The following is a 144,179-nucleotide window of genomic DNA, read 5'->3' as shown; positions in this document are numbered from 1 at the left end:
CTCTTTGTGGACTGGGACTGGTGTCTTCTTTATTTGATTATGTATTCTCATTTGATTATGAGGCAGATAATGCATCTCACTTCTTTTCTGCTCACAGTGGACAGTTTAGGGTTCAAGTCATTAAAGTTGTATACATTACTGAATATTAATGATCTGATTGGATAAGGACTCAAGGCTTTAATTTGCCAAAAAATTGGTAAACTGGGATCTCTCAGCCCATATCTAAAGGTTTATTCCCACACTTGCTCCTGTGAGGAGCCTGCTTCTTGGTTTAATGATTTTTCTTCCTTTGTTCTATAGGAAATCATTACCCTGGGAAATGCCCATTCACCAATCTTTGGTTTCTTTCAGACTATAATGCTATTCTGGGAGAGACTTGAGATTATTCATGGAAGTTCTCTAAACTGTAAGATTTCTTCTGCACCACTGAAAATATCTACTTATCTACATAACTCTGAAGCCTGCCTTTAGCTTAATCTGTTGTAATATATTAATCTCCCCTGGGTTTCAGCTCCTTAGCCAATTTCTTTAGGCAGGGGCATGAGCAATGTCAATGCTCTTCATAATGGTACATGGTCCTCTTTCAGGACAATAGAAACTCCTATTACCAGTAAAGGACTAAGAGAATCCCCTCTTTGGGATCGCTTACGAATGTAAGTTAACTCTCTCTATGGAATTCCATAGGCCTGTCCCAACAATGGGTCCAATTTTTGTTGACATTACAATAATGGAATATTACATAATCATGTAGAAAATTGGGAGGAAAATAGAAGGAAGAGAGACTATTCACAAGATGTTGGGATTTACCTTCTATTCACTTGTATTTCAGAATATCACCTGCCTCACCTACCTGCCCTTAAAGCTAAGGCTATATATAATACTGTGAGGCCGTCATACCACATATCATTGTGGTATGTCCTAGAGCACAAGGACAAGGTAGGTGCTTCCTGGAAAAAGGAACAGGAGATGACTGATTGAGAGAAGAGGAGAAGGGAAAGACTTAGATCAGAAAGTACAGAACTTCTTAGGGAGGGAGACCTAGGAGCAGAAAAGACTATCCTTGAGATACTCCTATGAATTCTAATTCATGTCAGTTCTGGCAGTAAGAAGCAAGACTAAACTTGCAGAAGAGGTGAGTAATAGAGCAGAATATAGGGGGTACCTCTTTTTGCCCAGATAGTGTCCGGTTCATTTATCTGAAGAAATTTGTGGGCAATATAATATTGAAGAAAATCCCTGATAGTCCTGAAATCCATGTTTATTCCTAATGCCAGTGATAATTTACTATCACTGTGGACAAAATCATTTAAATTACCTTGGAGGGATCATTTAAGTTCTCTGGACCTCAATTTATCCATAAGTGAAAAGGGAATAGCTACCCTAGTTCTCTCACAGAGGTATCCCAAGGAAGAACACTTCTCTAAAAATAGTAAAATCACTTTAATAAAACCATCTGACATTTCTGTGACATTTTAAGGTTTTACAAAGTGCTCTCCTAACTACAATCCTATGAGGTATGTAATGCCAACATTAATATTCTCGTTTTGTAGGTGAGGAAGCCAAGGTTTAGAGAGGTTAGATCACTGGTTACACAGCTAATGTGTCAGTCCTGTCAGCCTGGTTTCCTGTTCCCAAGGCCAGTACTTTCCCCACTCTCCTGTGCTGCCTTTTAAGTAATTAAAACTCACATTTTCATAACACTTTATACTTTCTTCCCAACAACCTTAAAAAACTGTGTGTCTTGCCCATTATCATACAACTACTATAAAATGGTAGAATCGGCATTTGAACCTAGGTCTTCTTGACCCACTCCACTATATTCATACCCTATACCTAAGAATAACACCCCATCTGCTCTCCTGGTGCCTTTGCCCTGGCTGTCTCCCTTGCCTACATTCCTGCCCCTCACCTCCAGCTTTTAGTTTCTGTGGCTTCAGCTCAAATCCCACCTTCTTTTTTAAAATTTTTATTTAACTGATTAATTAAGATAATTTTTCCATGGTTATATGATTTATGTTCTTTCCTTCCCCTCCTTTTACCCCCCCCCTTCCATAGCCAACACACAATTCCACTGGGTTTTACATGTGTCTTTGTCAAATCCCACCTTCTTTAGTAGCCTTTTTTCAGTTTCCCAGCTTTACCTCTGAGATTACTCTTCATCTACTCTTTATGAAGCTTAGATGTACCTAGTCATTTACATATTATCTTTGCAATTAGAATGTAAATTCTTTGAGGCTAAGGATTACCATTATACTTCTTTGTTTTTCCCAGTACTTAGGACAATGACAGGAGCATAGTAAATGTTGAATAAATAATTATTGACTGATAAATCTCCATTTATCCATCTCTTTGCCCAGGCAAAGAATTATTGCTCCTATAGCCTTTCTTTCTAGATCTTATTCTTTAGCTTCTTCCTCTGACTACTGATTCACTACAACACTCTTTAGTGGGAGAACCCACTGAGCACCATGGGAAAGTGACCTTATACAGTCTGATTTTATACTTACATTAAAAAAAATCATCACTCTTGTCAGTTCACATTTGGCCTATGATCCTCTCTACATTCTTGATTGTTATAATAAGACATGATTACCATATTTACCCATGATTTACTCATGCTTTCCCTAGAAGGAAGGTTTCTATTCCTTTTCCTCCTGAAAATCTTATTAATACTTTTTCTTTTCTCCTCAGGTGTTTATGGACACGAAATTCATAGGATATCTGGACCAATGTTATCAACAGCTGCTCATCCCTCATGGCCAAGTTTATAATTCTAGGACCCAGATACTATGATTTCTAATTTGAATTATTTACTTGGATACTAAATTTGCCCCAAATATTCCCCATCCTTATGATAAAACACATGGGAGACTGCTTTCTGCCCCAAGCAGTCAAAAAGAACCAAGGGGTACTGTTCGTCTAGCCTCTCTTAGTCCTAGTTAACCCAAGGGTAGCTACGTATATTCTGTGTCTTCAGGACCTTTCCCCTTGGATGCTCTTATTAAGATATTGGATTAATAGCCCTACCTCAAGATGGGGAATCTCCAGAAAAATCAGAATGGGAGAATTTCAGAGTAAGAAGGAGTCTGTCTCAGTGGCCATCTGGTCCAGACTTTATAAGAAGGAGTCCTTATTGTAATGTACCCAGCAAATGGCTGTCCAGTTTGTTCTGCATAAGCACCTTCAGGAAGGAGGAACTGACAATCTCTCCAAGCAAGTCATTCTACTTTGAGACATCTCTGATTATTAGGGAATTTTTCCTGAAATCAAACTTGCATTTTTTTCCTTTGAAACTGCTACTCAATCCTCCTTTTTTCTGCTCTCTGGGGCTCAGCAAAAAAGTCAAATCCTCTTTTACATGACACCAGCCCTTCAAATACCTGAACACAACTACCATGTGCTTCCTGAATCTTTTCTACTCCAGGCTAATCAAGATCAATTGCTTTAATTGATCCTCATAAATCATTAATGTATAAGGTCTTCTACCATTTAGGTTGCTGATCACTCTTTAGTTTATCAGTGTCCTTAAATCATGGTGCCCCATACTTAACACAGTATTCCAGATGAGATCTGGCAAGAGTAGAATACAAGGGGGTTATCACTTTTGTATTTCTAGAAGCTATGTTCCTCCTGTTTTAGCCCAAGATGATATTTTTTGGCTGCCATATCACTCTGTTGACCCATATTAAACCTGCAATCCTCTAAAATTTTCAGGTTATTTTCTGAATAACTACTGTCTCTCCATGAATCTCCCAACCTATATTTATGGAATTGCTTTTTGGTATGACAGTGCAAGACTTTGCATTCATCCTTATTGAATTACATCTTATTAAATTCAAGTTCAATGCTTTAGCCTGTCAAGATCCTTTTGGATCCTGTCTCTGTCATTCCAGTATATTAACTAACCCTCTCAGCTTTGTGTCATATGTACATTTGATGGTTATACCAACTATACTCATATCCAAGGCATTGATAAAGATGTTAAATAGCCCAGGGCGGAGTACAGATCCCTAGGATGGTCCTTTGAAAACTTCCTGCCTTGTTGACTTCAAACCATTAACAGTTACTCTCATTCTGGCCATCTAGCTTGTTCTGGATCAATCTGATTGTATTATTGTATAATCCCCATCTCTAAATTTTCTCTACAAGAATAGTATAAAATCCTTCATCAAAAGTTTTGCTAAAATTTAGGTAAATAATATCCACAGTATTCCTCCTATTTACTAGGTTAATAATCCTGCCAAAAAGAAAGAAAAAAAAAGGAAATGATTATGTTCTTGATGAAGCCTTTAATCACCATCTCTCTCTCTCTCTCAAAAATCTTATCTTCTATCTTAGAAGCAATACTGTGTATTGGTGCCAAGGCAGAAAAGCAGTAAGGGCTAGGTAATGGGAGTTAAGTGACTTGCCTAGGGTCACATAGCTAGAAAGTATCTGAGGTCACATTTGAACCCAGATCTCTTGAACCTCTTATTTCTAGGCCTCTCAATCTACTGAGTCACCTAGCTGCCCCCCAATCACTATTTCCCTTTCTGGATAATCACCAACCTTTCTAGAACCATTGAACCATTAATGAACCTTTCTAGAACCTTTCTAGAACTGTTACAGGGACTGAAGTTAAGCTTACTAGCCTATAGTTTGCTGACTGTTCTCTTCCCTTTCTAAAAAATTAGGACAATAGTTCCTCCTCTCTAATCCTTATAGTTGCTCTCTTATTTTCTGAGATCTTTCAGATATCACCAAAAGTACCTTATTAGATATATCCTTTACTTACCATAGGACCTAAGCAAATAGTTCATCTGGCTCAGGTGACTTGAGTTCNTGGAGGGGATAAAGGGGAAAGTAAGAGCATGAATTATGTAACCATGTTAACTTTTCTAAAAAATAAATATTAATAAATGTTTAAAATATATGTATATATTTTAAACATTTATATATATATTATATATATATTTTAAACATTTATATATATATTATATATATTTTAAACATTTATATATATATTTTAAACATATATACATATATATATACATATATATATATAAAAGAATAACACAAGGGAGGTCTGGAGTATTGTGTTCCATTTTGAGTACTGCAGTTGAGGAAAGGTGTTGGTGAGCTGCAGAGTCAACCAGAGATGAGCAACTCCTCAGGTCACCTTTGCTATGTGAGACTTAGTTGAAGGAACTGGGAATGTTTAACCTGGAGAAAAAAGGTCTCAGGGAGAACAGGTTCCTGAAAGGATGAATTAGATGTTTTCTATTTGTCCCAAGAAAAACAAACCAGGAGGCATTGTTAGGTTAGGGTTGCCTTGGGAAGGAGCCTTGAAGTGAAAGAAAGTTTGGTTGAATACTAGTTGGATGGATTATAGAGGGACTTTTGTGAGGTATGGATTGGGTTATATGGCCATTGATGTCCTTTCAAACCTTCATATTCTGTGATTCTGAGAAGATGAGTAAAGATAAGAGGTTTCTGTGCAGAGACTTCTAAGCTCTTGGCAGTGAAGGTCTGTGCCAGTGTTATCCTCAGACCCTGTGGTTAGGAGGGAGAACTGGAAGTATTCATTGAAGAAGTATTGAGTGTCCAATGTGACCTCATTAGGGATGGTGTAACCAGGCAGTTGCTGTGGATTCATGTGGTTCTTGCAGGTCAAATAGCTGAATATCCTGGTGAAGAATCACAGATGACTCAACTTTGGGCCAAACCTAGATGATCAGTGTAAAGGTAGGTTATGCAAAATATCAGGACAGGAGTTAAGAGGCCAAGAATTCAATTAAACAAACATGGATTAAGCTTGTACTGTATACTGTAGGAATTAAAAATTAATGATTTGACTAAAATGTATGAAAATTATAAATAATAATGGTGGTCACCAATTCAAAGTATTATTACTCAAAATTGAAATGACCTTTCATAGCTTTTATTTACAAAAGCTGTGGAAAGTGTGAAAGTAGAGAAATACAAAAGGGTAGAGAAGACATTAGCCTATCTAGCTAATTATTGCTCTGGTGCTCAACTCAGCCAGGACTTGTTGACCTTCAACTGGAATTAAACACTCTCCAAAAGATAAGAAGGGAAAGCCAGCTATCCACTCACCCAAGTTCCCTCCAAGAGGCAGGTCAAGAAATGACTTGAGCTGAAGGTGATTCCTGAGGCCAACTTTCTTACTTAAGCCAACTTTCTTCTTGAAGCTGATTTCCTTTTTGAAGCCAGCTTCTCTTGAAGCTGACCTTCCTAGCCCCAGAAATTCAGGGCCTTTTATAGTGGCTTCATGTCCCTTCCCCTCTTCACAAGGGCCAATCACAGTTTCCAAATTGCCCAGCACTGCTGGGGGGTGGGGAGAGCAGTGTCTGTGGGATCCACCTCTCACCTTCTGGAGGTGTGAATTCTCATCAAGAGGGTTCACAGTTTTCTGGCTGATTGAGTTTCTGAGAGTGTGAATTCTCTAAGTGGTTTTCAAGTTCCTCAACCTCGTTCAAGTTTATGTTGATTCAATCAAAAGGTAGACAAAGGAGAGTTAATCCTGTACTAAGTAGGGGTACTTAAGTTATTGTTAACCAAAGTGTTAACTCCGACTAAGCAAAGAGAATAAAGGGTTCCCTTTTTACAAGTGTTAACTCAGAATAGACAAAGAGAACAAAGAATTTCCAATTCATAATACAAAGTATTGTTCCAGGTGCTGGGGATATAAATGACTAAAAATAATACCTGCCTAGGAAAACTTCAATTCTGCTGAGAGAGGGGAATGTGTAGACAAATAAGTTCAATAAGAAGTGAAGTGTGATGGGGAAGAAAGGAGATATCCATACAGGTTCTGCTGTCTGGACTCAGTGGGATGGAGATCATAAATGTAAAAATCCATTGCTACCCTGGCTACATGGAAGAAGTGGTCAAAACTTCCTGTCTTGGAAGAATAAAGTAAGATTCTAGTCCTTCCAGGTCCTATAGGGCATGTGGAATATAGAAGAACATGGATTTCTGGGATAGCAACAGGTTTGGGGCTGGGCAAAGAAAGGTAGAATCCAGGATAAAGGGCACAGATGTCCAAGACCTATAGGGTATAGCCTGATGTTTCTGTGAGGGCACTAGTGGTGGACAGGATCCAATAGGAATGAATGATATTTAAGGGTAATGAATGATAATTAAGGGATTTAGCCTGAAGGCCTAGAATAAAAATGTCATTGTAATTTCACAAGTCAAAGAAGTTAGATCAGCAAAATATTTCTAGATGGTAGAAATGCAATCTCAATCTATGTCAAATAGCAAGTTAGTGGCCAGGAGAAAAAGGTAGGAAGATCAAAGGCAAAATTTTAGATTTGCTTGGATAGCCAAGGGGATTTTGCTTCATTCAAATAATAATAATTCCTATTTATATAGCATTTTGAGGCTTAAATCTTTTCATTCTTGGGAATCCTCAGAGGGAAGTAGTGTAATTTTCCTTTTTGTGGGAGGTCCAAATCTATGATTTCACTAGTGTGAGTAACTTCCCTTGTGAAAATTCCTTCTGCTGAAGCAGATCAGCTACTTCTGTGCAATTCAAAGATTTGGAACAGTAGTGTTAAATTTAAATAGATGTCCATCCTTGCCAGCCAAATGTTGACTTAGAAAATTACACATTAACATCATCCATGTTGTATTTTTTATTACCTTTGTTAAACATTTTCTGATCATATTTTAATTTGGTTTGAACCACGTATTGCTGGGTGTTGTCTATAGGGTGCAATTTGGACACTTCTGTTTTAGAAAGTTGCCTGGGCACAGTGAGAATTTAAGTTACTTTTCCATGGTTAAATACCTACCATGTGTCAGAAGTAGGACTTGAACCTAGACTAGCCTTCTATCCATTATGCTTTGCTGCCTTTTCTATATTTTACAGAAGAGGAAACACAGAAAGCCCTTTCTGTATAGTAAGAAAGGTATCAGATTAAAGAGAGAAGTGAGAAAGTTCAGGCAGTGAAATAGGAGGTTCTTTTTAGAAGTCAGACTGTGAAGGAGAGGAGAGTGGTGGGTCAAGGAAAGGATTTTGTTTTTGGTCTATGCTTTTAGGATAGGAGAGACCAGAGCATGTTTGTAGGTAGAGGAAAAGGGGTTTATGGAGATGAAAAAGCTGAAGTTGAAGCAGAGAGGAGCAAGGTCAGATGGATGGGCAAGGTCAAAATTCAATTCATACACACCTTCCCAGGTTTTTTCTGAAACCATCCCCTTCATAATTTCTTATAGCACAAGACTATTCTATCACAATCATATGCCACAACTTGTTCAGCCATTCCTGATAATCGATGGGCGTAACCTCACTTTCCAATTCTTTGTTACTACAAAATAAGTTGCTATAAATATTTTTGTACATATGTATATTCCTTCTTTCTTTGATCTCTTTAGAGTAGAGTGGTATTGCTGGATCAAATGGCATGTATGGTTTAATAAATTTTGGGACACAGTACCAAATTGTTTTCCAGAATAGTAATAGTTCACAATAAGGAGTTTACTTTCAACTGAAGAAATACAACATATTAATTGATAATTAAGTTTAAGGCATTTGATGAGGGAAAGAACACTAATAGAGAATCAAGAAAGATTTTCTATAGGACTTGGAACTGTAATATGGAAAATCATACTACCATATTTGCATGGGGCAAGTTGGCAGTTTGCCCCAGTTAGAATGTTGAACTTGGCATGAGCCAGGAGGCTGGTGCCACCCAGCAGTTGGAAGCCAGGTATATAAAGAGCTGGCAAACCCTTCTCACTTTATCTCTCACTCCACTTATCACTTTGCCTTATACCCCTTTGGGATCCAGGGAGGTGAGAGTGGGAATGTGGGTAGAATAAGGTCAAACCAATTCTGTAGGAACATACTAGCATCACATCTTGCAAACCAAACCAACCTTTAGCCAAAGTATAATTTTATTTTATTTTCAAAGAGACTATATCATTCTGACCCAGGGCTCTTTGCCCTGGGTCAGCAGAGAGCATTCAGAAAAGACCTTACAGCATCTTAAGCCTGAGAAATCATCTATCCCAGTTCTTAGTTTTACCTAACCCTCTTTCCAGTACCCTTATACCTATACCCCATTTATCAATAAACCCCTTGGCTTTAATCTAAGAACTTTGTGGTCATTTGCCTACCCCATCTAAGGCCAAGCAGGGACAGCTCTTGAACATTCTAAACGCTGCAGCCAGAGTAAACTCCATTACTAGGACAGGAAGTGCTACACTCCCCTTCCCGTCTAACTTCTATAAACACCAATAGGAAGCCACTTCCTCATCAGGACAGGGGCTGTAGAACATTTACCTTAAAGGAGCTTGGTGCCTAGCAAGAGAGAGTTTCACCTATCACTCTGCTAGCCTGTGTGCTGGACACTTGATTCATTTATATTCAATTTCAATCCCAGCCCTGGTACTGTCTCCTACCATCCTCTCTGTAGCTAGCTCCTCCTCCTTCCATTATTATTACTAGCTACAGCCCCATATTCATTACAGAATCCAAACCTCAGTTCTTGAAGGAAACTAGGGATTCTAGGAAGCACACCTAAGAAGGTAAATTAGAGAATATTCCTGGAAGGTTTGTCTGTATATAGCCAGCCATGTACAATCCAAAATTCTTGAAATAAGCACATTCAGTTTTCCCTGGATCATTGTCTGTGAAGTTTCACTAGGTTCCTGCCTTCCTATGGAATAGAGGAAGCTTTTCTTTCAGATGGTAATCAATTGATTCTTTCAACTTTATTTTGCCTGAAAAAAGATAATATTGGGAATGGGGAATTAATAATAAACTGAGGACACATTCACTCCTTCCAAGGGAAGGACAGACAGGGGAGCACAGGTAAACCAAATGGGGATGTGAGTTTCAGGAATGTCAGTTGACTTGTAACTGATAAACTGCCAACCAGGGAAAACCAATGTAGTGGATTCTTATAACTAAGAGGAGACAGGAAGTACTAACAAAATTGGGTTTAATGGAAAAGACTGAGGGTAGTAGGGAGAGGGGTGTTTCTATGCTAAAGAATAGCCTAATAGTTTAACTAACTAATTAGATATCTAACTAAGCTGGTCTCTAACTAACTAAAAGGGGCTGAAGAGGGGTTCTCACAGTACAGGTTCAGAGATGCTCCAAGCTGGTCACAGATGTAACAGGAACAAGTTCAAAGCAGCCAATTAATCCAAAACAGACTTCAGGGAGTAATATAGATTAATTTATTGTCCACCAACAGTTAACCCAGTCCTATCCTCAACCTAGGTCACAATGTTTTCCTTGCAAAATCTCCTTCTCAGTGGTATCCCACACTGGCAGCTCCTTGGGTATATGGTAAAACCTGGACCACACAGCCAGCACTTTTTTCCTCCAGTTTGGTCAAACTCCCACTCCTATTTTCAAAATCCCAGCTTCATTCCATTATAGAACCCCCAGGTTTTTAGATACAGCCTGGGTACTACTGCTTAATCTCCCCATTACATATCCTCTTATTCAAGAATATCAGCGCAGTTTTCCTTGAAAATTTTTTCAAAGATGATGTTTAGGCTCTTTTTTTTTATCATGGCTTTCAGGCAGACCAATAATTCTTTTTAAAAAAATCCTTACTTTCTGTCTTGGAATTGATTCTAAGTATTGATTCCAAGGTGGAAGAGGGGTAAGGGCTAGGCAAGGACATATCTAAGGTTAGTTTTGAATCCAGAACTTCCTGTATTTAAATCTGGATCTCTATCCACTGAATTCCCTAGTTGCCCCTCAGACCAATAATTCTTTAATTATCTTTCCTGCAACTGTTTTCCAGATTACTTGTTTTTCTGATAAGATATTTTATATTTTATATTTGTTCACTCTTTTGATTTTCTTTTATTTGATGTCCCATGGATCCATTAACTTTTACTTGCCCAGTTAAAATTTTTAGGAAATTATTTTCTTTATTGAGTTTTTGGGCCTCCTTCTACACTTGGCCAATTTTACTTTTAAAGAAGTTGTTTTCCTCAGTGAATATCTGTATACTTTTTCCATTTTTGATAATGCTTCCTTTACTAAGCTTTTCACTTTTTTAGGATTCTCTTGCATCAGTCTCATTTCTTTTCCCAATTTTTCTTCTTCCTATCTTATTTGAGCTTTTAAATCCTTTTTGAGCTCTTCTTGGAATTCTTTTTGGGACTGACAGCATTGCAAAATTTCATTTAAGTCTCATGTAGCCATTTTGACATTTGTCCTCTTGCATGTTTGTTTTGAATTTTGATCTTTCCTGTCACCATAGTAACTTTATATGGTCAATTTCTTTTAAAGTTTTTTTTTGCTCATTCTTCCAGCCTTTTTTGTGGCTTTTGCTTTGATGCTAAAGTTGGACTTTGCTTCTCTTGGGGAGAGTTTCCCCCCCAAGTTTCTTGGGCTTGGACCTCTGGCTCATAGGCCTATCTGCCTAGGGACATGGGATTCTTTCTATTCAGACTTTCTGGGGTGATACCTGTTACTAGTTTTCCTGGACTCTCCTTGTGCTGAATTGTACTCCCCTCCAGGGAGACAGATCTTTCCTGCTGGTTTTCTGAGTTGTCTTGGATAGGAAAATTGTTTCACCTCATTCTTTTGTTTGTTTTGCCACTCCAGCATTTATTCTGAGTTGTTTTTTCGAAATAGTTGTTTGGAAATGAATTTGGGAGAGTTCAGGACATTCCTGTCTTATTCTGCTATCTGGACTTCTGGAAATCTGAGAGGAAGCTTCTCAAGCTAGGTCATGTAGAATTCTGGGATGTACAAGAGACCAGTGGAGGAGCTATTCAACTGAAAAGCAGGCCTGAAGACTATTCTAGTTTTTGCTTGGCTCCCCCAGCTCCTATGGATAACATGATAAAAGTAGGTAGGATGAAGCTCTTCTCTTGAGTCCTGTTTTTAAAAAAGTGAAACTTTTTCTTAATAAGTTTTATCAAGCTGGCCTCTTGTCCTTTTTTATTGGGTTATTAGATTGTTCAATCAAGAGAATTCCTTAGATGGAATGTGTACTGTCTGCAGGTGGGGGTCAGGTGGTCCTAATAACAGAGGTACTGGGACAGGTTGGTCATTATGCTTCTATCTTCCACCTCCTAATGCCTCCTTTATTTTCTTATCTCATGTATCTAGTAATTTCACAGAACCATTTGGCTGCCCATAGCTCCTACTATGATGTTTTAAGCAGGCCTTTTTTCTCAAAGTATCCCGTTCTTCACAATTATGTCTTCTCCTGTCAAAACTCCTATTCTCTCAGTGAGACTGATCTCAGGTGTGTGTTATAGGAGAAAAGTAATTTGCTTAACACACTAAAGAATGAATGATTTGTAGATTTACTCTCCATTAACACTTCCCAGAAGTGTATGCATTTGTTAACATAAATGAATCTTTAGTTGATGGAATGCCAATTAGAAATTGTGATAGAAATAATTTTAGGCAGAGGCTATCTTTTGGGATTTGTCAGAAAATGAGAATTTCTAGCAGTCTGGAAGCCCTTCTTAGTTATAGGGATCCAGAATTCAAATGAGAATACTTAGAGCATGTTTCTGCATTTCCAGAATCCCCTTTACATTATATTCTACCCACCCTCCCCTTTCTCAGTTAACTCCTGAAATTCTCTTCTAAAACCAGCTGCATAGCCCCTCTCTTCTCAGGACTGATCCTTACCTAATTACTTTGTTCTTTTAGGAAGTTAAGAAATGGTTGACTGAATAACTCTGCCCTGTAGCCTCTGGTTCCTTAGTTAAGCCTCTCCACCTCCACACATCTACCTAGACATTTACCTCTTAGTTGCTTGGATGAAAACACTCATTCAACAGATAGTTACTGAGTATTTAGTGCCATATTTAAGGCACTGCTAGACTGATGAGAAGCTAGACCTTCAGGAAAGGTAGCCCTTATCTCAATCCAGTAATAAAAAGGTTCCCATTCATTCAGTCTTCCTAATTCAATTATATGAGATGGTTGCCTGATCATATTGCATGGTAATCTATCTGCAGAGTTTTGCAACTTTAGGTGGTACTTCTTTCATGATTTCTAGTCCAGAGGCTGACAGGATGGCTTGGTATGATAAGATATCTGGGACTCTTAGAACCCTTTAAAAATATAATTAATTAATTAATTTAGAAAATTTTCCCATGGTTACAAGATTTATGTTCTTTCCCTCTCCTCCTCCCACCCACCTCCCATAGCCAACATGCAATTCCACTGCGTTTTACATGTCATTGATCAAGACCTATTTCCATATTATTGATACTTGCACTAGAGTGATAGTTTAGAGTCAATATCCCCAATCATATCCCCATAGACCCATGTGATCAAGTAGTTGTTTTTCTTCTGTGTTTCTACTCCCACAGTTCTTTCTCTGGTGTGGATAGCACTCTTTCTCATAAGTCCCTCAGAATTATCCTGGATCATTGCATTGCTGCTAGTAGAGAAGTCCATTACATTCCATTATACCACAGTGTATCAGTCTCTGTGTATAATGTTCTCCTGGTTCTGCTCCTTTCACTCTACATCAATTCCTGGAGGTATTTCCGGTTCACATGGAATTCCTCCAGTACATTATTCCTTTGAGCACAATAGTATTCCATCACCAGCAGATACCACAATTTGTTCAGCCATTCCCCAATTGAAGGGCATATTCTCATTTTCCAATTTTTTGCCACCACAAAGAGCATGGCTATAAATATTTTTGAACAAGCCTTTTTCCCTATTATGTCTTTGGGGTTACCCAGCATTGGTATGGCTGGATTAAAAGGCAGATAGTCTTTTAAAGCCCTTTGGGCATAGTTCCAAATTGCCATCCAGAATGGTTGGATCAATTCACAACTCCGTCAGCAATGCATTAATGTCCCAATTTTGCCACATCCCCTCCAACATTCATTACTCTCCCCTGCTGTCATTTTAGCCAATCTGCTAGGTGTGAGGTGGTATCTCAGAGTTGTTTTGATTTGCATTTCTCAAACTATAAGAGATTTAGAGCACTTTTTCATGTGCTTATTGATAGTTTTGATTTATTTATCTGAAAATTGCCTATTCATGTCCCTTGCCCATTTATCAATTAAGGAATGGTTCGATTTTTTTACAATTGGTTTAACTCTTTATAAATTCGAGTAATTAGACCTTTGCCAGAGGTTTTTCTTATAAAGATTTTCCCCCAATTTGTTGTTTCCCTTTTAATTTCGGTTGCATTGGTTTTGTTTCTACAAAACCTTTTTAATTTAATGTAATCAAAATTATTCATTTTAAATTTTATACTTTTTCTAACTCTTGCTTGGTGTTAAAATATTTCCTTTCCCAAAGATCTGACAAGTGTATTATTCTGTGTTCACCTAATTTATTTATAGCTTCCTTCTTTATATTCAAGTCATTTGCCCATTCTGAGTTTATATTGGTGTAGGGTGTGAGATATTGATCTAAACCTAATCTCTCCCATGCTGTTTTCCAATTTTCCCAGCGGTTTTTGTCAAATAGTGGACTTTTGTTCCAAAAGCTAGGATCTTTAGATTTATCATAGACTGTCTCAGACCCCTTTCTAAATTGACTTCAATCTTTGAAGCTAGCTCAAGAAATGGCAGAAGATGAAGAATATGATGGTAGAAGAGAAGTTCAATTATCTAGTCTCCTTGCCAAGTTTAACTTATGTTATGAGCTCCAATTCTGTAGACTGTAATTAGTGTTTATTTAATCCCACCTCTTACCTTCATATTTCTTATTCCAGAGACTCCTTTAGCAGTCTGGTAAAGCCTATGGACTCCTTGGAATAATATCTTTAAACACATAAAATAAAGTAAATAAGATACAAAGGAAATAAATTATAAGAAATATAGTTCTTAAAATAGAAAAAAAAAAGAATTCATAGACCTTGAGGTAAGAACTCCTGTAAGGACCTGGATGTTTCTGATTATCCTTCAAAATTCTTCTGACTTACTGAATCAAAAATTTCCAGATCTTCATGATTTTTTCCAGGGTAACTCTTCTTTGTAATATTCTGACCTGACCATATTTGATGGGATCCAGAAACCACCACTGGAATTTCTGGATAAGTTTTGATAGTGGACAGAAATTTCTCTGAAGTGTTTGTATTCACAATAGGAAATTCACAGGTAGTGCTTTGAGAAACCTTCCTTTCAGGCTAATCCATGGAAAGGAAACTCCCTCCTACAACCAGTATACACCTCTGTATTTTGTCCTGAGCATGTGAACTTGCACTAATGTCTGAAAATTCTTCCTTACTTCCTTGCTTTTTTAAGTATTAATCTTTGGTAACATATTTTAACCTTTCACCCCTAAAGAAGCCTCAAAACTACAGCTTAGAGAAGAAAGTGAGCTTCTTCCAAAGGTAGATTCTTATATCCCAGCTAAGCTGAGTGATTCTAAGATCAGACATTTATATCTTTTCTTTTCAATCCTTATTTCCTGTCTCAGAATCAATACTAAGAATCAATTCAATGATAGAAGAACAGTAAGGACTAAGCACCTGGAAGTGATTCGCTCAGGGTCACATAGTTAGGAAGTGTCTGAGGTCAGATTTGAACCTGGCACCTCCCATCTTTAGGCCTGGCTCTCAATCTAGAGTCACCTAGCTTCCTCCAGACATCTATATCTTGAAGAGACCATAGAGCTCTTCTAGTCTAAACCACTCATTTTACTTCAGAGGAATCTGAGATTTAGAAACACTCAGTAACTTGATTAAGATCATATTAATTGGGGAAGATGGTGGCTTAGACACAACAAGGCTCCAGACCTCCAAAAACCCTTTAACACTGATCAAAGACAGAGTGCTTTGAGGGGAAAGAAAACCAGGTCTGACAATAGAACAGATCTGGGGGATCTTCCTGCTGAACCCAACTTAAAAATTACACAAAAAAACTTGAATTCTTGAACTGTTGGTTTCAAGGGAAAGGAAGAAGGAAGATCGCAGGTCCCCTCCCCCACCTAATGTGCTGAGTCTCCAGCAGATTCTGGAATCTTTGGATGGGCAAGGGTACTAGTACAGAGGGAGTGCCTTGGTGGCTTAGCTGTGCCAGGCTCAGGGCTTTGATCAGAGACAGCAGGGATGTAGTAGGAGAAGAAGAACAGAGAAGGCAGCCTAATTACAGCCCAAACACTCCATTTGTGCCCTCCCCATCTCCTTTCTTAAGGTTTTGGCCTCAGGGCATATCCAGCTCCAGCAGATCAACTTGGCTTAATCTTCTTCCCAAAGCAGATAAGAAGTCTTCAGAGGGCAGGGAAGCTCCAACACCCCTCTCCCCTAGACTACACTGAAAGTAACTGAAAACTTTTGTTGCCAGCTGGGGAAGATCTTACTTTAGAACTCATCAAAACTATCAACTTATCCTAATCAATCATCAAAGCAGAGGAAAAGTCCTTTCAGGACAGAATAGCCCAAACCCACAGATCCAGCAAATAATAAGAGGAGCAAGATTACAGCGAATAACAGGGGGGAAGGAAGGAAAAAATATGAGTAAACAACAGGAAAAGAAAAAAGAAATTACAATTGAAAGCTTCTATTTAGGTAATGAACAAAAAACAAATGAAACAGAGGAAGATCAAGGAACACCAAAAAAAAAAAAAAAACAACCAACAACACAGAATCTCCAGTGAATTGGAAACAAGCTTTGGAAGAATTCAAAATACAATTCAAAAAACAATTAAGAGAGGCTGAAGACAATTGGAAAAAGGAAATACATGAACTAAAACAAGAAAATAATGTCTTGAAAGCCAAAATTCACCAATTAGAAAATGAGGCAAAGAAGGTAAAAGATGATCTACAAAGAAAATCAGACCAGAAGGAGAAGGATGACCAAAAAGCCAGGGATGAAATTCAGTCTTTAAAAATTAGTATCCAACAAGTAGAAATAAATGACTTCACAAAGCAGCAAGATACCATAAAACAAAATCAAAAGAATGAAAAATTTGAGGAAAATGTGAAACACATCATTGATAAAACTACAGACTGGGGAAAAAAACCCCTACAGATCCAGGAGTGATAGTTTAAGAATTATTGGACTACTGAAACATCTTGACAAAAGTAAATGCCTAGACATTATCCTACAGGAAATTATCCAAGAAAACTGCCCTGACATTCTCGAACAAGAGAGAAAAGTAGAAATTGAAAGAATCCACAGATCACCTCCTGCATATAATTCTCAATCGACAAAGCCTAGGAATGTTATAGCCAAATTCAAGAACTATCAGACCAAGGAAAAAATATTACAAGCTGCTAAGAAGTCATTCAGTTATCATGGAACCAGAGTTAGAATAACACAGGATCTGTTTGCATTTACATTGAAGGACCAGAAGTCATGGAATATGATATTCCGGAAAGCAAGGGAACTGGGTCTACAATCATGAATCAACTACCCAGAAAAACTGACTATATTCTTGCAGGGGAAACTATGGTCATTTAATACAATTGAAGACTTTCAAGCATTCATAAAGGAAAGACCATACTTAAACAGGAAATTTGATGTCCAATCACAGAACTCAAGAGAATCACCAAAAGGTAATTAAGAGAAGGGGGGAAAACCCCCCCCAAAATCAAAACTTTTTTAAGAGACCCAATAAGTTCAAATGATTTGTATTCCTATAAGAAAAGATAATATTGGTAACTCTTAAAAATTGTTACTATCATCAGGACATTTAGAAGAAGTATACTTAGAGAGAATAGTGACAAACTGTATAGGATGAAATGTCAAGATATATACATGTATTTTTAAATACGTATAAGACTAAATGTAAAAAAAGAGCATAATATTAAGAGAAATGGGAAAAGAGACAAAAAGGGGTAAATTTATATTTCATAAAGAAGTGCATGGTGGGAGTGGGGGAGAAGACCAATACACTAGAAGGGCAAAGAGGTTGGAGACAGGAAATTGGGGGAGCTTAAGGAGAAAATAGATAATAAAACTATACTAGTGGGAGACCTGAACCTTCCTTTATCAGATCTAGATAAATGAAATAAAAAAATAAATAAGAAAGAGGTAAGAGATGTGAACAAAATCTTAAAAAAAATGGCGTTAATAGATATTTGGAGAAAAATAAATAGGGACAAAAAGGAATACACCTTCTTTTCAGCAGTACATGGTACATTCATAAAGATTAACCATGTACTAGGGCATAAAAACATAGCAAACAAATGCAAAAAAGCAGAAATAATAAATGCAACCTTTTCAGATTATAATGCAATGAAAATAATAATTAGCAAGGGTACATGGAGAGGCAAACCAAAAATTAAATGGAAATTAAATAATACGATTCTCCAAAATCAGTTAAAGAACACATCATAGAAACAATAATTTCATTGAATAGAATAACAATGATGAGACTTCTTACCAAAATCTATGGGATACAGACAAAGCACTACTCAGGGGGAAATTATATATCAACAAATTAGGGACAGCAGAGGTCAATGAATTGGGTTTGCAAATTAAAGAACTAGAAAATGAACAAATAAAAAATCCCCAGATGAAAACCAAATTAGAAATTCTAAAAACAAAAGGAGAAATTAATAAAATCATAAGTAAAAGAACTATTGAATTAATAAATAAGATTAGAAGCTGGTACTTTGAAAAAACAAGTAAAATAGACAAATTACTGGTCAATCTAAAAAAAAAAAGAAAGAAGAAAACCAAATTAACAGTATCAAAGATGAAAAGGGAGACCTCACCTCTAACAAAGAGGAAATTAGGGCAATCATTAAAAGCTATTTTGCCCAATTATATGGCAATAGATACAGCAATCTATGGGTAAATATCTACAAAAAATATAAATTGCCTAGACTAACAGAAGAAGAAATAGTCCCATATCAGGAAAAGAAATTGAACAAGCCATCAAAGAATTCCCTAAGAAAAAATCCCCAGGGCCTGATGGATTCACAAGTGAATTCTATCAAACATTCAAAGAACAACTAATCCCAATACTATATAAACTATTTGATATAATAAGCAAAGAAGGAGTTCTACCAAATTCCTTTTATAACACGAATATCATACTAATTCCAAAGCCAGGCAGACCAAAAACAGAGAAAGAAAACTACAGACCAATCTCCTTAATGAATATAGATACAAAAATCTTAAATAGAATACTAGCAAAAAGGCCCTAGCAAGTGATCACGGGAGTTATTCATTATGATCAGGAGGAATGCAAGGATTGTTCAATATTAGGAAAACCATCCACATAATTGACCATATCAGCAAGCAAACCAACAAAAATCACATGATTATCTCAATGATGCAGAAAAAGCCTTTGACAAAATACAACACCCATTCCTATTGAAAACACTAGAAAGCATAGGAATAGAATGGCCTTTCCTAAAAATAATAAATAGTATATATCTAAAACCATCAGCAACCATCATCTGCAATGGGGATAAATTAGAAGCCTTCCCAATAAGATCAGGAGTGAAACAAGGATGCCCATTATCACCTCTATTATTTAACATTGTACTAGAAATACCAGCAGTAGCAATTAGAGAAGAAAAAGAAATTGAAAGTATTAAAATAGGTAATGAAGAGACCAACCTATCCCTCTTTGCAGATGATATGATGGTCTATTTAAAAAATCCTAAAGAATCAACTAAAAAGTTAGTGGAAATAATCAACAGTTTTAGCAAAGTTGCAGGATACAAAATAAACCCACATAAATCATTAGCATTTCTATATATTTCCAACACAACCCAGCAGCAAGAGTTAGAAAGAGAAATGCCATTTAAAATCACCCTAGACAATATAAAATACTTAGGAATCTATCTGCCAAGATATACACAGGAATTATACGAACATAATTACTAAACACTTTCCACACAATTAAAACTAGATCTAAACAACTGGAAAAACATTAATTGCTCATAGGTGGGATGAGCTAACATAATAAAAATGACAATCCTACCCAAATTAATCTACCTATTTAGCGCCATACCTATCAAACTACCAAGAAACTCTTTTACTGAATTAGAAAAAACTATAACAAAGATCATTTGGAAGAATTAATTATCAAGAATATCAAGGGAAATAATGAAAAAAAAAACATGAAGGAAGGTGGCCTAGCAGTACCAGATCTTAAACTGTACTATAAAGCAGTGGTCATTAAAACAATATGGTACTGACTAAGAGACAGAAAGGAGGATCAGTGGCATAGACTTGGTGTAAGTGACCTCAGCAAGGCAGTCTATGATGAACCCAAAGATCCCGGTTTTTGGACAAAAAATCCACTATTTGACAAAAACTTCTGGGAAAATTGGAAAACAGTATGGGAGAGATTGGGTCTAGATCAACATCTCACACCCTACACCAAGATAAACCTGGGATGGGTGAGTGACTTGAATTTAAAGAAGGAAAGTATAAGCAAATTAGGTGAACACAGAATAGTATATTTGTCAGACCTTTAGGAAAGGAAAGATTTTAAGACCAAGCAAGAGTTAGAAAAAATTGCAAGATGTACAATAAATAATTTTGATTACATTAAATTAAAAAGTTTCTATACAAACAAAACCAATGCAACCAAAATTATAAGGGAAGCAACAAATTGGGAAAAATCTTTATAAGAAAAACCTCTGACAAAGGTCTAGTAACCCAAATTTATAAGGAACTAAGTCAACTGTACAAAAAAATCAATCCATTCCTGAATTGATAAATGAATAAGGAATATGAATAAGCAATTTTCAGATAAAGAAGTCAAAACTATGAATAAGCACATGAAAAATGCACTGTGGTACAATCGAATGTAATGGACTTCTCTACTAGCAGCAATGCGATGACCCAGGACAACTCTGAGGGACTTATGAGAAAGAATGCTATCCATATTCAGAGGAAGAACTGTGGGAGTAGAAACACAGAAGAAAAACAAGTGCCTAATCACATGAGTTGAAGGGGATATGATTGTGGATATTGACTCTAAATGAACACCCTAGAGCAAAATCAATCATATGGAAATAGGTCTTGATCAATGACACATGTAAAACCCAGTGGAATTGTGCATTGGCTATGGGAGGGGGGCGGGAAAAGAGGGGAGGAATGAACATGAGCCCTGCAACCATGAAACAATGTTCGAAATTAATTAATTAAATAACAATTTCAAAATAAAAAAAAAGATCACGTTAATTGCCAAGTAAGTGACAAATTTGAGACCTAAACCCAAATTTCTTGATTTATAGACTTTTTCCCACCTCCTTTCTCATTGCATCCTACTGTGTATTCTAGCTTGGGAAGCTGATACCATGGAGGGAAGAAGGACTTGACTCTGTAGTTAATACCAGAACTGGGATTACACATGGAATCAGTCTGTTTCCTTTTCCTTCCTTCCCAGTTCTTCTCATAGGTTCTAATCCATTAATTGTATTAGAATCCAATCCAAGGTGAAATCCTATTTCCTTCCTTCTTCTAGGGCACCCTGTAAGATAGATCTTCCCCTTTGGATAACTTTCTAAACATGGAGTTGAGTAAAGTATATATTCTGCCCAGGGCTTCTAGCCTTTCACTCCAAAGGAGACATGTCTACTACTCATAGCCTATCTCTTACTATTGTATCAATTAACTTCTGGAATATATGCTTTTGGAGGCACAGTCTGGAGAGGGTCATATTCCTGAGAGAGTCAGTATAGCTTCCCTAGTTTGTCCAATGCTACAGAAAACTCACCAGTATTATCTAGTTTGTCATTAGGACCTATCTGAAGTCTGTAGGATAAAGTGTTTCCTTCCTCCTTAGAAGGGTTCAGAAAGGTTTTTACCTTTCTGGTTTAAAAAAAAAGGGAGAAATTTTTAATTCAATAGTTTTCCCCAGTTGATAAATGGTGAAAGCATATGAATAAGCAGTTTTCAGTTGAAAAAAAAATCAAAACAATCAATACTCATATGAAAAAATGCTTCAAATCACTATTGGTTAGAGAAATGCAAATTAAAACAACTCTGAGATATCACCTCGACCTATCAGATTGGCTACTCTAACCCAAAAGGAAAATGATAAATGCTGGAGGGAAGGTAGGAAAAATGGGACACTAACACATGGCTGGTGGAACTATTAATTGATACAACTGTTCTGGAGAGCAAGAGGGAATTGCACCCAAAGGACCATCAAATTATGTATACCCTTTGACCCATTAATACCACTACTATGTTTGTTTCCCAAAGAGATCAGCCATAGGGTAAAAGGACCTACTTGTACAAAAATATTTTTAACAGTTCTCTTTGTAATGACAAAGATTTGGAAAACGAGTTGTTGCCCATCAATTGGGGAATATCTGAACAAGTTGTGGTATGTGGTTGTAATGGAGTATGATTGTACCATAAGAAATTATGAACAGGATGAGGTTAAAAAAATCCAGAACCACTTATATGAACTGATGCCAAAAGAAGTGAGCAAAATTAGGAGAATAGTGTAGACAGGAACAGAAATATTGTACATTAATTAGCTGTGAAGAACTAAACTACTATCAGCAAAACAAGGTCCAAAGATAACTCCAAAGGATTTATGATAAAAAAAATGCTATCCACAACCAAAGAAGGAACTGTTAGAATCTGATTGCAGATCAAAACATGCTGTTTTTTATTTTATTTCTTTATGAATTGCTGGAAGCTCTGGAAATCTAGGTATCTCGGGGGCAGGACAGCTAAATGAAATGAGATGGAATGAGAACAGCCAGAGACTCAGTAATCTTGCAGAAGCTGTTCTGATCTGCCATCAGCTGACTTTAATTTTTATACCTTTTTCTTAAGACTACATATATGTTAGCGTGATTTTCATTCCCACCATACATTTTTTCTTAGAGATAATGGATTAAGTCATACATTAACTTCTACTGAATTACAAAATTATTTGATTGACATCTCTTAATTATTCTATTTTCTTTGATTATACAAAGGATGCAAAAGCTTGGCAAGAAATGTTCATCATGGAGTAACTGGGCTTGAAATTGTACTTTCTGTCCATCCATTAGGTGTAATTCATACATTACAGCTTTAGTACAATAGTTAGTTACATTTTGACCAATCAAGTCAGGGATGATTATTCTTTGCTCTTACATAATTAATCAAGCAGCGATTCACTACACTAGCAGATTTCAAAAGATACAATAGCACTTACCTGGTCCAGATATTATTTCAGTACCAGTCTTTCATTTTTCAATATTTTTCAAAGATGAGTTTGGTATGTTCTCTGAACTTGTGGGGTGAATGAAAACAGTCCAGTATTGTCAGGAGGCAGCCTGCCTTAATTTTTCATTCTCTGTCCTCCCTGCATAAAGGGGGGGAGGAAGGGGGGAGCTTGGAAGCTGTTCCAGACACCTGTGTATGGGGATTGTGAAACCTGCAGTTTCTGTTTGGGGAATAGAAGTCTTTAACCATTAACTCACTATTTGCTGGTCTGTTATGAAGTGACTTTTAGGGTAATTTCTATATTAATACATGTAAAGGTGGGAATTTCCTAGGAGTTTGTAGGGGGCCTGTAAGGGGTCTAATAATAGCCTATAATGTTCTTCTGTATTTCCCTGGGGCTTAGTGGGGATATTGATCACAATGATTCCAATAATAAAGAGTATTAGTAAGAGAGGAGTCACACAGGAGAAACTGAGTGAGAAATCTGTCCTTCTTTGACCTGCTTTGCAGAATCTCAGGGTTCACATGTGACTTTGCCATACGTTATGAACTTGATAGCTCTCGGCAATTAATTTTTTTATTGTTAAGTGTGATATGTCTCTTCTATCATGTCATGAAGAATGTAGAAATATGTATTTAATGAAAGTACTGGTAAAAGTTATATCAAACTATTTATCTCCTTGGGCATGGGTGGGAAGGAAGAAGGAACAGAGAGAACCTAAATCACAAAATGCCTCAAAACAATTGCCAAAAATTACTTATACAGATAATTAAAAAAACCTCCACCCAAACAACTCAATAGTTGCTCAAACATCTGCTCTGAATGACTAGAAATAATTCTCAGATATGTGATGGTTGGACATGGTAGCACTTGCCTGTAATCTCAGCTTCTAGGGGGACTAAGGCTGAATAATCTTTTGAGTTGGGAGAGTTCTAAGCTCCAGTGGGCTAAGCCAATCAGTGTCTACACTAAGTCTGGAAATAATATGGTGATCTTCTGGGAACTGATACCAGATTGTCTAAGGCGGGGAATACTGTTTCATATCAGAAAACTTTGAGCTGTCTGTGCCAGTCATTGAGGGACCAAAGCTGTAACTTCTGGATTTATAAGCCTGAGTGAGGTAGGGAGACCCAACCTTAAAACAACAGCAACAAAATCCAAGTTACAGAGAGGATGATCTTATATTCTTGGGATGCTATGTAAGCATATAATATTGGATTTTTAGAGGAGAAACAGGAAAATTGGCCCTAAACTCTGTGGTATGTAGAGTGGAGATGATGTTCTATTATAGTGATCACAGTTGCATCATCACAAAAGGGATCTAAAGCCTTGGAAGGGGATCAATTTATCCCTATTCTTCTCTGCTATCCCTAAGCCATCCTTAAAGGACAGCAGGGTAGTGTCCCCAAGTGATGTCCTAGAACAAGTCTAGCTATCCCTATCTGTGTTCCATATGAAATAAAGGAGACATTTCAATTCCCCAATCATTTATTAAACTCATGCTCTGTTCAGGGCACTGAGCTTAGGTACTGGGGACTTAAGATTAAAAAAAGGTAGCCCCTAACCTAAAGTTTATTATCATCCATATATATACATATATATAATCTTTGTTTTCTTTATTTCTTTATCTCTCATGACCTTGCTTTCCTGTGATCATAGTCTGGCATCTCCTAGGGCTGGCTGTACCCTTGATCTCTCTCTCTCTCTCTCTCTCTCTCTCTCTCTCTCTCTCTCTCTCTTTCTCTCTCTCTCTCTCTCTCTCTCACACACACACACACACACACACACATACACACACACACACACACACACACACACACACACACACAACCTCATCTTTCCTCTATTTTCCCCTGAAATAGAATATATAAATCTAGAGCAAAGGCCCAAATTGTAGTCTCTTTCTGTGAACCCTTTTTGGGTTCAGGCTTTTTTTTTTCATACCACAAGCCTTTATTCATCTCTCTACATTCTACAGAGTAGAAAGATTTTCCCAGGTTGCATTTCTGAGGAGGCAGACTCCATCTGCTCCCTCCTCATGGCCAGAGTCTTAATTTTTTGATTGATTCATTGAGTATAAATATATTCTTTATTTTATTTAGCTATTATACCAATTCCATTTTAATATGTCAGCTGGCTTCAACCATTGTCCCAAGAGGGAGTATTAAAACCCTATAAGTTACCTCTCAACTTGCCAAACACCATTCATTGTGCATAAGATAATGCAGAGGGATGAGATACCTGTGGGGCACTCTACTCTCTCAGTCCCGTGCTTTCATAGATATCTGGGGTTCCTAGGGCAGGAAGATTTCTTTTTAGGACACAATCTTTCTTCCTACCCCTTAAAACTTTGGCAAAAAAGAAGCAAGTGGGAGCAGAGATGCCATAGCCACTTATTGTCAGGGGCAGCTGGCCTCAGCTAGTTTCTATGATCTGTATTTTTGTAAGTCAAATATACATGTTTTTAGTTTCAATATAGATAGTATTTGTTGGGAGTAGAAATAAATCATGACTAAGGCTATAACTTAGCCTCTCTGTCCTTTGTAAGGAGATGTAGACTCTCAGGAGATGAATGCTGAATGAAAACTTATCTGCAAGAGATTTCCTCCACCTGTCTTCTTGATTTCCTTCTTCTACTTCAACTTCTCTGACTCTTCAAATCAAATCATTTTGATTTTTTTTGATCCCCAAAGGGAAGAGACCAGTCTTGGCTATTTATTTTGGAAATTATTTTCATTTTCTATGTTTATGATCTCTTATTCCAAAGATCAAGGGTTTCTGTTGTCATGGTTGTTTGAATTGCAATAAACTCAGTGTTTAAAAATTTTCCCTGACTGGCATTTTGTAAGTCTTTTTTTTGGACTTTAATTTGTCAAATGTATTATAAAAGGGACCAGTTAGCCTCTGAGGTCTCTTTGAACCTTGAAATTCTGAGATTCATAGGACTGTATATTTACTCTTTTATCTATTTACTGTATATTGGTTCCAAGGCAGAAGAATGGTAAGGGCTAGGCAGTGGGGGTAAGTGACTCATGCAGGGTCACATAGCTGAGGACATTTTGAACCCAGGACCTCACATCTCTAGACCTGGATCTAATCTAATACTCTTAATTTACAGATGAGGAAACTGAAGCCCTGTGAGATTAATTAATTTGCCCAAAGTCATACAACTAGTAAGCATCTGACATGAAACTCAAACTCAGATCTTCTGACCCCAGTCAGGTCTTTTCCCACTCTACTATTTATATGACTTCAGTTGTGTCAGGAAAGAAAAGAGGGTGATATGGGAAAGAGACTTTTCTAAATGTTCACACAAATGAGTTCTGCCTCTTAGAGGTTGGAGGATGCACTTTGACCATTCTGCAGGTTATCTTCGGCCTTCCCTTCCCTTGGCCTGGCTCTTTCCTGCTCCAGGCTTTTCTGGGGCCTGTGCTGTCCACTGGCAGCTCTCCTGGGAGAGAAAAGAAGAGAAGGAAGGAAAATTCCATCCGCGATGTTCCTCCTGATCAATGGAGGAGGATAAAGCGTTTGACCAGGAAGAAGTCTTGGATTCTCTGCCATCATTCTGCTGTGTATCAGCCCAAAAAGCCAAGGACTCTCTGGAGCAAAATTCCTTCCTATCAGAGCAGGAAAAGCCTGGGAACACCCAAAGGAAGTTGGGGGTGCTGGTGGTAATTTTGGTCAGTTTATGTCTGAAAAATGAAGATTCACAGCCCTAAGGATGCTGGTCTCCACTCATAGGGCTTCTACCATAGCTCTTCTGCTCAGCAGTGGGGTTGGAGAACAGCCATCTCTCAACCATATACCTTATGGATTATCTCTGGTTATACCTGTCTTTCCCTCTCAGGCTGCCTCCTCTGTTGTTAGCTAAGGCAAATGAGATTCTGTGATTGCCAAAACAAATATGATTATGAAAACAACTCGCTGCAAAAATAGCCTCCCACCATTTAACTCACGTGCCAGCCCTGAGGGTGCTTGTGAACACTCAGAATGGCCAGCCGAAGCTCTCCCGAATCCCATGAGGATGATGTGGGAGTTCCACTACACGTATTTTTCAGAACGTGGATAGTCAAGAGGTGACTGTGCTCCACAGAGCTATTTAGAGGAACTGGGGAAGGAAGTGATACTTGGTTGGAATAAGCAACAGAGGCCGTAAAGACCCTCAGGATGAGTCAGTTATATCCCTGACCTGCAAGTCTGTGGACTTAGGACAGGAAAGTTCTCAGTTTTTCCTCCCTCCCCATCACTCCTCAGGCCCAAGGGAAAAGGTGGGTGTTCTCTTGGCTGGAGAAGAGTGAACCGTTAACAAGCAGAAGGAATTTTGTGGGCTGGTTTCACACAATGGTGTGTTTCTGAAAAGTTATATTTCTGTTCAGTTCTATTGAAAAGGTTATCAAGGGAGCTGGCTACTTAAAGTAATCCCACGATAGATCATTGTGTAAAACAGTCGATCTCCCTCAATTTCCATAAATTGGGCTTGTTTAAAGTGAGATGTACTGCCTTTTTTCATCGTGGCTAGGTAAAAAGATGGTGGAGCACAGGCACGAAATTTTGCATGTTTTTCTGTCAGATTTAGTCTCTTGGTTTCAGTAAAGCATTCAGTGAAGCATCTACTATGTGCCAGGCACTATGCTTGGCTCTGTGGATACAAAGGGAAAAAAGAAGCTATCCCCTCCCTTATATTCTACTGGAACTATCATTTTTATTTTCAAAAGTTCATTATGCTTTGTAATATTTTGAAACTTTATTTTGAAACATATAAAAAGGGCACAAAAATTTCACATAAACTCAGAAATATTGCTAATATAAATGAAATTTGTACAGAGAATAATGTTGAATTTTTATTTAGTAAAAGCAGTAAGAGAATGAGAAATATTATGCCATTCTTGACAAAGATCAGCAAGTCTGTTTCAAATAGGGTGTCCACAGGTTTTGGAGGTACTTTCCTTCATCCTGAATATAACTATTCCAGTGGAAAAACCCTTAGGCTTCATAGATGGGATACAATGCTCATTTCTTCAAATTCTATTTTGAATGGTGAAGAGATTTAATCTGAGGTTGTTTTATAAATAGAATGTGGTCTATCTCAAAATAGGCAGTCATCATGATTTTGGGATCCAGAATCTCATTAAGGTACTCCTTTGGTGCAGAATGTAGCCTAAGCCCCATCCTCTTTTTTTTTTTTAACTTTTATTTTTAATTTTAATTTTGAATATTTTCCCATAGATACATGTTTCATGTTCTTTCCCTCTCCCCCAAACCCTCCTAACCCCCTTAGCCAACACACAATTCCACTGGGTTTCACATGTATCATTGATCAAGACCTAATTTCATATTATTGATAATTGGACTAGAGTTATTGTTTAGTGTCTACATCCCCAATAATATTCCCATCAGACCACATGACCAAGCAGTTGTTTTTCTTCTGTGTTTCTCTCCTCCCACAGTTCTTCCTCTGAGTGTGGCTAGTTTTCTTTCTCATAAGTCCCTCAGCCTTGCTCTGGATCCTTGCATTGCTGCTAGTAGAGAATTCTGTTATGTTCGATTGTACCACAGTGTATCAGTCTCTGTGTACAATGTTCTCCTGGCTCTGCTCCTTTCACTCTGCATCAATTCCTGGAGGTCATTCTAGTTCACATGGAATTCCTCCAGTGTATTATTCCTTTGAGTACAATAGTATTCCATCACCAGCAGATACCACAATTTGTTCAACCATTCCCTAATTGAAGGACATTCTCTCATTTACCAATTTTTTGCCACCACCAAGAGCACAACTATAAATATTTCTGTACAAGTCTTTTTCCTTATTATCTCTTTGGGATATAAACCAAGCAGTGCTATCCATCCCCATCCTCTTGATCTCTGTTTTTGACTATGTCCTCTTAGAGGAGGTTTACCAAACATTCTTGAACCTTTCCTGTAGACAAGGGATGTTCTTACCTTGGGGTCTGTGGGACTTGATTTTTAAAATATTTTAGTAACTATATTTTAATATACTTTGTTTCCTTTTTAATTATATGTGTTTTATTTTATGCATTTAAGAGCTTTATACTGAGAAAAGGTCTTTGGGTTTCACTAGATTGCCCAAACGGTGCGTGGCATAAAGGAGATTACAAACTTCTTACTCTAGACTTTTTAATATTCTGTGGTGAGGTTCTCATGGTTAGACTAGGCCCCTCTCCCCAGAAGAAGTAGGGAGTGAATACATATGGAAACAGGCAGAACGACTAATAATCATAACAAAGATAAGGCAAAGGGATTTTATTTTACCAATCTTGTGGGAATCCTTATTTACTACTCAGTACTGGGGTGTTCAAAGGTTCCTGGGGTCCATTTGTCCTTTATTATCATCAGATCATAGATTTAGACCTGGAAGACTTCCTCTTTTTTTTGGAGAATTTTATTAATTTATTTGTTTATTGATTACTTTAAAATTCTCAGATATCTCCTTCCCTCTCTCCCTCTCACTAGAGAAAACATCATTTGACAAAATATATTATTATTAATATCATGTTAATATTAATATATTATAATATATACACATGAACTATGTCTTTCAGGGTTCTATTTATCAGTTCTTTCTTTAGAGGTGGATATTCACAAGTTATTCTTCAAACATTAATTCTGTTATTATATATGATGTTCGCTTGGCTTTATTTGTTTCATTCTTCATAATTTCATGTAGATCTTTATGTGTTCCTTTAAAAAATAAACCTGTACATCATTTCTTACAGTTATGATTCCATCACCATCATATACCACAACTTATTTATCCATTCCCCAATTTAAAGATAACCCCTCAATTTCTAGTTCTTTGCCACTACAAAGAGAGTTGCTATAAGTATTTTCCCTTTTCCCTTGGTCTCCCTGGAAAACAGACCCAACAGTTGAATTTCTGGGTGTAAGGATATACCCAATTTTGTAACTCTCTGGGCATAATTCCATTTTGTTGGAAGGCTTCTTAAGGGCTACCAAGGCCAACTTTTTCATCTTGCAAATGAAGAAACTGAAACCTAGAAAGATAATGTGACCTGCTCAAGATGACACAGGTAGTAGGTGACAGAAGTAGAATTAGTTTATTTATAAAAACATTCAGTTCCTTTCATAGTCCTGAACATAAACCAATGGAAATCCCATCATTCAGGAGCCATTTGGGTCAGCCTGAGGTGCTGGGAGATTCTATCAACTCTTCATGGACTCCATGTGTACTGTACCAGGTGGCTATGCCACAGAGTAGCATATAAAGTCAATAAATTATAATTATATGAGCTCTCAATTGGCACGAACTCTTGTTCCTAATGTTCTGTCTTAGTATGAATTCTAAGTTAGAAGGGCCAGGGCTAGGCAATCAGGATTAAGTGACTTGCCCAGGATAACATAGCTAGGAGGTGTCTGAGATCAGATTTGAACCCAGGTCCACCTGACTCCAGGCCTGGCTACCTAGCTGGTTCTGTGTTTCTTCCTTATGGCTAAATAGGCATTAAGGCATTACCACTGGGAACAAAGTCAGTCCACTTTCTTTTCTGATCATACATTTCTGTGATGACATTTTTTGTGATATGTGATGTATTTATGTATACATCAATTATTGTTGATTCTATTCTTTGACCTACTTATCTTTACTGTGCTTCTATCTATTATGGGTGACCCAAAGGAGTCACTCTCATTAACCTTTGGAGGTTTGTTTTGTTTCTTGTTTGATAGTTATATATCATCAGTGGAGGAATAGAGGGATTACATTTTTTTTTTTGAGTCTAGCAGCAAGCAGTTAGATATTGTTGTAGGTACCATGTAACTTCCTACATGCTATTCAGTTCTTTCCTTCTATTCAATTCTGGACCCAATTTAGGGTGTATTTGCATGATAAGTGCTTAATCAATACTTGTTTTTGTTACTATATTAATTCAATGGAATATAGAATAGACAGCTATTGATTAGTGGCCCATGGATTGTTTTAGAAAAACTGAGTCCCTGTAAGGAACAGTTGGCACAGAGAAGATTTGGAACATTGGAAAAGCAACTTTGAATGACAGGAGCAGCGGTTGGAAGGAGAAGCAGAGGCTTGTGGGAAGAAAGAACCTTGGGAGGGGTCTTCTTCTCTGGACTCTGAGGGAGATGGATTTTTATCCTATCTCTGGAGCCTACCAAGACTACCTGAGGATTTCCCTGGATTTCTATTTCCCTGAAGACTTGATAGGTTTCCTGCTTCTGAACTATTTCATCAAAGAAGAATTTAGACATCTGCCAGTGGCTAGAAGGGGTCTGTGGGCCCGACAGGCTTGCTGGGCCAACCCCAAAGATTCACTGTCTATCCTGTTCCAATTTAAGAGAGACCCTCATTTCTTTCTGTCTGTAGTTTAATTTAGCTAGCAGATAGAGGAGAGGGAGTGAAAACTCCTGGCCAAGGCCAGAAGGCTTGGCCAGGCACAAGGACCTTATTTGTTGTGACAAGGCAAGGCTACCTAACCCCATTCACCTCACCCATCCTTGTACTTCAATGTATTAAATTATTTTGTTATCAAATTAGCAGTCAGATAAAGCTCCTTTGAGAACACAGAGGCAATAGAGGGAAGAAGAGGGAAATGGAGGAAACCGTCTAGCAAGCTTTGGTTACACAAAGCCCAAGGCTGCCAGTCATTCAGTCTTTACCCAACAGGGTTGGGTTCAGCAAGGGTTTCTTTGGGTCCAGGCAATTAAGTTAAGTCCTGGAAAACAGTGTTGGGAAAAACCCAAAGAAACCCCTAGCTGGACAAGGACTCCTGTCCATCTCTGTCCGCTACACCCATCACAGAGATAACCTCTTGATACCCTCTAAGCAAAGGTGAAGAGTTCCCTAGATAGGTTTATCACACTCACAAGCCTATCCATCCAAATAACATCTTTGGGACTCCCTAAATCATCTTTACATCCCTCATCCTAGTGCTATAGGCACATCTTAAACTTCTTTAAAACAAAACAAAACAAAAACCCTTACCTTCTGTCTTGGAGTATTTTTTTCTTTTTTTTTTAAATTTTCTTTTTTATTAAGAAAAATTTTCCACACTTACATGATTCATGTTCTTTCCCTCCCCTCCTCCCAGATCCCTCCCATAGCCAACGTGCATTTCCACTGGGTTTTACATGAGTCAAGTCAATTCTAAGAATTGACTCCAAGGCAGAAGAATGGTAAAGCGTTAGGTGATTGGGCTTAAGTGATTTGCCCAGGGTCACATAGCTAGGCGGTGTCTGAGGCCAGATTGGGACCCAGATCCTCCCTCTTCCAGGTGTGGTGCTCTATCCATTGTGGTACCCACTGCCCCTCATCCTAAGCTTCTTAAGAGCTCTCCCAGAGATCAGCCTTGCTTTCCCCCCAGTTCATGTCCTCTTCTTGAGGTCCATTGTACAAGATTACCCCAGGAAAGGTTATGAGGGTCCTGGCAATATTTTTTCATTTACTAACCCTCCTCTGAGATAGAAAAAAACTCCTCTGAGGTAGGCTATGAGCTGGCAGATGCAACTCTGAGTGGAGGAGCCTGCAGTATACCTCAATCAAACTGAAAGCATTATGAAGTCCTTATTGTGTGCCAAGAACTGCGGTAGTTTTTGGAGACACAAAAACAAAACAGAAATTTAAATTCTTTATTAAGCTCTTAAAGGAACTGAGAATTGAGAGTCAGGGCCATCTATGCTGGATGGAACTGCCCTTTCTGGCTAGTGGTAATAGACCACAAGACTGCTGATTTCCATCTGATGCTGATTAACATTCAATAAATATCTTTGATTTTCTGAGTATCTCTTAAGTCATTTCTAAAACCCTGTTATTTGAGTCAAAGAACTAATTACTTGGTTCTTCAGTCTAATACATCTGTCCAACTACATGTCACAGACTGGACAACTGACATTCTTTATTGAGCTGATTTTTCCTCTATTGATCGATAAGTAATGATGTGATCTTTTTATATCATTGTGCATCTCGTTGGTAATTGGATCTATGGAGTGAGGAACGAAGCATGACTCTGATCTTGCAAACCTTGGTGAGTGAATGGATGTTGGTGGCCCGCAAAATTCCAGGGAAATTTGAAAGAAGGAAGAGGTTGTAGTGAGGGAAAGAGAATGAATTCTGTTGTGCACATATTTGGGATAGGCAGTATGGTGGAATGGAAAGAGGACTGAATTTGGAGTCAAATTCTAACACTTAATTTGCTAACCAATTGGCTGATGGGTTAAAAAAGTTAAACCACTTAATCATGCTAGTGTTCATTTTTCTTTAGAAAATGAGGGAGTTGGACCAGATCAAATGAAAGTGTGTGTGTGTGTGTGTGTGTGTGTGTGTGAGAGAGAGAGAGAGAGAGAGAGAGAGAGAGAGAGAGAGAGAGAGAGNAGAGAGAGAGAGAGAGAGAGAGAGAGAGAGAGAGAGAGAGAGAGAGAGAGAGAGAGATACTTTGCAAAGTCTGAAGGGCTGTATTAATGTTAATTATTTTTGTGTAGATTCCCAGGACCCCACCAGCTCTCTATGATACTCTGATTTTATGATGCAGTTTAAAATGTCCTACATTTGGTAATGTGGGACTGAAGCTTAAGAGCCTGTCTATGTCTAGAAATAGAGACCGGGAGTTGTGAAGTTGGAGATGATAATTTTGAAACTCTGGTTTTTCAGATCTCTCACAGTTTGCCCACAACCTACATTTCCAGGCTTATTACTCATAAATTCCTTTGACGTATTCTGCAGCCCAGCCTCATTGGTCTACTTGTAATTCCTTGTTAATCTCCCATCTCTTCCCCTAAGTTTTCCCCGTGCCTAGAATGCATGCCTTCTTCACCGCTGGCTTTGATGGTGCATTCAAGGACCACTCTGTACATAAAGTCTTTCCTGATTTCCCCGGCCTAGCGCCTCACCCTCTAAAATTACCTTACATATTCTTTGTGTGTATTTTATATTTTATTTTATATATTTTTTATATAACAGAATATATAATATCATGCATTTTACATTTATTTTATGGACTGGTTAGTTGCCTTGATTGAATATACAAGTTTGTAGAGGCCAGAAACTGCTGAATTTTTTGTTCCCAGGGCTAGCATTAGTGTGTGGCACACAGTAGGTGCTTATGAAATGTTTGTTGACTTATAATTACACGTAGGCTTTGTAAATGTTTACTGCAGTGAATGGCCCAAGGAAGGGCTTTCAGATAGAGAAGAGTGACCAGGAGTGCAGGGAAATTAGGATCTTGCAAATTTTGGCAAAGGACAGTAGGTGGCAGCAGCGTCTTGGTTTGAGATATGTGCTAATCTTGGTTGCTGACCATTAGGCCATTTAGCCCAGGGTAGATTTGATCCTTCACAGCCTGGAGAAGTCAGAGGGAAGTGGGGAGTCCTGTACTGAAGCCAGAATCCTTGAGGATAAAAAAGAAACCAAACCTGACATACAAGTCGTAGAAATTTTTTTGTTACTGTTTAGTAATTTTTCAGGCATATCTGACTCTTTGTGACCCCATTTGGCAAAGTACTAGAGTCGTTTGCCATTTCCTTCTCCAGCTCATTTGACAGATGAGGAAACTGAAGCACACAAGGTTAAGTGTCTTGCCCAGAGTCACACAGCTAGTAGGTGTCTGAGGTTAAATTTGAATTCAGGTTTTCCTGACTCCAAGTCCAGTGCATTATCTCGTGCGCCACCTATCTACCCTATAGGAATCCTCATGTTGGAAGAAAGTATTTGGACAAAACCTTCCGATTATTATTTTATGGGAAAAGTTTCTCTGTGAACCCATCTAAGGAGATTCAAGTAGTCATTACAAGTATATTCCCATTTAAGATAATATAACCCAAATCCCTGGGTAGAGTCCTACTCCTATGTTTTAACATTTTTTCATTAATTTCAGGAAAGTCCCTACAGGAAAGTCCCTACATGTACCCATAAGAACGGAGGCAGACATGCTATAGATAGCCACACAGGCTGGGAGCAGGGTCTCAATGGGGAATATTTTTAAATAAAATATTTTGTATAATTTTTCATAATGCACATATTTTAATACCATAAAATTCTGATCTTCACAATAGACAGGCATTTATCAATTTGCTTGTTTTAAATAAAGGCTAAAAAAAAATATGCGTGTGTGTGTGTGTGTGTGTGTGTGTGTGTGTGTTCAATTTTCAAACCTTGACCACAGTGTAGAAAAGCTTTGCATCTATACATTTCTGAAAGAGAAGCACCTGGAACTGTCAAATGGAACTGAGGTTCAGGTTTGTAGAGAATGAAGATTGGGGGGAAGGGGAGGAGATCTAATGACCAAGACTCTCCTCCAAAACGTTAGACTACTTGATTAACCTATATGGCTTGGGCAAGTCACTTGATCTCCAAATGATGTCTTGGAACTGAGGTGGAGTTCTCCTTCTGTAGTACTCCCAATATTTTTGCATCTGTTGATGCCTGTCTGATATAGGGAAATATACAGTGAGGTGGGCAGGGGCTCTCTTCTCAGGCCGGGGATGCTCAAAACAGAGCTCTAAACCCAAAGCCATGTCCCAGGTAACCATTAGTCAAGAAAAGAACTCTTTTAGGGGGCAGCTGGGTAGCTCAGTGGATTGAGAGCCAGGCCTAGAGTCAGGAGGTCCTAGGTTCAAATCCGGCCTCAGACACTTCCCAGCTGTGTGACCCTGGGCAAGTCACTTGACCCCCATTGCCTACCCTTACCAATCTTCCACCTATGAGACAATACACAGAAGTTAAGGAAGGGTTTAAAATTAAAAACAAACAAACAAACAAAAAACAAAAGAAAAGAACTCTTTGGTCCTTAAGATCTGACTATCTCCCACTGGGAGCTCCAATGTCTCATCCATTGAAAGGAAGACCACCCTGAAGATCACTTCTAGGAATATGCAACAATTCCTGGTTGGGACAAGTGAATTCCCATCTCCAGGCTAATAAACTGGATCCTTGAACATGTTGCCAGAAAAGGTGAGGGAAGATGTTATTAGCCAAGAGTTTCTGCAGGCAGGGACAGTGACTAGACTTTAAAAAGAATCATCTCTTTCAGAGAAGGATTCACATTTGGGCTATCCTCTTTCCATCTACCAAAACGAATAGTCCAGACTCACTTTTAGTCTCCCTGTTCCATTCTGAGGACCTGTCTTGCTTTGTGACACTGATTGGGATAGTTTGTTGGGCAAAGATACACAATGTGCCATCCAAGCCAGGGAACCAACCAGGCAGGAGGGGTGCGCAAGAAGCTCTGGGCTGACTCATCATTAAATGTAGCTGAAGGTCTCAGGCACCTGTTGGAGTAACTGTTACTGGACAGACTTCTTGATATGATGACCTCAGTTTTATTACATTAAATTTATTACTTTAAAAAATTTAATTGTGTTAATCTCTCCATTGATTTTTAGTATTGCATTTTGGTATTTAATTATTGAGATGAAGTTCATTTGTTGATGCCTAATTTGTTGACCTGGTCTTTCTTGATTTTATTGATAAAAACATTTAAAGATATATATTTTCTCCTAAGTACCACTTTGACTATTTCCCATAAACTCTGGGATTTCATTTGTCATTATTGTTGTTTCATTGTCATCATTATTAATGAAGTTATTGATTATTTCTATGATTCTATCTTTGACCTACCTATTCTTTAGGATTAAATTATTTAGTTTTAATTAATTTTTAACTTAATTTTAATTTTTAATCTTTGCTTCAAAGGTTCTTTATTGAATGTAATTTTTATTATCTTGTGGAGGGTAAAAGATGCATATATAATTTTTTCACATTTGTTTGTGGAATTTTAATGCCATGGTCAGGGTGCACCCCCCTCACCACTGAAACCCCTACTTTCTACCTTAGTAACAACTCTAAGCTAGATGGCATGGGCTAGGTCTGTGTTGGCAAACCTATGGCACACATGCTGGAGGGGGCTGCTCCCTTCCCCTTCTCCACCAAATGTGAGCACATTTCTCCTATCACCTGCCCCTCTACCCAGCAGCCCAATGGGAGCGCTTCCTCCCTCTCCAGTCTGGGGTAAGGTAGGAAGCTCACACGAGGCGTGAGGGTTGCAGTTTGGGCACTCAGTCTCTAAAAGGTTTGCCATCACTGGGCTAGGCAAATGGGGTTAAGTGATTTGCTCAGGGTCACATAACTAGGAAGTATCTGGGACCAGATTTGAACCCAAGGTCCTCTTGATTCCGGGGTTGGTGCTTTAACCACTGGACCACCAAGTTATCTTTCATGGTCAGTTTCCATATGCCTAGAACATGGACCATGTGTATCCGACTGAGTCAGTATACCTAGTCTATGTTCTATGCATATCTATGATTATGAGGATAAGTGAAAGAAGGTCCTACATAGTTCTTAAGACTGGTCAGCCTGAAAGAAGAGAATAGGCAGTCTCAGGATGATTGGTCTCGGATGATAGCATTTAGACAATATCTGAATCAGACAGTCTAGCTAATTCTAAGACATAAGGAAATCAGGTAGTGGATAAAAGCAGAGATACATAGTGTGAAGTGTGAATATTCCTAGACAGTAGTCAAAAGGAGTCTAGTGGTTTTCTTTGCTATAGTCACTATTTTTGCTCTGATAGCAATAGCATATCTTTCTTTGAAGAAGATTTTATAAATATTTTTTATTTTGATATCAGCTTTGCCATCTACATAATAACTTACCTTTCTATAATGCTTTGAGGTTTGCAAAATGTTTTACGTATATTCTCATTTGAGACTCAAAACAGCTCTTTGTGGTAGGTAGTATTATTATTCCTAATTTATAAATTAAATATTATTATTTCTAATTTATAGATCAAAAGATTTCTAATTTATAGATCAAAAATTAAGTATTATTATTTCTAATTTATAGATCATGCTAGTAAGTGTTAGAAATAGGATGCAAATCTAGATCTTCCTTACTCCAAACCTAGCATAATAGCCACTAGACTGCTTTATATTTGTCTTGTATATATCTATGAAATCTTCTTCATCCAGCTGAAGGTGGATACTAAAAGGAGGGAGTAACTGCTCCATCTTCTGTCCCTCCCCCTCAGAATTTATAGAGAGTCACTCTTCCAGCCCACCCATTTCTCCTTCCTCTGAACTGGACATGCCCCATTGAGCAGGTAGGTAAGGAGAGGAAACAATGGAAAGGACTCACATGGCTCAGTAACACCCTCCCAACCCCTTTACCATTCTGTTGCAATGAAAACCAGCTCCCTTTAGCTTTAGGGGCAAAAGGAAACCCTCAGATCTAGATTTGCTCTTCTTTCTGGGAAGTTTATCCAAAATCAATAAATCAAGGCCATACGATTCTCTCTCATATCTTGTCCCCAGCTAGATGGAAAACAACCACCACCAGTTTTATCCTGATGGGTTAGACCTCTTTGTCTTTCTGTACCAGCCTTAGTTACTATCTTAATGCCATCCCCATTGTTATAAAGCCATATGCCATTCCAAAGCAGATTTTTATTATTATTATTTATTTTGAGAAAGCAGGCATTAAAGTAATATTTAAACCAGTAAATAAATAACCTAGAAGAACAGAAAACTCTGGATTTAAAGGTCTGTCCTTTTGGGAGGGAAGAAAAGAGGCATTTTACCAGCCACCTGAATTCTTGGCCAGGAGAAAATTCCTAAAAATCACAGGTACTCTAAGCCGAGGTCTCAGTAGTTCTGCCTGCACTCCAGGGGACAAAGATGGATCCTGGGTGCTCTAAACATCATAGCACCTTTGCAGCTACCTCCCTTACCCCTTTGCTCTTCAGGTCTTCCAGCACTCTAGTGCTTTATTGATCCAACATTTTCTGTACATTTGGCCAGTCAAGAGCTGGGCTTCTCCTCTTTCTTCGGAGGAATTGGTTTCAGAGCATGCATGCTGCATTTGCACAGGATATTATCAAAATCATATCGCTGTGTTAAGCCTTAGGAACTTTAGTAGCTTAGAAAGGCACCAGGACTTTTGAAAAACACCTTGCACGTGGGCCAGTTGTCTCCCTTTTAAAAACAGAGGCTCCATGAAGGTGTAGACTAATCGATTTTTGTTTGTGTATCCATCTCTAGCTCCTAGTGCAGGGCCTGGGACAGTAGGTACTTAAATGTTTATTGGTTGAGAGATGGAGAGCTGGGAGGGACCTCAGAGGCCATTCTATCCAACACCTTCATTTTATAGATGAGGAAACTGAGGCCTAGAGATAGTCCATGACTTGATCTCCCAGGTAAGAAAACAGCAAAGACATGATTTGTATCAAGCTGTGTTTTTCTTTTCTTCATTTTCCAAGCTCACTATACCCCAATTACATTCTTCCTCTTTTGCCTTTGCCCTTATTTCTAGGGTGTTTCCCCTAGTCACCAAGGGAAAGCACTGGCTAGAGTAAGACATTAAGATACCTTCAGCTCTTCCTGGCTCCTGGGATTGAATTTAAGTCACCATTTTCTTTATTCTATCTTTTTCCAAGAGTTAAATTCCGGAGCAGGAAGGCCAAAGCTACCTCAGTTTTGCATAGAATTTTAAAAGTGTAGTACTTTCCCTTCATTAAATAAGAAAAGGCCTTACCTGCCTTCAGGGCAATTTTGCAAAGGTTCCTAACTTTTTTTTTTTTTTTTTTTTTTTTTTTTTTATCAAGTGCTAGTTCAGACTGACTGGCATGGTAACATGACTGGTCGGTTAACTTTTGGTCAGTGGGCCATACCTAAGTACCAGCAGGCCTGGGAAGGCTCTGGAGCCCCTTACTTCATGGACAAGTTCTTTGCTACCCACTAGTGCTTTGTAGCCAGTGACAAAACCCTTTATGGAACTACTGGAAAGGGACAGAAGCCAATAGTCCTCAGGAAAATCGATGCCAAGATAAAACAAAGAGGTGGAGAATAGGGAGCAGAATGAAGCCATCAGCTGTTTTTAAAGTCTCTTTCCCCGCCTGCCCCCTTGCCTTAATAAAAGCATAAAGACAGGAGAAGACTGAGAGTTCAGGCTTTCTACGCTTTGAAGTTCCTTTAGTATTCTTGTTTTTGTCTCAAGGTTTCTTTTTGAGCTGATGGCCTTTAAAATAATTTGCTAAATTGATACAGATGAAGATGTTATGTCCATGCTATGGCATCTTTACTTTGGTTAGGATTGAATGAGACAGGGGAGAGAAAAGTCAAACTGGGACCAAGAGAATAGATTGGTTTTGCTTTATCATTTTTTGGGGTCAGCATTTGGTTGTTTATTTTGTCATTAAACAGGATTCAATATTTGCCCAGTGCTTGGGAGAGGCAGCCAAAAATCGCTGACCAGTCTGGCTCCTAAGGAGGGAGGCCTCATTAGGCTCAGAAATAGGCTTGCGCACTCAGCATTTTATGCCAGAAAAGACAAATAGATTTAAAGCATGGTAGTGATGGGGGTTGTTGGGGGGCATCTTCTGCATCCCTGCTGCTGTCTGTGATTTCCAACTCCACCCCCACCACCAAATGGAGATTTTCCTGGAAATTCCTGAAGTTCAGACCCAGAGCAGTGAGCTCCAGAAAGCTTTGGAGCTTGCATTTAGTCAGTCCTTTAATCCCAGCATCCTCCATCCGCATGAGGATTTAGCAAATGTCCTATTGTGGAAGGACGCTGGACCTGGCATCAGGACCTGGGTTTGAATTCTAACTCTGCCAAAGCTGTGTGACTTTTGGCAAGTCAATTCACTTCTCTTTGTCCATCTGTAAAATGAAGGCATTGGACTAGATGATCTCTAAGGTTCCTTCCAACTCTAAATCAAGCATTTTTTTACTACTTTGATTTAATGGCAAATATGATTAAAAGATGATATTTCAGGGGCAACTGTGGCCCAGTGGACTGAGAGCCAGGCCTAGAGATGGGAGATCCTGGGTTCAAATATGGTCTCAAACACTGCCTAGGTGTGTGACCCTAGGCAAGTCATTTAACTCCCATTGCCTAGCCCTTACCACTCTTCTGCTTTAGAACTAGTATACAATATTGATTCTAAGAAGGTAGGGTTAAGAAAAAAAAGATAATGTTTCACCAGGTGGTAGAGGTGGTCCAGAATTCTTGTAGGCTTTGCCAAGAACACATTCTATTAGGCAGCTCAGTGGATAGAGCACTGGGCTTGGAGTCAGGAAGATCTAAGTTCAAATCTTAATCTGTTTGTTTTAGTTTCCTCAACTATAAAATGTAAAAAATAGAACTAAGCTCCCAGAGAAAGTAAATATATTTTCAAGCTCTTCTATGTTATAGAAATGCTATTATTATTATTGTTATTGTTATTACTACTACTACTACTAGCTAGGCTAATGACTTGTTACTGTGGTAGGTATATTGTCTCTCAATCAGAGGTCCTGGGTCAAATCTCACCTCTGATGCTCACTAACCTGTTTGACTTTTAGCAAGTTATTAAACTTTCTCAGCCTCAGTTTCCTCACCTAAAAAATGAAGGGGTGGGGTGATTTAGATGGCCCCTCAAGTTCCTTTCCAGCTCTAAAGCTGTGATCTGATAACTAGAGAGTGGAGAGGTGTATTGTCAATATAGGTGGCTAATTTTTGTGCATAGCAACTTATAATCATAAAAATAGCTAGAATTTAAAAAAAACCCTTATCTTCCATCTTAGAATCAATACTGTGTATTGGTTCCAAGACAGAAGAGCAGCAAGGGCTAGGCAATGGGGGTTAAGTAATTTACTCAGTGTCACAGATCTAATAAGTGACTGAGGTGATATTTGAACCCACTACTTTCTGACTCTCAATTCACTGAACCATCTACTCCCAATAGCATTTATATATTGCTTTAAAGTTTATGAAGCTCTTTACATAGGCTATCTCATTTGTTCCTCACAACAATGGGAGTGCAGGTGCTATTATCTCCATTTTATGGATGAGGAAACTGAGGCTGAGAGAGGTTGTGACTCTCCTAGGATGATGCAGCCAGTAGTAAGACTCTTGAGGTGGCATTTGGCCTCATGAAAGCTTTTTACTAAATTTTAATTGGCTGTGAGGCTGCCTTGATGGAAAGAAAGCCCACAAGTTTGCATGTATTTTTTAATGTTTAAAATAAAAAAATTAATTTCCTTAAATTAAAAAAAATTCTTTGCCCCAAAGTGAGGATTTTAGAGAATTTGTCACAGAAAATCTAGTAGCTCAGTGTGTGTGTGTGTGTGTGTGTGTGTGTGTGTGTGTGTGTGTGTGTGTGTGTGTGTGGTGTGTGCATTTGAGGGCATGCTCCCAGTACCTGTTTGCAGTAGCTTTGGGCTCTGCCTTCCCATGGCCCTCACTTCTGGCACCTGTAAGGTCTGTGCACAGGGAGTGCGGAGGTGGAGAGAATCGCAGGCAGCGCCCAAGGGCTACCACTTCAGAGCCTCGCCATGGAGCCAGAGGGAGGCGGGAAAAACACCCCGCCTCTTTCGGGCCAAGATTCCGAACGCGATCAGCCAGGTCTTCTCTCTCTTACATCTCAGCCCGGTTGAGCCGGTGCTCTAGGGCCCGCCTCTTTCACCCCTTCGGTAACGGAGCCTGACCATATAAGGTGTCAGGGGGTGTGATCAACCTTGAAGAAGCCCAATGAGAGGCGTGGGTAGGCGGGATCAAGCGAGTTACCGCGACCAAAGGGGCTGGGCAGGGTGTGGTTTCCTAGGAAACTGGCTCCGGCTAGCGTGCCGGTAGCTAGTGGGAGCCGGAGCCGGAGCCTCGGAGCCGGAGCCGGAGCCGGAGCCGGAGCCGGAGCCGGAGCCAGAGCCTGAGTGGGACCGTGACCCTGGGTCGGAGCACCAACCACAGCCGCCGCCGCCACCCAAGATGTGGACCACCTCCAGCCGGCGGCGAGAACAACGCCGGAAAATTGGTCTCCTGCTGCTGGTGATCGTAGGCTGCTTGGTGGTCCGCAGGTGAGAGCCCCGCCACCCCAAGGACCCGCACCCGAGACGCCACCGGCTCCCCTCTCCGCGACCTCCCTCTCCTGCCCACGTTGGTATCTCCCCTAGAGCAATATCTCTAGTTTCCACGCGCAGCTCCCACTTACGCCCCAAGCCGAGATCCACCTGTCCCCCTGGATGCTTCCTGCTTTTTTCAAGGACTCACTCTCGGACCCGTGCCCCTCCCCTCCTCCACCCCGTTTCACAACCTCGGCGGAGTATCCATATCATAGGATTCACCTCCTCCCCACACATCCACCCACCCACTCAATCCCCCCCTCCCCTTCTTTTTTTCTACTTGAACGCTTGGAGACCTCGAGGCCTCGGAGTGCCCCTCTTCACCCCAGAAGGCTCTAGCCTTCCTGGAGGACCATATCTGGCAGGGGGGAAAGAGGGATGCTAAGGGCAGCCTATCACTCCTGGTATGAATTTACTCTTCTAAACTCGTAAAACAGCCCTTCCCTAATTCTTTTCACCCCTGCCCCCAACACACACACATTTACTGATTTGAATGGGGCTTAAAGTCTTGGGAGAAATCTTTGGACTTCCTGGAGTCAGGAAAAGCTGAGTTCAGATCCAGCCCCAAACACTTGCTGGTTGGGGTACCCCTGCAAAACCAAGTCACTCCCCCACAGCAGCTCTGGTTCCTCATTTATGACAAGGGGGAGAGTAGGAGAATAAAATGATATCACCTTTGTAAAGCAAAGCCAACTCCCAGAGTCAAAGCTCACATGGCTTGCAGTGAGGCAGAAGGCTAGTTTCCCAGGTCCTGGATTTTTCTGAAGGGCAGCATTGTTTTAAATATGGGCTTATTACTCTTCCATAAGGCAGATGTGGGATGCTGTCCATATGCAAAAAGGCTCACCTGTAGCCTGGGGGAAGTGGCATGAGTTTTGGCTATGAAGGAGTTAATGTTGGAAAGGCAGAAGAAGAGAAATAGTGAGATTTTTGAATTGCCTCTAGAGGTCCAACCAGTATTCCCTAAGCCAGCTCCCCTTTCTATCATGCTCCCCCAAACATATACATACATTCACACACACATATATCTCTCTGTGTTACACCTTCAACAAAATAGCAAAATTCTCAAGGGAGACTAGATTTTTGGTTTTTGTTTGTCCATTTAACATTTTTTTTCCACTCATGGACTCCTATGTTATCAGCACAATCTTTCTGGTAGAAGGCCCAGGCTACCTCTGCTGCATTCCTGGGATCATGGAGGTAATCTCATGATACTAAAAAATAAATAGATTTCTACCTGCCCCTTATACACACACACACTCAATCTCTCTCTCTCTCTCTCTCTCTCTCTCTCTCTCTCTCTCTCTCTCTCTCTCTCTCTCTCTCTCAGCAAACAACAAGGCTGACTAGACTAGTAATTCCCCATTCCTTTGTTTCCTTCTTGTCCCTGACTTGCTTTATTTAAAAAAAATTTAAAAGCCTTTCCCTTCCATCTTATAAGCAATACTGTTTATTGCTTCCAAGGCAGAAGAGCTGTAAGGACTAGGCAGTGGGGATTAAGTGACTTGCCCAGGAGCACACAGCTAGGAAGAATCTGAGATCAGATCTGAACCCAGGACCTCCCATCTCTAAACATGGCTCTCAATCCATTGAACTACTTTGTTTTAATCCAATTCAAGTAGGATGCTTGCTATTCAGGGCCAGTACAAACCCCAGAAACTTTTTTTTTTAAAGAAACCAAGGCAGCAGGAGCTTTCAGTGACTAGCAGGGGGACCAGAGACCTGACGTGGCTAGAAGGGAGAGCTGACCCTTCTTCACACAGTGTACTCTTCCCATGTTAGTTGAGGGTTAAGGGTGCTGTAGGCCCAGTGAAGGACCTGGTGAGAGGTATTTGCAGGGCTGAGAAGTGTTTGCAGGGGCCTGGAGGCTTCTGAATAGCTTCTGTCTTCTCTTCTCCTTTGTGGCCCAGAAGAGTGAAATCAAGAGAGATAAGGCTGAGTTTGTAGGTACCTGGGTGGGAGAGGGAGAAGATGAGGAAGGATGCATGATGAATGCTCTCTTTGTGAGAGATTATGTCGCATGGGCTAGGGCGACGTTCTGAGCTCTTCTTTGCATGCTCCCCTATTAGTGTGAGACATTTTTGGGATGACCTGCACTTATGTTTTTCCTGGGGACATTGGAGAGGGATCAGGAGTGACCTGCGCCCCTGCAAAGTGTTCCCTTTAGGGACTCTTTCCTGTCTGTAAAAGGAGATGGACTGGAAGGGAGACATCATTCCTCAGGACCCACCTGCTGGAATATTACTCTTTTAGGTCCTTGTTCTTCTCTTTTTTGGTGCATAGCCTCCTTCCCTCCCCTGTCCCCACCATAAAAAAGAAATAACTCGGGCCAGACTCATGCAGAACACTTTGTTCCAAGTCCCACGAAGGCCTCACAGATCCTGCTGGAGAGCCCCCGTTCCCCAGCTCTGTGGTGGTGGCAGTGGGGAAGGGAGTGTCTTGAGTTCTTGGATGTCCTCTTAGCTGGGCTGCTGGGCCACCATGGGCCATTTTCCATAGGTCCAGGGGACAAAGCGGCCCCTCGGGCTGATTCAGTCCATTGATCCATGGCTTATACACTGTGCAGGGGTGGGAGTTGGAGATGAGATATAAGGATGGGTAAGAGCCAGGGCCTGCCTACAGAAGAGCTCATGGTCTGAGTGGGGAGACAACATGCAAATATATGGATGCAAACAAACTGTCTCCAGGAGTGAGAGGGAATAAATGACGGAGGGAAGGCCCAGGAGTCAGGCAGGCTTGGTGCAGGCTTCCTCTATGAGATGGGATTTGGGTGGAGGCTTGAAGCCAGGAAGGTGTCCCAGAGACAGAGAGGCTTGGTGGGGCAGCCAGAGGGCAGTGCCGCTGGGTCACAGACTACCTGGTGGGGATGAAGGTGTCAGAGCACTAGGAAGGAAGGAAAGAGCAGGCTCTGAAGGGCTCTGGAGTCCAAGAGGAGGGGGCAGGGAAGGGCTGGAGTTTCCTGGGAGTCCCATGGTTAGGGAGGGATGTGGCAGTTAAGTGGTGAAGGACCTTTCAAGGGCTACAGGACCAGAAGGACCTTTGGGACTGGATTTGAATCTCAGGCTTGAGAGGTAGAAGGATTTACAACTCAGGACTTAAAGCCAATTCCACCTTCCTCCTCCGTGTGCCCCAGGAACGTGTCTCTGATAGGATTGGTCTGTGGCTCTCCCTCGCTTACTTTCTTTCATCTAGATTCATCTCCTGTCTGTCTCGCATCTCTTCCTGTCTCAGCCTCTGATGAGGCCCAGAGCCGAGGGGCAGAACCACCGGGGAGCAGCCAGTATCCGTGCCCCATAACCTGGGACCGGACATCCTCTGGGCTCTCGCCCTTCTCTGGCACGTTCTCAGCGCCCGCCCTGGCTCTGCCTAGAGGAGACGGGCATCCAGGAGGCATTCACATACTCGTGGAAGGCCTGATGTGGCAGGCCTGGAGGGGGACAAAGTGGACCTTGTAACCGGGCACTAGAACAGGTTTTCAGAGAAGAGGCAGGAGGAAAGGAGGAAGGAATGATTTTTCTGAAGCCCATAAAATGATATGATGCCAATAAAACCTAAGAGGGACTTATTAAAGTTTCTCAGATTGAGAAACTGGTTTTTCATTGTTATAAAGCAGAGACCCCTCCACCAGGGGAGAAGGAATAGCAATTAGATTGGCCAGCCTGGTCTTTACAGTCCCAGACTTGGGAAAGGCTGAGTGGGGAAGTGTTTTTTTTTTTTTTTTTTTTTTTTTTTTTTTTTTTTAATTTTAAACCCTTAACTTCTGTGTATTGACTTATAGGTGGAAGAGTGGTAAGGGTAGGCAGTGGGGGTCAAGTGACTTGCCCAGGGTCACACAGCTGGGAAGTGTCTGAGGCCGGATTTGAACCTAGGACCTCCCGTCTCTAGGCCTGATTCTCACTCCACTGAGCTACCCAGCTGCCCCTGGGGAAGTTTTTCTATGGCTCCAGGGAGGAAACCAGGGCTGCAGAGTCTAAAGTCCACAGTTTAACTAGGGAATTGTGCTCCTTGGACGTCTTCTTTTTAGGGTTGGGAATAGGCTCTTTGGCAAGATAAAGTGAAGTATAAAGTGAAGTCTCCAAGTATCTTTAAGGTCCCTTCCTTAGGTTTAATCCTATGATTCTTTAATTAATAATAAAAAATATATATGTGTATGTGTGTATACACACACACACACACATATATATCTATATATAACTATCAATTAGTCTTAGTATCAGTTCTAAAATTCTAAGATAGAAGTTTGCTAAGGACTAGGTTAAGTGACTTGCCCAGGGACACACAGCTTGGATGTATCCGAATCCAGATTTGATTCCTCCAGGTCCTCCCCACTCCATGCCTGTTATTCTATCTACCTACCCGCCCCTGGGATAATATTTGTAAAGTACTTAGCATAGTAAATGGCACAGACTATACACTACTTTGCACCATCCTTGCTTGAAGATCCACGATGCCAGGTTAAGGTCCCCGCGACTTTTAAACATGGAAATTTGACGTTCAGATCTGAGCCCCATGGAATAAAATGGCTCTGGGCATGGGCTCTCTGGGAGAGAAGTAACGACCTATTTGTGTGGTTTGAAAGGGAACTGTGTAGAGGCTTTCAGGCCATTGTCCCTCTGGGGAAGCCAGAGAATTCTCCTGAGGAAGCCCCAGGACACAGAGGCTTTATCGGGGACCCAACCGAGCCCAAATCCCACTGGGATATGCGGTCTTGGAATCCGCAGATTTCAGTTTGTCCCAGCTTTGCCCCTTACTCACTGGATGATCTTGGGCGAGTCAATGTGCTCCCCCCTCTGGTGGCATTCTCTTCCTCAGCAAAATGGGGAGAATAATCTGTGTGCCACTTGTCCTGCAGCGTGGGGAAAGTGTTTCTTAAACCTTGGAGTGTTACAAAAGTAAAGGGTACTCTATAGAATAAGAAAGTAGTATTTCACATTAGATGCATTTTTTTTTTTTGCTTTCAATTTGCCCCAACTCTCCCAAACCTCTCAGATTGGTGTTTTTTAACTCTTTGTGTCCTGGACTGCCCCCGGAAGTTTCATAAAAGTCCATGGACCATAATGGTTTTCAGTGCCTAAAATAAAATTCATAGGATTACAAAGAAAACCAGTTGTATTGAAATAGTATTAATAACATACTTGGGAGGGACAAAAAAAGGCAAAACAGCACCAGGTTCAGGGATTTCAGTTCAGAACCCTTGCCCTAGATTAAAAACGGAAAACAAAAAGCAGGCATGAGGCTTATCATGGGATCGTGAACAAGTCATTCCCTCCACCTCATTTTCCTTTCATATCGAGTGAGGGTTATAGCAGCTACCTTGGTATAAACAGCCATGTGGCCAAAACAAATAGAAGATGCTGTATCCACATTATAGGGCAGTCCCCATGTGACCACTGAGGAGGACCCGGGCCAGACAGAGCTCAGGACTCAAAGCCTGGCTCACTGATGCACCGGTAGGAGGCTTCCACTTAGAACAGAGCTTTGTTTTCTTACTGAAAGAAGGCTAGCGTGGGCCCATTAGCAGGACTTTCTTTCATCCAGTTTTGATATTGCCCAGAGATGTCTTTGGCTAGAGAATGAGCCTTCATCCTTCATCGAGTATTTCAGGTATTTCCCAAGTCCCAGTGTCTGGAAAGACAGACTCTCTAAAGGATACAGAGAAATACAGCACATTGTCCCTGGCCTCAGGCAGTTTATAATCTGGTTGAGGAAACCAGATACTGTAAAAGGTCATAATGAATTATGCAAAGCAGACTGACCAAAGTTTATGTTCTAAAATTTCATCTATAAGTCAGTGGTTTGGAACTTAAGTGTGTTTTGTCTAGGTGTCTCCTTTTCCTCTATTATTCCTTTTTAGTATTAGTTATCTGTGCATAAACTATAACTTTATTAATAGAATATAAGCTTCTTGAAAACATTAATTTATGTTTTATCTTTGTTTTCTGATGCTTGGGACTCTACCTTTTATGTAATAAATGCTTTATACATGTTTATTGAATGACTGAAAGATTATGAAAAATCTGTGATGCATGAATGCTGCATGACATTTTGCCTCAGTTTACCCACAAAAAGAAAAAAAAGAATAGCATATGTAAAATCTAGTACAAAGACCCTTGCCTTCATTTTTTGGTAGATTTCTAGAGCACATTATTAGAGAATAATTAGTGAACATCTAGGAAAGAGCCAATGCTGAATGAATATTCTAGGATAACCTCACTTCCTTATCATTTACCTGAGTTTTAGGAAAGCCTTTGACAATCACTTATGCTTTTCATGTGGAAAACATGGAGAAATTTGGACTAAATAATAGTATAGTTAGGAGGATTTGCAAACATAAATGATCATAGGCAAAGAATTGTCATTAGTGGTTCAATTTTAACTTGGAAGAAAGTCTTTAGTGGAGTGCCCCAGGAGTCTCTCCTTGGCCTACTGCCCATCAGCCTTTTTATTATCAATGACTTAGATGATGGCATAGATAATGTCACCTTAAAATTTTTAAAATTAATTTATTTATTTTAAAATATTTTTCCATGGTTACATGATTCATATTCTCTCCTCCTCTTTCCTCCCCCCTCCTGGAGCTAACAAGCAATTCCACTGGATTATACATGTAATTATTACTTAATACCCATTTCCATATTATTCATTTTTGTAATAGAGTAAACTTTTAAAACCAGAACTCCAAATTTAAGAAATTTTTAAAAAATCTCTTTGGGGTACAAACCCAGCAGTAGTATAGCTGGATCAAAAGGCATGCAATTTTTTAAAGCCCTTTGGGCATAGTTCCAAATTGTCTTCCACAATGATTGGATCAGTTCACAACTCTACCAGCAGTGTATTAGTGTCCCTTTTTTGCCACATCCCCTCCAACATTTATTATTTTCCTTCACTGTCATATTGGCCAATCTGCTAGGTATAAAGTGGTACCTTAGAGTTGTTTTGATTTGCATTTCTTTTATCAGAAGGGATTTAGAACACTTTTTCATGTTTGTATTTCTTCATCTGAAAACTGCCTGTTCATATCCTGTGACCATTTGTTAATTGGGGAATGGCTTGCTTTCTTGTACATTTGTACATTAGTTTTCTACAAATTTCAGAAATTAGACCTTTGTCAGAGATTTTTGTTATAAAAATTCTTTGTAAGTTTGTTACTTCCCTTCTAATTTTGGTTGTCTTGGTTTTGTTTGTACAAAACCTTTTTAATTTAATATAATCAATTATTCATTATATGTCTTGTAATATTCTCTATCTCTTGTTTGGTCTTAAATTTTTTTCTTTCCCTTAGGTCTGACAGGTATACTGTTCTATGTTCCCCCAATTTACTTATAATTTCCCTCTTTATATTTAGGTCATTTACCCATTCTGAATTCTTAATCTAAACCTAAATTTTCCCATACTGTTTTCTAATTTCCCCAGCAGTTTTTGTCAAATAGTGGGTTCTTGTTCCAAAAATTGGGATCTTTGGGTTTATCAAACTTGAGCTTGCTGAGGTCATTTACCTCTAGTCTATCCTACTATCCGCCCTTCTATCTTTTGGCCAGTACCATATTTTTTTTTATGATTACTGTTTAAGATTTGGTACTGCTAGACCACCATCCTTCCCATTTTTTTCATTAGTTCCCTTGATATTCTTAATCTTTTGTTCTTCCAGATGAACTTTGTTATAATTTTTTCTAATTCTATAAAAATTTTTTGGTAGTTTGATAGGTATGACACTGAATAAGTAAGTTAATTTAGGTAGACTGTCATTTTTATTATATTAACTCATCCTTTCCATGAGCAATTAATGTTTTTCAAATTGTTTAGATCTAGTTTTATTTGTGTGAAAAGTGTTTTGTAGTTGTGTTCATATAATTCCTAGTTTGTCTTGTCAAATAGATTCCCAAATATTTTATATCGTGTATAGTGATTTTAAATGGAGTTTCTAATTCTAACACTTGCTACTGAGTTTTGTTGGAAATATATAGAAATGCTGATGATTTACGTGGATTTATTTTATACCCTACAACTTTGCTAAAGTTATTAATTATTCCTATTAGCTTTTTAATTGATTTTCTAGTATTCCTTAAGTATACCATCATATCATTTACAAATAGTGATAGTTTAGTTTCCTCATTGCCTACTTTAATCCCTTTAATTTCTTTTTCTTCTCTAATTGCTACCGCTAACCTTTCTAGTACAATATTAAGTGATAGTGATGATAATGAGCATCCTTGCTTCACTCCTGATCTTATCGGAAAAGATTCTAACTTATCCCCATTGCAGATATGATACATGCTGATGGTTCTAAATAAATACCGTTGTTTATTTTGAGGAAAGGCCCTTTTTGTTCGTATACTTTCTAGTATTTTCAATAGGAATGGGTGTTGTATTTTGTCAAAGGCTTTTTCTGCATCTGTTGCTAATCATGTGATTTCTGTTAGTTTGGTTGTTGATGTAATCAATTATATGGATTGTTTTTCTAATATTAAACCAGCCTTGCATTCCTGGTATAAATCCCACCTAGTTATAACCCTTGTGATAACTTGCTGTAGTCTTTTTGCTAGTATTTTGTCAAATGGTTTTAATATAATAAGCAAAGAAGGAGGCTTACCAAATTCTTTTTTATGACACAAATATAGTACTGATTCCCAAGCCAGGAAGACCAAAAATAGAGAAAGAAAACTATAGACCAATCTCCTTAATGAACATAGATGCAAAAATATGAAATAAAATACTAGCAAAAAACTACAGCAATGGCTTTGGAGTCAGTACCATATTAGTGTTATAAAAAGAATCTGGTAGAATTCTTTCTTTGCTTATATCAAATAGTTTGTATAGTATTGGGATTAGTTGTTCTTTAAATGTTTACTGGAATTCACTTGTGAATCCATTTTGGCCCTGGGAATTTTTTTCTTAGGGAATTCCTTGATGGCTTGTTCAAATTCTTTTTCTGATATGGGATTATTTAAGTATTTTATTTCCTCTTTTTGTTAATCAAGGCAATTTATATTTTTGAAAATATTCATCTATTTCACCTAGATATATAATTGGGCAAAATAGCTCTTAATAATTGCCTTAATTTCCTCTTCATTAGAGGTGAGATTGCCCTTTTCATTCATGATACTATTAATCTGATTCTCTTCTTTCTTTTTTTAAATTTTAACCATTTTATCTACGTTGTCTTCAAAGAACCAGCTCCTAGACTTATTTGTAATTAAAAATTAATAGTTAATTTGTTAATTAGTTCTTTTACTTTTATTAATTTCTCTTTTGGTTTTTAGGATTTCTGATTTGATTTTTATCTGAGGATTTTTAATTTGTTCTTTTTCTAGTTTTTTTAGTTATATGCCCAATTTGTTAATCTCTTTTTTGTTGATATAGACACTCAAGGATATAAATTTTCCCCTGAATACTGCCTCGGCTGTATCCCATAGATGTTGATATGTTCTTTCCTCATTGTTATTCTCGTCAATGAAATCAGTAATTGTTTCAATGATTTGTTCTTTAACCCACCAATTTTGAAGAATTAGATAATTTAATTTCCATTTAATTTTTGCTTTGCCTCTGCATGCATCCTTACTAATTATAATTTTTATCTCATTATGATCAGAAAAGGTTGCATTTATTATTTCTGCTTTTCTGCATTTGTTTGCAATGTTTTTATGCCCTCGTACAGTGATGGGCAAACTTTTTAAAGAGGGGGCCAAAGGAAAGGAAATGCTCATCTGTCAGTCTGTTTCTAAGGCAACCCTTTTGAAGTTTCATTGTATTATATCCTACTCATTGTATTTGTCAGATTAGGAATAATGTCATGAAACTGGGTAGAACATTTCAGGGGGCTGCATCTGGCCCATGGGCCATAGTTTGCCCATCACTGTCCTAGTACATGGTCAATCTTTGTATATATACCATGTACTGCTGAAAAGAAGGTATATTCCTTTTTATCCCTATTCACTTTTCTCAAAATATCTATTAGCTAATGTTTCTAAAATTTCATTCACTTCTCTTCTTTCTTATTTATTTTTTGGTTCAATTTATCTAGAGCTGATATGGCTATGATGGAGAACCTTTTAGAGACAGAGTGCCAGGCACCACCCCACCCCAACCCCCAGACTGAGTGCCATGTTTATCTCCCTGGAGACTACATGCCATGCCCCTCCCCCTCCACTAAGTGCTGGGCATGCTGTGTCCCCCACTTTACTCCTCACAGTAGAGGGAGAAAGCATTCTCATTGGGCTGCTGGGTAGAGGTGTGGGCGATGTGAGGAATGTCCTCAGTGCAGGAAAAGAGAGGAGGGGTGTAGCCTGAGCACTCCCCTTCCCTCTAGCTCTGTTGCTTGTGAGCTGCCCACCTTACCTACCCTCTTTGGGTTCCCATTGGGATGCTGGGCAGAGGGGTTGAGGATGTGAAAAAAATATCATCAGGCACAGTGGAGAGGGGGAGGGGAACAGCTCTGCCCAAGTTCCTCTGCCTTTCTAGTAATGATCCCTGAGTGGAGGGGGTGGTACATGCCTACAGAGAGCCCTTTGTGTGCTATCTTTGGTACCCATGCCACAAGTTCACTATGACTGTGATAATAGGGAAAAGTTGAGGCCCCCACTAGAATAGTTTTACTATTTCCTCCTTAAGCATCAATAGTTTCTCCTTTAAACATCTGAATGCTGTACTATTTGGTGCATATATGTTGAGTACTGATACTTCTTCATTGTTTATGCTGCCTTTTATCAGTATGCAATTACCTTCTTTATCTCTTTTAATCAGATCTTTTTTGCTTTAGCTTTGTCAGAGATCATGATTATGATTGCTGTCTTCTTTTTCTCAGTTGATGCCCAATAAATTCTGTTCCAGACTCTTACCTTTACCCCACATGTGTCTATCTGCCTCATGTGTGTTTCTAGTAAACAACATATGGTAGTATAAAAATATATAAACTGTAAAAATATAAGTATATATTGAAGAGGGTTTGATGTTGGGAAGAGTGACAGACCTGGTGTGAATGTCTGTCAACTCCCCTCTCAATACTCTGCTCCAACTTAACTATCCTCTTCTTATTTAATTAAGGTCTCTCTCCAACCATAACCAGTGGCAAGTGCCGTTCTTGGAAAGGTCAAAGCAAGGAAAGGATCTTCAGGGTGACCCCCTGAAGTTAAGGGATCAGCCCCTTCTCAGCAGTGGTAGTTGTTCATTATTCCTCTAATGGAGGCTCTCAAATAACAGGAACCTTCTTTCTCTTCTGGGCAAGGGAAAATGGAGGCCAGGCTTTTCCACAGGTGGGAATCTAGAGCTCCAGGACTTTGCTTCTCACTCGACAGAGTTCAGAGGGCATAGCCCTTTCAGTTTACTGTTTTCCCATAATCCTCTTCCCCCGCTCCAAATGTCACTGCCCCTCCCGTCACATTCCAACTGCTGTCTGCTTCTTCTCAGTGGGCTGAAAAGCCAAAAGCTTGATTCAGTTTTCCTTTCCACAGTAGGATTCTGGTTTTTAATCCACTCTACTATCTACTTCCATTTTATGGGTGAGTTCATCCCATTCACATTCACAGTTATGATTATCATCTGTGTATTCCCCATCATTAGGATTACTTCTTTTAATCCTGCCCTTTCTGCTTTCACTCTTTCACACCACACCAGTGTTTTGCTTTTAATCAGTGCCCTCTCCCCTCCTCCCTTATTTTACTCCCCTTCCTACCACCTCCCTCCATATTCTCTTCCTACTTCTCTTTAGGATCTTTTAATCATCCCCTAACTTTTCTCTCACTTATATTACTTCCCTCCCCACACCTCCCCTTCCTTATTTGCCTTCTACATCTCTATAGGATAAAATAGGATTTTATATTATACCCCATCTGGCTGTTCTTCCCTCTCTGAACTGATTCTAATGAGAGTAAGGTTTAAATATTACCTGTCACCACCCTCATCCTCTCCTTCTTGTGATAGTATTCTCCCACCCTCCCCATGCACCTCTTTATGTGGTATAATTTACCCCATTTTACTTCCTTTGCATTTCTCTTAGTACATTCCCCTTTTACATATCATCCTAAACAGTTTAATACCATATTCTCTGCCTATGTATATTTCGTCTATCTGCTATGATAATGATAACAATTTTAAGAGTTATAGATTTCATTTTTCATATAGGAATATAATCAGTTTGACCTTGTTGAAACCCTTAAATATTTTTTTGTTTCTTATTTACCTTTTTATGGTTCTCTTGAATTTTGTATTTGGACATCAGATTTCCTGTTTCATTCTGGTCTTTTCTTCAGGAATTCTTGGCAATCTTCTATTTTATTAAATGCCCATACTTTCCCCTGAAAGTATATAGTCAGTTTTGATGGGTAGGTGATTCTTGGTTGTAGACCCAGTTCTTTTGCCTTCAAGAATATCATATTCCAAGCCTTGTGGTTCTTCAGTGTGGAGGCTACCAGATCCTGTGGTCTGGAAGCTCTTAAATTTGACTATAATATTCCTGGGTGTTGTCATTTGGGGATTTAATGTAGGGGGTGATCTATAGATTCTTTCAATATCTATTTTGTCCTCTTGTTCAAGAATCTCAGGGCAGTTTTCTTGGATAATTTCTTGTAATATGGTGTTTAGACTTTTTTTTTTGGCCATGACTTTCAGATAGTCCAGTAATTCTCATATTGTCTCCTTGATCTATTTTCCAGGTTAGTTGTTTTTTTCTATGAGAAATTTCATATTTTCTTCTATTTTTTCATTCTTTTGATTTTGTTTTATTATTTCTTGATGTCTTGTGAAAATTTAAATTTTTAAAGACTAATTTTCATCCATGATCTTTTGATTCCTCCCTTTTCATTTGGCCTATGCTACTTTTCATGGCACTCTTTTCATCACTGGACTTCTTTGCTTGTTCTTCCAGCAGGTCAATTCTGGTTTTTAATCTGCTTATTACTTTATTTGATTTCTGTGACTTTCTTTCCATTTGACCAATTTTGCCTTTTAAGCCTTTATTTTCTTAATGCATTACTTTCATTTCTTTTTCCCACTTTTCTTCCCATTTTTTATCTGTCTTACATAATTCTTGAACTCCTTTTTTAATTTCTCCAGAGCTTTTGACCAGTTTTCATTTTTTGTTTTTTGGAGAGTTTGCATGTGTTTTCTTGTTTTCTCACCCTCTCCTGTTGCTTCTATTTTGTGTTCTTTTTCTCTGTAGAAATTTTCCAGGGTCAGGAGCTTTCTTGGATGATGTTTACCCATTTTCCCATTCAAGGCCTGAAAGTCCTGCATGCTGCTGGTCATTTCTGTCATAACTTCTGGCTCACAGCGTTTTGCCGTGGGGCTATCTTCATTGCTCTGTCAGAGGCCTGAGTGAGCCCAGTGCTATAGAACTCTGAACCTCACTTCCATGGCCTGGGATTTCCAGGAATAAGTCTGTGGTGCTTTTTTGTTGGTGTAGCATACTTTGAAGTGTTTTGCCCTGAGGCTGTCTTTACTGCTACCATAGTGAATCCATTGCTGTTGAGCTCCGAATCTCACTGCTGGACCTGGAGCCTTCATGGGTAGGTCTGCAGTGCTTTTTTTTTTGTTGTTAGTGTTACCTGTGTTCTAGAATCTTGAGGTTGCCCAGGTCCTGGCTCTGCATCTGGCATGGTAGGTGCTAAGCTTTTCCTTGTGGCATTTTAGCACCCTTATATTGTGTAAACCCACTCTCTTTGTCCATCTTTCACACTGTGTTTAGTGGGAGAGTCCCCTTGCTTGTCCTGTTTTGACTTCTGTCCTTTTGGGATACTTTTTAAAGATTGGTTTGTAAGGATATTCAGAGCAGTTTCAGGATTTTCCTGCTACTACACCTCCACCTTGGCTCTGCCCTCTGATAATGTCACCTTTGAGGAGTGATATTGACAAGCTAGCGTGTCCCTGAAGCCATGCCATTAGGGGGCTGGTTGAAGGAATGGAATATTCAGCCTAGACAAGATCAGACTAAGGGGAAGACATGACGGTTGCCTTCCAATATTTGAAAGATTGCAGTGTGGAAATAAGATGAATTTTATTTCCTTGTACAACATCCCAACTTCCAATTGGAGACTTTAGAGAGATTGCTCTTGAATGAGCCAGGCTACAGATTGCTCTTTAGCTCCGGAAGGGAAAACAACTCATTGTTAGTGTATTGGTTAGTCATTAGCAAAGTTTCTAACATAGGCCATTTTCTTTCTATTACCTTTTCTTTGTCTTTTAATCTTCCTTTAGGATTTCCTCTTGATGTCACTTTCCTGAGTGGTTTAGAGAAGAGGTTCTAAAGAAACTCTGCTAACATGTCATCTCTTGCTACATTTTGAATTCAGGATTGCAGTTTTCTTCCTAGAAATCTCCCAAAAGAGCAATAGAAACATTAATGTTGATGCATTAAATAAATGACCCACTTTTGATGAATACAGAATTACCTGATTGATGTAGTTGTAGAGCTGCTTCTCCTCTTAATCCCTGTTTCTGCTCTTGGCACCACTTCTTTGTCACCAGGGCTCTTCAGAGTCATCTCAGACTCTCCCCCTCTTACCTTGAGCATCAGTTGGGTGCTAAGCCTCCCTGACATCCTCTCTCACATCCATTTATTGAATTCTCAGGGCTTTTCAGTCCTTCTTCCTAGGCCCTCTTCTCTTCTTTCCTAGACTGCTGTAAAAACCTTGCATTATAGGCTTCTTTCCTCCTTTACCTTCTCTGTGTCATATCTCTGCTCTAAAAACTGTCATTGATTCTCTGCCACCTACCAAAGTATAAACTGTGGGCCCTACCATGGATACCCCCCATAGGCTGACCCTTACCTACCTTTTAGGTCTCATCTTATAGTATTTCCTTTGTGTAATCTCTATTTCATTCAAATTAGAGAGCTCTTTCTATAGTCTGTGCCTCCATTTCTGTGCCTGTTGTCATCCTCATTTCTCTAAATGCATGTCTTCTATCTCTGTGTGAGGAAGTTCCTCCCTTCCTTCTAGTCCTACCTCAAGTACTGTCTCATTTAGGAAGCCTCCCCATTCCTCCCCATCTGCATTCCATCCCTGCTCCACACACGAGGGAGAAAAGGATCTCTCTTTCCTCTGATCCCTCCTAGCTTTGCATCTCTGTTCCTCCCTTATACACCTGTGGATCATCATGATTTTTATACAAAAGCTTCTTGAACAGAGGGGCTGGGTTTCATGGCTTTGCATCTGCTGGTCTCTAGTGAACTGCCTTGATGTTTGTTGAATGAATAAACAGATGGATAAGGGATAGGGAAAAGGGTCATTTAAAGCTGAAGACAAGAATGCCATATTCATTGTCTTTATTATGGCAAATGGGAATATCCAGATGGTCCTGGATCTAGCTTTCCAAAGCATGCACCATAATTGGAAGCGTGATAGTGAAGCTGGGTTTTAGATGCTGCCTAGAGATGCCTAATTGACGAGTACAGCCTAAGCTGGCTTCCTAGGGTGGGGTGTCCAGCACTGGGTATAAAACATGGCAAAAAAGGAAAGTTTCTTAAAAATTCTGTTTAGTTAGTTTAGAGTTAGTGGAACTGGATTCATTACATGCCAAAAAGCAACAAGAATTGTCATTTTCTGAGATATAGTACAGAATAAAAAAGAAATGGTGCTTAAGGAGATGAAGTTGGGAGAGGCAGCAATCCTGGACCAAGTATACATTAGAGCTGGTCCATCAGAACATCTGTATCTTGGACAGAAACTGCAAACTTGGACAGAGCTGGGCCTGGTCTATGGCAGGAATTCAGAGTGGACTGGGACTATCTTTGGAATATTATACAGCACTTAAAATTTTTTTTGAGTACAAAGAAACCTCATTCCCTCATTAGTAAATCAATAATATTAGTAGTGAGAGTAAAGAAAAATTACTTTCAAAGGAAAGAGAGAGGAGAAGAGAGAGAGATTTGGATTCAGAAGACCTATGCCTATCCTCTGTCATTTAGTAACTTTGTGACATTGGAGACTGTTTTAACATCTGAAGAGGATGAAGGGTTTAGTTTATACTGTTTCTTCTGATTTTAACTCTTTAATCAGAAGAGATTAAAAATAAACTCAAGGTACTAGGTAGTATGAAGAGTAATAGAAGGCAAAGGAGTTGATAGAAGGAAAACAAGAATATATCTTTATGTGGTACTCTTAATGACCCCAAGGCTCTCAAAACAAAGGCCCATTTTCTTTAAAAAATATATTTCCACATAATTACATGTAAAATCAATTTTTTAACATTCATTTTTTAAAAGTATTGATTTTCAACTTCTCTCCCTCCTTCCCAGTCTCCCACCTTTCCCCACTCCCTGAGAGAGGAAACAATCTGACATAGATTTTACAGCCCATTTTCATGAAAACATTATTCTTTTATAAGTGCTTTATGGCTACAAGTCATAGAATAGTATCCAAAAAACTAAAGCTGAATGTTATTCAAAAGGCAACAAGGGTGTGTGGTGGATATAAGCAACCAAAGATGAATTGTGTATAGGAAACATCATTAAAGATGTCATCTATGTTTTAGAATTTAGAAAACAAGCCAGTCTTAAAGCAAGAGCAAGGGGATCACTGATGTTGCTCATGTGTTTCATTGTTATTGAGAAAATATCAAGAGATCTAAGAGAAGGCCATTATTATATTAGGTGGAAAAGCTTGATATAAGAGGAAACCAAGTCACACAGGAGGGACAGATGTGAATGTCTGAAGTCTGGGCTGGAGAGAATGATCACATGGATGAGATCACAGATCCATTGAAGAATCTGTATGGCCATTACTTTGAATATAATCTACTGTTTTTATAATTTCCTTTTTTAATCTAGTTATTATTATTTTTAAACCCTTACCTTCCATCTTAGAATCAATACTGTGTATTGGTTCCAAGGTAGAAGAGTGGTAAGGGCTAGGCAATGGGGGTGAAGTGACTTGCCCAGGATCACATATCTAGGAAGTATCTGATAACACAGTACATGGAATTTGGGAATGATCCCCAAACAAGAATATATCTGAGACAAAACGGAATTGGTAAAATGAGTTCCCCTGTCTGAATAGGTGCTGACAGGCCACAGCGAGGAATACTCTCTTTTAAGAGTACCTTGGCAACAAAAGCTGCTGTTGCTCTGGTGCTAGGAAATGCTTCTGGCCATCTGGTCATCTGATCCACTATGACTAGACAAAATTTATAAGGTCCAGCCTTTGGCATAGTGATAAAATCAATTTGTAGGTGTTCAAAAGGTGTGTAAGCCAGAGGACGCCCACCAAAAGCTTTGCCACAATAGGCATGCTGATTATAAGCTTGACAGGCTGCACACACTTTAGAGGCTATGGTAGTTATATCAGGGGCTATCCATACTCTTTTAATAGAGTCTAAAATGCCCTGGGTGCCAAAGTGACTATTCTCATGAATGGATAAGCATATTTGGTGATAAAAACTTCTAGGGAGCAGGGGTTTTCCTTCAGATCACACCCATACTCCATTTATCTGTTTAGCTTTAAATTTTTGTTTCCATTTTTCCACTTCATTTTCATTATAAGAAAGAGATAAATTTGAGTTGTTACTAGTTGCCAATGTTAAAATTAATTCAAGTCCTTCTAAGGCAGCTAGCTTCACTGCAGTATCTACCCAGTGGTCTAGAGACAGGGTCAGTTCCACCTGTATGGGCAGAGCAAGGAACTATGCCTAGGGCTTCAGGGAGCTAGAAAGTAGAAAGCACTTCTTTAATGATTTCTGTATTTGCAATACATTTCCCAGCTGAAGTTAAAAATCCCCTTTGGAGCCATAGCATACCCACTGCATGACATATTCCCAGGGCATATCTATTGTTGCCTTCTTATCTTTGGCAATTATACAGGCATGTTTTAGAGCTATCAGTTCTGTACCTTGAGCACCTATATTTTAGGGCAGTGAAGCTGACTACACAGTAGCAAATTCTGTGACTACAGCAACTCCAGTGTAGAGTATACCATCCCTCGTGAAAGAAGAACCATCAGTAAATAAGACTTAAGTCTGGGTTTTCTAAAGGAGTGTCCAGGAGATTATCTCGAGGTTTTTCAGCTATGGACACTAAAGATTCACAACTGTGTAATGGTTCTCCTGAAACTGGTAAATCTGGAAGCAAGGTTACAGGATTAAGTATTGTAAAACATTTTAAGGTAATATTTTCATCATCTAAAAAGATTGCCTGTGTTCTATGCCTTAGCAACTATGCTTTGACTTCATGTGAACACATTATGGTTAATGGTCATCCCAAGGCTAAATCAACAGATTTAATTACTAACAAATCTGTGGCAGCTTTACCTCTAAGACAGGGTGGGGCTCCTGAAGCTACTGGGTCCAGCACTCAATCCACTGAGCCACCTAGTTGCCTCTTATCTAGTTATTATTTACTATATTTTTTCATTTCTAAAACTATATTTATTGCTTCATTATTCTCTAGTCCCTTTCATTGCATTACGGCCTATAATTATAGCATAAATAATTTCTGCTTTTTATATTTGCTTATATCATTTTTTGGGCTCAGTTCTCTTATTATTTTTTTGTTACATGAACATTGGGGAAAAGTGTATGGTCTTTTCTTTTTTGATTAAGCCCTTACACACATTCATTAAATTTAATTTAATACTCTAATTTTTTTTGTTGGACTGTTCTGATAGTTGGATTTTAAATTTTTTAATTCATATTTGTTTTAATTTCTTCTGTTAGGGTGGAAGGTTTTGCTTATTGAATTTTGCTGCAGAATTAGAGTGCATATTTATTTAAGATTGATACATAAAACCTTTTGGCATAATAGTATAACATCCTTGCTTGTCTCTTTTGATATCTTCTCTTTGAATGAGTGAAAAAGCATTTATTAAGCATTTTTTATTTACTGTGTATTTATTGCCTGGTCCTGTGGTAAGTGCTGGTGAAAGAAATACAAGCAAACAAGATAGCCCCTGCACTCAAGGAGCTTATGTTTTAAAAAAGGAAGACACATGGGAGAGCTAAAGTTGGAAGAGAGATGCAAAGGGTATGAGCATTTGTTATGATTTTCAGATAACTAGAAAGTGTCATGGTTCCAGAAAAGAAAAAATGAAGAAAGATCTCCAATTAGAGCCCATGGTCAGGAATCTAAGTGGAATTCAACTTGGTCCAGAATCATTAATACAATTCCCACTTTTCAAGATGTAGCAACAATTTCAGATTATCTATTCATTTTGAATCTATTTAGATCTTTGTCTATTTCTATTAGTATGGTTTAATCTGTTCTATTACTCTTTTTTTAAAGTTGAATATTTAATATAAATGTTTCTGGTTATCATTAGAATTCTTAGATTTGTCTTCTTCAGTCATTCTATTGGATAGAAATAATCCCCAACATTTATTTTTTAAAATTTAGAATATTTTTCCATGGATACATGATTCATGTTTTTTCCCTCCCCTCTCCTGGAGCCAATGAGTAATTCGACTGGGTTTTACATTGTACATTTTACATTACATGTATCATTGATCAAAACCTTTTTCCATATTATTAATATTTGCAATAGAGTGATCATTTAAAGTCAACATCCCCAATCAAATAACCATTGAACCATTTGATCAATCATAAGTTTTTCTTCTGCTAAACCTCTACTTTAAAAAATTATCTTATTAATTAATTAATTCTATTAAAAATTCTATCATTAAGTCAAACTTAATAAAATTCTCTAAACAAAAGTTATCATATATTATTAACTATTATGAAGGTTTCTTTCACTTGAATTCCCCTTTCATCAGTGAGAGGAGCTTTGCATTGGTATTCTCCTGCCCTCTTCCTTCTTAGTTTCTAAAATACGGTTTTCAAGAGTTTGTGCTCTGAAGGCTCTAATGTAAAGAGTTTTTCTTGACTTGTAAAGTGTGAGTTATTTTAAATACTAATTTTTGGGCTATAAGGCTTGTTTGTTGCCAAAAGACTTTTTTGAAGTGAATATCTCTGATCATTTTTACAGTAATCTACTTCTCATGTATATGGTTTCATAGTGCATACTCTCTTTTCCTGGGTAGATAGATCCAGGTTGATGGCTTCAGGCTTTTAAGCTTGGTAAATGTTATATTCCAATTTCTCTAGCCATTTCTTTAAAAGTTTTCTGTGATCCTATTTTAACTTGGTGCTTGTCAAAATACTAATATGAGGTAGCATGTATATAGTACCTACTATGTATCAGACTTTGTGTGAAGTGCTTTACAAATATTTACTCATTTGATCCTTATAATAACACTAGGAAATAGGTGCTTTTATTGTTTCTATTTTACAGTTGAGGAAACTGAGTCAAATAAAGGTTAAATGACTTGCCCAGAATCACACAGCTAGTAATTGTCTGAGGTCACATTTGAACTCAGGTTTCCCTGACTCTACTTCAAAAAGTAATAGGAGGAAAGTAAGAATTGAGAGAGAGAGAGAGAGAGAGAGAGAGAGAGAGAGAGAGAGAGAGAAAGAGAGAGAGAGAGAGTGTCAGTCAGTCAGTCAGTCAGTTTTTATACATTTTCTGCCATATCAGTAATCCTAAGATTGCTATTGTAAGCTGAAGACCTTCAGGTCTAACTTATGGATAATTATTACTATTATTATTTTGAGAGGTAATATTTTTTTTACTATGCTTCATATATGTAAAATTCTGTTTTCTGTTGTTGTATATTGGTTATTTCTATAGATTAAAAAAACCTGACCAACCCTTATCTTCTTTTAGAATCAATACCAAGTATTGATTCCAAGGCAGGAGAGCAGTAAGAGTTAGGTATTTGGAGTTTAAATGACTTGCCCAGGGTCATACAGCTAGGAAGTGTTCGAGACCATATTTGAACCCAGGACCTCCTATCTCTAGGATTGGCTCTTTATTTATAGAGCCACCTCTGCTGTCCCTCTATAGATTTTTGATTGCAGTTTCAATTTTGTTGTAGTTTCAATATTGTCCTTTCCCCATAATTTTCTAGGTATAATTTTTAGCACCTTTTAATTCTAGCTTTTTTTCTTTCAATGATTTTAAAAAGCCTTCATTTTATTTTAGTCTTATGATAATTTCCTTTTAGTATCATTAATAGCTTAATTTCTTTAAATGTGTCAGCCATTTGAAGATATCTCTTGGTAGACAATACATTGTTTATTTTTCCATCTGCTTTGCTTCTGATTCTTTAGCTGATTAATTTACTCAATTGTATTTTCACACTTTTCATTTATTTATTTATTAATAAACTCTTAACTTCTGTCTTAGTATCCATTCTAAGACAGAAGAGTGTCAAGTGCTCAACAAGTGGGGTTAAGTGACTTGCCCAGGGCTACACAGCCAGGAAGTATCTGAGGTCACATTTGAACCCAGGACCTGTTGATTCTAGGCCTGGTATTCTATCCACTCTGCTACCTAATTGCCCCTGTCAATTGTATCTTTAAAAACTGTATCTGTTCTTTGTTTTGCTCATTAAAATTTTTTTGATGATTTTTTTTTATTGTAGGAGGTTTCAACCGTGTGTGTGTGTGTGTGTGTGTGTGTGTGTGTGTGTGTGTGTATTTCTACTGTCTTTTTCAGAAGGATATGTTAGGCATTTTTGTGCCCCTTTAATCCTTTCACTCACCATTTTGAATTATCTGCTATAGAAATTTAGCAGTGGGAACTGAAGTGATCAGAAAACATTTGATGGAGGTGAAATTTGAACTTAGAGATTTTTTGATAACCTAAAAAGAGAATAGAAGACATTCCAGACAAAGGGGGCGGCGTGGGCAGAAGTGTGGATGTCTACGTGCTTATTAACGTTTGTCTGATGAAGGGTGGGTGACCGAGTCTGGTGGCAGGAGAGAGGCTTGCTAGAAGGCCGGCGTGGCGGAGAAGAACTGGAATCCTTCTTAGCAGCGACCTTTCATAGCTGTTTGACATTAAAAAAGTCACCTAACGTCTCTGAGCCTTGCTTTTATTTTCATTGGTAAAATGGAGATAACATTTGCTCTCTCCACTTCAGAAGCTTAACTAGGATCTAGTGAGATAGTCTACAAAATGCTTTATTACTCTGAAATATTCAATAGCGGTTAAGTTATTTATAAATCAACAGAGCCAAGTACGAAAAGGCCCAGACCAGCAGGCTGCATGGCAATGCCCTGTGAGCCGCGATGGTGGCTCAGCGGCTGGCGGGGCTGCACTCTGTATGGTCCTGTGAGTCCCCATGAAGGACACCCCAGATGGCTGAAGCTGGCACGGAGTCACGGCAGGACTGGAGAGGTGACCCCTCTTTTTCAGTCCGAGAGATTACGGGGCAGTGATTTCAGCGGAGGGCGCGTGGAGGCCATCCTGCCCTTCAGACCAGGCCTCTCGGCCTCCTCTCCTCGCCATGGGTCTCCATCTTAGGCAGTTTCTTGGCCCACGCTTGATCTGTGAAAGCAGAGCAGGAGGAGCCGCGCACGCGGAGCCCGAGTGACAGGCGCACTTTCTAACCCGGCTGCCCTCTTCCAGGTACCTGCCTCTCAAGCTGGACAGCTGTGGGAGTCGGGCGGCCCCGAGGTACGGTATGTACTGAGCGGTAGCCTAGAGGCCCAGCTAGAGGCCCAGCTAGAGGCCCACCGACCGGGCAGGCCCTGCGGCCTGCTTCCTCCATCCCCTCTAGATGCAGCCTCGGCGCACCACCGCTTCCAGCCTTTTCCCTTTAGCACAGCGGCCTCCCTGTGAGAACCCCACCGCGCTCGTCTCTCCTGCCTTCGGCCTTGTTAGCTGCGTTTCTGTCACCACCACGGGGAGAGGGGTGGGGAAAGGGGTGGGGGTGGCGCCGGACGGGGCCTCCGGTTCAGGCCTCCCGTCCAGCCTGCCTGCAGGAAGGGCAGGCCCCGCATCCGCCCCATCAGGGATGCTCAGAGCTTTCTGAGGAGAGGCAGAGAGCGCCTCTCTAGCTCGCTGCTTTGCCTGTGACTGGAGTTGAATTCAGAAGATTCACAAGCTCCCTTTTCCCTTTGCCTGGAGGTTTAACTGGAGCGATATGGTCCCTCTTCAGCGCTGGAACCGGCATTTGGGCCTGGAGGCCAAGGACTCGGAATTCCTGCTGGAAGGCTCCCGCTTCCGGATTTTGGGGGGCTCTATACACTACTTTCGAGTGCCCAGAGAGTACTGGAAAGATCGGTTGCTGAAGCTGAAGGCCTGCGGCTTAAACACCCTCACCACGTGAGTATTGAGGCTTCCCTCCCCAATCCTGTCCCCTAGAACCCCTGGCCACAGCGCCGAGCCCCCTGCTCCCTGTGGTCCGACTCGGTGGCGGCTCTTTCCTGTTTACTGCCCACCTATCTGCAGAGAGGGGGAGAGGATGGAAGGCTGGTCTGGGGAGGCAGCGCTGGGCATGGAGACAGGAGGGAGGCTGAGAGGAGGGAAGAGCTCCGTCCTTCCCCACGTCCGCCCCCCTGGAAACACCAGGCTTTGGGGGAGGACGTCTCGCTCCCAGGAAGCTTTCAGGCCAGAGGGGAAGACAAGGTTGTGGTGGAATGATGTTTGCAATGTTTTGGACAGACTGATCCCATGAAATCAAAACAAAGGTAGAACCCCCTGGGAGCCTGGGGGCTTGCTGGGCAGTGTTAGCAGAGCCTGGAGAGAATCCCTGGGGCATATCGCTGAAGGTTTTAACAGAAGTGGAGCTTCCCCAGGAGCTAAGGGTAGGAAAGACCACCTGGACAGGGGTGCCACGAGATGAGAAGGTGCTGGTGTGACTCTTCCCCTTTTGGTTGCAGGTATATTCCCTGGAATCTCCATGAGCCTGAAAGAGGAAAGTTTAACTTCAGCGGGAACTTGGACGTAGAGTATGTCTTAAGGGTCAATTTGTTCCATGGTGGGGAGGTCTGGGATGACCAGTGTAAATGGAGAGTGGGAAAAGTAGAAGGGGAAATCTGACCTTTATTTTTGGAAACAAAGCTCTGGGGTCTAGGGTCTAAAACGCTGAGGACTCTGTCCCCTGGACCCGAAGCCAGGCCCTTTCCATGAGATAATCTGATTTCTCCCAGCTGGGCTATGACCTAGCTTCCTTAGACCTGTCCTGCTGTAATCTAGAGAAGCTGCTTAAAATTAAGCCCAGGGTTTTGCAGGTTTAGTCAGCAGTATGGAACCTGCCACCTGTGCTATGTCAAGGGACTTCTAAGCTCTGGGTGAGCAAAGCCTGTAAGACGAGGCAGAAGTGGGGTGAACTCCCTCCCTGGGGGGGGCCTCCTTCTCCGTGCCCCCAGAGAACGTCTGTTTATTGACCTAGGCAGACAGGAAACCTCTGACATTGTGTGGGGGATAGGGAGTAGGAAGGGAAGAGCTTTTGCATCTTAGGGCAGGAGGAATTCCCTAACCTTCTGAGTAACAGCTGCTCCAGCGTCAGCATTAGTCAGAGCTAAGCGCTCTCCTCTTCCCCGATTTCCCAAATGAGAGAAAAAGACTTCAGTCTGGAAAGCACCTGAGCAGTGCAGCGGTCCAGACTCTCTAATGAAGGCTTCCTGTTTGTCTTTGCTTTTGGCTCTATTGTGTGGCACTGACATCGTCTTCCTCTCTAGGGCCTTTGTCCAGATGGCGGCAGATATTGGGCTGTGGGTGATTCTGCGCCCTGGGCCCTACATCTGCAGCGAGTGGGACCTCGGGGGCTTGCCCAGGTAAGGACAATATGAGTGGTATAGGCCAGTGATAGTGGATGTTCCATAAGCTTGTTTAAAATGTCAGCCATGGAAAGGTGTGCTTCGTTTTAAAGTTTATTTTCCTCTTTATGTGAAAAGTCAACAATACAAACCCTTAAATTTGTCGACACAGTAAAGAGTATCATTGCCCAGGCAGAATTCCCAAGAGATTTTTTTTTAAATTCAAAGATTTTTTTATTTTCCCAATTGTAATGTAATAATAAATTTCAGGTTTCAATTACATAATAACGTAATAATAATTTCCAACACACATTTTCCAAAATTATAAGATCCAAACCATGTTCCTCTCTCCCTTCCCTCCCCTCACTAAGCAATTTGATCTGGCCCATACATATGTTATCATGCAAAACACACTTCCCCTTGTAAGAGCATGCCCATACAAGACCCAAACCCCCAAATAAAACTGTAAATACACTGATGTGAAAGACAGTATGCTTTGATCCACATCCATCTGACTCCAACAGTTCTTTCCCAAGAGGTTTTTATGTAGGGTGCCTAGTAAGAGCTAGCAGGATTTTTTGCCTCAGCAAAGTACTTCCAACTAGATGCCACTATATTTCCCTTCTTTGCATCTCACTTTCCCTGGAGTTTAGGATAAAATAGAAGAGAAAATGTATAAGTGTTTTCAAAGGCAAAAAGTGCATCATAAATATGAGGGACTTTTGTTTTTTATATATCTTAGATCTTCCTTCGTTGCCACAGTATGGGCAATATTGGTTTGGTGGGAAGGAGTACATGAAGAAAGGAGGGATGATCCATGAGTGGGATAAAACTGCTGATTATTTTATGCTTATTTTACTTCTCACTTCCATTTTTTTTTAAAAACCCTTACCTTCTGTCTTAGAATCAGTACTAAGTATTGATCCCAAGGCAGAAGCTAGGCACTGGGGGTTAAGTGACTTGCCCAGGGTCACACAGCTAGGACAAGTCTGAGGCCTGGCTCCCAGTCCACTGAGTCACCTGGCTGCCCCTCACTTTTAAGAATGCTTGCTTGTTCACCGGAGCAGTGGCCACACTTTTCTCCCTCCCCTGTTCCCTGAAGGGTGAGGACCCCTTCCTCATGGCAGGCCTCATTCTTATGCAGAATCCTATGCAGAGCCATCCTACCCGAAGCAGAACAGAAACAGGCACACAGTGTCTGCTGGTAACTCTCTGCCTGTGGTTCCCTCGATTGTTTTGTTTCGTATTTTCTCAGCCGTGACGGCTGTCCCCAGAGAAGGCTGCCAGCACAGAGTGTTGGCGATTTTGCTCTCCTCTTCTTCCATCCTTCTGGTGCTCAAGTGGCTGAAAGATCCGAGCAAACTTCTCAGAGTTCATCAGGTTGAACTGAGCTGGAGTCAGAGCAACAGGCGGGCATTTGGGCAGATTAAGACAGTGGCATTGAGATCTCTGTGTGCTCTCATCGGCTTATGCTGGGATGGGCCATCCATTAGGAAAGGCAGCTTAACACACCCGCACACACAGCCCCAAAGAGGGTTTTAGGATGGGGCATAGGGCCATGAGACAGAGTCTTGCAATGAAGGAAAGCAGGACTTTTCCGGAAGCTGGAGATGAAGGGTATGATACAAGTCTAGCTAAGAACGGTGCCACCTTCTATGTGCCTTTGTTATGTGTTGGCAGATCTCTCTGGGGTTCTGCTTGGCAGTTCCATACTGCATCGGGACTGTAGAAACCTAAACCACACTGCTAGAACGAGTGTCATTGCCCTGGATTTGTAAGCGGTGGGGGAGGTGTTCAGTTCAATGATTTAGACTCTCTCTCTCTCTCACCCTGGGTTCCATGGCTGTGGAGTCTGTGATCATCGAGTGCAAGGTGTGAAAGATGAGCCCATCTTGTACCCTCACAGGCTGCCTAGGCTGATGGAGCACCCAGAGCCTCCACAGCCTCCATCTAGGGGTCAGTGGCTGTTTGGAGTCAGCAGGATGGGCTGCTTGTTCCATCTGATTTCAAGCTCATTTTCAGAACGATGGTGGAAGGAGACACAGGCTGAGGCCTGCTAGGTTTTCTCCTCCCAAGAGATCCTTGAACCATTGGGTTTGGGCCCCTTATAAACTGAGAGAATGTAGGTAGAGGTTCCCAGGAGGCTGATCCTGTCCTGGTGAGACACTTTTCTGCCTCTGGCCGGCCTCCTGAGCCACAGCCTCTGTGGGGAGCCTGTGCTGAATTCCTGTGGATGCCCTCTAACAGGGAGCAGTCATGGATGAAGGGCTTGGGCTGTTTGTTGTCTGAGCTCTGGTGGCTTGTGCTTCTGGAATTGGCTGCTCTTTGGGAACTAGGTGAATTTGGGTCAGCTCTGGTCTTTAGCTTCATCCCTTAATCCCTCCCCATTCTCTGCCCCTGAGCCTCTCCTCTTTTCACTTCTAGCTGGTTACTCCAAGACTCCAACATGGAGCTGAGAACAACCTACATGGGCTTCGTTAAAGCCGTGGACCTTTATTTTAATCATCTGATACCCAAGGTGGTTCCCCTGCAGGTAAAACCAACCCCTCCTCCATCCCCTTGGCCACCCTTCATTCCCAGGCCTATATCCAGGTCAGTTCTAGTAATATCCCAGGCCCCAGTTAGGCTCCACTTCTTCCTCTTTGGGGCAATAGGTTTCTGACCTGTCCTGCTCCTCCTTCTGATTCCCGGCAGTCTTCACACACCCTCGTGGAAGGCCCTCGTCCTTTTGCCTGGGTGGGGTTTGAGCCAAGGCTTCGGAGAGTCTGCATCCCATGATGAGATGCTGAGGTCAGGGCCCGTGCGTTTATGGACTTTATGATCAATAATTGCCTTCATGATCTACAGAAAACCTTTATTTGGCTTCTAATTGCACACCACTAAGTCCTATATAGAAAAAGCAGAGGGTGTCACACACGATTGCGCGCAAACACACACACACACACACACACACACACACACGTTTCCCATCTTTTTGTTGTGACATCGTTACTCACCCTACGACCTTCCACCATAAGGCTCGAATGGTGTCTGTTCTGTTTAAATCCAAGTGAACTAGAATGAGCTTTCTTTTGAGAATGTCCCAGCATCTCTTGGTAATTTAAGGTGTTCCCCAACCAAGGGCTAGGAGGCTTCCCCTCTAAGTTTCACAGTAGTGGCAGTGGTGATCAGGAACCCGAGGTGCAGACAGTGCTGAAGAGCCCTGTCCTCGGGGCTATCTCGCTGGGTCCTGAGTGAGCGCGACAGTGGGAGCACAGATGAGAGAAATGGCACCCATTTCTGTAGTTTGGTTTCACTCCCAGCCACCGTGGGGAGGACGGGTTCTCATCTCACGGTCTCTGAGGCATGACTGATGGATGGCTGGCATCTGGCTGCACCTCGATTGCTGGGATCACAGACCAGGAGGTTGCCGGGCCCAGACAGAGCCGGATGAGGGGGGATTTGAGGGCAGGCTTAGTGGTACTCGCCGAGATATGGGAATGGACCTGCAGGGGCCTCAGCCCTGACTCACATCTCCTCTCTCAGTACACACAGGGAGGGCCCATCATCGCTGTGCAGGTGGAGAATGAATATGGCTCCTATGACAAGGACCCAAACTACATGCCCTACATCAAGACGGTAAGAGCTGTGGCGTCCCACCTTCTGTCCCCTCAGCCTCCACATTCACTGAGGTTTCTGCTGCTTCTCAGACATGGTCAGCCCCTCAGGCTCATCTGAAGAGAATGGGCTCAGACTTTAGTCTCAGGCTGACCCTGACCTTGGGCCCTTGTCCCACTCGTATCCAAACTGGAATAGAAAGTCCAGGAACTGTCTGCCCCTTCGTAGTAGTTATAGCGATGGGAGGGGAGAGATAGAAGAGAGATTGAAAAGGCTGCCCCAGCCCGTCCTTGCACACAGTTAGTGCCCCTGTGCGTGGGTCATTCTGTGGTCAAGTTTAGATAAGACTTCCGGGGACCCGGCCTTAACAGGTCCAGCTGGTGCCTGGCCTTCCTCAGTTCCAGACAGAGCTCTTTACACTCTGCGGGGAGCAGGATAGTGCTGAGGGATAACTAGAGCAGTTTTGGGGGTGCTGAGGTCTGAGGGAGAACACTTCGCTCGTCCCCGACAGGAGTAGGAAGGGGCCTTTGGGCTGGTCTTTAAAGGAGGTTTAGAGCTTTAGGAGGTGAGAGGGGGATGGAGGAGAGGCTGCAGCCTCCCATTTCAGGGGAAAAAGCCAGGAATTTGAGGGCTCAAGTCTCCTGATCTCCTGGGTGACCTGGAGTAAGCCATTGTCTTGGCCTCAGTTTCCTCATGTGTAAAATGAGGATTGGATTAGCTGACCCAGGGTTCCTTCGGCTCTAAATCTATGAACCTGTGATATTTTAGGACTAGGAGAGGATGTGATCAAAGGCACAGGAGTGGGAAAAGCCCTAGGCTTGTCCTGGGGACAGAGAGGAATCCCGTTTTACTGTAGCCTGGGACATGTGGTGGGGGGAGTAGGCGGAGATGGGGCTGGAAAGAGAGTTGGGGGCCACCTTGTAGAGAGGACTTGGTCAATGAAAGCAATTGGAATTTCACTCAGGAGGCAGAAGATTTCTTTTTCAATAGAGGAGGGACCTGAGCGGGTGTTTGAGATGCTTATACTCTAGCCAGGGAGTGGGACAGGCCCAAAGCCAACATTGAGAAGGCTCCCCAGCAGCCTACAGACAAGGGGAAGATCCTTTCCTGAGTCAAACTGAACAAAGACTGAGTAAACAGGATTGAGTTGGATTAACTGGGGGCAGGCTGGAGGGAAGACTCCCTTCCCCCAGCACTGACTGTGCAGGACGAGCAGGGCCTCACTTTGAAGGCCTCAGACGCCCTGCTGGGCAGATCTTGGGGTCTGACCCAGAGAAGCATCCCTATTTAATTCCCCGTCTTGAGATGGGCAGGCTGGTCCCCACCTAGACACTTCTTTGCAGGCAGGCAAAAGCTTGGGAGCCCACAGCCCCCATTTTAGCTCATTCCTCCTTCCATCCCTCTGTCCTCTCCCTGTAGGGACTGTGTAGCCAAGGGGCCAATTTGGGGAGGGAGGCCACTTTTCTGATGGCTAAGCCAAGTGCAGAGAGGTTCTCTCCAGCCCCTGGCCCCCTCCCTCTCCCCTTCTCCGGGTTCCTTGTTTGTGGATGTGGAATGGGTGCCCGTGAGGCGGCAGGCAGCACGACGGCAGAGGGTCCAGTGACCGTCCCCAGCCTCTCCCACGGCTTTCTCTCGGAGCTGGCCTCTGGGGCCTTGTGATTGCAGGGAGTTGTTTATCTCGTTTCTCTGCTGTAGGGAAGGAGAGGCCTCTCCTGGGGCTGCTTCAGACACCTCCCCTGCTTACCCTCAGTTCCCCTGGCTCTGGGGAGATGGGGAGGGGCGTGGAGGAGAAGAGGTAACAGCCACAGGAAACCTTCCCTGAAGCCGCTCTCTGAGCCTGAGGTTTATACATTCAGAGGTGACAGGTTTCTCCCGCGCTTCCCTGCAGCAGAGGCGCTGATCCTTGCTAACTGTGGCCCGCTGCATTCTTAGCCAAGGCGCAGCAAGGCCTGAGGGTGTAGGTACAGCGTCTGGGGAGTCTTCATCCTCGTTAGGCCAGTCCTTGGCCCTATGGGGCTGGGAGGGGGCTGGTCACCCAGGTGCACAGAGCCGGGAAGAAAGTCGGAGTGCGTGCAAGCATATGCAGATCTGTGACAGACTCCCCTGGCGAGTGGATGGCCATGCATGGTCACCATTGTGTCTGGACAGAGGAATTATTGATCTAAGCCAAATGGGCAAAGACCTGCAGTTGGCCAGGGAGCTCAGGCCCCCTTTACAGCCGAGGCCCAGGGTGGTAAAGTGACTCAGCCCCGATCACACATCGGGGAAAGGTCAGAGGCAGTTTGAACCTGGGTCCTCTGTAGCTTCAGGTAAGATTGTAGAGGAATCAGTCCAGGATCAGGACATCTCTGGTTTGTCCTAAACGGCAAACGTCCTTCACTCATTTGTCAAGCTGTAGCCTTAGTGAGCCGTGCGTCCCTTGTGCATGGCGGATTCCTCATCCGAGTTGGGGACTGAGTGAGGGCATCTTTGCCCATCTTTCTCTCAGTGACAGAGCTGCGTCTTCATTTCTGGGTGAATCTAATTCTTTGTTTTTTTTCTCTCTCATTAAAACGTGTTGTCATTTCCCTCTCTGTGGCTGCCCTTGCCTCAGAGTTAAGCCACTCAGAAAGGCCACCTATGGCCACTAGCGAACAAGGGGGTCTCCTCTCCTAGACCAGCTCCCAATGCTTCGGCCTTTCATTGGCTAAGCTCCAGATAAACTTGAAGCCAGGACCAGGTGGCTGCTTCCTCTTGGCCTAGTGGAAAGAGTCCTGGAGCCAGAGGACCTGGCTCTGATACTTACTAGCAGTTTATGGGGAACTACTGTAACTTCCTTCAGCCTCGGTTTCCTCTTTGTTAAAATAAGAACCATAATACTTGTGTTACCTATCTCACCGAGTTGTGGTGAGGAAAGTGTCTTGTAGACCTTGAAGTAAGGCCTACAGTCACGAAGTAATTTTTCCAGATGTTTGGCTTTTCGTGGTGTCTTAGAGCCGAAAGATTTCTTCCAACTTTAAAATTCTGTTTCTTAAAATATCGCTTCATTGAACAGGTGAGCAAATTGACATCCGGAGAAACTGGTCATGTGGCTAAGGAGTGATGGAGCTTGAATGTAGACCTTTGAACTCGGGTCCTCCCACCAGAGCAGTCCTAATGCCAGCGAGGAGACCATGTGGGAGGTGGGCTGGCTTGGTTAATATAGGTTAAGAGAGGAGTTCCTCGAGCCATGTGAGAGGCAGAGGTGGATTTTAAATAAGAATCAGTGCATCCATGCAGAAAATCTGTGATGTGAGGATCCATTAGTATGAACTGACTCATTGTTTGGAACTTGGAGTCCTGGAGATGAAGGTTGTTGCTGCCCTCTCCTTGCCCTAATGTGACCCCAAAGCTGATCTTTTTTTTTTTTTAATTTTAATTTTTCTAAAACCCTAACCTTCTGCCTAATCAGTACTGTGTACCGGTTCCGAGGCAGAAGAGAGGTAAGGGCTAGGCAATGGGGGTTAAATGACTCATCCAGGGTCACACATAGCTAGGTCACACTGAGGCCAGATTTGAGCCTGGAACCTCCCATCTCTAGGCCTGACTCAATCCTCCAAGCCACTTAACTGTCCCTGTCCCTCCGAGGCTGCATCTTCTTAGTCTAATTGAGACCATCCCTGTTAATTTTTTTTTGGTAATATTTAATATGCATTGTTTCAGTAGGTAGGACCTGATGAAAGTGGATAGGGGTGTTAGTGATTAGATGCTTGGCACTGTTTTTTTTTTTTTAACTACTTCTTATTTGTATCTTTACTTTTCTCCCCAAACATTCCCCCAGGAACCATAATCTGCCTTTTTCTAATGGGGGAATTTTTTTTTAAGATTTTAATATTCAAATATTTAATTTTTTTAGAAAAATTTTCCATGGTTACATGATTCATGTTTTTACTTTCCCCTTCACCCTCCCCCCCCATATCCAATGCACATTTCCACTGGTTTTAACATGTGTCATCGATCAAGACTTATTTACATATTACTGATAGTTGCATTGGTGTGGTCTACGTCCCCAGTTAGGTCCACATCAACCTCTAATGGGTTAATTTCTTGATGAAAACATCTATTGACATTTGTACTTCTTTGAACCCTTTCCCTGTGGAGGGCCCTGATTGAGAAAGTCCCTGGGAACCATTTTTCCTGAGGCTCCCACAACCACAGATTTAGCGTCCTCCCCTCAAATACAAGCAGCACGTCTCTTGGGGGATCTCCTCTTTTATGTATGATCTTTGGGGGACCATTTCCCATCAGGTCTACCATCTCCCATAACTTCATCTGGGCCTCTGCTTAGTAGAGCCTTCCAGAGGAAAATTTCAGCTTGGAGAATGTCAGGCAACAGCCATGATTTGGAGGAGCTGCCCTCTGTGGGCGACCGAAGAGGCTTATGTGTGTAGGATTGTTTGATTTTGCTAGGAATGCATCTTGGCAGGATAGTCTCATCTCCTTGAAGACAGCGGAGTGTATTTTTCAAGTGTATGGAATCAAACTATGCATTGATCACTTTGGGGAAATTTTGGCTCAAAGATAAATATGCAAATCAGTGCTCATTAAAATGGGACATTACCTCAGATAATTATTTTGCATGGGAAACTGCTTTAATCAGGCCTAATAATCATTCTCACACAATCTTAACAGCTGTTTTGTTTTGTTTTTGATCCAGACCTGTGATTTCACTGGTGTAGGGAACTTCCCGATAAGGAAACCCCCTCCCACCAGAGTGTTAGAGAGTGACCTGAGACTGTGAGGCATTAAGTGACTTACCCAGGGTCACACGGCCAAGACGTGTCTGAGGTGGGTCTCAAACCCAAGCTTTTATGAAGCCATCCTGGAAATCTAGAGCAAGATCCTTTCACATTAGGTGGGCCTTAGCAGACATGTGTGGGAGATGATTTGTAATTGTAGAAGAGGCTGAGAGCCCACAAGGCTGAGATCACCGATCGATCTCCTCAAGTTCTCTAGTTTGGTCTTCCAGACTACAGGAAGCGTTGGCATTATTGGTGTTAGCCCAGCGAGACTCGGTGTGGCTGCCTGCGTCAGTGGGGGAGGCAGGAGGCTGATGTATAGAATCTTAGGGCTGGAAGGAAGCTCACAGACCACCTGGTCCAACTTAAAACTGAGCAGGCCCTTCAAGACCTCTCTGAAAAGTGGCTGTCCAGCTTCTGCTCCAATACTTCCAAGTCAAGGCAACTAACAGTTATTAAGTACTTACAAGTCTAATTTTTAGGAAACTTTGTTTTACTTTGTTTTTTCTTACCATGAGACAAACTCTGCCTCCTTTCAGCACTGGCCTTTTTTCTGCTCTCCCAGGTCAAGCAAAATAACAATTTCTTTTCCACTGGACAATGTGCTTAATGTGCTTAAAAAAAAAATAACAAAAAAACCCAAACACCCTTACTTTCTGTCTTAGTAACAATTTTAGGACAGAAGGACAAGGGCTAGGCAAATGGGGCTAAGTGACTTGCTTAGGATCACACCACTAGTAAGTGTCCTAGGCCAGATTTGAACCCAAGTCCTCCCAATTCCAGGTTTACTGTCCACTGTGCTATGTAGCTGCCCCCACACAGTAGGTGCTTAATAAATGTTGATTGATTCATCATCCCACAGAATGATTTTGAGTGCCTGAACCATCCTGGACCTCCTACTGCAGGAGGCTTCTCCAGCTTATCAGTATTCATCCTGGTTTTCCCCTGCACAGAGCCTGCCAATGTGGGCATAGAGGAGGGGCGGCGTTCTCGCTCCGTCTAAGCTTTGGAGGATTTATGTGTCAGGAGTGAGAGTGACGGTCCTGATGGGCTTGGTGTGCAGCTGGAAGGCGTCGCTGGGATCGTTCTCTCTGTTCATGGGGCTTGTGTTCAGGGCCTCAGACAAGACGACTGGCCTCTTGGCGCCCGTGGCTTGGGGGTGTAAGGGGATTTGCTTGGCTATTTCTTTCTTGACCCTCGCCAGATTCTTTTCTACGTATACAAGGAGTTAGCTGCATAAAAGATTTTCCAGTGTATTCTAAGGGCCAGGAGGACCTAGATGGAAAAATAAAGATTTTTATCCGTTAGGGCAGTGATGGGCAAACTTTTTAAAGAGGGGATCAAAGGAAAGGAAATGCTCATCTGTCAGTCTGTTTCTAAGGCAACTATTTCAAAGTTTCATTGTATTGTATCCTACTCATTGTAATCGTCAGATTAGGAATAATGTCAGGCCAGATAGAACATTTCAGGGGGCTACATCTGGCCCGCAGGCCATACTTTGCCCATCACTGCTTTAGATGATACTCAGTAGACTATGTTCTGCCAAACTGATCTGTAACATACAGGTTGACCTTATATAGTTTGGTTTTTTTTGGTGTAGTTTGTTTTAATTCTGGGCAGAATGCTCTCCTACCATTGCCATCTTATCTCCATTGCATTTTTTTAAACCTCTGTCAGTCAGACCTGTGGTCAAAGGTGATGGGAATTGTGGGGGTGGACATTGCCTTTCCCAAGGGAGGGAACCAGTGGGCTTTTAGAAAAAATGTTTTATCGCCTTCCTAAGATCACTTCCTGAATCCTGCTTTCTGATTCTGACCACTCCTAGGGATCAGGATACAAACCAATCCTCTCTCTGCCCCTACCCCAATCCTGGCCTCAATGAGTCCTTCATGAGTGCCCCTAATTAAGAATGTGCTAACAAAATGCTCTTCTCTTTCTAAGTAAGTGGGTAGACTGGACTGAGGCTCATCTCTCCCTGGTGCTGGCAAAGGGAAACGCGTCAGCCAAAGTATACAGCATTTAGCATGTTTGCAAATATATTGGACTGCCAGGAGTGGCCACACATATGTGTAATCCTTGCCACTGAAGAGGCTGAGGCTGGTGGATCCCTTGAGCGTGGGAGCTCTGAGCTGAAGCAGGGCTGAAGGCGATCAGGTGTCCACACTGAGTCCAGAGCTAGGATGGTGAGCCCCTCGGGCAAGGGGGATGTCTGGCCTAAGTCAGAAATGGGGTAGGTTGAAGCTTCCATGCTGTCACAAGTGAGATGAGCAGCTTGAGTGAGACCCAGGCTCAGAAAAAGAAAAAGAAGTACTGACCTGCTCCGGGGAGCTCTCCAGAGACATATTTACAAGCTTCTTTGGGGCTCAGAAGAAGGCTGTTTCCCATGAATTGGGCAACCAGGCTGCTGGAGGTTTGGACTTGGGGTGCCTTTGCTCCTAGCTCCAGAATAACCCCAGAGGGACATGTTCAGGTGAGACCAAAGGCAGGCAATCAGAATCCTCACCTCGGGGTGACTGATGGATGCTAAGAACGCCAAGCTGGCCAAGGGAAGCCGGCCACTCTGACCCAGATTGGGAGTGAGGCCAGGTCTTTACCGCAGCACCCCCAGCTGTGATTCCTACAAAAACAATTTGGGCCCTTAATTACCCCCTTGGCACCGCTGAGTGAGGCTAATGCCGAGGTAGCAATTTCTCCCACTTTCTGTGTTGTGGGAATATGGATGCTTAATATTATCCCCTTTGCCTCTCCTCTTTATCCTGCCCATCGTGCTCACAGTTTTGTTTGTGATTCTCGCTGCTTTTTCTAATGGAGGGAAACCCAGAGGGAAGGAGGGAGGAGGGGAAGTGGGTGGTTTATCCTGCTTTGTTTCTCTTCAGGCCCTGCTGAAAAGAGGGATTGTGGAGCTGCTTATGACTTCAGACAACAAGGACGGCCTGAGTGGAGGCTACGTGGAAGGAGGTACAGGCACGGTGGGACTGTGAGGGAGAAAAAGGGGCAAGCGGTCACTTGGGTCCAGAAGAACTCTACTTGTCTGAGGAGAGCCCTTGTTTTCTGGGACGTGCTCCTCCTCCCTAGGCTCGTGATTTCCATCTTCCAGAGGGCTCCAGGTTCCCCTGAGTCTAGGGATCATGTGCACATCTGCTTCTTTGTCCTGGCTGCCTCACTTCATTGAGGCAGACCAACAGGATCCTACAGGCCGCAGGCCACATTTTCCCATCCTTCCCCATTTCCCATTGACTCACAGCTAGTTCTCCTTTTGGGCCCACAGCAGAGTTGGGAACTATCAGAATTATTGAAAAGCTGTTGATCCCGTGGGTGCCAGCTACATGAAGGGCATGTGGTGGGCAGGAGCCGGGCAACTTGAAAGGATTACAGGGGGGAAGCTAAGTAGCACAGGCGTGGTGTTGGGAGGAGTTGGACTTCAAGTCTGGCCTCAGACACTTCCTAGCTCTGTGACCCTGGGCAAGTCACTTATTCCCAGTTGTTCCTGTCATAGAATTTGATGCTAAGGCAGAAGGGAAGGGCTTAAAAAAAGGATGAGTTATCATGGAAATGACTCAGCATGGGAAGGGAAGCACTCCATTACCTTCAGGGATTGACTTCTGGACCTTTTCCTTTGGCCCAAGAGGAGAAAACTTTCTTCTGCAGGCCCCAGGTTTCCGAGGCTTTCCCAAGGCAGCAGTAGCTTCCTGCTTCCTCCGCCAGGTGTCACTGTCTCCCCATCATTGCTTCCATCTCTGGGCTCTGGAAAAATGGAGCTGGTGGCCCAGCCTTGCCCAAAGGCCATGCAGCCTAGTGCTGTTCTGTCAGGATTCAGAATGAAGATTCCCTCTGGTCTTTGCCCTCTAGGAGCCTGACTCTGAGGAGTCCAGATGAGCAAGTACATAACAGAAATAAAATGGTAGCGAGGGAAATGACACGTATGTGGAAAGACAGTGATGGTGGGTTTGGGTCTCTTATCCCTTGGATGTGGCTAATGGTGGGTTCTCGAGCTAAGGCCAGGGATTTTCAGGAAAATGCCACCTTTCTTCCCCTTAAATCTGGCCTTGGATGCCTCAGGGGCTGGAGCCTAGATCTCCTGGCTGAGGCCCCCTGGGCCATTTTGACCTCTTGTCGATATAGATGTTATTCCTTCTCCCATGGCCCCAGTGGTGATACACCATGTTTAGGAATGTGGCACAGTAGATAGAACAATGGACTTGGAGTCAAGTCTTCCTGATTTCAAATCCTGTCTCAAGTATCTGTTTGGCTGTATGACTGTGGGCAAGCCATTTAATCATTCTGTGCCTCAGTTTCTTTGTCCGTAAAAATGGGGATAGCACCTATCTCATAGGGAGGGATATTGTGAGAATCAAGCAAGATAAAATGTAAGCATGCTTTACTAACCTTAAAGCCTATATAGATTCTAGTGATTATTAACATTGTTATTATAGTATTTCTCCTGTTCTTCCACAGTACTGGCTACCATCAATTTAAAGAATGTGGATTCCATGATTTTCAACTATCTCCAGTCATTCCAGGTAAGGATATTGGGTAGAGATGAGTGGGGCCAGAATCTTTCTTGTCTTAGGCATCTTGATTCTCAGTGGTCGTAAGCAGAGCCAAGTTAGGGAGTTTTTCCAGGAAGATGGAAATTCCCTCCACTTCCTCATAGGTAACCTGGATTTCAAAAGGCTTTCTGGGGATAAGATCAGAGACTTGAAAAGGTCCTGGATTCTTTCCCTCCCTGACCCTGGGCCCCCTACAACTTGTTCTTTCAAGTCCCCGATGTCCCACACCCTTCTTTTCACTGTCTGTTCTGGGGAAAGCAGACATAAGAGCCACCTTGTGCTCCTGCAGGGGAAGAATATTCCAAGATTTTAAAGTCTTCGAGAGAAATTGAGCATGAGTTTTCACACTTTTTCAGACCCAGAGAGCCATATTACTAGGCTCCATGTGGGGTTCACTGGGGCCTGAAGGACCAGGATTTAAGAACCTTGAAGAACTCAACTGCAGTAATTGCAGTAGTGGATGGAGTCTCTCTCTCTCTCTCTCTCTCTCTCTCTCTCTCTCTCTCTCTCTCTCTCTCTCTCTGTATATATATATATATATGTATATATATATATATTTTAATCCACGAGGCAAAGAAAATAGAGGTAGCAGAATGAAAGAAATTATTTCAAATTAAAATTTTAATATTTACTTATAATCTAAGGTGCATTTGCACAGATAGGAGAGATAAATTATAAAAAGTAAGCATACCCCACCCCAAATTATAGCATTTGGTACATCTGGTTTTTCTAATGTTGGGTAGTTTGAAGATCTGTTGTGTCTGTTTTTTTTTAACATTTTCCTTCTATCTTAGCATCAATTCTGAGAGAAAAGAGTGGCAAGGGCTAGGCAATTGGGGTTAAGTGACTTGTTCAGGGTCAGAGTTAGGAAGTATCTGAAGCAAGATTTGAACCCAGGTCTTTTGGACTTGAGGCATGGTTTTCTACCCTCTGCTCCCTAGATGCCCTTTGATCCTCTTGTGTCTTGGCAGGTCATGGAGATCATGAGAGTAAAACCATTATTTGGAATCTATTCATTTTGAGCTTGCATTTCCACTCTTCCATCACTCTAGATATGACCTGAGCTGCCTTAGGGTTTGGCAGATTTGAGTTATTGTTCATACAGAGGATGATTGTAGGAGTCCATAGATCTAGAGCTGAGAGGGATCTCAGAGGCCAAATAGTCCAACCTTATTTTACAGATGAGGAAACTGAGGCATGTAAAAGTCACACAGACAGGTGAGAAGTGATATTTAAGCCTAATTCCTCTGACTTCAGATCTAGGGCTGTTTCACTAGACACTGGGTTCATGTTTTTTGCCGAGAGTCACAGGTGGCACAAAGCAGTTAGAAGAGGGGATGATACTGCTAAAAAGTACCCCAAGTGCTCATCATATACTAAGAGTCAGCATGAAAAGCCACAAAGCCTGCCTGACAGCAAGATCCTCGTCCCCTGTCACTTCCCCTTCAGTCTGTTTCTTGTCCTCCTGGAATACTTCATCTCCTTTGGGCCTGCCCTGGATGTTCCTTAGAGTCTCACTTTACCCATGAACAAATGCTAGGGATCGGGCACCCTGCAGTCACGCACCTTGGAACTCATCTCCTGCAGAGGCTGGTTATCTTTGAGAACCCCCTTGGGCCATCGAGCCTCTGTACCATCATCTGTCGCTGCCAGCTCTCTCCCAAGTCCTGAGAAAGTGTATCAACATCAGGAAGACAGCTAATCTGATTTCAGAGAAGCCGGCAGGAAAAGGAAAAGAGCTTTCTTTACTCAGGATGCAATGGATTAAGGAGATTTCACTGCAGAGCCCTCCGCCCATTGATTTTTCAGTGCCCATGTCTGTGCACCTGGGCTCTGCTAAGGCACCGGCCCCACAGGAAGCAAGTGTCCATCCTCCGCCCGGGCCAAGCTGTTCTCAAGAGCCCTGGCCAGCTCTGCCCAGGCCTGGCCAGAAGAACTGAGGCGTTGCTCCTGCTTGCACTGGCTTTGGCTCGAGGGCACGGGACGCTCAACTTGGTTCCCAGGCAGTGTTGCAGGAGGAAATTCAGGAGGAGCCTGACCATGAGGTGTGAAAGGGTGTATTGCCACCAGACATGTCTCCAGGGAGGATCTCGTCCCCTAGTCCTTAGGTTCACACTCACACAGTCTCTTCCCTCAGGAATGTCTGTGCCTGTGAGACACGGCACACGCACATACAAGACCAGTACCTAGAATGGCGGTGGCAGGGCTGCTATCAAGGAATCATCGGTGCCACAGCAGTGGGAAGGAAGGGATATGGGTGCTCAGAAGTGGGGAGAGAAGGCCTTCTGGAGCATCGGAGTTTGGCCCTGACCCTGGAGGATGCCCAGGATTTCAGGAGCAGAATTATTCATCTCCTCTCCCTCTCTGCAGTCCTGTGGATCCTCTGAGGCTGGGTGAAGATCACTGAATAAGCATTGTGCTTCACAGGGGGATGAATGGGTGCTCATTCCCTTTAACTAACTTGGGAGTGTCTCTCCGTGATCTATTGTCAGAATTTCCTATCTTTCAGGGAGTCTACAATCTTTGACTCCCCTAAAAGCCACGATAAAACCCTCAACATCCTGAATAATCCAAGGTCCTGCTTGTCAGTCCCCTTGGCGGTTATGTTTTGACCTGCCCTGGCGGTGGCTGTGAACCTGCTTTCCTTTAGAGTTACACTCTGTCAAATGCAATTATGCCATCCAGGGAAAAGATCTGTTTTCTGTGGGAGCTATGTTTAAGGCTCAGCTTGTCCCTCTTTCTGGACTGATTTTTAGGGACTGGGCAGGTCTATATGAGGCATCTAGATGGTCCAGTGAATTTCTTGGAGTCAGGGAATTTTGAGTTCAAATCCAGCTTCAGGCACGAGCTATGTGACCCTGGACAAGTCACATAGTCTTTTGGGGCTCAGTTTCCTTATCTGTAAAATAAGGATAATAATAGCACCTACTTCCTAGGGTTGTGGTGAGGATCAAATGAGACAATATGTGCAAAGGGCTTTACAAACTTTAGAGCATCATACAAATTCTAGTTTTATTATTCTCTTTTCTTGAAATTTGGGTTTCTAGCTCTGGATACTTTTCCCAGGCCTGGGAGGAATCTCAGCTGGTACCATTCAGAGAAGCCCCTCTAGACGTGCTCTGATTAGAACTTCCTCCCCATGGTCTCCAGGTCTGGCACACACTGCTTTTATGAGCCACAGAGTTGCTGGAGTTAGGATCCCAGGCCAGTTTTGAACAAGCCCCCTCATCTCAGGGATGCCATAAGGAGGAATGCCCTAGGCCCCAGCATCATCAGTATCCCCTGGCATGGCGTCCAGTGTCCATCTGCTCTCTTTCTTGTCGGCTACCATGCTATAGGACTGGGTCCCTCTCTGCTTTCTCCGTCCTGGGGACTCAAAGCTGAACACAAGGGCTGCCTGTCCCACAGCCCAGTGTGGGAGGGTTGGAATCTCCTGCAAGCTTCTTGTCTCTCTTGGCCCAGTGACCCATCTTGCTTGTGACATTGACCATTCCAAGGAACCAGGGTCAAAGGGAAGCTGTGATGCCCCCAGATCTCCCTGACTAGGAGAGATCTTGCCTGAGGGATGCCCTTTGCTCAGTGGTGCCCTTTACCCTCCTAAGAGCCAGATGGATAGTGGCACGGCCTTCCTTTCCCTCTGGAAGAGGGGGGTGTCTGACAGCTCCCTAGGAGCCACAGTTGATTCTGCCTCCCCAGGGAGAGTGTCCGAGTCCAGACTAGTGTGTGGGACTGTGGCAGTGAGTGTGGGGAGTCAGAGCTTTCTGGAGGGCTGCTGCCTGTCTGTCTGCTGGGGAGGACTGTATGGGATGATGAACAAGAGCAGAAAGCCCCAGGGGCTTCGTTAGTGCCTCCTCTTGAGGACGCAGCTTCCTCTTGTCTGGGACGTGGGAGCTCTCTTACAGCACGCCTTTCTTTCTTTGTGAGGTACACGGTCATCTCCTTCCCTGTGCATGTCCTGTCTGACTCTTCCTGACCCCATTTGGGGTTTTCTTGGCAAAGACATGGGAACAGCCTGCCATTTCCTTCTTCAGGTTATTTACTGAGGAGGAACTGAGGCAAGCAGGGTTAAGGGACTTGCCCAGGGTCCCATAGCTAGGAAGTGTCTGAGGCTAGATTTTGGCTTGGGTCTTCCCAAGTCCAGGTCCAGTGCCTTATCTGCTGTGCCCCCTGCTGCCCCCATTGCACCACCACCCCAAATTCTGCCACTGATATGGTACTTTTTTTTTTCTGTGCAAAGAAATGCTACATGGAGGGCCTGCCTGTTCCTCAGAGGACTCCTCCATCTGACCTCTTTAGACAGACCAGCTGATGCCCCAGTTTTGGCACGCATCTTTGGGGGTTCTCTAGATCACCCCCATTTCCCCTTTGTGTGTCACAAGACTGGACACAGGGAAAGGAAGAGTCCGAAGCGATCCCAGTGTCTCTCCTGCTCTCCATCTTTCACCAGATGCCTAGCAGACCAAGTATGAGACACAGAGAATGTCCCAGCACCTCTCTTCATGATGCCAGCCTTGCTTTCCCCTTGCTTTTGCTTCATTGACTCTTCAACAAGTATTTGGGAAGACCAGAGTTGAAACCCAGCCTCAGGCACTTAGTGGCAATGTGACCCTGGTAAAAGCTCCTGACTGCTATTTGCCTCAGTTTCCCCATCTCTAGAATAAGTATAGCAGCATCTGCTTCCCAGGTTGCTTGTGAGGATATAATGAGACAAAAATGGAAAAGCACTTAGCAAGGTCCCTGGCCTATAGTAATGTGAAGGGGTGAAGGGAGGAAGGGAGGAAGGTTGGAGGAATGGGAGAAAGGAGAAAGGAAGGTAGAGGAAGGGAAAGGAAGGTAGTGTCCCCAACCCCAGGAGGGGGAAATTGACAAGAGCCCTTCTGGGCTCAAATAAAAGATCAGAGAGCAACATTGGGTTTAGAATAGCTAGGTTTTATTTAGATTAGGAAAGGGAAGGTCTAGGGAAAAATAGGAGGGGAAAAAGGCATGGAGAGAGAGCTTAGGATCTGAGAGCCTCTGGGCTTGGGAGAGCAGAGACTCCAGGGTAGTGAGCACTCAAAAAGGCCCCAAACTCTCTCTTTTATACTTTCTCCAACACCTCCCACAAAGGAAGTGGGAGTTGTTGGGGGAAGTTGTAGCAGCGATACCTTGGAGACGTAGTCTTCCAGGTCTTAGAGTAATTATAAATTGCACATTCCCCTCTGTGATCCTTTGGGAGACCAGTCTCCCCAATGGATCATAACAAACATAAATAAATTAACAATTACAATAAAATAAAGGGTATATACATCAATACAATGGGAGAGTGGTAACAATTTTTTTTACAATATAAGGAAATCAAATACTTGGCTCTTCTTTTACAAAAAAATTCAGGGGGCAGTCCCCTTCTTTCACAACAAAACATATATCGATACAAAAAAAATGCATTTAAACAAAACTGGCGAATTTAACAAAACAAATGAATTTTAAACCAGACAAATGAATTTAAAAGTTCAAAATTTTTTGCACATCTGGTTGTTCACTTAGGCTCCTGGATCAGCATGCTTTCTCCATGTGGTCTCCATGGGCATCTCCATTTGGATTCCAGGAGGCAGTAAACTTCTTTTCCTAAAATAATCTAAATTCTCCATATGAAATAAAAACACATTCCCCCCTGAGGAGGATAAAAAGACACATTGAAATCACAGAGGGATATATGGTTGAGGCAGGAGGCATATGAATCACTGCCAGTCAAATTCATAAAAAAAATTAGCACAAAAAAGGCCAAATAACGAGTGGATGAAAAATTCTAAACATCCAATTCTAAAATTTCATATGAAAAAAGTTCTAAATAAGAAAAAAAAATCACAGTAGGTCTTTGAATAATACCCAATCAAAGCAATCCATGTCCAATATAATGCACTTACCCACTTAGCAGCCAAGACCACAGTCAACCACCATAGTAAGAAATTTAGAAAAAAAGGACTAGATTTGTATCTATTGGTCTGATATTATGTCATTTTTTCTTTTCTTCTTTCGTCATTTCTTCTCAGGGATAGAATATGGAGCCAGAACAGCCAATTGTTAGGTACTTGACATATAAATTTTCACAAGGAGTGTGGTTCGAGATGTCCTACATCTTAACGTATATTAAGTATCGCAACCTCGATTCTCACACTAGGTTCAAGTCCTTTTTATTGGCATAGAAGTCTCAGCAATCCTAGTAGGATTGGTTTCTCTTTTTGACCTGTGTGCTCTTTTGGCATCATGCAGTTTAGGTACAAACTTCTTTGGCACCGTGTAGGTGTCTGTGCTTCTTTGGCTGTATAGATAAAATCTGTGATCCTTTGTCTATCCCGTTTCTTCAAATTAGACATATGTGAAAAGTCCCATATTAGTTAAATACCAATGGCAGTTTCAGTAGTTTAAGGCTTTTGGGTAGGCAGTTACAGTTAGAACAAATGGATATACTAAACCTACACTAATCTAATAATCAAAAACTCTTTCAATTTAGATAGATGACATGTGCTTGGGAAAAATCAAATTGCACATGCAATTATAAAAAATGTGCTAAAATTTCAAAAATATGTCTCCTATAATCAGTGATGAGAGAAAAAATATATATTTATTACATATTGTGTCACTTAAGGAGGGGTAGAATATAGAGTTTCTTACCCAAGGATTTAGATGCATTTCCTCTTAGCTTAGCTATGGTCCACAACATGAGTGCAAATGAGGTAAAACAATGGAGTATAAAAACAATAATACATTGAAGAAAATACAAAAGTTTCACAAAAAGGACAAAATGCATATCCAGTCAAATTCAATACAAGTCTCCTAATATAGGTAATTGATCAAATACAGTTAAATAACAACAATAACAAAATGAAAGAAAAAAATACAAAGTAGTGATGTAACAAGTCCCAAATACAATCAATAGTCAATTTCAATACAGGTCAATTATTCAGTATCAACAGAAGGTACTCGTTTTACATGGCTACCATGAATCCATGAGTCTTTCTCCCCAATTTTAACAGCTGTTGGTGTAGTCAATAGGATCTGGAATGGTCCATCATAATAAGCAGGTTCAGTTGACCAAGTACGTTTGCAGTTCTTTATGTACACGCTATCATCTGGGTTTAGATCGTGAAGTGAGAAGTCTATGGGGCTTGCCAGAACAGCAGCTCCAGAATTATGGAGCTCTCGCAATTCAGTTTGTAATTGTTTGATGTACGTGGCAATGGTTGTGTTCCCTCCTAACAATGAAGTATAGACAGGGGTAAATGGTTGAGCCTGAATAGGTGGATGTCTGAATAGCATCTCAAATGGCAAGATGTGCAAATCACCCCTGGGTCAGCTTCTGAGATAAAATAGAGCCAGAGGGAGATCATTTTAGATAAGTCTCTATGCACAATTTGCCAGTCATAGTTTTAAGGTCTTTATTCATTTGTTCAACTTGGCCAGAGCTCTGGGGATGATAAGGTGTATGAAATTTAGGAGTTATCCCCCAAAATGAATAAATGTGTAATAAGACCAAATCCATAAAATGGTTTCCTCTATCCGAATCAATCCATGCTGGTAGTCCAAAATGAGGAATAATTTTGTTTAGTAGGACTTTGACAACAAAAGTGCTACAAAGGTTTTGTGATTTCCCCATAGCAAGGGATCCACTGCCAACAGAATCCCGTTGCTCCAAGAATTGCCCATAACTGCTTTTTTGTGGTAGGAGCACTTAATTTTTGGATATTTTCTATACGTTTTGGAGAAATAAGATGGGACCCAGCAGTTAAAATGAAACCTAAATATTGGATGTTGGGGAGATACCACTGAACTTTGTCTTTTGAGACCTTATGGCCTCTCTTATATAGTTCCAAAAGAAGGTGTTTGCTATCCTCCTGACATGCTTCAGCACTTGGTGAAGCCAAGAGCAAATTGTCTATATATTGGATTAAATGGCTGTGTTTTAATTTGATGGCATCTGTATCTGCTTTTAAGAATTGTGTAAATAATGTAGAGCTGTCCACGAATCTTTGAGGAAGTCGAGTCCAGGTCTACTGAGAACCTTTCTAGGTGAAAGCAAAGATATACCTGGAATCTCACAGAAGTCTGTGTCTCTTAACCTGCCCTCTAAACCCTACTCAGTAAGGGAAAGAGGCCTATAAAACATGGGTCAGGGAGAGGCTGTGTCCAGGGAAACCTCTGTGCCTGGCTCACTCGTTTTGGTAGGGTGAGCGAAGATATGGTGGAGGGAAAGCACGAGGCAAGTTCAGGGAAGCGTGAGTAGACCAGTTTGGAGAAAGGGATATTTTGCCTAAAGGAAGAGGTAGATTGGGCCCAGCATCTGGGCAGGCTCGAATTCCAGGCCAAGAAGTTTGGATTTTGTCCTGGAGGCATTGGGGTCTCATAGAAGGTTTTGGATCAAGGGACAGAGATGATGAAAAGTGATTTGGTGGTGGCAAATATTTAACAATTGGCTCGCCACAAAAAAAAAATGTGGATCATACTTTAAAATTTAGTATGCATTATTAACATTTTCTCCATCACTTTCTTAACTCTGGTCAATGAAACAATAAATCAAGCCCTGATTCATAGTGTTTGCCTATTTCTGAGGTGTGAGTGATCACACTGACAATGTAACAGTCGGCTTTTGTGAGCCAGTATGAGCTGATCTAGCACAACCCAGAAGGGAATGATGATAATGAGGAAAGAAAGGAAGAGAGACAAGCTTGATGCATGCAGAGGGAGGGCATGACGGGTGAATGATGGGAAAGAGACAAGAAGCTCAGAGATGAGAGTTAGGGCTCTTGTTTCCAGGAATCCATAGTCCTGGGGCCCAGGCATCTGTCCTGTTCATTCCTACACAGTGCTTTCTCTGCCACCCCAGAGTCAGATAGCCTCCCTCAAAGACAGGAGACAGATCCCTATGTTGAAAAAAATTACTAATTAGATTTTTCTGAGACTTATTAACAGGCACTCTTTACTTTCCCCTTTTCAGTGTTGGAAAAGTGAAGAAAGGTTGTGTTATTCCAGGGCCAAATAGAAAAATATCTAACTGGAACAGTTTGCTCTATTAAAATAAATTTTTTGAATGTCTTTTTTTAAAAAAAAATCCTTATTTCTGTCTTAGAATTAATGCTCTGTATTGATTCCAAGGCAGAAGTGGGGTAAGGGCTAGGCAGTGAGGGTCACATGACTTGTCAGGGTCATGTGACTCCCTGAGGGTCACACAGCCAGGAAATATCTGAGGTTAGATTTGAACCCAGGACCTCCTGTCTCTAGGTCTGGCTCTCAAGAAATAAAAGACCCCCTTGGGCTATTCCCAGCTGATATTTTCTAAGCCAATACAGTAGTTGTTGGAGATTCTTGAGGGCCCTCCTAGAGCTGCTGCAAAGAAACAAGAGGTGCACTGTTGCCCTGGGCTAGGTGGCTCAGGCTGGTAGAAGCAGGCAGGGCCAGATGAAGCTGGGTGCAATCAAGGCAAAGGCACCCAAGGCAAGGCCCCTGGAGGAAGAGAGCCAGGTGGTATAGTGGATAGAGTGCTGGAAGAATTGATAGAACCAGCAGGCCCAGAGCTCACCTCCTCCTTCAGGGACTTCACCAGCTGTGCCGCTCTGGGCAAATCTCACCTCTATCGGCTTCCCTTTCCTTATCTGTGAAATGGAGAGGCTGGAATAGCACCTGTGGGCAGCAAGGGGATGCAGTTGAGAGGGTCAGGCCTAGCGGATGTGGCCTCAGACACAGACCTGCTGGGTGACCCTGGAGGAGTCATTAACCCTGCTTGCCTCAATTTCCTCATCTGTCAAATGAGCCTGAGAAGGAGATGGCAAACCTCCCCAGTATCTCTGCAAAGAAAACCCTAAATGGGGCCACAAAGAGTTGGACGTGACTGAAAAACAACATGAAGAGAGATTAAGGGAGAGAGTGCAGGAGAGGCTTCTGCACACCTCAACAGCACTAGACTAACACTAGCAGCGATGAGGAAGGCGCCTTCCAAGGAAGGCCCTCGAGTGTGGGCAGTGTCTCTGGGCCCTTCTGCTTTGTGTTTGGGACTGAGAAATGGGGGGCAGGCTGGGGGGCTGGCCTTGAGGAGGAGGGGCTCGTGCTGCGGGCAGAATAGGCTGGGTGGTGACGAGGATGGGGTGGCTCTGCGGCTTCTGACTCGCCGAGGGGCTCAGCTCCAACTTACGGTCTCATTTGTTCCAGGACAATAAGCCCACGATGGTGACAGAGTTTTGGACGGGATGGTTTGACACGTGGGGTGGTCCCCACCACATTGTGGACGCCGATGGTGAGTAGTCTGCCGTGCGGAGCGTGGGCACGGCCAAGGCATTCGCCGGCATTTGCCGGCCGCTGAGCGCGCACACGTGGCATCCGTGTATGCGGTGCTTAGGTGCCCTCTCACTTGTCCCTGGCAGAGGAGGGTGGGTGCATACAAGGGGCCGTTGTGATTCAGCTGTGAAAGGGGCGTTTGTTTTTTTTAAAACCCTTACTTTGTGTCTTACAATCAGTCCTAAGTATCTGTTTCAAGGCAGGGGAGCGGTCAGGGCTAGGCAATGGGGCTTAAGTGACTTGTCCAGCGTCACCCAGCTAGGAAGGGTCTGAAGTCAAATTTGAACCCAGGACCTCTCCATCTCCAGGACTGGCACTCTATCCACTGAGTTACCAAGCTGCTCCTGGTCATTTACTTTCTTAAAAAACAAGTTTATCTTTCTAATGATACTTGTTGAGATGCAGAGCATTTGACTGGAAACTTGGGTTTCAAACCCAGTTTTGCGGCTGCTACCACTAAAAACTGATCTGTAGATTGTACTTTCAGGTTTGTCAGGCACTTTGCATGCATTATCTCATTTGATCCTCCACAACCCAGGGTAGAGGAGGGGAGTGCGAGGGACTTGCCTGTGGTCACTGCTGTGAGGTGTCCTGGGGGGAGTTTGAATAAAGGATTCTCCTGGCCAGCAGTTAGCTAGTAATCTTTCCCTGACAGCAACGATGCCTTTTCTAGCCACAGACCAGAGCTGGACGGAGAACTTTGGACCCGTCGTCTACTTCTTCAGGACTTGGTTTTCTCATTTGTAAATTGTTGTGACCAAACTCGATCCTAAGTTCCCTTCCAGCTCTCTCATTTTAACACAGTTCAGTGATTAACCCTTCTGAGGAGATGAATTTAATTTATCATATTACCTGACTTCTTTATGATGTGGCTATTTCTTGACCTCACCCGTTCATTCTATTAGTATTAATTGGATGGCTAATAGATGAAAACAGTACTTGAATTTGAAGGATTTGTAGAGATAAACATTTGCACCCTCAAAGAGCTACCAGCTTAGTAGGAGAGAAACACTACAAATACACCCACGCACTATAGATAGTTGGCATTGTTCTTCAGTCATGTCCAATTCTTCATGACCCAGTGGACCACAGCCCACCGAAACCGTCTATGGGTTTTTCTTGGCAAAGGTATTGGAGAGGCTTGCCATTTTTCCTTCCTCAGTGGACTGACAAACAGGGTTTAAGTGACTTTCCAAGGGCTACACAGCTAGGAAGTATCTGAGGCTGGATTTAAACTCAGGTCTTCCTGGCTCCAAATCCGGTGCTCTCTAGACAGTGAATCACCTAGCTGGCTATCTTCTGTCTCTGTCTCTGTCTCCTCCCCTCTCTCTGCCTTTTTCTCAATGTAGATATAAATATCTATAGTTACAGAGACATATGAATATATCTAATTATAATTATATATATGCATAGAATTATATATAAATACATATATAATTATATGATGATATATACTTATATAGCATATAAAATACTACTTTTTATTTACCATATGCTATACTATTTTGTATTTTACAAGGTTTATATACTATAGTATGCATAAATATTTTTATAAACTATAGTATACAAATATACATATTTATTATAATATACATATATATACAACATATAGTATACAAATATACATATAATATACATATTATAGTATATAAATATACATATAGTATATAATATACAAAACAAGATATGATGATCACACAAAAAGAGATAAAAATGAAAAACACCAAAGGTTCAAAGGAAAACCATTTCTGGGTGGGAGGATCAAAGAAGCTTCGTGGAGGAGGAAAGGAAATGGCTGAGAAGGACTTTAGTAGGTGGAGATGTGGGAAGGGGTTCTAATCTCTGACCATTTTCTAACTTCAGAACCTGGTGGATTCTGGGCGATAGAGCTGTTAAGTTGAATTTGGGATGATTCTGGAAGAAGGAAGACCTTCAGGGGTTTAAAACTCTTGTTCCCCTTATCTTCTGTAGATGTGATGGTCTCTGTTTCCTCAATCATCCAGATGGGTGCCTCCCTCAACCTTTATATGTTTCATGGAGGAACCAACTTTGGTTTCATGAACGGGGCTCAGCATTTTACTGATTACCAGGCTGATGTCACGAGCTATGGTAAGTGCATCCTGAGGTTGCTGCAGCCTCAGCATTTGTGACTTTGGAGCTCTCCCAGAAGGGGTCCTCAAAGACACCTGCTGGAGCCATTCGCTTATTGGCTTGTGAAGTTCCCTGAGGCTTGGGATTAGGGAAGTATTCACATCCCCTTCCCTTTCTTTCAATCCAGGGTACAGAGTTTGGTCACGGACCATTGCTGTAGTTTGCAACAGGTTGAACTTTAGAGGCCAAAGAATAAATGCTTCTGTCTGATTAATTGACTGCCTAGATTCCTAGACACAAAAGGTCATTGCAAATTATCAGGCACTTTTTACCTCCTGGCAAGGGCAGGTCAGAAATACGGATAGGGGAGTCTGTCTGCCTTGTAATTGTTATTTTTAGGTTTAAGAAGAAACAGCATCAGACAAGGAGAGAAATAGCAATTAGATGGGAAAGGGAGGTCCTCTTGGGACAGAGCCTCCTCGGTTCTTTACCAGGGGACATGTTATTTCCCCTGCCCAGCCCCCCACGGCTGGAACGGTATCTTCTACATTGTGCTGTGGTTCCCAGAAGCCTGGGAAAGTGTCCCTTCCATCTCTCAGCCTCCTAAAGTGGGTAGTAGGGGGCTTAGCATGCCGGGGTGTTTCTTTCCAGGTTGCTGACAAACAGCGACTCGCAGGAAGCTGGCCAATTGGGTTTTTCGGTGGGTTGCCCTGGGGACCTTCCCAATTAAGGTTCCTGTGATTTCTTGCAGACTACGATGCCATACTGACTGAAGCTGGGGATTACACACCAAAGTTCTTCAAGTTGCGGGAGTACTTCAGCACCCTCATAGGTATCCATCACCTCCCTGATTGTGAAGCTGGGTGACACCCCGATATACCTCAGAAGCATAATCCCAGTGGACTCTCAGCTTCCCAGAAAATTCCTGTTTGGCGATAGGAAGGACTGGTAGTTATTACCCTATAATATTATTGATGGTATTCGCCAAGAAAGTATGGTATGATACAGTATTATAGTATTACCATATATAGATAGATTAATGTCAGGCTCTTCATCAACTGTGTCTTGTATCCTGCCTATAAGGCTCCCTTCTGAGGGTAGCAGGCAAAGACTAAGTGAACCCTACCCAGAGAATATGTAAAAGGACAGTTTTTCTTTCTTTTGAGTCCCTCAGGCTTGTTCTAGGTCTAGCCCCACCGTTCTCTGACACTCAGATAAAGAAATACCATATGTGCCCTGAGCAGAGTGAAAGGGGGAAGAGAGGAGTCCGAGACTGTGCCCTGAGATTCTGGGATTTCTTATTCTTTATTTGCATTACAGATAATCCACTGCCCCACTTGCCTGCCTTAAAACCAAAGGCCTCCTACCATGCTGTGAGGCCCTCTCACTACATTTCACTATGGGATGCCTTGGAGCACACGGGCAAGGTGGGTACTTCTTAGATGAGATTAAAAGAGAAAGGAGAAGGCAGAGACTTAGATTCACAAGCCAGGGGAGAGGAAAGTCCGTTTTTTTAAGCTCTTGGACATGTTTCCATGTTTTAGAATCCAGAGAAGATAGCCTCAACTCAGGCCAGGGAAGAATGAACTTGAAGAAGTTGGCTAACTGAGCAGGACGTGAGGCACATTCTCCTTTTTAGACCTGGTCAGACTCTGGTGCTCTCCTCCAGATAAGCAGCAGTCAAGAGCCTGAGGTCTGGGATTCTAGGCTTGGCTCTACCCTGGCATGTTGGGTGACCTGTAACCAACCACGGAGCTTTCCAGCCTCCTCATGACAACCTTGTGTCAGATTAGTTTGAAATAGTCAAATTGTTATAGATGGGCATGGGATAGTCATGATCATCATTGCACATGACATTTTTTTTATTTTTTAAATCCTTTTATTTTAAATTACATGTCGACAAAAATTTTAACATGTTTTTTTAAGGTTTCAAGTTCCAAATTCTCTCCCTCCCTTTGCTCCTCCTTGAGAAGGCAAGAATTTGATACAGATTATACATGAACACATGCCATTTCTTAACAAATCTCTTGTGCTCCGAATGGACCCTGGGGGACCATTACCATGCCGTAATGGAAAGCATTGTGCTAGAGTCAGCTACTAGCTCTGGAGATTTAGGAGCAAGTCACTTCATTCCTTTTAATTTGTTTCCTCACCTACAAAATTGGAATGATAATAATGCTCGTACCACCTACCTTTCAGAGCTGTTGGCATGTAAGCCATAAAGCACTATGGAAGTGTGAACTATGATGATTATGGTTATTATATTGAGAGGTGCCAGAGGACTTAAGTAGAGAGATTTCATAAGCTTCTCGATTCATTTCAGTGAATAACTTTTGAGTCACATTGTCTTTTCTAAGTCCTCATTCTCCTTGAGCTTTCCGAAGCTTTTGATACTTCTCTTGATCCTTCCACCACCCCAGATGCTCTCTTCTCTTTTAACTTTCTTTGGTTTCTTTCTCCACAGGTTCTCTTCTTTGCCTGTCTGACCACTCCTCTTTCTTCTTTGGCGGACCATTCTCTCTCTCTCTCTCCCATCTTGTTATTGAGTTTCATGAAGGCTTGGCCCTAGGCCTTCTCTTGTCTCTGTAATCTCATGCCTCCTTCCCTCTCTTCCTCCCTTCCTTTTTCCCTTCCTTCCTCCTCCCCCTCCCCCCATCTTGGAACCAATACTGTGTATTTGTTCTAAGGCAGAAGAGTGGTAAGGGCTAGGTAATGGGGGTTAAGTGATTTGCCCAGGGTCACACAGCTGGGAACTATCTGAGGTCAGATTTGAACCCAGGACCTCCCATCGATGGGCCTGGCTTTCAAGCCACTGGACCACTCTAGTTGCCCACCTGAGCCCCTTATCTTTCTAATCCTGTATCTTTGTCCATGACCCAGTGAGAACAGAGTTCTTGCTGCTCCTTTCCACAAGACTCCCTAACTCTCTGCTCTAGGCATTTTCTCTGGCTGTGTCCCTGATGCTTAGAATTTTCTACATCCTTATCTCTGCCTCTTGCTATCTCTTATGTCTAGCTTCCTCAAAGCCTCAGCTAGAATCCCACCTTTTACCAGAAGCCTTCCCTAATCCCCTTAATTCTAGTACCTTCCCTCTGGTGATTATTTGTAGTCTCTCTGGAGCTTGTTTGGCCTGGTTGTTGGCTTGCTCTCTTCCCCATTAGATTGTGAGCTCCTTGAGGGCAGGGACTCTACCTTTCCTTCTGTGCCTGGGGCTTACTTAGCATAGTGCCTAGAATATGTCAGGCTCTTAGTAAATATTTATGACAATTAGCTATTCTCCCAAACTCATCATTCCTTCTCTTTGAATTTGTACAAGTTGTCCTGCATTTCCGGATGCACTCCCTCCTTTACATTTCCTATCCCATTCTCCCAACTCTGCATTTTAGAATCTGCTCAGCTCAGGATCCTCTTCCTCTGTGAAGCTTTCCTGGTTGTTAGTTAAATTCTTCCTCAGATTGCTTTACTGGGTTGTGCTCCCTCATAGAATATAATTATGCTCTTGGAGATTATTATTATTATTTTTTCTGTCTTTGCACAGAATAAGCACTTTAGTATTTTCTGAGTAAACAAACTTCAACCTCCTTTGTGCTTTTTTTTCACAGCCAGTTGAGACCGAGAAGCCAGTCAATATGGAGAATCTGTCAGTGAACCAAGGCAACGGCCAGTCCTATGGGTACATACTCTATGAGACATCCATCTATGAGGGAGGCACCCTTTTCTCCAAGGACCACATTCGGGACCGGGCCCAGGTATGGGCCAGGAGACTGGCAAGGGAAGCAACTGCTGCCCCCTGAGAGCCTCTCTCTACACCTGGGGTGGGTTTATACATTGGTGGTGTTTCTCTTCAATTTCCTTTCAGCCAATCCAAATAATGACTCTCTTTTCCCTTCAGCATTTGTTCTTTCAACTCATCCTTTGATTGTTTGTTCCTTCATTCTTTCGTTTCATTTTCCATGGCCCCTTTTTGGGAGTGGACTCTAGAATTAGACTCATTAGTGTCTGACCAGGGCTGAGTCAAGTGGTGAGGGTGACCTCAAACATCCCAGCATTATGTTTGTCTGAAAAAGGGACCAGTCCACTTTTCAGCCGCCCTTCAGTCTCTTCTGACCTCTCCTTTGTTCTCAGCTTCTACATTGTGCCTTGATGCTTGTTTCCTTTTGTAAGCCTCTAATCCCTTTTGGGGGAACTCGTCAGGGCTTTTGCTCTCTCCCCCACAGGTGTTTGTGAACAAGATGTACATCGGATACATAGACTACCTAGTTGAAGGACTGCCTATCCCCAGAGGTCAGGTTGGTAATTCTGGAGTTCACTTCTGAATGTTTTTCAGTTCTAATTGTTTCCTCAGGCACAAAGCCCTTTCCAGAGCCCTCCCAGCCCCCCAAACCTCCACTATTGTGTAGTTCTCTTCTCCAGTTGTGCTCAGATTGCACCGTATCCTAGGGAGTCAGTATGATAGGCTCCTTGGATGAGGGCATTGGGCAGCTGGGGCTTGTGCTGATATGGTTTCCCCATGTTGTGGCTCCCCAGCAAACACAGCTTCAGGAGGAGCTGGGAGGGCCCCAGAGGAAGCCCAGGCAGAGCCTGGGGTCATGGTGGCTTTGTGCCTCTCTTATAGGGCCATCGTAAGCTGAGTATCCTGGTGGAGAATCGTGGTCGAGTCAACTATGGTTTGATGCTGAATAAGCAGCGGAAAGGTGGGTGCTGGGAGATGCCAGGTCCGGGCTGGGTGGGATGGAGCTCCTCCTGGCTAAAGCCAGCATCTTCTTGGAAGGTAGGGGAGGGAGCTAGGGCCAGGCCTACGAGCGTTCCCTCCTGGGTCTGAATGGCATTCATTTTCGTTTGGTGCCACCTGGCAGATGTCTAGCGTATGAGGCCTAACCCTTGGCCCTGTCCTTGCAGCTTCATGTGTGACCAGGCACATGTCACCCAGAACTTGTCCAGTTTCTCTAGACTACTTATCTGGACTCTACTGCTGGAAGGCTTTTCCAGGTTCTTGGGAGCTAGTGGGGAACAGAGAAAAGATGAGGACATTTCTCCAGTGGGATTGGGCAAAACCGAGATATGGAAAGGAGCCAAATTTCTCACCAAATGGAGAATTCTCTGGGAACAGAGAAAGACGACCTTGGCTGCTCTCCTCTCCCTAAAAGTCCAGGCTTTACAGGCCAAGAGGAGAGTGTAAGCAAGGTTGGAGAACTCCCTCTCCACCTTGGACCTTATTTTCTAAAGGAAGATATAACTTTGGCTTCAGACACTTCCTAGCTGGGTGACTCTGGGCAAGTCACTTAATCCCCATTGCCCAGCCCTCACCTGTCTTCTGCCTTGTAACCCATATACAGTATTGATTATAAGACAGAAGTCAAGGGCTATTAAAAAATAATAAAATAAAGTAGCAACTTCTTCAAGTGAATTCAACCAAAACAAATCATACCAAGTTAACCTCATTTCTGTTTTTTTTTTTTAATGACAGTGGTGTTGGTGTTGGTGGGAGAGTTGGCACTGCTAGTTTGGTACCGAGGAAAGTGCCTTAAAAGAGTGTTTCTTGTTTGCTTATGGGGATTGCGCCCCCAGTTACAGGAGGAGCCAGACAGAAAGAAAGGCTCTTGTATTTTCCCTTTTCCCTCCATCCTTTCTTCTTTCACTCCCTAGGTGTCTAGTGGCCCTTCTTTCTTTAAGTGAGATATCCTCCAAAATGCTCACCTTCCTCTAAATATTCTGCCAAAACAATATTATTAAGCTAACTCCTATGAAAGATGAATGTCTCATAGACAGTCCCTACCATTTCTCTCTCCTCTTTTCCCCTTTCCAAAGGTATTTGCATTTTAAAAAGAAGATGCTTATTAGCCCAAGTGATCTTCTGGTTACTGGATCAGGCATTGTACCACTTTGGGTAGCACATGTCTTGATACATTGCTGGAGAAGTGAGGAATCTCAGCTGCCTTGACCCACTCTGGTACTGTGATCCAGGAACTTCCAACAGTTTTCTACATTCCAAGCAGGCCTGTCCTTCCCTCTCTCCCCTTTCCAATCTCTTTCCCCAGCTAACTTCCATGATGTTCTCAGGAATCCCAGCTCCTGGAGGCTCCTTCACCAGGCCCGCCTGTCACCCTGCTCCCTTTGTTCCCTGGGAGAATCTAAGCTCCTGGAGCTGGAGGCTGTTTAATTCTGACTTTGCATCCACAGCGCCTGGTAGATAACAGATGCTTAATGAATGATTATTGAATTGTCTTTTGCTACGAGGCGACCCAGGGACCCTGCACACAAGTGTCTGCTTTTTACAGTGAGCCCCAGATCCTCCCTGAAGACCCAGGCTTCGGAAGCTGTCCCCACAGACCTCCAGCTCTGTCCCCCACTCTCTCCCCAGCTGCCCACTAGAAGCATGCTCACCTGTCCCATCCTCAGAAGACCCTTGCTTGCACCATCCCCATCAATTGTCCTTTTGTGGCTAAACCCGAGAACGCTTTCTGCAATATATGTTTCCATTCCCTCTCCTTTCAGTCTCCTCCTAGCTCCTATAAATTTGCTTTTGACCTCATCATTCAGCGGAATCTGCTCTCTCCAAAGTTACCACTGATCTTTTAATTGCTAGATCTAATGGCTTTTTCTCAATCTTCATCTTTTTTTTTCCTAACCCTTACTTTCCTTCTTAGAATCAATACTAAGTTTCTGTTCCATGGCAGAAGAACCGTAAGGGCTGGGCAATGGGGGTTAAGTGACTTGCCCAGGGTCACCCAGCTAGGAAATATCTGAGGCCAGATTTGAACTCAGGACCTCCCATCTCTAGGCCTGGCTCTCAATCCACTGAGCCCCCCAGCTGCCTCTATTTCCATCTTTCTTGGTCTCTTTGCAGCCATCGACACCGTGATCACCCTCTTCTCCTGGCTGCATCTGTCTAGACTTCAGGGCTCTATTCTAGTCTGGTTCTCTTCCTCCTTCTCAGGCTTCTCTGCTGGAGCTTTGTCCGGGCCACAGCCACCAGCATGGGTACCCCCAGGGCTCTGCCCCGGGCCTCTTCTCTTGTGCCATTTCACTGGGTTAGCTCATTTCTGTGCTGATGATTCTCAGATCTCCTGATCCGGGCCCAGCTTCTGCTGATCTCCAGTTTCATGTCTCCATCTGCCTGTTAGACACTTTGAACTTAATGTACTGTAGACATCTTCAGCTCAGCATGTCCAAAAGCCATTATTTTTCCTCCAAAACCCCTCGTCCTCCCATTTCCAGACTTACCTATCGCCATCCTGCCAGTCTCCCAGGATTAAAGCTCAGGTGCCATCTTGGACTCCTCTTGATTGCCCACCCCCATATTCAAGCCATTGCAGAGGTTTTTTGACCTTGTCTTGATATCAACCATAGCCCTCCCGTCCTCTGCCCCATCCCCACTCCAGTGCAGGCCCTCAGCAGCTCACACCGGAACTCCCACAGTAGCCTGAAGTGCGGTGCCCATGACACCCTCCCTTGTCCCGCCTCCCCTGCCCTACTTGGTAAACTCCAGGGATTCCCTGTCGCTTCCAGGATCAAGTGTAAATCACCTGTTTGACAGTCAAAGCCTTTCATAAGCTGCCCTCTTGGCTTTTACGGTCTTCTGACACCTTCCCTCCCTCCAGCCCCCCACTACTCTCTGATCCAGCGAGGCTGGTCTCCTTGCTTTCCTGTTCCCTGTCTCCGGCTGTCCCTCTGGCCTGGAATGCTCTTCCTCTTTCAAGTCCCATCTAAAATCCCATCTTCTGCAAGAAGCCTTTCCCAGCCCCTCCGAATTCTAAATCGTTCCTTCTGCTAGTATTTTGTATTTATTTTCCACATATGGCTTGTTTGTGCATGGCCGTTTGCATGTTGTCTCCCCTATTAGATTGTGAGCTCCCCGAGGACAGGAATTTTCTTTTGTCCTTTGTGGCCCCAGCACTTAGCACAGTGTAGATACTAGTAAATACTTATGGAATGGCTTACTTGTTGGAATGAAGGGATGATTTGATTTTTTTTTAGAATTTTATGAATTTTATTTTATTATTTTATTTTTTAAATGAATTTTAGAATTTAGGATAAAAAGCAAAAACTTACTGAGCTTCTGCCGTGAGCAGGGCACTGTCCTAATATTGGTCAGCATAACCCACATTTTTTTGTGAACTACTCACTGAACTCTGTTCACTCATTTTCAATAATGACTCATTTGGCATGGCTGTCTACTCACGCAGTATGGTCAACTGCTCACAGACTGATAGATTTGCAGTGGAAACTAGTCCGTAACATAGTGTCCTACTAACCAAAGGCCCTGCATAGGACCTTAGAGAGGATCTAGGCCAATTCTGTCATTTTACAGATGAGGCGCAAAGTCATAAGGTGGTAATTATCAGACCACTTGGAACCAAGGTTTTTTTCTGGAGTTGTCCTGAGCACTGACATTGAAAGTGGGCAAGTGACCAAGGCAAACACCCAGCCCCCTGGCACTGCCTCCCTGCCAGAGGGAAGTAGAGAGGCATTTGTACTGTCCCCCAGTTGCGAAGGTTTTCTAGCTTTCTAAGAGGCAGGCTCACCTTGGGCTCTTCCCTGAGTTTTGGCTTGGCTATAATTGGCAGAGATCAGAGATATTTCTCTGGGATTTGTTAGAAAGGGTTTATGTCCACAGGAAATCCTGCTGGGTCTGCACTCAGAAGGAAAACCCACCCGACTAGTCTGCAGAAACCTATTCAGTGAGGATTCCCTATTAAAGAAAACTTCTTAGCCTTGCCTGGCTGCAACAAGTGGCCCATCTTTATTCCTGCCTTTGCTGGGGCTCTTAGAAGCCGTGCCACTCCTGTTCATGCCCTCTCATTTCCCTGGCTCCTGTAGGATTAATTGGCGATATCTTTCTGAATGATTCTCCACTCCGGAATTTCAAAATCTACAGCCTGGAGATGAAAGCAGACTTCTTTCAGAGGTATGTGCCTGCTTTGACCCCCAAGGCCTCCAAAGCCTATGGGACTGGTGAAAGCTGAGGACAAAGACCACAGACTTTAACAATAAGTTTGTCCAGAGCAGTCATTTTACAGATTAAGGTATTAGGACTAGAGAAAAGACAAAGTGATTAAGGTCACCTGGCTGGTTAGTTTCAAAAGTAGGACTAGAAGCTTTCCTGATTCTGAACTCAGGGCTCTTTCCTTTATACCAACTGAATTCTATTTCTATGTTCATGCTATTTAGCTGAGACTAGAGAGGGGAAGAAACTTGCCATAGAGACCAGGGCTTTCCCTTCCCCTCACCTCTGGGTTTCTCTCACAGTCTCTCCCCCAAGTGGGGTCCAGTTCCAGAGGAAGCCATAGGTCCGGCCTTTTTCCGGGGGACTCTTCATGTTGGCTTCATAGTCCTGGACACCTTCCTGAAGCTAGAGGTAGGTGAACTGTTCTCCCCAGTGTGGCTGCCCTTCCCCAAGGGGTCCTTTCATCCCTGATGTCTTTGCTCTTATGGCCATTATTCTGTGCACAGTTCAGTGAGGCTCTAACCCTGAAAGGCTCCCAACAGCAGAGGTTCTTTGGGGTTGACTGGTCAAGCTGCAGAAACTAGGGTCTTCATCCATAAGTCTCCATATTAATAAAATATTTTAATAACTCTCTCAGTAGTTATTAATATTGGTTTCTTTTATAATCCTAAATGTTTTATTTTTACGCATTTAAAAATACAATTCTGAGAAGGGATCCATAGGTTTTACCAGATTGCCATAGGGTGTTTGGACATAAGAAACGATAAGAACTGTTCTCTAGAGGGCTGAGAAGGTTAAGAGAGAGGGAAACCACAAGTCGGCAGAGGTGGCTGCCATAGCATCTGCTGCCAGAACCAGGCCTCCCTCCGTGGGGGCATGGGAGATTTGGTGTATACTGTGCTGATGCCAACACCTGGATGCTGGAGGTAGGCTGGGAGCACCAGCCCTGCAGGGGGCAGGATGGAGAAGGATGCTCTGAATCAAGCGGTGCTGTGTCTGTGTCACGATGGGATCACCACAGAGTCCTGGTAAGGGCTTGCCCAGTCCATGCCCTTCTCTACTATTCTCAGGCCTGAGAGCAGTAGGGCAGAGTTTCCCAGAGATATCCTGAATTTGGCTCCTCACACCTGCCAGGGCTCTGGGGGGACATAAGGGCACTTAAGCCCTTGTAACTGTCCTTTTCTCTGCTTCTTTGTCCTCTCTAACCCTCTCTCCCGTGACCCTTTGGCCTGCCTCCTTCAGGGCTGGGTAAAGGGAGTGGTGTTCATCAATGGCCAGAACCTTGGGCGCTTTTGGAGCATCGGTCCTCAGGAAACTCTCTACCTCCCAGGCCCTTGGCTGCACCCTGGAGAAAATGAGGTGAGACCCTCTCTCAGCTTCCCATCCCTTTGCTTCAACTGTTCCCTGCCTTAGCCTTCTCTCAGAGGTAGACCATAATTCTAGAATAACAGCCAGCAAGTAAGGGGAGCAACTCGGAGCGGCCTCAGTTCAATTAGTCCATTCTTTTGGTCCTGCTGCAGAGACCTAAACTCTAGTAGAGGAAATGCCCTCCTAAGAGGGGTTGAGGGGTGGGCAATCTTCAGCAGAGGAACAGAAAGGCCAAATTTCCCTTGTTTTTTGGGTTTGAATGTGTAACATCGGTTTGTTCTAGGTCTTGTGTGGGCATTTGTTCTTCCTGATTAACCCTCACCCCAAAATCTCCCCATTAAGCCTCAGCTATGCAAACTCAAACATTTCTGAGTTCTGCGGCCCTTCCCACCCCAAAGGTACCTGGGCTGAGGCCAGGGGTGACTTGGTCACTTCTCTCTGCTTTCCACCCAGTCCTCCAGACTCTCACCAACACTCCCCTCTCCACTTTAGTCCAAGACTTAGGCTCATCCCCAGGCCCCTTCTCCCATCTGGTCAGCTGAAAAGAAGGGTGAGGGGGACAAGGGAGGGAACAAGCATTAAGTGTCTTCCGTGTTCGAGAAGCACTTTACAGATGTTAGCTCCCACCAGGACTGGCTGTTGCCAGTGTCAGGCCCCAGCCCCTCTCCTTCTTTGCCAGATCATCGTGTTTGAGGAACAGAAGTCGGGCATGATCATTCAGTCCATGGACACCCCGTATCTAGGCAGGAGCCACTATGTCGACTGAGCGCCGAGCTTCCTTTTGCTCAGAAATTTCCAGTTGGGGCCGGGTGAGGGCAGTGGAGATCCTCTCTCTCTCCAGAGCCCCTTCCTGAATGCCTGTTCAGTCATCCTTCTCCAGTGACTGCATCTTCTTCGGGACCAGCTCTGCGAAGGACCCACTGTCACCCACCACCTGAGGGCCTCTGGCCCAGCTAACAGGAACATAGAGGGAAGGGAGAACTGTCTTAGCTGCTGTTGTAGACATGGACCCTCTCTTGGGATGTTTTTGGGGCTGGGGTGGAGGTTCCTGCCTGCCCTGCTGGATCATAGGCGAAGGGGAGAAATGGTCCAGCAGAGTGGAGACAGGGAATCCAGTCATTGGGAGTGAGCCGCCCTGGGTCTCTAGGCTAGATACTGAAACTGGTAGGTAAGAAAGCATTTAGTGAATCTGTTCTCATTCTGACTGATCAGTTGGGATATAAATATCACTCCTTGTTTTAGCCCCTGTAGCAAGTTAATTGGAACACTTCTGAAGGCAGAGCCCATGGCTGTCCAGCAGGGAGCATTATGTCCAAGTATTCTGCAGCTGCTGAAGAAGCCAAGTTGATGCCAGTCACGGATGAATTGGGGTTTGGGGAATGGTGGGGAGTCTGAGGGACATTCTGGCCTTCCCTCTCCTTCCTTTGCCCTTTAAATGCCTAGAGTCCTGGTATAGAGCAGAAAAATCTCTGTCTGTAAGACATGGCATTCTCTTCTCCCCACCTCCCCCCTCAGACCCCTAGAATAGGAGTGTAATGTAATGTGAGTAATGTAGAGAGGCCAAAGAAAGGGGTGGCCCCTCTCCCCCTCTTTAAAAAATGGATACACCTATTTCCAGTTTTATTGAAGCAGTGAAGAAAGCATTTATGGAAAGGGAAGGCATGTGGCCTGAGGTACCACTCCTTACCTGCAGGAAGAGGTCTTCACTTTGAATCACTTAAGCACTCAGGGACTATGGGACTACAGAGGGGTCTTTGCTAGATCCCTACTACCTCCCCTCCCACAAATCACCTTTATAACTCTCCTGTCTTCTCTTCCCAAATCCAAACAGCAGCAGAGGCCTTGGGGGAAGAGGCCAGCCCTAGCCCCTTTCCTTTGGGAATTATTTCCTTTTTCCACAGTTGAGGTGTTGCTGTTTTGGGAGTGACGCCCAATGGGTTGGTTCAGTTGTGTCTGAATTTCAATAAAGCCATTGCTTAAAGTTTTGCCTGAACTCTACTAATAAAAGCTCATTTGTGACAGGAGACAAAATAGGGTGAGGGTGGGCTGAAAGATGGAGATCTTGGGTGCTTCTAGGGTTGAAATAGTCCAGCCTACAGGTTATTCAGGGTCCTCACTTCTCTTAGTCTGGTTCCTTCATTGCCTGGGCTCTCCTGGAGTTTATACCACTCACTGGCAGCTCTCCCCAGAAGGGAGTGGGCAGGATCACCAAGGAAGGGAGAGAAAAGTCCACCAGCAGTTATGTCCTTCCAGATAGAGGAGGCAGATGAAGCCTTTGGCTAGAGAGAAGTCTCTGTGTTTAATTCTCTGCCATCACCCTGCTGTGTATCAGCCTGAATGGCCAAGGACTCTGATTAGAGCAAAATCCCTCCAAGCAGCAAGAAAAGCAGGGAGAACCTATTGGGAGGCCCTGAGGTAAACTGTCAGCTTGGTTTTGATAAGGTTGTGCCTGGAAAATGAAGACCCACAGCCCTAAGGATGGGGTGTGCTGGACAGCTGAGGAAGCAGTTACATTTTCATTGAGGATTTATACCTCAGAAATAGAAAGCTACAAACCAGAACATTTCGTTCTGTTGGCTTTTTTAGACCAGTGACTTCAAACTCAAATAGAAATGGGGGCCACTAATCCTGACAGAAGGTCACGTATTGACTTAGTGATGTAATCTCTGTTTTATCGTATCTTTATTTATTTTGTTAAACACTTCCCCATTACATTTTATTCTGGTTCTGCCAACATGGGAATGTTTGGCACCTCTGGCCTAGAGACTCAAGAAAGTGTTGATGATGCAGATAAAACTTTTAAGTGTGCCATGTATCCATTTTTTTCCTAGAAAGGGCACTTAAACATTCATCAGCACACCCCTGCCTAAGGGTGGGAAGAAGGGCTTGTGGATCCCATCTGTTCTCACTCATGGAGAGGGTTTCCACTCTACCTCTTGTGCTCAGCAGTGGGGATGGAGAACAGCCATCTCTCAACCATATACCTTATGGATTATCTCTGGTTATACCTGCCTTTCCCTCTCAGGCTGCCTCCCCTGTTGTTAGCTAAGGCAAATGAGGCTCACTGCCAGCCAAGGTAAGAGTGATTATGAAAATAGCCCTGCTGCAAAAGCAGCCTCCCACCGTGCCAGCCATGGGCGGGTGGGGGGGGGCCTGTGGGCACTCAGTGCCCAGCCAGCGCGCCCCCGAACCTCATGTGAACGATTTGGGGGTTCTGCTACCCTTATTCCTCAGTACAAGGTAACGGAGAGTCGACTGTGCTTGGAAGAGCTGTTTGGAAGAGCTGGGGAAGGAAGCTCGTGGCAAGTAGGATGGGTTGTTTAGTGGCGTTCCATGGTTTTTCAGTCTCATCCGACTCCTCGTGACCTCGCTTGGGGTTTTCGTAGCAGAGATACTGCAGTGGTCTGCCATTTCCTTCTCCAGCTCCTTTTACAGGTGAGGAAACGGAGGCAAACAAGGTTCAGTGACTTGCCCAGGGTCTCCCAGCTAGTGAGCTAGCTTTGAACTCTTCCCGATGCCAGGCTCGGCCCTCCAGCTGCCCCTCTGTCACAGGGACACAGACCCCAATGCCGAATCGTCTTACTGCTCTACCGAAAGCACTGACCACGTTTCCCAGCCGCCAGCCGGTGCTGAGGAGGGCAGTAAGCAGAGGGAACTCTGGTGGAGGGGAGGCTACATCACGGCGCGTGTATATTGAGTCCTGTTGCGATTATGCCAGGAGAGCTGGCCATTCCTCGAAATCCTATGGAGAATCCTTTTTGGGAAGCAGAAAATGACTCCTCTGGATTTCTCTTTTTAGACAATTTCCAAAGATGGATTTGCTTGCAATGCTGTATACCAGCATCCGCCAGGCCACACTTCTATTTAAAAGCAAAAACCTGGAGTCTCCAGTGTTTTTTTCCCCAATCATTTTACATTTCCATATATTATAAGAGAGGAGGTGGCAAGTGGCTAACAGCACTAGGCTTGGAGTTGTAAAGTCCCGAGTTAAAATCTGACTTCATACACTTGTTAGCTGTTCAAGCCCCTGGGCAAGCCAATGAGTGAGCCTCAGTTTCCTTATCTGCAAAATAGGAATAATAATGGCACCTACCTCCCGGAGTGGTTGTATCAAATGAGATCATAATGGTAGAGTGCTGAACACAGCACCTGGCACATAGTAGGCACTATGTAAGTGGTATTGTAATAATAATTATTCTATGTAGCCTCAGGGAAATAGTGGACAACAATAAGCCCCCCCCCCCCCATATGCTGAAGGAGATTGCTTTGACATTCAGTCTGAAGCCTCCCACGTTCCCAGTCAGCTCTCTGGGTTTTCCTGTTTGGTCTTCAATGCAAACACATTTCAACAAAACCAGGCGGGCTGAGGGGGATTATGACTGTTAAAAACCATATTTGACTTTTAATTTTTAAAACAAATTAAATACAGTTCAATTAAAACTGAGAAGAGAAGGTGAAGCAGAAGGAGGCTCCCTCCTCTAGCTCAGTCTGTGTTTCTGGGACCTCCCAGGCCCACTGGCATCACTCCCCCTGGGGTGGGGGTCCCCAGGCGAGGGAAGGGACTAGGTTTGGATCCGAAGTGTATAGTCAGGGACATAGTCCTTCTGTTCTACAACAAGCTCATTCCCGAGCAAAGATGAAAGCTGCAATCCACTGGGATTATGATTCTAAATAAATATACATGCAGCTAAAAGAGGACTTTTGGTGAGAACAATGAGACTAGCATCTGGAAATTTTGGAGTGATTTTTTTCAATGTTCTCCCTCCCCCTTTTCAGTTGACTTTTATTTTGCCTGAAAAGGAGGCCTGGGTTTCTGACCAGGTAGGAGATCTGCTTTTGTTACAACCAGCCCAAGCCCAGCCTGAATTGGATTCCTGGGGCTGGTCCCCAGAAAGGGGTGAAATGGTTGTCTCTTGTCCTATCCCAGGCTAAGGCTCGGGCAAACTGTAGTTCAGTCTATCCTGAAGTTTCCTGCTCTTCCTACCCCACCTTCACCCAACAGGAATTATTTCTAAAAGGACTCTCCCCCCACCACAAAAACAAAAAGAAAACCCTAAATTTAAAGAAAAATTTAAATAAAAGCTGTTGGGAAAAGCTCTGATTCATGCTTAGCCCAGTTGCTCCTGTCTCCTGGTTTCCATCTGAAGTGACTTTATATTGAGAGACATTAAAAGTACACCTCAAAATTGGCAGTCATCGCTATTACTTTTAAAATAATAGGAAAATACTGCAAGGCTGTCCCCTTCCCAAATCCCCTCCCAACCCAGGAGTGGGTTATCCATGCCCCTTAGTCCTCAAGAGACACTCAACGGGTTTAAATATGATGTCGGCTGTTAAGGGTTAAGAAAAGTTAGTCTTTTCAAGTAGGATCCCTTCTTTTTCCTTCACTGGGGAGGAAAATTGTGCTTCCAGCTTTCAAGGAGGAGAGGGAAGGAGAGAATGGGAGAGAGAATTTATGGGTGAAAAAGAGATCGGCAGCCAGGAGGACGGGAAGGAAGAAGGAGCAGTTTGGGACGGGGTCCTAACGGAGCAGTCCAGTGGGAGATCCTTTAAGTTCTCCAGACTAAAAACCACAAGCCTAAGGGATGGAAGTTTAATGGAACTGGAGAGGATAAAAAGAGAGCGGGGAGAGTTTTGTTTTTCCTCTGCTAATGAGGGGGCCAGTGAATTTTGGAGATTGGGGGAGCTTAATCCTGCTGCTCCTGGCTCAGTGAGAAGATACATTTTTCTCTCCATTTCATTAAAAAAAATAATCTCCAGCCTATCCTATGTGCTCAGCTCCTCTCTCCCTGTTCACCATCCAGATTATCTTGGCCACTTTCCTTCAGTCCCTGCTATTACTCTGAAGCCCAGAAAATGAAAGGGGCAGGCAATGGTTACAGAGCCACCCATCCTCTAGGCTCAGCCAGAGGGGATCTCAGTTTCATTCTCTGCCACCTTCCTACCCCCAACCCTATTGCCTCCCCACCTTTAGGCACGTATTCCTGATGGATGACTGACTAGTCTCAGGGACTTATAGGGAGAAGGATTCCATGATCTGCTCTAGTCTCCAGCCTTAATGGACCGTCTGTACCCCCTTCCTCTTCCACATCCCTTTCTCCAGCCCAGCTCACGAGGAGGGGCTTGTTGTAGCCCAAGTTCAGCATTTTAGAAGGGTTCCTTGATTTCGTCCTAGTGCAAGAGGAGGCGCCTCCATTGATGCTGGTTCTGAGAAGGGAGAGAAGGTGAGAAGCTAGTCCCATTGCAGCACCCTGAGATAGGTGCCCACCACAGGCTCGGGCCCCCACACAGGGTGAGTCAGGTGCCAAGGTTAAACACAGCCCCAAGTTCTGTAAACATGAACCAAAGAAAAGCCCCCCAGTCCAGAGAGGTATGTCTGATTTTGGAGCAACTTTCAGGTAAGGAGGAGGCAATGGAGAGGTTTCACACTTTCTCTTGGTCATTTCTGGGGTTTTCAAATGCTCTGGCGGTCCTGTGTTGTTGTGCAATGTTATAAATTCCAGCTGCAGTGTAAGGACCCAAGGGAAAGAGAGCACTTCTCCCCTCTGGGTGCCTCCTATTGCTCCCACTAGCTCCCATGCCGAGTGTCATTCAAGTGCTCAGAGTCACAAGCCCGGTGCCAGGATTTTCCCTTTTCTTAGGCCCGTGTGTTGGCTGGGAGATTCTTCCAGGGAATGAATGCTGGGGACCTTGGGCCGTCTCCCCAGGGCTCCTGCTCGGCATCAGCTGAACTCCCCAATTCCCAGGATCTCCCACTCAGGCTCTTGGTCATCTTGGGCAGAAGAGAACGACAGGCCTGGGATTTCTGTGCTTTCGATGATTTTTCTTTCTTCCTTGTGTCCCACCAGGCTTTCTCTGTAGCCTCCAGGATGGAAGGACAAGTGACAGGGATTGCTCAGGAGTCTGCCATGAGGGCCCCCACGGCCAGGGGGAGAGAGAGGCTCTGAGGCCAAGAGCAGGGTCTGTGAGAGGGAGTCTCCTGCAAAGGAGGGAGGAGGAGGAAGTATCTTAGGTGAGTCTGAGTGAGTACCTGCACCCCAATTCTCAAAGCCCAGCCCTTGATTCTCCGAAGTGCTGCCCCATATGGGAAAGGGATCAAAGTTCCAATGAGCTTGGAGGAAGGCCTTTTGTGGCTCTGTGGCTGATATCAATGCACTGTATTATTTAATAATAGTCATGAGAGCTAGAATTTATAGAGCACTTTAAGATCTGCAAAACGCTTTATTAATATCCTATTTCAGTCTGTACAACCACCATGGGAGGTAGGTACTCTCATTATCCTCATTTTACAGATGGGGAAACTGAGGCAAAGAACAATCACATGTCATGGATCACAGAGTCTGAGACAAGCTCTGATCTCAGGTCCTCCCAACTCAAGGTCTAACACTCTCTCTGAGTTGACTTCATTTCCTAGATTCAGAGGCTGACTATGCTAAGGGACAGCTGAGCTTTCTTATGAACGAGGGAGAGAAGAAAGGAAAAGAGAAAGAAGGAGCTTCCTCAAACCTGGACTAGAAAAAGGAGCCCTAAGGTAATCATTCCAAGGAGCTCCTCTCTGGGCTGCAATTCTGCCTCTTGAACGTAGGCCGGATTGGAAGTGAGAGAGAAGGGCAGAGAAAACCCAGGGAAAGTAAGACTATGAGCACACAACCAGAGGACCAGGAGTGGGGGGTCAGGCTCACGGATGAAGATTATTAAGGGGTGCTTAAAGGGTTCAGAGAAGGGGTATCTGCTGAGATGCTGACCTCGGGAGACTAGGCTGTATGGGCTAAGTTCTTCCTGGGGTGAAGTCGGGTGTATGATCTGGCTAAATCCCTTTCCTCTTGACTAACCTCCCTTATTTCAACTTCACTTCCAGTGTAAAGGGCCCCATAGAGAAGGCAGCCCAGATCTGGGGATCTTTGTACTTAGTCCAACCAACCCCCAATCCATTGTACTCCAGCACTCCCTTTCCCTCCCCATTTCCACCTTATTCCCTCATACCTGGGTCCCTTGTGTCAGATCTCCACATTGGGATCAGTGAAGCCTTTTCTCCCCTCGTTCACCAGCACTGGCTTCTCTGTTCGTGTGTGCCAGACGAGGATCTGTGCCAGGAGATGTCATGAGATGGAGACAGGACCAGACATCCTCATTCATCTTCTTACTCATCCCCTACCTCCTGCTATGCCTTCCATCTCAGATGCCTTACTATTATTTCTCCAGTTCCCTTTGTCCTCTTTCTGCTCTGCTCTTCTCTCCCTTCCCCTTCTGACATGTTTTTTCAGGCCCTCCCACCTCTATCCTTACTTCCTTGATTCCCCTTTGCTGACATGTTTGTTTATAACATTAAATGGACATATTAACCTGCTCAGGGCCTCAGAAACAATAAAGCAAAAAGAACCTCCAAGGTCTCTTGTGTGACATGACCCCTCCCCACCCCCAATTCCTCTTGGGATCTGGTTGAGGCATTTTCCAATTCCAGTTCTCAGGAGCAGAAAGTTTTAGGGAAGGGAAATTCTGTAGGCTTCCCAGTCTTAGTCATGAGCCCATTCCAGCTAGAGCAGTTAATAGACTGGAACTTTTCGTATCTTGAGGTGTAGGTGAGTTTGCTAGAGGGGTCACTCCTATCCTTCTCCCTAGGTTTACCCTTTTTCTCTACTTGAATATAGAAGTTGGGTTGTAAGCCATGGACCAGTTTCAGCAACTAGAGCAAGTAATACTGTTTCTTTGTTAGCTCAAAGGATATATATATATGTATATATATATATTTGTATGTTATGTAATAATATCATGTTATATAAAATATGTCAGAGATATGTAATTATATAGGATAATATAGCATATAGCATATATAATATAAATATAATATAAATAATATAATAAACCAATATGTAATATATAATGAAAATAATATATTAATATATGATAAATAATATATATGATAAATAAAATAACAACATGATAAATAATATATATTACTATATCAGTTAAGAGACCTTAGAAGTTCTCAAGTCCAATGCTCCTTTAACTGATGTCAAGTGATTGGCCCAGGGTCACCCAGCTAGTAAGTGGCCGAAGCAGGATTCAAACCCAGGTCTTCCTGAGTCCAAGTTCAGGGCTCAGTTCATTCACTCCGTCACCCTTCCTCTCAGGCCATAGCTCTAGACTACAGCTATTTTATAGGACAATGCCCCAGGATGACAAGTGCCCCCTACCTTGGTGCAGTTGGCAGCCTTGGGCTCCAGGTCATTGAGGGTGACGAGCTCCCGGAGAAGGCTGCTCTCTTGGTAGCCACCTTTGACCCCTCGAAGCTTGAAGTAGGCTTGATTCCGCTGCAGGATGAGCCGAAGGTTGACTGCAAAGCCAGCCATGTCAATGGCAAATGGCCGGTGGGGGTCAAAAACTGTCTTCCAGCCAATTACTTTCCCTGCCCCATTCACCCGAGGTGATTCATACCGAAGGCCTCCCACGAAAGCCACTGGCCACACGGACACCCTTCTTGTGCTTCGCATCTACAATTGGGGAATGAAGGAAAGAGGTGGGGATGGAGTGGAGGATGTAGGGAGGATGCCCCAGTTCTCTGTCCCCTGGTAGGCTCCCCAGCCTAGTGTAACTCACCACCCAATGGCTGTTTATAGGGTCATGGAACTTCAAATGGCCTCAGAAGGTGGTCTGGCTTCCTGCTTCCTTGCCTTGTTCTACAGCCAGCTGGACAGCTGAGGAAGCCTTTGCCCTCTTGGCCTACCCACTAGGTGGCAGAACAGCTAGAGTGCTGGGCTTGGGGTCAGGAAGACTGGAGTTTGAATCCTGCTGCAGACACTGTATGACTGGACAAGCTGCTTAAGCTCTCCCAGCCTCAGTTTCTCTATTTGCAAAATGAGGAAGTTGTACTCAAAGGCCCCAACCATTCCTTTTAGCCCTAAATCTAAGATCCTTTGGGCAAGGACCCCTTTGCTCCCTCTCTCTCTTGTTCTAGCGATCTTGGGATCTTATCTCAACTTAGAGAGGTGGGATGGGGGGATGGGAAGGATTGCAGGGGGGCGGGGGTGGAGCCTCCTCTACAAAGAGCACTGGTCTTCCCAGGCCCAGGAGCATGGGATTAGGGTCCCAGATAAGAATCTCCTGGGAAATGTTCCAGCTTCTAGTTCAAAGCCCAGGCTAGGAGACTCTATCCGAGGTGGGGCAGGGGACCGCAGATGCACTAATTTTCTTCCCCACAACCATAGAGATCTTTTCCTCTCCCACCTCGTTCCTTTGTCTGTTAGCATCCCACCGTACCCTTCCTCATTCCTCACAGTCGGAAAGCAAACGTCCACCGCTCAGCTCCCCTCGGACCCAGGCCACGTCCACTCGCTCCTGGTGGCCCCTACCTTCTTGACTCTTCCTCCACGTCTGGGAAGAATTCCGGGACTCTCTACAACCCCAGCAGAGCCAGCCTCCCATCTTCCTTCCCCCCTCGCTTCTCGCCCGTTCCCCTCCCCCTCCCCTCCCCCTTCCCCTTCCCCCAGAGCCACGCCAGGGGTAGGGGTGGGGTGGCTGTCCCCACCTCCTCAAAGAGTTCCAGGCTGTAGGTGTTGTCGTCGTCAGCAAAGTAGACTACGCCGGGCTGACTGGCATTGCGGGGGAAGGTCTCCCGGAGCCAGCGCAAAGCGAGGTTGCGCTGCATGGTGCCCCGGGGGATGCGGGGGTCCCTGGCGTCCCCTCGCAGCTTGTAGTTCCGGGGCGTCTCCACATGCAGGTGTGTGTAGTTGAGGCCGGTGTCCCGGAGGAGGCGGGCAGTCAGGGGCGTCCGACGCGGCGCGTCCTCCACCACCAGCCAGTGGAGATTTTGTACGTGGAGCAGCGTATTGGCAAGCCGGGTCAGCTCGGCCTTCTGCACTGGGCGGCTGTAGGTAGGGGTGACCACGTGGATGGTGGGCAGGGTGTCCGACCAGGGCGGGGGGCGCGTGTACACGTACTCCGTCCTCACCACCTCCACGATGTCCCGATCAGACATGCAGTACTCCCTGGAGTCCACGCTGGGGTCCCGCCTAGAATCACTCCCATCATCTGAGGAGGAAGGGATAAGAGAAGGGTCATGGAGACCGCAGCTTGTCAGGAAGAGAACTCCAGCGGCAGTCCTGGGGACTTTGGGATGTCAGTCCTCCCTCAGACCGTTAGCACAGATTGTCTTCGGGTCTCCATTGCCTAGTGCTGTGCGGGAGCTCAACAGATGTCTGTAGATTGATCACAGCTTTACCTACATTATCTCACAACAACCTTGTGGGGAAAGCACGAGTGCTATTGTCATCCCCATTTTCCAGGTGAAGAAAACTGAGAGTCAGAGGTTAAGAGCTGGTAAATGTCAGAGGCAGGTCTTAACCTCAGCATTCTTAACTCCATGCCAACAGGCTAGTCCAAACTCCCCACCAATTGCAAGAATCCTTTTTACAGAGTCCCTGATAGATACAACAACAATTTTCCTTTCTCTCTGTCTCTGTTTCTCTGCCTCTGGCTTCTCCCCTTTCTGTCTTTGGCCCCGCCCCCTTTGTCTCCCTCCCTCCTCTCTCTTTTCTTCCTTCCCTCCCTCCTCTCCTCTCCTCTCCTCTTTTTTCCTTCCTTCCTTCCTTCCTTCCTTCCTTCCTTCCTTCCTTCCTTCCTTCCTTCCTTCCTTCCTTCCTTCCTTCCTTCCTTCCTTCCTTCCTTTATTGTGCATTGTTTCCAAGGCAAGAAGAGCAGTAAGGGCCAAGCAGTGGAGGCCAAGTAACTTGCCCAAGGTCACACAGCTAGGAAGTATTTGGGGTCCTGACTCTAGGTTTGGCTCTCAATCCACTAAGACACTTAGCTGCCTCTTCTCTACCTCTAGTAGTGGTGACTGAGCTCATTAGTTATTGGGCAGCGCTGCTTATAAGACAGTTATGCCTTATAAGGAGGGAAATTCTACTCCTATGGACCCTGGTCCTACCCTCTGGAACAATACAGAATATGTTTACTTGCTGCTTCCACGTGGAAGCCGTCTGGTCCTTTCTGTGTTTCCTCATCTCGTTCTCATATAACCATACTGTGATCATTTGATAACCAAATGATAATAACAATGATGCCAGCTAGCATTTATACAGAGGTTATAGTTTGCAAAGCACTTGACAAATATTATGTTTTTATCCTCACAACAATTCTAGAAGGCAGGGACTACTATTATCCCCATTTTATAGATGATGAAACTGAGGCAGAAAGAGGTAAAATGACTTGCTCATGGTCACACAGACAGTAACTATCTGAGGCTAGATTTGAGCTCAGCCCTTCCCGATTCCAGTCTAGCTCTCTACCCACTGCACCAAATTCTCAATGACAAATGATACATGTGTAAAGTAATATGTAAACTTTAAATGATGACATATCAGCCAATAATAAGACAGCTCGTTATACCATTGTACAATCCATATCTTGACCAAAAGGACAGATAATACAAGAGACCTTTGTCAAATGCCTCATTAAATTCCAGATATGTTATGTTTACTGCATTTTTCTAGCAACCCCTTTGAAAGAGGAAATAAAGTTTAGGTGACATCTTAGTGAATCTGCTGAGTCTTAGTCTTTATCATGTTCTTTTCTAAATGTTCCGAGTTTGTCCAAGATTGAGCCTTTGAGGCCCAGAAAAATGAAATCATATGACTTGGGTCACTCAGAAATGGCAGTCAGTATTTAAACTCTCATTCTGTGACTGTCATTACCCTTTCTGGTACACCTCACTACTGCACAATGGGGCTGAGAGAAGGGAGGAGAGCATTCCGATTAAGGGCTTTGGGGTACTTAGAAGGCAAAGGGGTCATTGTTATGAACCTTCTCGGTTATCAAGAATGAGTCATACAAAACTACCTGATTTGATATGGCAGCTTGGTAGCTCGAATAAGCCTGGAATCAGAAAGGCTAGGAGTCAAGGCTGTGTGATCCTGGGTAAGTCACTTAAATCTGCCTCAGTTTCCTCAACTGTAAAATGTCACCTCCCAGGGTCACAAAGTGATGATTAATGGATCAATGCTCCCAGGGAGAGGTTTTACTGAAGTGCCATTGGACTCTGTCTTTAGCCATGCTCTCTCTGTTCAACATTTTTATCAAGGACTAAGATAAAAATATTGAGAGAATGTATCTTAGATGTGCAGGTCATCAACTAAGAAATCAATCCACAGGCATGTATTAAACCCCATACCAGACACCATGTGCCCAATATGTGCCAGGCTCTGTTAGAATCTGGGGTCACACATTCAAAAATGAGACATCTTATGTCCTAGATCAGTGATGGGCAAACTTTTTAAAGAGGGGGCCAAAGGAAAGGAAATGCTCATCTGTCAGTCTGTTTCTAAGGCAACTCTTTCAAATTTTCATTGTATTGTATCCTACTCATTGTATTCTTCAGATTAGGAATAATGTTGTGCCCCAGGGATAGAACATTTCAGGCTCCCCCCCACATCTGGCCCGTGGGCCGTAGTTTGCCCTTCACTGTCCTAGTTGATACACTGGGTAGTAGAACTGGAATGCAGACATGTCTACAGGCTACAATGGTGGGCAGAAGCTAAAGATAAGCAATTTTATAGATAAAAGTATAGGTTTCATTTGGGTTCAAAAGGCTACTTCCCAAATACAGGGCGTGGGGGAGGGCATGATTTGAAAGCATTTCATGTGAGAAGCAGAGGGCCTTTCTTGGATTACTGGCTGCATATGAGTCAGCAGATTGATGTGGTGGCCCAAAAGCTAATTCAGTCTTAAACTGCTGTATTAATATAAGGGTAGTGCCCTGAACAAAGAAGACAATAATATTCTGCCCTGGTTAGGCTGCATCTGGCATTGTCTAGCAATCTGGGCATTATGTTTTAGATTAACTGGAGCATGAAAAGGGGAGCCACATTATGAAGGAACTGGACACCTTATCCCACTTTGCGTGGATGGTTTGGGTGTGTTTATCCTAGAAAAGAGAAGATTGAGGGGGGCACCTGAAAGCCATCGAAATACTTGAAGAGTAATCAAGTGGAAGGTGTCTACTTGTTCTTTGAATTACAAGAAGGTGTAATTAAGAGCCATGGGTGGATTTTTTAGGGAAATGGATTTCGGCTCAAAATTAGGAAAGCTTCCCAACAGTTAGAGCTATGGAAAAGTCGAAGGGGCAATCTCAGGAAAAGAAGTTAAGTTCCTTATCTCTGGAGGCATTCAGGCAGAGACTGGATGACTTTTTGTTGGCAGAGTTGGGGGGAATTAGTGGATAGAGTGCAGATCTGGAGTCAGGAAGCCCTGAGTTCAAATGTGGCTTTAGACTTTTACTAGCTCTGGGACCCTGGGAAGTCACTTAACCTTGTTTGCCTCAGTTTCCTTGTCTCTAAATGAGATGGAGAAGAAAATGGCAAACCATTCCAGTATCTTTATCAAGAAAATCTCAAATGAGGTCATGAAGAGTTAGGCATGATGAAAAATAACTGACCAATAATGAACAAATGGAGAATCATGATTTGAACACAGGTTGGGGTCTCCTTCCAATTCTAAGGAAGTCTCTGAGACTCCAGGTCTTTGTATGTACATATGTATGGGAGGGAAGAGGAAAACAGTTACAAACACATGTGGAAAGATTGCTTTGGGATGCTCAATGGATAAAATAAAAAGTATTAAAAATGTCCCTCATCCCTGGGGGTGATGGACTAAGTACTTAGCTTGGGGTTCAATAGAACTCATCTTTCCCAGCCAACTAGCCCACTTTACCAGACTCCCTTATTTCAGTTCATGGCTCTATCCTTCTCTTAGTAACTGTTTTACACTCTGCTGGAGTGCATCTTATATCCCCAACTAGAATGGCAAGTTCCTTCCGGACTGGGACTTTCTCTCTTTTGTAGCCCAAGCTCCTTAGCCTAGTGCCAATGGAATGAAGGGATTGTCCTTTGCAATTTTTTTTTAAACCCTTGTACTTCGGTGTATTGTCTCATAGGTGGAAGATTGGTAAGGGTGGGCAATGGGGGTCAAGTGACTTGCCCAGGGTCACACAGCTGGGAAGTGGCTGAGGCTGGGTTTGAACCTAGGATCTCCTGTCTCTAGGCCTGACTCTCACTCCACTGAGCTACCCAGCTGCCCCCTTTGCAAATTTTGAAGGTGAAAGGGGTCTCAGATGGAATTATTTTATCCTTAGGGTAATGTGGTGGGTGACTTGGGTGACTCGTAATATTCTCTATATCCTCCTTCGTTCGGTTGAAGGACATGAAAGATATCTAATGAGCTAAATGCTTTTGTGTACCTCTGAAAGCTGTCAGCAATATGAAGTCTTCTTAACTGGTTGAGAGTGAGATTGGGATTGTAAACTGATGTATCCAGGCAATTCATCGTGCTTATCTGGATGATTCCCTAGTCAGCAATATTATTCTGGGGCATAATTACATTCCCTTTTGGGGTAAGAAGGGAGATGAACTCCTGATGTGGATTCAAAACCTATAGCAATCATGAGGGGCTGGACAGAGTGGTTTTATCTCTTCATGACCATATTTACTTGGGCTATGGATCTTTAGCATGTACTTAAAAAACCTCTTAACTTCTGTCTTAATATTAATTCTAAGACAAAAGAGTGGTAAGGGCTAGGCAACTGGGGTTAAGTACCTGAGGCCAGATTTGAACCCAGGTCCTCCTGGGATTGGCACTCTATTCACTGTGCCACCCAGCTATCCTAGCATGTACTTCTAATGACCTTTGGTGAATTATTTCTGATCTGGTATTTTCTTTTCCCTCATAAATCAATCTCTTTGTTTTGACACCAAGATAGTCAGTGCAATGTGCCATAGAGAGTAGAGTACTGAATGTGAAGGCAAGAAGATTGTCTAGGGGCAACTTTAACCTCTGTATGTCTTGGACAACTCCCTAGGATTACCTTCTAAGTCACAGACTGCTAGTGGTTAGCATTACTGGGGGGCAGCTGGGTAGCTCAGTGGATTGAGAGCCAGGCCTTGAGACGAGAGGTCCTAGGTTCAAATCCGGCCTCAGACACTTCCCAGACTAGGCAAGTCACTTGACCCCCATTGCCCACCCTTACCACTCTTCCACCTAGGAGCCAATACACAGAAGTTAAGGGTTTAAAATAAAAAAAATAAAAATAAAAAAAAGCATTACTGGAGGGAGCTCATACCCTGGGAGCTCCTTACATTGTCGAAATTACAGGTCATGGGGTCCATTTCCCTCATTTTACAGATAAGGAAGCTGAGGCCCAGAGGATCTTTCCAAAAGTCACACAGATGGTAGCAAAGCTGGGATTTTAACCAATTTGACTCGAAAGCCAGGATTCTTTCTATGATACCATGCTGCTTCAAGCCATTTAGTAAACTGCAGGATGTGGTATGGCAAGGAAAGAGCTAGCACTAGAATCAGTTATTTAGTTATGGAGGCAGGAATGGAAGAAGGGCTGCATGGCCATTAGGTGTTGAGCAAGACTAAAGGTAGGAAATTTAACAGCATAAAGAGTAGAGCAGGTTAGCAGGGCTTGATACCTTGAGCTGCAGGTTAGAGACAATTGAGGTTTAGAAATTAGTGAAGGAGAAAACCCCTAGGGCTGGAGGCATGGAGGCTCTAGATCAGTGATTCCCAAACTTTTTTGGCCTACCACCCCCTTTCCAGAAAAAATATTACTTAGCCCCCTGGAAATTAATTTTTAAAAAATGTTAATAGCAATTAATAGGAAAGATAAATGCACCTGTGGCCATCGCTGCTCCCATGGATCGCTGCAGCACCCACCAGGGGGTGGTAGCGCCCACTTTGGGAATCACTGATCTAGATGCATCCCAAGGAAGAATAGATGCCCCAATGTCAGCTGATGCCGACCAGGGTGAGTGAAGCCCGAGGTCCAGTGATGTATCCTTCCCAGATATGTAGAGAGCTTTATTGTTGGCACAACCATTTAATAAGTGTTTTTTAATTAAATTTTAAAATTAAATTTAAAAGTGAAGCTAAGGACCTTCAAGGGGGCAGTGATGGCCCTGGGGACTGGCGTAACTGATCCTTAATAAGGGACATGGCATTTGGCCTGAGTGGGTGAGTTGGAGTGGATCAATATAAAGGGTTGCAATTGGGAATGAGGAAAGATTGGAAGAGGAAGGCTATGAAGGGAGGGGGGGCATGTTATTGGAGTTGAGAAGGTTGCATACACATATATACAGACATATGTAATATATATTTATATATAAGTATATATATATATATGGGTGTAATAGCTTCACTCACCCTTGTGCATGGTGAGCAATGGCGCAATGGTGCTCTGATGCCATACGGTGATGAGTAGGGTCCAGGGCAGCACAATGAGCACGATGGCAAGGATGTCCCGTCTCTTCGGCATCTCCAAGGCTGACTGGACCCACAGCTCCTCATTACCTGGGTGGTGGCAAGTCCAGGAGGGAGGAAGTGGTAGCAGCAGAAAGCAGAGAAGGGAGAAGAGAACATGAATGGGCCAAGGAGCCCCAGGATAGAGAGAGACAGAGAAGGGGAAATGTCGGTTTACAGGTCTTACCAGCACTTACAACCCACCCATTGCAGAAGCAGGTTTAGGAAGTCTGGTCAAGCTCGAGTCCAGGGAGAGGGCAGCTGTCCAGGGGGTGAGCTCAGGGCCTCAGGGGGACGGAGGCCTGCAATACAAAGCAAAGGGCCATAGCCAGAGAGCTGTGGAGAAGTCGAGGCCCAGAAAGGAGCGGAGACTTTTTTAGGATACACAGCAATTAGACCAAGCTAACACCAGACCAAAGAGTCTCTCATTGTAGATTTAAGACACTGCAGTGTCTGAGAAGCCTCATTTCCAGGAAGTGCTCTCGTGGGAGAATGACGCAGGCCTGGAAAAGATCGTCAGAGCAGGCTCTCTAGTGTCTTCAATACTAATGTCCAAATATTCCCTGTTGTCCTGAGCAGAGGTCTATACCAGACCAGGACACCAGGCGTCTTCTTGCCAGAAAAGAGTCAGGAGACCCTAAAAACTAGGAACCAAACACAGAGGTTCGGTGGAGGGGAAGCAGTGTGGACGAGTCTTTGAAGAAGCATCTGGAGTTCCCTCCTCTTTGTGATCATCCTCATTCAGATCAATTTAATTCAATATTCGATAAGGCACAAATATTCTCCAGGCCATAGTGCTTGAGGATGTTTAGTTCTTACTTTCAAGGAGCTTACATTCAAATGGAGAAGGTAAGACACAAATTCAAATAACCATAACACAAATGAGAAAATAGATGCCTAGGAAATGGGCAAATAAGTACTGTGGGAGTGCCGAGGAAGGAGAGATGATTGATTTCAAAGAAGGATCAAGGAAGTGGCAGCTGAAAAAACAAATCTGGTTTCGGGGGTACAGGAGATGCAGGGAATAAAAACAGGTATAAGACACAGTCCCTCACCTTGAGAGAGTTACATCTAGATGACAGGACGTGTCAAGGAGGTGCAGAATGATTGAGAAGCGTTCATCAGGTTGTCTGTAATGCTAAAGAAACTTACCTTTTCCCTTTGGCTTTTATGGGCAGGAGAGGTAGGATGGATGTCCCACCTTTCAAGAAGAAGAGGGACAGAAAAAGCCTTCTGCACAGAATCTCAGAGGCCTGAGAATAAGGGACCTTTGAGGTCATGTACTCTAACCCATATCTGAATGAGAAGCTTCTCTACTGGATCCTTGGTCAATAGCTATCTTGTTTCTGCTTGAAGACCTTGAGTGAGGGGGAATCCTCCTGAGACAATGTATTATGCTTTTGAGAAGTTCTAATAATGAGGAGGGTTTTTTTTCCCCTTCTTCTTTGATTAAGCTTTTTGGTTGCAGTAACTTCACCCATTGTTCCTCGTTCAGCCTCCTGAGGCTGACATAATACTATAATAACAAATCAGAGCATAACAAATCCAAACTCTGGTCCACATTATAGTCCTAATTCTGGAGACAGCAATGGTGTCCTCTACCTACCCTCACTCCCATTTCAATTGATCAACTATTTACTCAAGCCTACTATTATATATAAAGCAGAGGTGGTTTGGCATAATCAATAGGTTATGCAGTTTTATTTTCTTATTAAGCATAAATAGCAGAAAAAGATTCCTAGGGATCAGGGAAACATCAAGTCAGGAGTATTCCCAAAGCTCTTAGGGTCAGGAAGACCTTGATATAAATAGATATCAGGTTTGATATATCCTAGCTCTTGAACAAGACCCTTAACACCAGATAACTCTCTAAAACCAGAAGTTGCAGAATAGTTGTTGATCTTTATTAGATGGTATTTCCTCAATGGACAGTTCTTTAGTACCCCTAATGAAATCATAGGTCGAATGATCCCCAAATATATAAGGTATTGTATTAGGCACTGGAGTTACAAAGACAAGGAAGGGATAGTTCCTGGCCTCAGGGACCTTACATTCTACTAGGGCATACAACATATAATTGTTGTTGTTGTTCAGTTGTTTCAGTGATGTCTGACTCTTTGTGACCCCATCTGGGGTTTTCTTGACAAAGATACTGGAGTGTCTTTGCCATTTCCTTCTCCAGCCCATTTTATAGATGAAGAAACAGAGGCAATCAGGGTTAAATGGCTTGCTCAGGATCACCCAGGCTGTAAGTGTCTGAGACCAGATTTGAACTCAGGAAGAAGAGTCTTCCTGACTTCCAGTGCTCTATCCACTGCTCCACCTAGCTGGCTCCATAAAATATAAGCATCTAAGTGAATACAAAGTCCTAAGGGACATCATATTAGAGTCAATAGAAGGCTAGCCAGAGACTCAGAAAGCTGAGTTCTTCAGACACAAATTAAATGTGTGACCATGCATGATTCCATTAGACTATGAGCTCCTTGACAGCAGGGATTTACTTTATGCTTTCTTTGTATCCCTCATACTTAGCATGATGGCCAGTAGAACATAGTAGGCACTTAGTAAATGCTTATTGATAAGTCACTCACTTAACTGTTTAGTGCCTCAAACAACCCTTTAAAATTAAAAATTGCTGGGGAATCACTGATCTGCACTGAATAGAAGAAGTCTCTCCTCTCCTCTTCTTTCCTCTCTTCTCCTCTCTTCTCCTTCCTTCCTTCCTTCCTTACTTCTTTCTATCCTTTCTCCCTCCCTCCCTCCTTCTTTTTATCCTTTCTCCCTCCCTTCTTTCTATCCTTTTTCCCTCCCTCCTTCCTTCTTTCTATCCTTTCTCTCTCCCTCCCTTCTTTCCTTCCTTCTTTCCTGAATTCAGGAGAACCAGGGCAAGTTCTCAATATCTGATCTCATGGCAGCTTTAAATCTTAATTTCAAGAATGATCATTCCTGTCTCAGCCCTTCTCCTTTGTTTTCCCCATTCATTCCCATCCCAAGCAATATTAATGCCAAGCCCTAGTCAAGGTTTGCATTGACTTTCCTCCACTCTGCCTCCAACTTAGCCTAGGAAAGGATTGAATTTCATTAAAATGTGGATAACAGAGGTTATAATTGTATTTTGGTTGCCTTGCACATAGGTAGTTGCTTAATAAATACTAATTGATTGATTGTGTGAATTTAGTAATGGCTATCAGCCCCAGGGAGGAAGGGTAGAAAAGGGGAGAAACTAGAACAAGAGGGGAGAGGTAGACAAAAGAGCCATTGGCTTATGGATTGTACTTCCAAAGTTTTGTCAGTTATGGGCAGCAGAAAACGTAGGACCATATGAATGACCACCACTGTGTCTCTTCTAGTACCAACAGCCAGCAACGAACATTTTTCAGTGACCTAGAGATGGGACTAATGACCTACATCCTCCATAGTTTGTTTATTCATTATATATTTTATTATTATTATTATTATTATTATTTTTTAGGGAAGAAGCACCTTTGGCCTGAGCCCTTAGAATCCTAGGGTCCAACCCTAAGCCCCACACCATCCTACCAGTCCTATCTACATACCAATTTCATAGAACTTCTAGGTATTATATTAGTGGCTGGTGGTTCAAACATTAAGGATATGTTTGTAAGAGCCCATTTTTTTTATTTCTGGGCCTCACCTGGCAGCCCTTTAAAAGATAGAGAAATTGAGGGGAGTCCCATCAATTGGGGAATGATAAACAAGTTGTGGCATATGATTGTGATGGAACACTACTATGCCAAAGAGAATGACAAGCAGGTTAATTAAAACAAACAAACAGATATGGGAAAACCTTCGTTAAAATGACAAAGAGTGAAATGAACAAAGCCAAGAGAACATTATATACAGCAACAGAAATATTGTTTGAAGAATGACTTGTGTATGGCCACCTTCAGAAAAAGAACTGAAAAACAGAAACAAGCAAGAAATAGTTTTATATGTCCATTTTTGGTGTTATATGGTGCCTTCTCTAGTGTGGAGAGGGGAGGGAGAGAGATCCAAAGGATTTATGATGTAACAAAAAATAAATTTTAAAATAAAAAAAAGAAAACCTGATTAAATGGAAAGAGTACTGGATTTGGAATCAGAGTAAGTGGGTTTACATCCTTTCTCTGCCCCTTGCCACCTGTGTGACCTTGGATGAATCACATCACTTTTCTGGTCCCCATTTCCTTCATTGAGAAATGAGGTTGTTGGATTGGGTGACTTCTGACTTTGGGTCTGAGAACCCACGATCCATCCTCAAAAAGCAGAACAAATCTAGGACCTGGTTGTTTCCATGTGTAGACTGGGGAGGCAGAGGAGAGGAAGCATAAGTATTAAAAGGCCAGCAGGCACAAGGAGGGGGTGAGGAGAAGCAGGGGGTACAACGAGGTCACGGAGAGATGATTCACATCCAATCTGTTCTTTTTGGCCAAAGCAACTGATAAGAGGAAGTGGAGGGAGAGAATAGTTCTAAAAATAAACTTAGCAATAAACCCAGTTGTGTATTAATTACTCTGGAAGCCATTACTGCTTGAAAACCCCATAACTTTAATGGAGGCTATTATAAGTATAGTAGCAAAATCGTGGAGCTAATTACCAGGCTGTTATTAAGCTGAAACGAAAGAACTACCTTGCCTGTCAGGCAGCCAGTGCCAGCAAGGAGCCAAGGTCTGGTAAACCACTTTCTGAGACAAATATCTGAGCCCTTAATGCCCCTCCTCAGAAGGTGTGAAGTTCTGGAAACCCAGGACAGGTCAGAGGGTTTAGGTAAAGAATGGAGTGACCCAATCTGTCCTAAGACTTGGGTTTTTCAGTCAGCCAAGCAATCATTTATTAAAAGTGCCTACGGGGCAGCTGGGTAGCTCAGTGGATTGAGAGTCAGGCCTAGAGACGGGAGGTCCTAGGTTCAAACCCGGCCTCAGCCACTTCCCAGCTGTGTGACCCTGGGCAAGTCACTTGACCCCCATTGCCCACCCTTACCAATCTTCCACCTATGAGACAATACACCAAAGTACAAGGGTTTAAAAAAATGCCTACTATGTGCCAAGCCCTGGATATGCCAAGAAAGGTAAAAAGTTCCTGTTTTCAAGAAGCTTACAATCTAATAGAGGAGACACCAGGCAAATGGCTATGTTTGGTATGTACAAGATAAGTGGCTGAGGGAAGTTACTGACATTAAGGAGGACTGGGAAAGGCTTCTCAGAGAAGGTGGGATTTTAGTTGGGACTTGAAGGAAGCCAAGGAAATTAGGAAGCTGAGATGAAAAGAGAGAGTTCCAGGCTGCCTGTGACCTGACCTTATTTGGTGGGGGTCAGGGGGAGATGGGTGGTCTTTCCTAGAGTAGTGTCTCTTAGTTCAGGTCATCTCTCCATCTTGTGGGCTCAGGTTTGTCTTCCTGAGGATTGTGGCTCATCCCAAAGGTTCAACATAGGAACAAATGGTAAGCTTGGGAACAAGAAACTTTTATGATAAATGCAAAGGTTTTTTTCTCAGTCCTTAGTTAAAAACATTTAAAACTTCTTTCATGAAAAGCACTGAAGGCCATCTTCAGTCTTATCTGCTCCCTTAGCATTTGGGTTATTCCTCTATTAGGGATTCTAAGGGTAGCTTGGTTTCCAGAAGAAGCCTCCGAGTCTTCCAGAGGCAAAGGAATGGGCAGAATGAGAAAGGATGTAGGGGCCACTGGGATGTTCAGAAAGAGCTAAGCTGGGGCAAGGAAGGTGGTCTTGGAAGGCACTGTGCTTCATTCATTCAGTAATCATTAAATACTTATTATGTGGGGGCAGCAGATTATATTGTAGTGTCTGTAGATAGACATTTGGAAGAGAAGTTGGGGAAGAATCAAGTTTTTCTTGGCTTGTTTTGTGTAAATGGAAGTGCATTGGTATGGGCTCAACAGTTACAGGGGTGAGGAGAAGGAATACTCCCCCAGCACCCTTAGAGAGTTTGAGGATAGCCATGTACTAGTATTCCTTCTCTGGGAAACCAGAATTGCTAGGAGGAGGGCAGGTTTCAGTAACTGACCTCACCCAGAGAATGAGTAAGTAACCTGAACTCTGTGTGAGGTATTATAGTGTGGGGGGTCCATACCAAAGAAATTCTGTGCATCTGTGTATTATAAAGGAGTTCCCTATGTGTCCACTTGGGTCTCTAAATAGCCTCTCCTCCCTACCGTAATTTTTTTTTCTACTTGTTAGAATTGTCTTCATGTTGGAATTTAGTCCTTGAAAGCTTTCTCTTCCTCTTGGGCATCCTTTTTTCTGGAGATCATAGGAGCCTGCCTATCTTTTCTCCGAACCCTTTGAAATCTGATCTTCCTCCAACTAGAATGATTCTTGGGCTGTAGCCAGCTTTCTTTGCCTCATCTAATACTAACCGTAAGATGGCCGGATTACTTCCTCTCAAGACTCACATCATTTCCACTTGGGCAATCAGAATCGGGTTCAGAATAGCATTTCCCCTTGAGGCTTATTCCATCTTTTGAAGAATGAAGGAAAATCAAGAATTTTCTGACCTTCTATGTAGTTCTGGTTGGATGGTCTTTAGCAATGATACTGATTTTGTGTTTCCCCTCACTGATCCTCATTTAAATGCTCCCTGGCCTCAAGTTTGTGGAATGCCACACAGGAGGTCAATGAAATGATATACAGTGGTGCTCTAGCATCCTTTTTGTTTAATTTATTCCTTTTAAGTAAGCATCTTTTTCCATTGTCTCATTCCAATCATGAGTCCTGTTTCATCACATCTTAATAATATCTCTATGACTCATATTTACCTCCTTGCATTAAGATTTCTAGCTCATTTGGCTTTTTATCTTTATTCTGCATAGTTTGTATAATTAGCTGCAGCTATGAGAATTAATCCTGTTCTTCTTAGATACATCTCTTGTGAATTTCTGTACTCTTCTTCAGATTTTGTCTTTTTTTACCTGCTTGTCTCTGTGTATCTTCTTTTGTGATATATATGGACCATTTCCCCCTTCTGTTTTCATTTTGAAATCCTCATTTTCTACTTAAGCCCCTCTATGTGGATGTAATAACTTCTGTTGTGGGCATTTGAGAATGAAGTGCCACTGGGACATCTATGTAAAGATTTACAGTAGACAGTTGGGAATGGTCTGGCTCTTGGGAGAGGGGCCAGGAATGGAGATTCATCTAGCAGTGATAGCTAAAGCTATGGTGATGACTGACTATTACTACAAACAAATGAAGTATAAAAAAGCAGAAGGCCAAGGACAGATCCTTGGAGAGCATCCATCTTAAGAAGTCAAGAAGAGGACAAGGAATTAGTAAAGGAGACAGAGAAGAATGACTAAAGCGATAGGAGGAGAACAGGAAAGTATACTATTGTGTGTGTGTGTGTGTGTATATAAAATTATCCAAGAGGAGAGAAAGTATAAAGAAGACCATAGTCAACAACATGTCAAATGATGCCAAGAGTTTGAGAAGATAAGGCATATAGAAGTTAAATGATTTGCCCAGGGTCACAGAGGGAGGAGTTGAACTCAGGACTTTCTTAAATCCAAGGTTGGATCTCTACAAAAGATTGCCTCACATTAATAAATGGGTCATGAAATTGAAGGTTTTGGATATTGCCAATTTTATGACACTAATGGAGCAATGGAACAGAAGATAGAGGGAATTAGTGTGCCTTAATGGAAAGAAGTAATACATTGTGAGTCAAGAATCCTGAGTTCCAGGTAACCTTGGGTATATTATTTACCTTCTCTGAGCCTCAAGTTACTTAACATGTGAAATAAGGAAATTGGAATAGATGACCTCTAAGGATTCTTCTAGTTCTAACATTCTTGTAGTCTTCAAAAAGGCAGTTTTTTTTTAAAATTTTAAACCCTTAACTTCTGTATATTGACTTAGAGGTGGAAGATTGGTAAGGGTAGGCAATGGGGGTCAAGTGACTTGCCCAGGGTCACACAGCTGGGAAGTGTCTGAGGCCGGATTTGAACCTAGGACCTCCTGTCTCTCGGCCTGGCTCTCAATCCACTGAGCTACCCAGCTGCCCCCAAGAAGGCAGTTTTAACTTAAAGCCCAGGGACTCATTGAGAGCCACAAAGAATGGCCATCGGGAGATTGGAGAAGTTTGGAAATTAAAAAAATTAGACTTGTGTTAAACCATCTCTTTGCCATATTTGAGATGAATATGGACACCTGTAACTTATCCCCTTTATCTGGAGGGTCTGAGAACTGGAAGTGATCTTAAAGACCTTCTAGTGCAATCTCAGCATGGGAAATAGAGGCTCAAAGAGCTGAGGTTTGCTCATGGTCATCCTGGGATTTATTCCCCAAGGCTTCTCATTTTCTTTATACAATTCTCATCACCTCCCAACCGATCTCCCACTTCTAATTTCTCTCCTTTCCATTCCATTCTTCATACAGTTACCTAATACTTTCCCTAATTCACTGGTCTGATCATTTTACTCCTTGTCTAACTCAGAAATTCCCACTGGCTCCCTTTTGTATGAGATGGAGCCTTCTCTATCTCCCAGGCTAACAGCGGTCTCTTCCTCCTCTAATTTAGTTAGACAACATCGGATCTTTCAGCCTCTCTTGTCCCATCCTAACTTGCATCCTTTAATTTGAGCCCATGTCCTGTCATTCTGATTTGAATGGGTGTACCTTGAAGACTGGACAGTTTTGTTTATCTTTGTATTCTCAGTGTCCTGAATGAAGGAAAGTCAAATCCATGAGAGCTTCCTATTCTCATGGGATAAGGAAGCTTTTATTTAGTCGATGCATTGTGAGGTAGCCTTTGTCTTCTCAACGTGGCAGAGGAGGTAGGCTAGGGCGTAGAGCAGGTGCTTTGGGTCTTGAGCAGGCTCCATCAGTTCTGGGAGGAACGAAGGGAACTTTGTCTGCAATGTTGTCGAGGTGGCATAAGAGGGCAGCAGTGACACATTTATGTCTCCAGCCAGGAGCCGGTCTTGAAGAGAAGGGCAGGCTCAGCCCAAAGGCAGGAAGACATGGCCGCGCCGAAGGTGTGACTGGTATGCACATCATCTGTGTGTGTGTGCTGGGTAGCCCTAGCTTAACTCTAAAATGGATGTGTGCAAGGATTTCATCAGAATCCTCAGCGTGCCAGAGAAATCACGATTCATTTCCTCAGTCCTCGAAGTAGGAAATTAAGGACGGGGACTTCTGGGATGGAGAGCGACAGAAATGCATTTCTGCCACAAGCTCGATAAAGTAATGGCACGATGCTGCTAGGCCCTCCCTGGCTGCCTCTTTTGCTTCTCACGTCCTCGTCTCACTGGAGAGATGGGCGCTGGAGCTGTGATGTTGTTGGCATAGGAAATTCCTGGGTGAGGAAACTACTTTTACCAATGCGAGCCAATACCTGGTCTGTAATAGAGTTTTAGTTCTCTAGAGCAGTGAGAAGTTCAATGATTTGTTCAGGTCCACACGAGTAGGATGGATCCAAATCTGAACCTGGTCCTCCTGGTTTCCAGGCTGTTCTTTCCCTACTGCATCATATTACATGTCTATTTTCTTCTTTTCTCCTTCCAGGAATGAGGCTTATAGGAAAAGGAGGAAACAGAGCTCTAAAACATTGGGACAGGAGACATCCACAGGGGCCATGGATGTGAGGGGCTGGCATAGCCTCTGGCTATCTGAAGTTCTACGGTACAGAACCCAGCTCCTCCTCTAGGCAAGAGCCCAGAGATGAGAAAAGGCAGAACAGTGATAGGGCTAGTGGGGATGTGGGGGAAGCCAGAGAGTTCTGAAGTACCCCCTCTGCCCCCTCTGATCCTTTCACAGAAACTGGCCTGCAGCCAGTGGGGAGGAATTGCCTGAGAATTGGGGCTCTGTGAATGGGGAGATGAAGGAGAGACCTAGAAAGTGGGGTGGAGGGCAGGAGGGCTGTCTTCTCAGTTCCTGAGAGCCAGAGAAACCACCGCAAGAGCCCCTAATGGGATCAAGGGATTAGTATTGATTCTCCTTTGCTATTGCTGCTACTGCTGTGGAAAAGCCCAATGCCAAAGCTAATCAGCTTCCAGCCTAGTCAATCCATACTTCATTAACACAGCCCCAATCCCCCCACCTCCTTCTACCAGTCCTGGATTCCAAGCCATCGATTGGGATTTTGTCATCTCCTTTCCCCATAGTAACCCCTATTTGAACCTGCCATGCTCCCCTAGAGTGGGAGAGAGAGAGCACCTACAGCAATGGCCAATTACCTCACAATACAGGCATGTATTCACAGAGGAAGTGTGTTTATGGTGGTGAACAGCAGAACTTTCCAAACCCTTTGGGCAATATGGAGCAGTGGAAAGAACTTTGGGCTAAGAGTCAGGAGGCTGGTGTTCAAATCCTATTTCTCCTGGGCTAGCGGTATGGCTCTGGTCAAGTTGTTAACCTCTCAGCCTCAGTTTCATCATTTATAAACTAAGGAGCTTGATGATCTTTAAAGTCCCTTCTACCCCTAACACTGTGCCTTCTATTTGTTCCATTGTGCCTAGTCCTAGCCACCCTGTTCTATTCTACCCCATCCTAAGCTATCTATACTCTATTGTGTCGGGGGCAGCTGGGTTGCTCAATGGATTGAGAGCCAGACCTAGAGACGGGAGGTCCTAGGTTCAAATCCAGCCTCAAACACTTCCCAGCTGTGTGACCCTGGGCAAGTCACTATACCCCCATTGCCCACCCTTACTACTCTTTCACCTAGGAGCCAATGCACAGAAGTTGAGTTAAAAAAAATATATATACTCTATTGTGTCCTCTCTACTCTCTCTTAAAAGGGAAAAAAGAAGAAACAAAGTAGTCCTCTGGAAAAGTTACCATTCATTCAGTCAGAAGCAGTGCTATAATATTAAAGTCTTGGGCAGAACAGTTGCTTAATAAATATTTGTTGATTTGAAAGCCTTCCCAAGCAAAACAGAAACCCTATTCATACCCTTATCTCTCCTTGACTCCCCCATTCAAGAGTGGCCCCCTTGGTGGGACTCCAATATTAGAGCTTACTCTGCTCAAATGATCTAACCCAGAAATGGAAGCCCTATCCTTTTATCCCCCCAAATCCTGCAGCCCAGCTCCTGCCCTGTGCAGGGAGAACCCAGACTGTTAATCTCTGCAAAGCAGAGTCTGTCAAGTGATGCTCACAGACCACAAAAAAAACAGGCTTGTCCTGCTTTTGGGGGCTGCTTTCTCCTTTCCAAAGGCAAGACCCTAAGTAGAACAATTCTTTGCTTTTCAACAAGTTTCGTTCTGTATTCCTGTCCTTTCCCCAATATGGCTAAGGATGATCTATTCCTCTGTTAGATCAGAGAATGGAGGATAAACCTCCTTTATACAACCCCTCAGGCAATCAGCATTTTCCCCAGACTGATATGGAAGGAGGCTGAGGATCAGACACTCACATGTACCACGATGCTCACGTCCTCGCAGGACAACGAAGATGGTGCTGACGATAAGTGTGAGCATCTGCTACCCTGTCCTTTATACCCTTCATAAAGGCCTCCCATTCAGCCCCTTCCAGGGAGGGGTCAGGAAGAGACTGGAGAGGTGGCACAGTCATGTCTGCTTATTCTCTGACCCTAAGTCTGCTTGCAGATGGGGAATTTCCTGGATCATCTCTACTTTGGCCTTGGGACTGACACTACCTGTCAGATAATATAGGGCGGAGGCTGCTCAATTTATACCTCAGTAAATATCATAGGCCAATAGCTCCACTAATGAAACAACTGCCTGTCAGAATAGAAGGCTTCATAGTTTTGCCCAGCCCAGGGCGATTCCACCCTACCTGGCTCAAAGCCATCTTCTAGATCGCCTGTTTGACCAGGTTCTCTTCCCAGGGGCCATCTCCCGGCTTTCCAGCCTGCTTGAGGCCATTCCTAGGGAAATGGAAAACCAGCTGGCATCCCTATCAGAAGACACTCCTGAAGGTCCTCAGCAGAGGGAGATCCATGGAGAAACATTGATCTTATCTGATTCAATTCTATTCTAGCCATGTTGGTTGGTGCATTCTAACACTGGTTGGCCTGTGAGAATTACAAATGGTAGAGGGATCCTGGGAATTATTCCCTTTGTTCATATCTGTCCTGCCCCTGAGAACTCTCTTATCGAAAGGCAGGACCCAAGGCAGGAAAGGTCTTTTCTCTTTTAATACATTCGGTTCCATTTATCCTACTGTTTGAGTTTATTATTTTTTTTAACCTCATACTGCTGACTCAACTTCTGACTCCTTTTAAAAGGAAAGAGACAGATTTTGGATCTCAACAGAATCCTTTTTCAATCTCTAATGGGGGGGGCATGCCAAGGATTCAACAGAATGAAATGCTGGTTCAAGTCAGGCTTGGATGAGAGGCTATTTTGATGCTCAAGTTCTGTTTCAGCTCAGTAGCTTCGGAAAATAGAATTTCCTGCCTTTCCTCCAGATGTTTTTCTGGGGGAAAAATCCTTTGTTTTATTTTGTCGTTCAGTTTGAAAAAAGAGATTATTTGGGTTGGGTTGGGTTTTGAGCTAAGCAAATTATTATTCATTTGGGTTTATTCCTAGAATCTGAACCAAAGGAAATAATGCTTCAATGCTTATCTAGTTTTATTCAAGTTTCTGGATCATTCAGATTAATCATTTTTAGGCAATAAAACTTTCACCAATTATCCACATGTATCTCCCTTCAGATTAGATCCAAGATGTCTAAGGGCTAAGTATGTCTCTTCACTGTAGTCTCTGATTGGCAATGTGGCGTGGTCCAGTCTGTAGAGTGCCGGACTTGGCTTTAGAAAGTCCTGGCTTCAAATCCTGCTTTGGCCATTCACTAGCTAAGTGACTCTGGGTAAGCCATTTAGCCAATCTGACCTTCAGCTTCCTTCCCTACAAAATGGAACTAGCAGTGGCTCCTACCTCCCATGGTTAATGTGTGCATCAAATATGATACTGCATAGAAAGCAGTTGGCATGCCTCAAAGCACTGTAGGGAATAGGAGCTACTATTATGTTATTAGGAATCTAAAACGGTCCCATTCTCTGGAATTTTTGTGTTATGGAGTAACAAGGGAATGCAAGACTCTGCTCCACTTTTTCTACTAAGATCTACCCTTCCACCTCCCTCCCCCAGATTTTAGGGATGCAGTTAGGTGGCACAGTGGATAGAATGCTGAACTTGGAATCAGGAAGACTCATGTTCATGAGTTCGAGTCCAGCCTCAGATATTTACTAGCTGTGTGACCCTGAACATAGTTTCCTCATCTATAAAATGAGCTGGAGAAGGAAATGGCAAACCTGGCAGGTTACAGCACTGTGGTTATTAAGGTGAAGTGGGGCAGGTTGGTGATGACACCCATCTGATCTTTCTTTACAGAGAGAGGTGGAGTGAAGCCTGATGGGGTAATTAATCTGAAACCCTTAGACTTGAGTCTTGACAGAGGGCAGCAATTTTGCTCTTGGACAATGTTCTTCCTTTCTTTCCTCTTGTATGAGCCTCTACCCCAGAGAATGAATAGTGCTGCTGTGGATATAATGATAAAAATAATAATAGCTAATGTTTATGTAGCACTTAACCATGGCACCATGCTAAGCACTTTACAATTACTGTCTCATTTGATCCTCACAACAACTCTGGGAGTTAGATGCTTTTATTATTATTCCCATTTTAAAGATGAAGAAATCAAGGCAGACCAAGGTTACGTGATTGCCCAAGGTTATACAACTAACGAGTAGCTGAGACTGGATTTGAACTCACGTCTTCATGACTCCAGGCCCACTGCTTTACCCATTGTGCTGCCTCACCGTCCCAATCTAATAGATTTAGAGTTGAAAGAGACATGAGAAGCCCGCTAAATCCAGCCTCTTCATGGGGAAACTGAGGGTCGTAGAGGACAAAGACTTAACTAGGGCCATAAATGGCACCAAGTCTGCCACTCTAGAGGAAGCATTTATCTTCTTAACTTCACTATTTCTGTCAAGGGGAGCCCTCAAGTCACCCTGGTTTGCAACCTTGGGCTGTGGTTATTCAGTTGTTTTCAGTTATGTCCAACTCTTTGTGACCTCATTTGCAGTTTCCTTGGCAAAGATACTAGATCAGTTTGCCATTGCCTTTTCTAGCTCATTTTACAAATGAGGAAACTGAGGCAAACAGGGATCACATAGCCAGAAAATGTCTGAGACCAGATTTGAACTCATGAAGATGAGTCTTCCTGACTCCACACCTGGCACTCTATCCCTCCTAGCTGGGATTCATCCTTGACTCTATTTTAACTCGTTCCCGAAATTCAATCTCTTGTCCATCCTATTTCCAAAAGTAACTATCATTACCTTCTTCTACTACCATGCTACTTCCCAGCCCTGTGCCTTTGCACATTCTCCCCCTCCTGCCAGAAATGCTCTTCCTTCTCATTTCCACTTTAGAATCTCCAGCTGCCTCAGAATGTCCAACACTCCTTCTTCTTCTACTCAAGGCTACCATCTTGGTTAAGACCCTCATCACCTCCTGTCTGCATGACTGCAATTGTCTTCTACTTGTTCTCTCTGCCCTGTTTTTTCTTACTCCAGTCCACCTTCCACACATTTGCCAAAATAACAAGTCTGACCATGGCATTCCTTTGCTCACAAAATTCCAGTAGGGCCCTTGGGTAGTGCAGTGGATAGAGTGCTGGGTTTGGAGTCAAGAAGACCTGAGTTCAGATCCAGCCTTAGCCAATTACTAGCTATTTAATCCTAGGCAAGTCACCCTGTTTGCTTCTAAATAAAATTCCAGTAGCTTCCTCTCTCTAGGACAAAATACAAACTCTCTGGCTTTTAAAGCCCTTCGGCTTATCTTTCCTGCCTTGTTCTATATTATTCCTTATCACACATTATTCCCTTCCATACACACTGAGTTCCAGCTATGCTGGTCTGGTTCCAGTAATCTCCAACTTACTGCTCTAGATTGATTGTCCATTACTCCCCACCATGCTCTCCAGATTCTGGCCAGACTAGTCTACTTTCCCCCCAAAATAACCTTTATTTTCTGGCTTAGAATTGTTACAAGTATTGTCTTCCAAAGCAGAAGAACGGTAATCGGGCAAATCGGTAAATCAGGCAATCGGGATTAAGTGACTTGCCCAGGGTCACTAAGCTAGGATGTGTCAAAGGCTAGATTTGAACCTAGGTCTTCCCAACTCTAGGCCTGGCACTCTATTCACTGTGCTAATTGCCCCACTAGTCTACTTTCTGATCGTCATACATGAAAAACCACCTCCTAGCCCTGCACTTTTGCACATTCTTTCCCTCTTGCCAGAAATGCTCTTCCTCCTCATTTCCACCTCAGAATCTCCAGGTCCCTAATGAATTCATTTTAAGTGTTACCTCTATGTGAGACCTTTCCTAGCACTCTTGATGCAGGTTTCTACTCAAATTTCTTTGTATTGCATTTACTTTGTATACTGCCCCCCCATACACATACATACTACATGAATGTGTATTTATTGTTTTCCAAAATAGAAAATAAGCTTCTTTGAAGGCTGTTGTGCTGTTCATATCCATAATATATTATCAAACAGCAGGTAATTAATAAATTAATAATAAAAATAAATTTAAGCATTAATGAAAATAATTAAACAATTATTAAGTTAATAAATGCTTATTGAATGAATGAATGAATGAATGAACAAATGAATTCTGACCCCTGGATGAGGCAGATGGCCCATTCCTGGTGAACTTATTCCATGTCCCTGAGGAAGTCACTCATTTCTCTTTTTACAGTCACTGTTGTAGGTACTATACTAGACATCTTTGGTGCCCACCTGCCACCCAGCTCTTACCTGTGGTTCCAAGAATCTGTAGCATGTGCAGTGGTCACATCCTGGTAAACCCTCTCAGCAGATGGGCTAAACCAGGTTGAGGGTGACTAACAGGCCACAAACTCATCAGTGAATAGACAAGAACAATTTGTCCTATTAAGGTGGTGGCCTTTGAAGGTGGTCCTAGGAAGGAAGGAAGGCTTGTGAAGGCCAAGAAGGTGGTGACCTTTGAAGGTGGTCCTAGGAAGGAAGGAAGGCCGGTGAAGGCCATGAAGGTGGTGGCCTTTGAAGGTGGTCCTAGGAAGGAAGGAAAGTTTGTGAAGGCCATGAAGGTGGTGGCCTTTGAAGGTGGTCCTAGGAAGGAAGGAAGGCCTGTGAAGGCCATAAAGGTGGTGGAAGCAGGCTCTATGAACTGCTTGGTTAGACATGGAAGAAGCCAAGGGCATCCTGGGCCATCACCAGTCTTCTTGACTTTTCTCTTGCCACTGGACTCTGATGATTATGGGAGAGAGTGAGGCTGGGGACTTTGGCTAGCTCTGCCTTACTTAAATCCAACCTGTATGAGAGTCAAGATGTAATTGGTTCTCTTCAGAATAAAGGATGAACAACAACTAGGCACAAACTTATCTCTCTTTTCCTCTAGTGTTGGAGAGTGGAGACCTCATATCTCTCTATATGTTCCTCTGATTAATAGGGCAATAATATGGCAGTCTTGGTGAATGTTCTTGGCTGCTCCCTTTGGGCTTCCCTCCTAGCCACCTTCCTTCCTGATGCTGATGTTCAGGATGGAAGTTAGGAGTTCAAAAAGTTTCTGGGTAGCTGCTAAGAAGACATAGGAGAAGAGGAAGGAGAGCTAGCTTCGTAGACTATTAATTTTTGGGAAAGCCTATGGACCTCAGTCTCACTTTTCACAAAATGGGATTAACTTATATATCTCTAATTACTTCTGCACACGGATTGCTGGGTCAGTTTGAACTTGTTTAGTCATGTTCAACCCTTTGTGACCCTGTGAACCATAACATGCTGATACTGTTCATGGGATTTTTTTTTTAAACCCTTACCTTCCATCTTAGAATCAATGTATTGGTTCTAAGGCAGAAGAGTGGTAAGGGCTAGTCAATGGGGGTTAAGGGACTTGCCCAGGGTCACACAGCAAGGACGTGTCTAAGGTCACATTTGAACCCAGGACCTCCAGTCTCTAGGTCTGGCTCTCAATACACCGAGCCACCCAATTGCTTCCTTGTGGGATTTTCTTGGCAAAGATACTGGAGTGGTTTGTTGTTTCCTTCTCCAATGGATTTAGGCAATCCATTAATTGCTTAATTTTAATTTAATTAAGTTAATTTAATCAATAAGTTAATTGACTTTCTCAAACTTACACAGCTAGTGTCTGAGTCTGGATTTGAACCCGGGTCTTCCTGACTCCAGTACTCTTATCTTCTGAGCCACCTAGCTAACTCAACTTGAACTCGTCATATTTGTCAGCTTGAACTACACATATCTAAAGAAATCCCATTTTTTCTCCCCAAATCTGTTCTCCCTGCAGACACTACCCTATTTCTGCAAGTGGTCATTCTTACCATTCTGATGGTCATTCTGATAGTGACAGAGCATACAATTTTGAAGTCATCCTTGACTTGAAGTCAATCCATTTTCTTAACCATAGCAAGTCCACAAGCCACTTATCTTTTCTGGAACTCAGTTTCCTTAACTGTAAAATTAGGATACTGCCCTAGAAGATCAGAAAGGCCTCTTCCCCATCTGATTTTAGCAATTGCTGTTCATTGAATCTGCCCCTTCATTTCCATGGCCATCAGTACTGCCATAGTTTAGGCCTTTATTACTTCATTCTTGACTATTATTGGTTTCTTTGCTCTGAGTCCTCTCCTCTACATTGCTTACCAGATTCAGTTTATAAAAATAACACCACTTTTCACACCCATATGCATTCCAAATATTTTACCTAGGCATTAAAGGACTATAACAATCTAGTCCCAACTTTATCTCTTCTTACTCTTTTATATAAAGCCTTGGCTGAAGACAAATTTGGCTACGCAAAATGAGCTGGGGCTGGTGAGGGATGCTAAGAAGAATAAAAATGAATTTTTCTTAAAAGCTATTTTTGGGAAAAGAGGAGGATCAAAGAAAGCATGATAGGACTGTAGCTCAAGGTGGACGGGATGATGATAATTAATGGTGGAAAGAAGGCAAAGAGGCTCAACTCTTAACTTTGGTTTTTTTTTTAAGTGCCAAGCAGAAGGACCTTTGGACGGGAAAGGATGGAACAACCAAAAATAAAACTTTAAAGGGAACTGAGACCAAAGGTAAGTGAGGAGACAGTTAAAGAGAGCGCCTCGATGTTTTTAATGAGCCTGAGTCACCTGGGTTATGTGATTTACACCCAATCCAGTCCCCTCAATGGAATGTAAGGTCTTTGAAACTAGAGGCTCTTCTTCCTTCTGTTTCTGTATACCTTGCTCCAAGTACAGTACTTTGCACATATATAAACGTGGTTGGATGGCACCTAGATGGGTCAGTGAATAGAGTGTTGGCCCTGGGCTCAGGAGGACCGAAGTTCAAATTTGGCCTCAGATGCTTATTAACTGTGGGACCCTGGGAAAATCATTTAACACTGTTTGCTTATGTTTCCTTCCCTGCAAAATGAGCTGGAGAAGGAAATAGCAAACCTCTCCAGTATCTTTGCCAAGAAAATCCCAAATGAGGTTGCAAAGAGTCAGACAGGACTGATCAACTAAACAACAACAAAAACATGGTTCAAATCTGTGTTTTTGTTTGTGTCTAGAAATCTGATCACTGCAATACATTTATGATTTAATATAGAAGTCCTGGGGAGTTGATCAAGGCCCATCGGGTTAAGTGACTTGCCCATGGTCACGTGGCTATCAGAGGCAAGGATTTGAATTCAGTTCTTTCCAGCTCAAAGACATAGTGGAACTTTATCCACTATGCTCTGTTGCCTATTATGTTTTGCATTTGGTGGGCACTAAATCATGTCTGCAGGACTGGACTGGATTGCAAATTATAAGGACAATAAGCTTGATTTTGATTTCTGGTAAAATTCTAGAGCTTATCATTAAATGGAAGGTTAGAAAAGGAAAAGCTTGCATGGCTTAGTTAAGAACAGGTCACATCAATTGATTTTATTTCCGTTTTTGACAGGGTTTTTAGACTGTAGGTGATCAGCATACTATTGATATAGTTTACCTAGATTTCAGCAAAGCATATGACAAAGTCCCTCTTGTGGAAAATATAAATAGATGTGGGAAGAGACAATAGTAAAATTAAATATATTCAGAAATGTTTGAATGTTCGGACCCAAGAAATACTCAATAAATAATTTGATGTGAACTTGGAAGGAGGCCTCCATTGGCATTGGCCCAAGAGACCTTTGCATAGTCCTTTGCTATTTCATGTTTGTGTCAATGGTCTGGATAAAGGCAGAGATACATATCTATGCCTATATGTATATAAATATATTTATACCTATCAAAATTTCAATTGGTAAGAAGCTAGGCAAAATATCTAACACACGGAATGACGGAACTATGATTCAAGAAGATATTGACAGGCTACTACAATTAGCTAAATCTAATAAGATGAAATTTAATAAGGGTAGGAGTAAAGTTGACATCTGAGTTCAAAAAAATTATCTTCACATGTACAAGATGGGGGAGGCATGGCTAAATTGCAGTTCATTTGGGAAAAGGTGTGGGGGTTTAGTGGAATATATCAAGCATGATACAGAAGCCAGAAGAGCTAATGTGACCTTGGGCTGCATTAAGAGGGGGACAGCATCCAGGATCAGGGTGGGCAGAGAATCTTAGAATCAGAGCTCAGGGGGGCTTCAGAGATCATCTAGGCTACATCCTTCATTTTATAGATAGATGGAGAATTTATTAAGCACTTCTTATATTCTAGGAACTGTTGGGTGCTGAAGATACAAACACAAATAAGCAAGCAAGATAGTCCTTGCCCTCCATGAGTTCACATTCTAATGATGGAGGAGAGAACATAAAGGAAAAAGGAAGGGAGGTGTGGGTGGTGTCATGGTAGAGAGATGGCCCTCTCCCTCTACGCTTATCCTAGGAGAGTCTTACTGAATGGCTCGTTTATTTTCCAGAGTCCCCAAACAGGGTCTGAGAGGTCCTGGTCCATGGCTTCGGAGCTAGTTCAGGAAGTCGCTGCTGGTTTAGTCCTGGTCCATGAGTCACAGTGAACATCTGGATGTGTGTGTCTCATTGTGGGCATTTGGGTTTGTGCTGTCTGTGTTTTGTGTGTTTTGATTGCACTTCTGGAAGTTGCCTGAGAGTGGCAGGTGGAGACAAATGAGGAGTTAGCTCTGGATCTCTAACATCTGGGACTGATGTGTAGCAGACCTGACCTGCTCTACATAATACATGTATACGTATACCCTTTGGCAGCAGGGGAGGAAACCCGAAAGCCGAACTCTGCCATTAACTCCTTAAAGCTGGGCAGACACCATCAGTCCTCTCTGTGCGTGGTGTCTACTGATACACCCAACACTGACTCTACCATGCACTCATCCCCCATACCAAACCAGCTGACTGCTCCCCAACTTCACTAAAATATTGTTATTTGGGAAGTCAGAAAATGTACAGTTGTTGGACCTAGAGGTCATCACATCCACTTTTGTCCTATTCTTTCTCCCATTTTACAGATGAAAACACTGAGGCCTTTAAATGACTTGGGCAAGGTCATATGGCTAAAAAAAGTAGTATAAATTCTCAAAAAACCTGGCCTAGCAATATACCTAACCCAGTGTTGTACAGAAGTTCAAATGAGTGATCCAGCCTGAGTCCAGAAAAATGAGGTCAAAACTAATTTGAAATTACACATTGGTTGAAAAGGACTCCTAGAGTTGAGAGTGCTTAAAATATTATCAATGTCAACATTGATGTGTGAAATTAGCATTCTCTCTTTCTCTTCCTTCTCTCTCCCTTTCTTTCTCTCTCCTCTCTCTTCTCTCTTCTCTCTCTCCTCTCTCCATCTCTCTCTCCCCTTTCTCTCTCTCCCTTTTCTCTCCATATCTCTTACTCCCCTCTCCTTCTCTCTCTCCCTTATCTCTCTCCCCCTTCTCTCTCCCTTCTCTCTCTCTCCCTTCTCTCCATCTCTCTCTCCCCCTTCTTTCTCCACTCTTTCCCCCTTTTCTCTCCATATCTCTTGCCCTCTCTTTCTCTCTCCCTTTCTCTCCCCCTCTTCTTTCTCCATCTCTCTCTCCCCTTATCTTTCTCTCTTCCCACCTCTCTTTCCCTTTCCTCCCTCTCTCTCTGCTCTCCTCTCTCTCCCTCCCTTTTTTCCCCTGTGGCTCTCCTTCTTGTAGATTTGTGCACATTCGCCTGTACAGAGTACAAATGAGAGATGTTGAGGTGTGAATTTGCACACATACAAGTGATTTTATTTCACAGCTCTGTGAATGAACCCAGGGTGTGTGTCAGTATTCAATTAAGCTAATTTGACAATGAGCTTTTGATTCCTAAAAAGAATAGGGGATCCTAGAAATTGGTTCAGAGGACCACTATTTCTCCAACCTCCCAATTTTCCATGGAGAGGCATTAGGAGAGGGATGTGAGCCAGGACTATGTCACTGCATATCTTCTATCCTTTTTACTTCAGCTTAATGTGGGGTTGAGAGGGGGTGAGGTGGAGCCTCCAAGGCTCCAGAAGCTGGCTATTAGTCAAAAAAATCCAAGACACAGAATCTCAGAAACCATTTAGTTTCTGACCTGATCAGGAAGCTCCTCTAGAGCATCACCAACAAGCAGTCATTCAGCTTCTTCTTGGATAACTTCAGGAGCAGGCAACTCACTACCTCTCGAAGTAGACCATTCTACTTTTGGATTGCTCTAATTTTTAGGGGCAGCTAGGTAGCACAATGAATAGAACACTGGTTGTGGAGTCAGAAGAACTGAGTTCAAATTGGCCTCAGACATTTACTAGCTGTGTGACCCTGGGTAAGTAATTTAACTCTGCCTCAGTTTCCTCATCTGTCAAATGAACCAGAGAAGGAAATGGCAAACAACTCCAGGACACTCCAGGACATTTGCCTAGAAAATCCCAAATGGGGTCACAAAAAAATCAGATGTGATTGAACAACAACAAAAGGAAGTTTTCCTTTTAGTTCTGATACTCTAATTCCAAAGAGGACAAATCTATCTTCTAATACTTCAAGACAGCTACCATGTTTGTCCAGGTCTTCTTTTCTCCAAAATAAGCCCCCCTCAGTTCCTTTAACACATCCTCACATGGCTTTATCTTGAGTCCCTGCTCATCTTGGCCATCCCCATCTGGACACCATTGAATCATGGGATCACAGCCCTGGGCTGGCAGCAGGAATGTGTTGATAAATGTTTAACAGACTCTTTGTAAAAAAAAAAAAAATCTCAGCACAACATACTTTTAAGTTCAATCTGCATTATTAACATTTCCTCTATCACTTTCTTTAGGCAATCAACAAAACAATAAATCTTGCCCCAATTTGTAGCATTTGCTGATTTTCCAGGTGTAAATGCTCACACTGAAAATTTAACAATGAGCTGGTATGAGTTAACTCCAGCATACCTCTGGTTAGACAGGACCTCAGAGATCATTTAGTTCAGCCCCTTTATTTTATAGATGAAGAACCTGAGTCCAAGGGAGGTTAAATGTCTTGTCCTAAGTCATAAAGGTAGTAAATGTCAATGGTGGGATTTAAACTCAAATTGTTTGCCTGCAGAGCCAGGGGTCTTTCTGCTGTACTGTGATGCCTCCTTTCTCCAGCTTGAAAGTGTCCTTCCAAAAATGTGCAACCTAGAACTGAATGTAGTCTTTTAAATGTCCTCTGACCAAGGCAGAGCACTGTCAGGCTATCACTTCTCTTGTTCTTTACACTCTAAATCTCACAATGTAGCCTATGATCAGGCTAGTTTTTTAGGGACCACCATATTGCTCTGCTGACTCATACTGGGCATGTGTTCCACTAAGACCTCTTATTCCCCTATCCATACCCTTTACTCGGTTCAATTTGCTTTTCTCATTGTCCTACAAACTCCTCATGGGTTCCTTCCTTCACGTCCTATGATGTTTTGTTTTGTTTTGTTTTGTTTTTGTCTGTCATGGCATGTCCTCTCTCTACTCCTGTCTCAGCCTTACTATCAGACTCCCAACTCCTCCAAGAAGCTTCTTCCTCACTATTCCAACTCCCCCTGAACTCCCTCTCCTCCAAACTGTTAGCACTTACAGCTCCGGACCATATAAATAATATTCAGTTTCTGATATTGGATAATTTATCGTTTCATGTGATGAGGACATGCAGCAGGATTCGGTCCTTTCTTTAGTTAGCATTGTTCCTGCTTTAAGTTGTTTTCAGTTGTTCTTAGCTGGAGGGGGTGGATGGAGGGCTCCTCAATTTAAAGGAGTTTCTGTACTTGATTTTCTTGTGAGCCATCTGCCTGGATTGGTGCTTTAGAAAGGATCTATGGGTATTTAGCTCTGTCTGTTTATGTGAATCGACTCATTTCCTTCCTTAACTAAAATATATTCCCTCCTTGTATTCAAAGACATGGTTGGATAGAGAAACTAGTAGAGTCTGTTTCTAAGGTGGCTTATAATTGAAATTTTGTACAGATAGGTTAGCTAGATTTCAATAAAGTATTTGACAAAGTATATCATACTATCCTTGGAGAGAAGATGGAAAGATTTAGATTTGATGATCAAAACCCACCAAATTAGAGTACAAGCCAAACAGCATGAGGACAGTGTGAGTACAGTCAGAAGAAGACTGGGTTTGGAATCAGAAGACTTGTCTCTACCGTTTACTACTGATATGACCTTGGATAAGTCAATGGGCCTCGATGTTACCATTTATAATATGAAGGGACTGGGTTAAATGACCATTCACCTATTATAAATTTACTGTCCTTTGAACTAGACCTGGAGATTAGTTAATAATGGTTTGCTATCAACTTGGAGGGAGCCTTTTCTTTTAAACCCTTACCTTCTGTCTTGAAGTCAATAATATGTATTGGCTCCAAGGCAGAAGAGTGGTAAGGGCTAGGCAATGGGGGTCAAGTGACTTGCCCAAGGT

At 42.7% G+C, this 144,179-nt stretch overlaps 2 protein-coding genes across 2 annotated transcripts; one reads left to right on the top strand and one right to left on the bottom strand.

Moving 5' to 3' along the window:
- The first annotated feature begins 42,802 nt into the window (after nucleotides 1–42,802).
- LOC123240619 (beta-galactosidase-1-like protein 2) lies at nucleotides 42,803–105,044 on the top strand. Its single transcript, XM_044668313.1, has 19 exons — nucleotides 42,803–42,865; nucleotides 65,803–66,000; nucleotides 66,558–66,626; nucleotides 67,359–67,454; nucleotides 69,861–69,969; nucleotides 70,962–71,054; nucleotides 78,667–78,748; nucleotides 80,246–80,310; nucleotides 90,520–90,604; nucleotides 92,617–92,754; nucleotides 93,488–93,568; nucleotides 94,057–94,163; nucleotides 96,339–96,485; nucleotides 96,954–97,025; nucleotides 97,352–97,430; nucleotides 101,557–101,644; nucleotides 101,986–102,094; nucleotides 102,926–103,042; nucleotides 103,731–105,044. Exons 2-19 carry the CDS (start codon nucleotides 65,819–65,821, stop codon nucleotides 103,815–103,817), a joined length of 1,806 nt encoding a protein of 601 aa, XP_044524248.1. The 5' UTR covers nucleotides 42,803–42,865; nucleotides 65,803–65,818; the 3' UTR covers nucleotides 103,818–105,044.
- A 2,380-nt stretch (nucleotides 105,045–107,424) lies between these two features.
- Nucleotides 107,425–120,410, bottom strand: B3GAT1 (beta-1,3-glucuronyltransferase 1). The gene is made up of 5 exons (XM_044668312.1): nucleotides 120,248–120,410; nucleotides 113,577–114,079; nucleotides 112,246–112,542; nucleotides 111,035–111,135; nucleotides 107,425–110,030 (listed from the first exon to the last, which is right to left on the bottom strand). Exons 1-4 carry the CDS (start codon nucleotides 120,357–120,359, stop codon nucleotides 111,049–111,051), a joined length of 999 nt encoding a protein of 332 aa, XP_044524247.1. The 5' UTR covers nucleotides 120,360–120,410; the 3' UTR covers nucleotides 107,425–110,030; nucleotides 111,035–111,048.
- Nucleotides 120,411–144,179: the final 23,769 nt, after the last annotated feature.

Source organism: Gracilinanus agilis, chromosome 3, assembly GCF_016433145.1.
Source record: "Gracilinanus agilis isolate LMUSP501 chromosome 3, AgileGrace, whole genome shotgun sequence".
NCBI lineage: Eukaryota > Metazoa > Chordata > Mammalia > Didelphimorphia > Didelphidae > Gracilinanus > Gracilinanus agilis.
This window is presented reverse-complemented; position numbering and strand designations above follow the sequence as displayed.

Coding starts and splice junctions, on each gene's coding strand:
- LOC123240619 (XM_044668313.1), top strand. CDS start 65,819: ATGGTCCCTCTTCAGCGCTGGAACCGGCATTTGGGCCTGGAGGCCAAG. Junction 78,749..80,245: donor TGGAGGCTACGTGGAAGGAG/GTACAGGCACGG, acceptor GTTCTTCCACAG/TACTGGCTACCATCAATTTA. Junction 97,431..101,556: donor GCTGAATAAGCAGCGGAAAG/GTGGGTGCTGGG, acceptor TGGCTCCTGTAG/GATTAATTGGCGATATCTTT.
- B3GAT1 (XM_044668312.1), bottom strand. CDS start 120,359: ATGCCGAAGAGACGGGACATCCTTGCCATCGTGCTCATTGTGCTGCCC. Junction 114,080..120,247: donor ATTGCTCACCATGCACAAGG/GTGAGTGAAGCT, acceptor CTTCCTCCTCAG/ATGATGGGAGTGATTCTAGG. Junction 112,543..113,576: donor GCCTGGAACTCTTTGAGGAG/GTGGGGACAGCC, acceptor CCCCAATTGTAG/ATGCGAAGCACAAGAAGGGT.